This window comes from Pipistrellus kuhlii, unplaced genomic scaffold, assembly GCF_014108245.1.
Source record: "Pipistrellus kuhlii isolate mPipKuh1 unplaced genomic scaffold, mPipKuh1.p scaffold_m20_p_9, whole genome shotgun sequence".
NCBI classification, from domain to species: Eukaryota; Metazoa; Chordata; class Mammalia; order Chiroptera; family Vespertilionidae; genus Pipistrellus; species Pipistrellus kuhlii.
In genome coordinates, this window is record NW_023425595.1 from 68,071 (window position 1) to 190,669 (window position 122,599).

The 122,599-nt window shown below is 64.9% G+C and overlaps 8 protein-coding genes across 18 annotated transcripts; 3 read left to right on the plus strand and 5 right to left on the minus strand.

The window, feature by feature from the left end:
- Positions 1-17,450: 17,450 nt before the first annotated feature.
- CD6 (CD6 molecule) lies at positions 17,451-42,611 on the minus strand. 2 transcript variants are annotated; one of them, XM_045577982.1, is made up of 13 exons: positions 42,487-42,611; positions 29,867-29,935; positions 28,635-28,994; positions 27,825-28,136; positions 26,140-26,442; positions 23,279-23,344; positions 22,785-22,925; positions 22,376-22,462; positions 20,904-21,026; positions 19,494-19,565; positions 18,611-18,778; positions 18,244-18,345; positions 17,451-17,584 (listed from the first exon to the last, which is right to left on the minus strand). In XM_045577982.1, exons 1-13 carry the CDS (start codon positions 42,542-42,544, stop codon positions 17,520-17,522), a joined length of 1,926 nt encoding a protein of 641 aa, XP_045433938.1. In that variant the 5' UTR covers positions 42,545-42,611; the 3' UTR covers positions 17,451-17,519. The 2 variants fall into 2 exon arrangements, with proteins under 2 accessions (XP_045433938.1, XP_045433939.1); XM_045577983.1 differs by lacking the exon at positions 20,904-21,026.
- TMEM132A (transmembrane protein 132A) lies at positions 24,028-68,010 on the minus strand. 2 transcript variants are annotated; one of them, XM_045577981.1, is made up of 13 exons: positions 67,785-68,010; positions 65,233-65,447; positions 64,840-65,058; positions 63,868-64,193; positions 62,569-62,718; positions 60,880-61,078; positions 60,654-60,797; positions 60,181-60,383; positions 59,244-59,520; positions 58,739-58,930; positions 57,329-58,379; positions 42,150-42,157; positions 24,028-24,074 (listed from the first exon to the last, which is right to left on the minus strand). In XM_045577981.1, the coding sequence occupies exons 1-11, from the start codon at positions 67,867-67,869 to the stop codon at positions 57,330-57,332; spliced, it is 3,060 nt and encodes a 1,019-aa protein (XP_045433937.1). In that variant the 5' UTR covers positions 67,870-68,010; the 3' UTR covers positions 24,028-24,074; positions 42,150-42,157; position 57,329. The 2 variants fall into 2 exon arrangements, with proteins under 2 accessions (XP_045433937.1, XP_036284372.1); XM_036428479.2 differs by lacking the exons at positions 24,028-24,074; positions 42,150-42,157 and having other exon boundaries at positions 57,218-58,379; positions 67,785-67,938; positions 67,977-67,997.
- Positions 49,172-57,108, plus strand: SLC15A3 (solute carrier family 15 member 3). Its single transcript, XM_036427377.2, has 8 exons — positions 49,172-49,705; positions 51,811-52,100; positions 52,391-52,517; positions 53,335-53,445; positions 54,410-54,578; positions 55,782-55,940; positions 56,448-56,603; positions 56,952-57,108. The coding sequence occupies exons 1-8, from the start codon at positions 49,172-49,174 to the stop codon at positions 57,068-57,070; spliced, it is 1,665 nt and encodes a 554-aa protein (XP_036283270.1). The 3' UTR covers positions 57,071-57,108.
- Positions 68,011-70,317: 2,307 nt separating the features above from the next.
- Positions 70,318-78,174, minus strand: TMEM109 (transmembrane protein 109). Of its 2 annotated transcripts, none has more exons than XM_036428496.1 (4): positions 78,029-78,174; positions 71,899-72,139; positions 71,164-71,266; positions 70,318-70,710 (listed from the first exon to the last, which is right to left on the minus strand). In XM_036428496.1, exons 2-4 carry the CDS (start codon positions 72,130-72,132, stop codon positions 70,319-70,321), a joined length of 729 nt encoding a protein of 242 aa, XP_036284389.1. In that variant the 5' UTR covers positions 72,133-72,139; positions 78,029-78,174; the 3' UTR covers position 70,318. The 2 variants fall into 2 exon arrangements, with proteins under 2 accessions (XP_036284389.1, XP_036284388.1); XM_036428495.1 differs by lacking the exon at positions 78,029-78,174 and adding an exon at positions 77,565-77,602.
- A 2,856-nt stretch (positions 78,175-81,030) lies between these two features.
- On the plus strand, positions 81,031-98,988 carry PRPF19 (pre-mRNA processing factor 19). Of its 2 annotated transcripts, XR_006740811.1 has the most exons (17): positions 81,031-81,251; positions 83,169-83,318; positions 83,468-83,544; positions 84,045-84,186; positions 84,293-84,366; positions 84,473-84,535; positions 85,090-85,131; positions 85,242-85,316; positions 85,546-85,621; positions 85,750-85,859; positions 86,807-86,962; positions 87,101-87,170; positions 87,719-87,804; positions 88,009-88,179; positions 88,290-88,395; positions 88,633-88,913; positions 98,961-98,988. XR_006740811.1 is itself a non-coding variant. In XM_045577498.1 (16 exons), the coding sequence occupies exons 1-16, from the start codon at positions 81,233-81,235 to the stop codon at positions 88,728-88,730; spliced, it is 1,515 nt and encodes a 504-aa protein (XP_045433454.1). In that variant the 5' UTR covers positions 81,031-81,232; the 3' UTR covers positions 88,731-89,036. The 2 variants fall into 2 exon arrangements, 1 of the variants encoding a protein (XP_045433454.1); XM_045577498.1 differs by lacking the exon at positions 98,961-98,988 and having other exon boundaries at positions 88,633-89,036.
- Positions 93,543-99,330, minus strand: ZP1 (zona pellucida glycoprotein 1). The gene is made up of 12 exons (XM_045577509.1): positions 99,075-99,330; positions 98,151-98,272; positions 97,391-97,814; positions 97,086-97,235; positions 96,318-96,502; positions 96,119-96,216; positions 95,303-95,430; positions 95,028-95,217; positions 94,796-94,940; positions 94,113-94,194; positions 93,876-93,995; positions 93,543-93,714 (listed from the first exon to the last, which is right to left on the minus strand). Exons 1-12 carry the CDS (start codon positions 99,247-99,249, stop codon positions 93,572-93,574), a joined length of 1,962 nt encoding a protein of 653 aa, XP_045433465.1. The 5' UTR covers positions 99,250-99,330; the 3' UTR covers positions 93,543-93,571.
- CCDC86 (coiled-coil domain containing 86) lies at positions 94,579-115,071 on the minus strand. 7 transcript variants are annotated; one of them, XM_045577500.1, is made up of 6 exons: positions 114,172-115,071; positions 112,106-112,235; positions 110,223-110,297; positions 109,970-110,110; positions 107,668-107,669; positions 106,536-106,548 (listed from the first exon to the last, which is right to left on the minus strand). In XM_045577500.1, the coding sequence occupies exons 1-4, from the start codon at positions 115,008-115,010 to the stop codon at positions 109,997-109,999; spliced, it is 1,158 nt and encodes a 385-aa protein (XP_045433456.1). In that variant the 5' UTR covers positions 115,011-115,071; the 3' UTR covers positions 106,536-106,548; positions 107,668-107,669; positions 109,970-109,996. The 7 variants fall into 7 exon arrangements, with proteins under 7 accessions (XP_045433457.1, XP_045433456.1, XP_045433462.1 ...); XM_045577506.1 differs by lacking the exons at positions 106,536-106,548; positions 107,668-107,669 and having other exon boundaries at positions 109,430-110,110; positions 114,172-114,648; positions 114,721-114,752; positions 114,786-115,071; XM_045577501.1 differs by lacking the exons at positions 106,536-106,548; positions 107,668-107,669 and adding an exon at positions 94,579-94,626 and having other exon boundaries at positions 109,997-110,110.
- PTGDR2 (prostaglandin D2 receptor 2) lies at positions 106,826-109,003 on the plus strand. The gene has a single exon (XM_036428486.2). It carries the CDS (start codon positions 106,879-106,881, stop codon positions 108,040-108,042), a length of 1,164 nt encoding a protein of 387 aa, XP_036284379.1. The 5' UTR covers positions 106,826-106,878; the 3' UTR covers positions 108,043-109,003.
- Positions 115,072-122,599: the final 7,528 nt, after the last annotated feature.

A 122,599-nucleotide genomic window follows, 5' to 3' on the forward strand; every position in this document is an offset into this window, starting at 1 on the left:
TCAGAGATCACAATAATATGGCCACTCCTTGTATATATTTATAGTAAAAAAAGGAAAAAGAAAAAGAAAGAAAGGAAGGAAGTTGAGCCAGTGGACGTGATTCCTGTCAGGCTATGCGCCCTCCTCCGCAGCCTGGCGTCACCGGGAGTTCTCGCTGCCACCCTTGCCATGGGCTCGAGTCTCGAGTTGTCTTTTGTGTCTTTATTTCTTTGGTCACCAGGAAAGCCGGGCGTGTACTTGGCGTGTTTTTCGTGTGCTGTTTCTCGCTGGTGGTTACCTGTCCGGCTCTCGGCCCGTCTCCCCGGGCTGGCTGCCTCCTGCTGGGCGTGCAGAGCGCTTTCTGTGCAATGGGGGCGGCCCTGCCTCTCGCTCAGTGGTCGGCAAACTGCGGCTCACGAGTTTGCCGATCACTGTGCCGCGGTGTGCCGCTCTGTTGACTGATGAGTTTGCCCACCACTGCTGTAAGGCATTATTACCCTTACCCAGAAGTTTTGACCTCGGGTTAAAGACATTAGTACATTATTAAAATGTTTTTTAAGTGTTTTTCCCTAAGGCAGTGGTCGGCAAACCTCGGCTCCAGAGCTGCAGTTTGCTGACCACTGTCCTAGCTCAGGGGCTGCGAGGGCCCGTGCCCGCGGCCTCTCTGTGGGCAGGGATGTATTTTTGTGGCATCTTTCCCTTTGTCAGTCAAAAGATTTTATGTTGTTTAACTTCTTTCTCTTTATGGCTCCAGGCTCTTTTAGAAATGTGTTTTTATTGATGAGAGAGAGAGAGAGAGACTTGATCGGGCTGAAGAGTCAGACCTGTGAGCTATGTGTGGGCAGTGCTCCCCCCGCTGAGCCACACTGGCCAGGACCTGGCCCCTGGTGTCCATGTCATGCTTAGAAACACCCTTTCTACAGTGAAATTATAAAAATGTCCCCTTATGTTTTCTCCTAGTGATTTTGTTCTTTTGTTTTATTACACAAACATCTTAATTCCACCTGTATTTTTTTTTTTTAAGTATGGTGTTTTTTATGACTTATTTCAATTTCTTGACATTATCTTTGGCCCTGGCCAGTGGATCAAGTGTCCGCCCGCGAACTGAAGGGTCCCGGGTTCGATTCCGTTCAAGGGCACCAGATTCCATCCTCGGCCCTGGTCATGGCCAGGATTGTGTGGGAGGCAACCAATCGATGTCTCTCTCACATCGATTTTTCTCTCTTTTGTCTCTCCTCTCCCTTCCACTCTGTCTAACAACCGATCGAAAATATCCTCGGACGAGGATGAACAAAGCAAAAATAAAAGCATCTTTAAAGTTTCCATTTGTAATTTTTCCCCTCTGGAAGGAGACCCATTGCTTCAACACCATTGGAAAATTCTACACTTCCCCTCAACACGATTCGTTATTGAATTCCCTTATACATCTGGGTCTTTTTCTCGCTTTTTCTCTTCTTTTCAATGAATTGGTTTATTCCTCAAACTGGCACGCCCCATTTTAATTTCTGAAAATCTGTCGATTGAACTGTGCTCTTGATAAATGGAAGGACATTGTTCTTCTTTCTCAAACAATCCTTAGCTCTTCTCACTCATTTCCGAGTAAGTCTGTCAGGCCTCCCACCCCGGAAATGCCACGAGGTGAGATTTCAGCCAGTGTATGCTTGCTCTGAGAGGCACCAGCATGATCATAATGATGGGTCTTCCCATGAGGGCCCGGTATTAGGTTCAATAAAAGAAATGCTCTAGGCCCGTGGCCGGCACACTGCGGCTGGCAAGCCACATGCGGCTCTTTGGCCCCTTGAGTGTGGCTCTTCCATAAAATACCACGGCCTGGGCGAGTCTGTTTTGAAGAAGTGGTGTTAGAAGAAGTTTAAGTTTAAAAAATCTGGCTCTCCAAAGAAATTTCAATCATTGTCCTATTGGTATTTGGCTCTGTGGACTAATGAGTTTGTGACCACTGCCTAGGCTATGTGTGGGCAGTGCTCCCCATTTGCACAGAGAGGAGGTGGAATGAGGGGAGGTGCCCCCAGGCTCTGTGATCAGACACCGATGGCCGTGGGTATAGGGCCCACGGCACCATGCCGGGTGCCAGACATGGGTGACAGCGTCCTGAGCCTCGGGAGCTCCTCACTGAGGGGAGGCGCAGGACAAGAGCCACTGGCCAGGACCCCGTGACCTGCCCTGGCCACGGACAGAGGCAGAGAAAAGGGGAGATCATGACCATGCTCTGACCATCTCAGGCCGAGAAAAGGGGAGCTCAGTTGCTGCATGGAGGTGCTGTGAGCAGGCCAGCAGCTCTGGGGATGCCGTGCAGGTGCACACGTGTCCACCAGCCGCAGGGAGATCCCAGGACACACGGACAGCCGAGCGCTGCCCACACTCCCGTGTATGGGCTCCGGTGCCGCTGCTCGGGGCCACTCCGTGTGCTGTGGCCCGGAAAGCTGGGCAGAGAGGGGAGCAGGCGGCCCAAGGTCTTGGGAGCCTGAGCGACCCTCTACCCACTCCAGGCCAGGGGCAGGGGTCTGTGGGTGGAGTGGGAGTGAGCAGCGGGGTGGAGCTGAGGACTGCCCCCAGGGGGCGTGCGGGGACCGCCCCTCGGACCCAGGCCGCCCGGGGAGCCCCGGCTTCCAACTGGAAATGCCCCAAGGCGTCGGCACAGGCTGGGCCTGGCCCTGAGCTCCCGCCCTCGGGCTCAGAGGAGGCGGGCAGCTGGTCTCTGCTCCCCGGGGGCATGGCCACTGGCACGGCTGCTCTGAGCTCCTGGCACCTCCATCGGGAGGGGGCGCTGGGGGTGACGGCGGCGGGGCGTCAGGGAGGAGTGGGCGCTGTGGCCAGCTCTCAGGGTCCCCCTCTCCAATTCCCCCATGAAGGAGGGCGAGGCCCCATGCTGGTCCAAGTCCCCTCTGCCCCAGGCGAAGGCTCCCTGAGAGCTGGGACCCCCGTGTCGCTCAGTCCAGGCAGAGGAACCTCCCCCCCATAGTGTCTTCACTGGGTGGGCCGCCCACTGAGCGTGAGGCTTGGCCCTAATTACCCCAGCAAAGGCAGGAAACTGAGGCCCTGCACACACACACACACCCCGGGGCCGCCCCAGCTGAGGCCACTCCTGCCCGGAAGCCGGTTCCCACTCACCCTGCAAGGTGGGGGAGGGGGTGGAGAAATCCGGGAAGGGGCTCTGCTCCCCCAGCCTCAGCTCCGGGACTGATGTCTGTGTCAGAGCAGGGACGTGGCGGCTGTGCGTGGCTGGCTCAGCATTCTTTCCCGCATCCATCCGTGCCCGCCTGGCATAAGGATGCTTCTCACCGGCCATCCCCGCAGGGGTGCAGGGGGGGCGGGGGGGTTGGCCACCCCCAGCTGCTTCTGGGAGAGGTGGCCCGTCGGGGGGCTGTAGCATGGGGTGCGCTGCAGGGGAGCGGGACGCCATTGCCTGAGGCCTGGGCCCGCTCCCACTGCAGACCATGCTCCCTACAGCGGGGCGACCCGCGGGGCCTCGGGGGCACGGGCACGTGTCATCGAGGACGTGGTCGGCCGCGCCGAGGGCCGGCGGTGGCCCCAGGGCTGCGTTTGCTGAGCCAGCCTCTGCTCACAGGAGGGAGGGGGGCGACTCCCCTCCCCCAGGGCAGGAAGTGGTTCTTGCTCCGATGCTCAGGGCTCAGCGCGGCCTGGGGAGCGCCAGGGCCTCCGCTCACAGGCTGGACGGGCGGTGCCAGCCTCGCGGCACACAGCGGGAGGCCGAGAGGCTGGCAGGCCGGGAGGCCGGAGTCCAGACGTGCTTCTCTCGGCCCCGCGCCCTCCGTGTGCCGTGGGGACCGGGGTCTGTGCTGGTCGCAGTCCCCCAGGCGCAGGGGAGACGAGAAAAGCAGGGGGTCACCCACAGGCTCGCTGGCCAGAGACCAGCTGGCGTTCCGGTGGCCGTCCCTCGCCGCCCTCCGTGCGTCTGACGGAGAACGCCTGTGCGGCTCCGGGCCTGTGCGGGGGCCGCTCGGGGGAGCTGAGTCTGTCCTTCCTCCCCCAGGGGCCATCGGCCAGGCCGGACCCCCACCCGCACAGTGTGAGGTCACCCCGCTTGTGGACTGCCTCTCGGCCGTGCTGGGATGACCTCTGGGGAGGAGGACCCGGCGCCCATCCCTGTCCCTCCTCCTGCTCTGTGGGGAACTCGCCCCCTCTCCACCGGGCACGGCGGACCCCCAGCCCCTGGTCTCAGTCCTGGGCCGGGGCTGTTCGAGCCTCTGCAGTGAGTGAGCCCTCGGTCCTCCCCTGGGGAACAGGATGGGGGGACCCCATACAACATGGCGGAGCCAGAGGATTGCTGTGTGACCGCGGCCACCCCACTGCCCTCTCTGGGCCTGGCTGCCCTCCTCTGCACAGCCTCTGGCTCCGTCCCCTGTCAGGGCCTCTCAGGGCCTCTGCCCACCAGGGCTGCCTCAGTTGGCTGTGGGCACCCGCCGGTGGGGCCCGCGGGGGGCGTGTGAGGCTGTCCCCCTCGGGTGGCTGCAGGGTCGGGCTGGAGGGCCCCGCTGCCGCCCCAGAACGGCTTCTCCGGGCAGCACGCCGAGGTTCAGCCAGGCAGGCGGCTGCGAGGGGCCCTGCCAGCCGGTCTTTGAAGGTGAGATGTGAGATCAGGAAGCGGCTGGCTCGTGAGTGAAGTTGTATCGAAATGAATCCTTCAAGGCCACTGGGATCTTGGTTTTCTTTTCTGCTGCTTCCTGCGGGAACGTGAGCGGTGACGGGTGCTTTCGGGGGAGAGCCAGGGCCGGGGGATGGAGCGGGGGATGGAGCAGGCGCCGGTGGGAACGGGGGACCGGGTCTGTGTGCTGCCCTGGACCTTCATACGCCGGGGCCGGCCGCGCAGCCTTCATCCGGGGGTCCAGCGGGCAGAGGCTGGACGGGCCGTCCACACGGGCAGCACACAGGGACCCCCCTCCCGGGGCCTGAGCAGACAGTGCTAGTCGATCACAGCTCTCTCTCCTGCTGCGTTCAGATCCACTCCCAGTGCACACACGGCGTGTCCTCCATGAGGTGGGTCTCTAATGGAGATCCGTTTGCTAACTGGTCCAGGTGCCCACTGTCTGTGCCGGCTGCTGTCTGCAGACCGGGTCCCAGGACTGTGTAGGTCAGGGGCTCGGGCGGCGTGGAGACGGATCTGTCTCTCTCACGGGAGATGCGGGCAGGTCCCGTGCATGCCATGTTCTTTGCCTCTGTGGCTCCCCACGGCCTGGTCCCCACGCTGCCCTGGCAGGTCACCCTGCCCGCTCGGGGGCGTTGCACCAGGTGAGGGCACATCCTGGCGACTCCGGTCCCTCCTCCATCAGGTGGAGATCCCGAGGGCACCTGCTCCCTCGGAGGGCGGGAAGGTCACGTGCGTGAGTGACCCATGAACGTTCGCACCTGCCTGGCCAGTGTCGGCGCTGAGCAGGGTGAGCTGACCGTCCGCTCTCGGTGGCCACCTCCTCTGAGAAGCCCTCCCGGACTGTCCCTGCAGCACCTGGGCATCCACACCCCAGCACCCATCTCCCTGTGGGGATTGCTGGCTTCTCCGTCACCCCTGACGGGGCATCTGGAGAGAGGCAGCTGTGTCCTCCGTCCCGCTCGGCCAGGGCGGCCTCCGCAGAGGCTGATAAGACAGGTGGGCCGCGAGGGAACCGGGCAGGGGGCCTGGCGAGCGGGGTGTGACCGGCCAGGCCAGGGTGAGGCGCCCCACCCCTCTGGCCCAGCAGCAGGCCTGGCCATGGAAACAGAGAAACAGGAAGTGACACTGGCAGGCGGGGACCAGCCCCTCTCCCTCCAGGTGTGAGCGAACGGCCGAGCCCCCCGGGGGTGGAGGGGGCGGGTGAGTCACGCTGTGTCACAGAGGTTTTCTCTGGATGCGTCTTTCCGTTTCAACAGCGTGAGGCCCTCCTCCTCCGGCTCGAGACCCTGGAGCCAGATGACTGTCCCGTGGGCCGCGGCCGTCCGCCCGGTAAAGCACCTGGGAGTTTTCCTGGCGCCGGCGGGCGGGGGCCTCACCGCGACCGGACGGCTCCATGCAGGCCTGTTCCCGCGCCTCTGAGCCCTGGCTGACTCTTCTCCCCTTTGAGCTGATGTTTAAAAAAGAAAAAAGGAAAAAAAGAACAAACACACATATAAAAGCCTCTGTGGCCAGCCACGATGTGCTGATAGCTTTGAGCCGAGGGGCGCCCAGCCCCCGCGCACGTTTCGGGGACGCAGCGAAGCTGCTGTCACCAGGAGGGAGGGAGTCGGGGTGGGGGGTGGAGAGACAGACCAGCCTCGGGCGCTGCCGGAAGCGGCCGTGGGACGAGGGGCTCTGGGGCCGGGCGCGTCTCTGCTGGGAATGGAGGTTTTTCCCGCGTTCTCACTTTCCATGACTCGAAGGCAGTCCTGAGCGGGACTTTCTGAGCGTGGGGCCGGGGCTGCGTGTTTGTGATTTTCAGGAGTTCTGGCGGGGGGCGGACGGGGCGGGCGTGGGGCGACCCTGAAACGTGCCCCACATTCGTGTCCCACGCGGCACTGCCAGCTCCCCTCCCCCGTCAGGTGGGCCCCTGTAGGAGAGAACGTGGGACTCGGAGTCCACGGGCCTGGTCCCGCCCGGGCAATGCGGTCGGGTCAGGTCCTCGGCCTCCCTGAGCCCCGGGTCCTCGTCCTAAGGCGTCTGTGGTGGAGGATTGAGGGGACCCTGGGCAGCTGGTCCTGGGACAGAGGGGAGCGGGCGAGACGCGGTTGGTGCCATCGGCCGCCCCTCCCTCCACTCCCACACGCCAGGCAGGTTGACCTTGGAGCCGGTGAAGGTCAGCCTGAGGCGCCCGCTTACATGGACCCGTTTGTGGCCTCGGTCACGTCTCACACGTTTACTCTGGATCCCACGTTACTGAGCTCCAGCCGCATCGAGCCCCGTCTGTCCGGGCCTGAGCCTCTGGTGACCAGCCGGCTGTGTGGACGGCTGGGGTCGGGCTTCCTCAGGAGCCACGGGCAGGGCTGATGGGCCACGCCGCCTGGGGGGGTGGGGGGCAGGGGGGCACGCCTGTCCCCTGGGAGGGCACTGTGTCGGCCGGTCCCCGGCGGGTCCCTCGGGCTGGTGGCTGTCATGTAGGTGCAGTTTCGATTCTGTCCTGGGAGGAGCTGTCACCTTGCTCACCCGCTGCCATCGGAGTCCTCCCTCCTGCAGCCTTCCCGCTGGTGCACGGACAGGCCCGGGGGGGGGGGGCTCACATGTGGGGTTCACATGTTTGAAATGTGGGGCTCTTCCCACTGCCGCCACGTTGGTCCCCAAGAGGCCGTCAGAGACCCGGGGGGCGGGCCCGAGGTCTCTGCTCCACCCGCCATGGTGGGCCACAGCTAACAGGACCCTGTGGGCCAGGCTCGGCCTCCGTCCGGCCAGGCCAGCTACTCTCCGGGCCCCTGGGAGAGGCTCTCGCCCTTCCCCGCCCGCTCCCCCTGGCGGCCAGGGTCAAGGTGAACCTGAGGGGACGGCAGGGGCGCCCCTGCTGGAGGTGGGGCCGTGACGCTGTTGCCAAGAGCTCAGGCTCTGGGGTCTGTCTGACCCGGGTTCCCTCCAGGGTTGAGCTTCACCTCTGTGGGCCTCAGTTTTCCTGTCTGTGGGAGGGGCGTAATGGTACCAGCTACTTCACAGCCCAGGCCTGGGGACTGGCCCAGAGAATGCACAGAAACCACCAGCACACAGCCTCTAGTAGCACCGTTAATGGGCCCTGGCCGGTGTGGCTCAGTGGATAGAGTATTGGCCTGTGGACTGAAGGGTCTTGGGTTCCATTCCAGGCAAGGGCACTTGCCTGGGTTGTGGGGTCGATCCCCAGTGGGGACCCGATCCATGATTCTCTCTCCTCATGGATGTTTCTCCCTCTCCCTTCCGCTCTGAAATCAATAGAAATATATAAAGAAGAAACATCGTCAGCCCCTGGGGCTGGTGCTGAGTGCTCAGAATTGGTTAGCGGGGGCCCGAGGGGGCAGGTTACAGTCTACGGCAGGCGAGGTCGCTGGCGGGCACCCCACTGACCGGGGTGATGGCAGTGGCGGGACCCGCCCTGGGGCGCGGAGCCCGGTGCTGGCCCCATGCTCAGAGCGTGGTGTCACCGGCCTGGGCCCCGTGGGTGCCGGGTGGTGGGTGCCGGGGGGTGGGCTGGGCGGGGTGGGGAGGCCCCTGCGGCCTCGGCACCGGCTGCAGGAGGCGGTGGGTTCCGGGTTGAGTGGTGAGAGTGGGAGGTGCGGGGGCCAGGTGCACATTGAGATCCGGCTCAGACGTGTTTTCCCAAGAGCCGCGCTGCTGTCGGTCGGGGTGCAGGTGGGACGGGGCGAGGAAGGCTCAGAGCAGGGAGCGTGCCCGGCCGGGCCCACGGGTGTGCGGCCGAGGCTCTGGGGGCCGTCCCATCCCGGGGAAGCAGCAGATCGAGGCCGAGCTCGGAGCCTGAGACCCAGCCTCGGTCAGGGTTCCCGGAGCTTAGAAACCCCGCTGCCCAGGCTGCACCCCAAACCAGTTAAGTCAGGATTGCCGGGTGGCCGCAAATAGCAGGATTATTTTCAAAAAATATAATATTGTGGAAAGGGAAAGAAGAGAGAGAAACACCAATGACAGAGAGCCATGCAGCGGCTGCCCCCTGCACACCCCCTATTGGGGATGGAGCCCGCATCCCGGGCGCATGCCCTGACCTCCGGGTTCCTAGGCCGGACGGCTGGGTCCCGCGGGCTCCGAGCTCCGGTTCCTTCTGGTCCTGATGACGCCTGCCTCGGCGGTCAAGTTGTCGCAACGGAAAGTGGGAGGTGGTTCCCAGGGGCCCAGGGAAGGATGTGGGAGGTACGGCCCAACGGGGAGCTTCAGGCGGACGCGATGGCGGGTCCTGGAGACGGAGGGGGGTGGGCCGCGCTCGTGGCAAACGCACCGCCGCCCTGAGCGTGCGGACGCGGGCCCAGGCGGGCAGCCTGGTTTGTATTTCGCCCGACAAACCATTTTGAAAACAAACGAAGGACGCGGAGGGTGTTGTCCATGGAAGGAGGGGGTGCCGTTTCCTTTAAGGTCCGTCTGCGGCCCCGGCGGGGTGCACACCCGCTCCCAGCCTGCCCGCGGGCTCCTGGCAACACGTCAGCAACCGGCGTGCACGCGTGGGGGCCGCGGCTGAGTGAGGCCCGCAAGAGCGTCACACACCCGTCCAGGACACGTTCACTAACCGGGGGCGGGTGAGACAGAGAGAGAGAGAGAGAGAGAGAGAGAGAGAGAGAGAGAGAGAGAGAGAGAGAGGCATTTCCAGTGGACTGTAGCCTCGTGGCTCGTCATGGCTTATCAGAACGGCGAGCCCGTGTGACTCTCCTTGGCTGCGAATGGTGACTGTAATAATTATAACATAACCTGGAGGGAAATTTCTTCTGAGTCCTGTGGCCACGGGAGCTGAGAATGGCTGTCCTGTTTTTAAATGGTTGGAGGAAGCATAGCAAGAAGACTATCCTGTGGCTTAAAAATGGTGTGAAGCTCCGGTTCTGGCCTCCAGGACCCCGTGGCGGGCGCACACCGGCCCAGGGTCCCGGCGGTCCTGGCAGGCAGGGCGGGCGTTCCCGGAGACCGGCGGCCAGCGAGTTCTGGAAGGTTCCCGCCTGACCGTTCGCAGACCCAGACTCAGGAAGGCGGGGTGGCCCTGGCCGTGCCCGCCCACCGGGGCTCCGGCCGCGGGGACAGCGGGTGCACCCACTCCGGCCGGCCCTCCCGGGTGCGCGAAGCTGGGGTGCCACCATCACCCCGGTGCCTGGAACCCTGCGTCTGGGGCGCGTCCTCTGGTTCAGCGAAGGGGCTGCCCCTTCAGAGTCTGAGGGGGGCAGACGAGGTGCATCCAGACCAGTCTGTCCAGTTGCCACCCTCTCCGGAGGCCAATCCCGGCTCCCCCTGAGGGGCAGACGAGGTGCATCCAGACCAGTCTGTCCAGTTACCACCCTCCCCGGAGCCAATCCCGGCTCCCCCTGAGCCTTTCCGGGCTCCCCCCCCCCCCCCCCGAGGCCTCGGGAAGAGCCGGCGAGCAGACAGGCCGGCGCGGAGCTAAGCTACCGCCTGGAGTTTTCCATCTGCAAAGTGGGGGACCGGCCCAGACTTCGCCAGGGCTGTGAGCTCTTCCCGCAGGGAGAAGGACGTACATACGTGTGTGTGTGTGTGCGCGCGCGCGTGCACTCACACACATGCACATGTGTGTAGCGGTGTGTGCATGTGGGAGTGTGTGCGTGCATGTGCGTGTGTGGCAGTGTGTGCATGCATGTGCATGCAGCAGGGTGTGTGTGGCACTGTGTGTGTGGCACTGTGTGTGCATGTGGCAGTGTGTGCACATGTGCGTCTGTGTGCGTGCATGTGTGCGTGTGTGTGTGTGTGTGTGTGTGTGTGTGTGTGTAGCAGTCCTCACGGATGCCCCCCTTTCCTGGCTGGTAATGGCCATGTCTTCCGGTGAAAGAAAAGGGAAGCGCCCTGGCCAACTTGGCTCAGTGGATAGAGCGTCGGACTGCAGACTGAAGGGTCCCGGGTTCGAGTCCCGTCAAGGGCACACGCCTCAGTTGCAGGCTCCTCCCAGGCCTGGGCCCTGGCCGGGGCTCCTGCAGGAGGCGGCCCCTCGATGTGTCTCTCACATCGTCTCTCTGTCTCTGCCTCTCCCTCTCCCTAAGCCCACGGGAAGTGTCTTCGGGGAGGGTTTACACAGGAAAGAGAAGGAAAGGGCGGCTGGGCTGACCTGCTCCTGCTCCTTCTCTGGTCTGGAGGCTCGGGGCGGACACACGGCGGGTGAGGTGCCGTGTGGGCGCTGCCCAAGGCCTGTGGCCCCTCCACCCGCCCACCCAGGAAGCCTCGCTGGGGAGGTGGCCGGGATCCCGCCGGGGGCCGGGTGGGGGTGGAGAGGGTGGTGCTGCGATGGCGCCGATAACCCGCCGCACGGCTGCCAGGATGCGCCCGCCCCGTGGGCGTCTCCCCGGCCGGGCGGCCGCAGAGCCAGGCCCGACGCCGCCCGAGTCTGAGCTGTTCTCTGCGGCCACTGCTGCCCCCGCTGCTGGCTCCCGCCGGGCCGCTCGGTCAGGGATGGCGGGGTGGGCACGCTGGCACGGAGCTGCCACGGAGCTGCCACGGAGCTGCCACGGAGCTGCCACGGAGCTGCCACGGAGCTGCCACGGAGCTGGCACGAGCAGCGGGGGGAGGGCCTGGCCTGGAGCGGACCCACGACGGGCTGGGCGCGGAGCACTGCCCAGGCCGTGCCCTGAGCCGCGGGCCGGGCAGGACCCCTGTCTCCGCTTTGGGAGGCGGCACGACCCCACCACGGCCCGAGGCGGCTTTCCCGGCGCCTTCGCCTCTTCCTGCTGCGTTAAACGGCCACAGACGGCGGCCGGCGTGGCCCGGGGCTGGGCATCCACCTGGAAGCCGGGAGGTCACGTGGGATCCCGGTCGGGGCACAGGCCCGGGCTGGGGGCGCGATCCCCATGGGGGGCGACAGGAGGCAGCCGGTCACGACTCTCATCCCTGATGCTCTGTCCCCTCCCTCCTCTGACATCAGCGAGGACATGTGTGTCCTTAAAGCCACACCGAGGGCTCCGGGGTCAGAGGTGTCACCCCTCAGGCGGGGCTCCAGGCTGAGTGAGGGGTCTGCTGGCCCCCACAGGCAGGGCTGGCTCCCCACAGCACGGCTCACGACCAGCAGGGACCGATAGGGGAGGGGTATGGGGTCCTCAGAAGACCTGGGCATGACTACGGGGGCTCCATGGGGCGTCAGCAGGGGCAGGGGAACGGGGAGGACCCGGCGGAGCCCCCTCAAGGCTTTACATTGGGGCAGAGTGAGGGGTGACGACAGCCATTCAGCCTCCTGAGCCCTTTCTGGGACGCGGATGTGCAGGTGGTGGAGGATTCTATTTATAGACGCGCAGGCCGAGCGGCCGCCTCGCAGCAGACAGACCCACCGAGGGTCGGCCACAGCATCTCCCTCCTCGGCCGTGTCTCCCTCCCCGGCCACATCTCCCTCCCAGGCCGCGTCTCTCTCCCCAGCCCCGTCTCCCTCCCCGACCATGTCTCCCTCCCCAGCCACATCTCCCTCCCGGCCCCCGGTCTCCCTCCCCGACCATGTCTCCCTCCCCGGCCACATCTCCCTCCCAGGCCGCGTCTCTCTCCCCAGCCCCGTCTCCCTCCCCGACCATGTCTCCCTCCCCAGCCACATCTCCCTCCCGGCCCCCCAGTCTCTCTCCCCGGCCCCCGGTCTCCCTCCCCGACCATGTCTCCCTCCCCAGCCACATCTCCCTCCCGGCCCCCGGTCTCCCTTCCCTGCCCCCGGTCTCCCTCCCCGGCCCCCGGTCTCCCTCCCCAGCCACATCTCCCTCCCAGCCCCCGGTCTCCCTCCCGACCCCCGGTCTCCCTCCCCGGCCCCCAGTCTTCCTCCTCCCCAGCCCCCGGTCTCCCTCCCCGGCCCCCGGTCTCCCCGGCCACGTCTCCCTCCCCAGCCCCCGGTCTTCCTCCTCCCCGGCCCCCGGTCTTCCTCCCCGGCCCCCAGTCTCCCTCCCCGGCCCCCGGTCTCCCTCCCCGGCCCCCGGTCTCCCTCCCGGACCCCGGTCTCCCTCCCCGGCCCCCGGTCTCCCTCCCCGGCCCCCAGTCTTCCTCCTCCCCGGCCCCCGGTCTTCCTCCTCCCCGGCCCCCGGTCTTCCTCCCCGGCCCCCGGTCTCCCTCCCCGGCCACCGGTGCTGCTGGCCGCCCCGCCCCCGACGGGGAGAGTGGCCAGGTCCAGGCCTCCCTGGGACCCGGCGCCTCCGCGGCCTTCGGTGGGGAGACCTGCCCTCCTCCTCCTGCAGCGCCGGGGTTTCCTCTCCACAGATGCTGCTGCGGCGGGTCAGAGAGCACGGAGCCAGCACGCCTGGAGGCGAGGGCAGGGGGGCTCCCGCGCTCCTTCACCCCTTTGGGGGGTGAGTGGGGGGCCCCGAAGGGTGTGCAGTGTGTGAGGGACACGAGGCCAGAGCTGGAAAGGCCCCGGACCAGAGCCTGGAGCACCACCCTCCCCCCTCCCCTACCCGCCCTCTCCCTTCCTCCCCAAGAATTTATTACTTGTGTTGCTTTTCTCTTTTTCTTTTTATTTCCTGGTGTATTTTTTTGTTTGTTTATTAATTAATCCTCACCCAAGGATGTTTTTCCATTCATTCTTAGGGAGAGTGGAAGAAAGAGGGAGAGACAGAAGGAGGGAGAGACAGAGAGAAACATCGATGTGGGAGAAACTCATCGATGGGTTGCCTCCTGCACAAGCCCCAACCAGGGCCCAGGCCAGGGAGGAGCCTGCATTGACCAGAATCGAACCCTGAACCCTTCGGTCTGCAGGGTGATGCCCTACCCACTGAGCTAAACTGGCCAGGGCCCAGTTTCATTGTTTTCCTTAGGGACGTTCTGCCAGAACTGGGGGAGAGGTGAGGACAGAGAGAGAAACCGCCCGGTGCTGCCGTGAGGAGCTGTCACCCTGAGGGAGAGCGATGACACGTGAGGAGGAAGCGTGGTCAGAGGTGACGGTGGGGGGGGGTGGTGCAGGGGGCGGTTCTGGAGAAACGAGAGGCTGGGCTGCGCCACGTGGTGCCTGGCCGTGGGCTCGTGGTGACCCCAGTACACGCGGCAGCCACATGTGGAGGTACTGGTGTGCATGGGTTATTCACACGTGTGCACACACATGCACACACGCACACACGCGCGCACACACATACACGTGAACACACGCGCACACACATGCACGTGCACACACACATGCTGGGGAAGCTCCCAGAGGCCGCAGCTGCACACCTAAAACAACAGGACCGTGAGCGGCTGCAGGGACAGAGGAAGAGGCCGTTCTCCCACCAGGAAAGTTCCGGAAAGTGTGGCGCTCCTCCAGCCTCCGGGCGTGGGCGTGGGCGTGGGCGTGGGCGTGGGCTGCACGAGGAGACTTCCTTCAGCGAGCACCACGAATGGCGTCAGGCGGGGAGTGACTGCCTCAGCCAGGACCGAGGCCGGCCTCCCGTTGAAGGACGCTCCACGATGGTGGGAGGAGAACGGCCTTCCCCTCTGCGCTCCTCCCCGGCCCAGCCCGCCTGAGCGCCAGAGGACCCAGCGCGATGGGAGCCGGGCCACTAACCGCCTGACCAACTCTGACGGCACGGTCACCGGGAGCCACGGCCTGAGGAGCCGCACAGCCAGGGGGCCAGGAGGCTCCGGATCCGTGTCACGTGTGCTCAGGGCAGGGGCCTGGAGCAGCAGGCCCAGGGAAGCATGACAGCGCTGATTGGTGCACGGACTTCAGTCAATAACAATGTACGAATAACCAATTGTGGTCCATCTAGTCAATAATAATGTACCAATAACCAATTGTGGTCCATCTAGTCAATAATAATGTACCAATAACCAATTGTGATACATCTAGTCAATAATAATGTACCAATAACCAAATGTGATCCATCTAGTCAATAATAATGTACCCCTCCTTCCCTCCCTCTGTCTCTCTCTTACCCACCCACCCAGCCATACACACACAGATTCTTTTTCTGAACTGCAGGGTGTCCCCAAACCTGGGTAATGTGAGTAATTACAAAGGCCGTGCTTGTTAAGACACATTTCATTCTCAGCTCTGTGCTGCCGGCTGTTACCGTGCACACACTCAGGGGTCCAGGCCTGGGGCTGCTGTCTCAGCAGCGTCTGCCCAGACACGAGGGGCCTGGCTTATTTTCCTCTCTCCCTCTCTCTCCCTCTCCCTCCCTCTCTCTCTCTCTCTCTCTCTCTCTCTCTCTCTCTCTCTCTCTCTCTCTCTCTTCTTCTCTCTCTCCTCTCTCCCCCTCCCTCCCTCCCCCTCTCCCTTTGTCTCTCTCCTTTGTCTTCCTCTGTTGCTATTTCGGTCCTTCCTCGCTGGTGGTGCGGGCGAGCCTCTTTTCATGGCAGGATGCGGGGCCGTCGGGCTGGTAAACAGCTGAAGGATGTGGTGGGGTGAACTTTCCATGAGGCCACTGTGAACGGGTCTCCCCGCTCCTCCCCGCTCCTCCCGTGGGGGCCGCCATCCCACCTCCCCACAGCCGGAGGGGCTGGGGCCGCGCTGAGGGGCCGCACGGCGGCCGCGGGTCAGCCACCCGCCCGTCCCGAGCCGTCCAGGGCCCCAGGCGGGGACGGAAGGGGAAGCCCCGGAGGGGCCAGAGGGAGCCATGGGGGCCGAGCGGGGCCGGGACGCCAGTGGCACCAGCCTGGCGGCTGTGCCTCCGGGGGAGGTGTCCAGGGGGAAAGGCCGGGGACCAGCAGGGGCGCCCTGCCCAGTGTGGGGCCGTGCGCCCCGCTCCTGGACTGGCCACGCCTGCCCGAGCCCATCTGTGCGGCCCCGGGTCGGGCGGTGGTTCTGGGTCCTGGCCTCCGGGGGGCTCCTGACGCCGGACGCAGCCCGCAGGCCCGAGCGAAGCAGGCGCGGGGCTGTCCCAGCGGCGGGCGGGCAGCCGGGAAGGCCTCCGCTGGGCCCACGGCCTCACGGGAGCCGCATGGAAGCAGCCCGCCGCCCCACGCCCGCCGACGCCCCGAAGGCTTCCCTCCGGTCCCTCTGAGGACCCGGAGGGCAGGCACGGCTGTGCGCCTCGAGCAGCTCACTCCACCTCTCTGGCCTGGTCTAAAGCTGGGTCCCCTTCTTAGGCTGGGTCCCCTTTGACCTCAGGAACCCAGGTTTCTGATTGGCTCTTTGATAGGCCATTCCCGGGGCTTGGGCTGCCCTTTCCTCTCTTCGTCCATAGCGAACTCCTACTCATCCTTCGCAACCCCGCTCAGCGTCACCCCCAGGAGGCTCCTCCCGCTGGACCGGGCTCCCCGGGCCCCTCAGGCCCCGCGCACCACCCCCTCCCCGCGCCCGCACAGCGGTGAACCGGCCGCGGGATCTCCGTTCTCGGGGGCCGCCCTGCCGTGTGGTGTCCGGCCTCGGGCTCAGCGGCACCTCCATTCCTCTCCCGGAGCCCCGAGGCTCAGTCTGCACCCTGGTCCCCTGGAAGGCGGCCCCATGGCAGGGGCCCTCCTGAGGGTGGGGCAGCACCTGCCAAAGCCGGCCCCTGGGGGCGTGGGGGCTGCTCACCGGGAGGCCCCCAGTGTCTGTGCCTGAGGGGAGCCTGCCCATTTGCAGACAAGCTGCCCAGTGAAGGCTCAGGGACGTGGGGGGACTTGCCTGAGACTACACAGCAGGACAGGGCGGAGTCGGGACTCGAACCCAGGCCTCTGACAGAAGAGGCTTCCACAGAGGGCCCTGGCCTCAGCCCCGCCCGCCCAGCACTGGCCCCGCCCCCAGGAATCCCCCTGGGCCTGGGGAGGGGCCCACCCAGCAGCAACCACATCCTGTGACGGTTGCCCTGGGGGGAGCCAGCGCCTCCACCTCTGGGACAGGTGAACAGACACAGGCCCTCAGCCCTGAGAGCAGGCCCCCTGCACCCTGCACCCCTGCACCCTGCACCCTGCCTGGGCGGGCCCAGAGGGCACTGGGCCCCGCCTCACCCTCAAGGCCCAGGTGGCACATCGGCCACGGCAGCAGCTAAGATGCCAGCGCCTGAGCTGGGCCGGAGGGGCGGGGGGATTCCTCTGAGCCCTGTCCACACCCCTCCGTGTCCACAGCCTCTCCCCCACCTCTCACCCCTTCCCCCACCTCACCCACCCTCCGCCGCCCCCTCCCGGACCTGGGATCAACTTCTTGACCAGGCAGTTCTGAGCATGAAACCCCCTTGTGCTGCCCCTCAGCCTCTGTGAGGCCCAGACAGGACCCACTCGGCCGCAGCCCCAGTCCCACTGCCCAGGCTGGGCGGGGAGGCCAGGAGCCTGATTGCTGCTAACCACTGAGCCACTGCCGCCTCCGGGTCAGGCCTGTGTCCTGTCCTCGCAGCCCCAGCGTCTGTCAGGACACAGGCCACAGCACTCCCAGGTGCCTCGATGGACAGGCCTGCGCCCACCAACACACCACACACACGTATGCACGCGCACACACATGCACACGCACAGCCTGGGTTCTGTAGGAGGTCAAGGACTGGTCACTCCACACCTGGTTTCACTCAGCAGTTAGTTTAATCCCAGGCTTCCCTGGCCTCTCTGCGGAGGCTGCCCGGCCTCCGTGGAGGCTGTGGCGTGTTCGGGGCTCGGGCCCGGGCTCTGGGGCTGCATGTTCACGGGCTCCTGGCCCCGCCGGCCGACACCTTGTGCCTTGGCCCTCAGGGTGGTGCCGGGACGCGGTAAGCTGTGGGAGGCTCAGATCCGGGTCCGGGGCGGGCACAGCCGCGGCTCCGGCCTCCTGGCAGCCCCGATGGGCCCTTCTGCGCCTCGTACTTCTGGCTCTGGGCTGCCCGGGACTCGGGCACCGAGGTCGGGTCCCGGGAGTCACCGTTCAGCCCTCGGGGTGGCCGCTGAGAGGGGCCGCGGCCTGCGGGGAGGGCGGGCGGAGGCGGGCGGAGGGCGGGCGGAGGGCGGGCAGCGGGTTCTGTGTGTGGACGAGAGGGGGGCGCTGCCTCTCCTCTCCGGGCCTCCGCGCCGGGCGGTCCGGTCCGGAGGTCGGGGACAGGGCCAGGCAGAGCCGGCGCTCGCCGCCCGGCTAGGCGGCCCCGATGTCATCGTAGTCCTCGTTGTCAGTGGACACAGGTTGCGGGCTGGCGGACCCTGCGTGGCCGGAGGCTCAGGTCAGCGGGAGGCCCTGGTGATGCCCCAACGGCCCCCGGGACAGAACTGAGTGCCCCCCCCGTGGTCCTGTGGGGGAGGGGGGACAGGAATCCCACCTGGTCCTTGCTCTCTGCCTTCTCCCTCGCTCGGATGCCCACCCCAGAGGGCAGAGCCGGACCAGGGTCCAGGGCTGTCCTGCCTCCGCGGCCCCAGACCCCCATGACCATAGGTAGGGGTGTCGAACTCAATCAGAGAAGGGGCCAAAATCTAAAATCCAGTCTAAATCGCCGGCCAAATGGTTTACTGAACAGTCATAAACTGTCATTGTGATGGAAACGCAGCGGAGTGCAGTGATGACAGCGCGGTGCGGGCCACATTGCAAGGCCTGGCGGGACGGATTTGGCCCGAGGGCCTTGTGTTTGACACATGTGCCATAGAGGCTGGGAGGCCCTTGGCCACCCTGCTCCCCCAGTCACCCCACTGCTTCTGCTAGAAGCCCCCTTCCCCTCCAAGCCCTGTTCAGCCTCTGTCCCACCCGCTCCATTTCCCTCTGGCTCTCTCTCTCATAATCCCTTTACCTCTTTTTTCTCCTTATGTGCCCCCTCATCCCCCCCAGTCCTCTCCGTCCCCCTCCCCGGACCCCTCACCAGCCCCGACACCTGGACACAGCTCCTCCGGAGGGGGCGGGGGCAGCGGTGGCGGCTGGAAGTTCTGGTACCACTCCCCGGAGGAGGTGCTGGAGCCGTCGTCAGCCGAGGGCCCTGCGGAGACCCAGAGCCGGTCACGCCCGTGGAGGCAGCCAGCCCGCGCACCGCACACCGCCGGGGCTGGGAGCCCCCGGACTCCGCTGAGCCAGCCAGTTTGACGAAGGAGGCAATGAAGGCCCAGAGCAGGGAGGGCCCTGGCCCGAGGTCGCACAGCGAGTGTCTGCACCGCCCGGGTCAGGGCTCCCGGCTCGCTGCGTCCCCGCCAGGCTGGCCCAGGACGGGGGCTGGTCTCCTGAGAAGGTCCCCGGGCCCAGCTCACCTGAGAAGGTCCCCTGGGAGCCAGCCAGCTCCAGGCGCGGGGGCTGCTCGGGGAGGGGGCCCCACGGGGGCGGCCGGCTGCTGGGGCTGTTGCAGTAGCCCTCCCCGGACGACGTGCTGGACCCGCTGCTGCTCCGGGGGTGCCGCTGGGGGCCCAGGCTGGGGGGGTCTGCAATGAGGGTCCGGGTCGGCAGGGGGCCTGGGAGGCACAGGCCTCGTCACGGCCCCGGCCAGGCGGGGAGGGCGGCGAGCAAAGGCGGAGGCTATGGATCAGACTTGGCCAGGAACTGCCACCACGGGGAGCGGCTCCCACCAGGAAAGACCTCTGTCCACAGCCCTGTCCACAGCCCTGTCCACAGCCCTGTCCTCAGCCCTGTCCACAGCCCTGTCCACAGCCCTGTCCTCAGCCCTGTCCTCAGCCCTGTCCACAGCCCTGTCCTCAGCCCTGTCCTCAGCCCTGTCCACAGCCCTGTCCTCAGCCCTGTCCTCAGCCCTGTCCTCAGCCCTGTCCACAGCCCTGTCCACAGCCCTGTCCACAGCCCTGTCCTCAGCCCTGTCCACAACCCTGTCCACAGCCCTGCCCTCAGCCCTGTCCACAACCCTGTCCTCAGCCCTGTCCACAGCCCTGCCCTCAGCCCTGTCCACAGCCCTGTCCACAGCCCTGTCCTCAGCCCTGTCCACAACCCTGTCCACAGCCCTGTCCACAGCCCTGTCCTCAGCCCTGTCCACAGCCCTGTCCACAGCCCTGTCCACAGCCCTGTCCTCAGCCCTGTCCACAGCCCTGTCCACAGCCCTGTCCTCAGCCCTGTCCTCAGCCCTGTCCACAGGGGGGGGCCGAGAGGGGCTGCTGGGGCCACATCACCCTCCCGCCCCCCCGAACCCACCTTCCTCCACGGGGGGCATCCGGAACCGGCTCTGCTGGGCCGCCTCCTCCGTGACCCGGTACCGCTGGGAATCTGCAAGCAGAGGGTGTCCCCTGAGGCCGGAGGAGGCCGGAGGCTGGACTGGCAGGAAGTCTGCCCCAGGGCACGAAGGACAGTCCCGGGCTCTCGTCCTGGTCCAGGAAACCAGGCGGGGACAGGCTGCTTCTGGCCAGAAGCCCTCATGCCCTCCTACGTACGTACCCCCTGTCCCAGGTGCCCCTCCCGCCACTTCAGAGAACCTTGAGGCGGGGCCTTCCCCGCGGGTGGGCAGATCTGGGCAGGAGCGCCAGACAGGCCCTGAGGAGGCCCAGAGCGTAAGCTGGAGGCTTGGGACCCGCACAGGCCGGCACCTCCCGCCAGCACCAGGAGAGTCAGGCCCACCGGAGCGCAGGGACAGACACAGGGTCTGAATCTGCAGTCGGCTCTTCCGAGCCTGGCACCCTGACTCCCCGCCTCCAGCTCAGAGGCCTGGCCTCAGGCTCTCAGCTCCCAACGAATGAAGAATTGGGGCCATTTGCACCCCAGAGGCCCTGGTGTCCCCAAATCCACTTCCCCTCCTGTCGGGGAGACCCTCTGGCTTTATGGGGACACACGGCGGCCTGGGTCAGAGGCTCCGTCTCCCCGCCTCTCCGGCAGCTGGCTGGCGAACCACGATGGGAGCCACGCAGGCACCTCCGGCCTTTAGGGGAGGGCACGCCCCACCTTCCGGCCCCCCTTCCCGCTGGCAGGGCCGTGGGCGTGGGGTGAGCCATTCGGGACCACAAGGACCAGGGCAGCACCTTAGGCTGCAGAGCAGCGAGAGGGAATTGGCCTGGGCCCTGGGCCCGTGTCTGAGGACACGGTCACTCGGGGTCTGTCACACACGGCCCGCTGTCACCCTGACGTGTCCGGCAGGTGCGGGGCTGGGCTCGGGAATTTGCCACAAGCTCCCAGGGCTTCCACAGAGGGTGCGGGGTTCTCTGCTTCGCCTGGGCCCTGCTCCCCGGGAGGCATGGCGGGGAGCCGGAGGAGGCGGAGAGCAGGGGGAGCGGGGCTCAAGGCGGAGGTTGGGGGGGCGGGGAGGCCCCTGGAGGGACGGGGCACAGAAAGAGCGTGTGAGCGTGCAGGAAGCCGACGGGATGGTGTGTCCCTGACCCCCTCGTGTCGCAGACACAGCCACCCCGGGGAGCGGCAGGGACAGGCCCCAAGGCCCTGCGTGGCCAGAGGGGAGCGTGGGCGGACGGAGGGGGAGGCCGTGCCTGGGGGGGAGGGGGACGAGGCCTCCAGGGCCACAGAGCACTTTGAACCCTTCTGTGTGGGCCTCCGACGGCGGAGCCGGTGGGCAACAAGGGGGCTCCTCCCTGGCTGTGCCTGGGCCGGCCCGGCACTCACTGTAGAAGGTGGTCAGGGCCACGGGGGGCTGGGCGCTGAAGTCATAGTGCTCATAGTCTGAGTCGGAGCCGGAGTCCGAGTCCGCGGGGGGCGGGGCCGGGGCCTGGATGGGCAGCTTGGGAGCTGGGGAGAGAACAGAGCAGCCGTGGCCAGGGGGTGGGCGGGGCGCGGGGAGAGGCGGCCGACGGCGTAGACGCGGGGGCAGAGAGGCAGGGGGAGCCGCGGGCAGCCTGGGTTTTCCCGGCGTCCCGCCATCGCACCCACGGGACCGAGGGACACTCAGGGACCAGCACTCACAGCAGCAGCGCCTGCCCGCCCGGCAATGCCCTAGGCTTACACAGACGGCCGCACTGGACCCTCACAACAGCTGCGGAGGAAGCGCCCATCGCTGGCCCATTGTCCAGCTGAGGAAACTGAGGCACGGAGGCCCTTGCCTTGCCCCTAGAGCCGTGGTCGGCAAACCAAGGCTCTCGAGCCACATGCAGCTCTTTGGCCCCTGGAGTGTCCTAACGCCACTTCTTCAGAACAGACCAGCCCAGGCCGAAAACCGGCTTCTGCGCATGGGCCACAGAGTTTCCGTCGCACTGTCTGTGCGCACCCACACGTGGCATTTTGTGGAAGAGCCACACACCAGGGGCCAAAGAGCCGCGTGTGGCTCCTGAGTCGCGGTTTGCCAACCACCACTGGGCTTGACCATCATGCTCAGGGAGTGGCCGCTCAGGGTCCGTACCATGTTCTCTCCTCAGACACACGTGCTGCAGAGCGTGTTAACACCTGACTGGGCGCCGCCCGCCTCTCAGACAAAGGCGAGTCCATAGTCACAGCACGGCGTGGTGAGGCCCAGCTCTGAGAGCAGAGCTCGGAGAGGCAGGACCCACACGTCACAGGGCATGGCGAGCGGACCCAGTGCTTCCCTTCAGGAACACGGGAATAAGGCCATGTCCCAGGAGGATGGTGACAGACCCCGCAGGGAGGCTGAATGGACAAGCCACCGAGAGAGGAAACGCAGCCCTGGCTGGTGTGGCTCAGTGGATAGAGCGTTGGTCTGTGGATTCAAGGGACGTGGGTTCGATTCCGGCCAAGGGCGCGTGCCAGGGTTTCGGGCTCCATCCCCGAAGGTAGGAAGCCACGCCCCTGGGTGGGGGACGTGCAGGAGGCAGCCAATCCATGACTCTCTTTCATCATGGATGTTTCTATCTCCCTCTCCCTTCTGCTCTGAAATCAATAAAAATATAGAAAGTTTTAAGAAGAGGAAATGACATCACAGCCGGCTAGCCAATCAGCAGAGCGGAGGTTTCCCAGGAGAGCCAGGTCCCGTGCTGGTCCCCAACTCGGAAGCCCGGGGGCCTAGAATGACGGCGCCACCAGCTCCCCAGCCAGGCCGGGCGAGGCTGGCACAGGCCTCCTCCTGGCGGGCCCTGCCCGGTACCCTTCCTCCGCCCCAGCCCCCACCCAGGGGCGTGGCTTCCTACCTTCTCCTTTGGGGACCTCCTGGTAGCTATTGGCCCCTGCCACGGCAGCGGCGGGCCGGTGTGGGGGCGTCATGGCAGCAGGGAGGGCTGTGGGAGGGGCGGAGACCCTGAAAGTCACTGCTTGTTCCCTGCCAGTCTGTCTGGCTCTGTCCGTCCCCCTCCTGCACCCCCTCCTCCAGGCCCCCCACCCCAGACAAGGCACTCCAGACACATGATCTGGTCCTCCCGTGGGGCCACATCGGTCCACTCCCACGGGCATGCTGGGAAAATCCTCCCCATCAAGGGGCTCTCCCAAGTCCAGGGCTGAATCACTGCTACTCCTGCTGGGGTCCCCCAAGCTCCCCGCCCGCCCCCCAACGGCCTGCGCCCGGGCCTGGGCCCTCCCTGCGGCTCCCGGGGCCGCACCCACCGTATTTCCCTTTCACCCGCAGGAGGAGCACGCAGATGCTGACGAGCGCGCCCAGCAGGAGGGCCCCCAGGACGGCGCAGGGCACGAGCAGCGCCAGCTCCCGGGGCGTCCAGTCCTCCGCGGGCACCGGCCCCGCCGGCTCTGCAAGCGAGAGCCCCGTCAGGGAGAGAGGGGGACGTCGGCTTCTCCCCGCCCCGCCCCTCGCCTCCCCGTCCCGCCCGCGGCTCCCCTTCCCTTTCAAAGCCGTGTCCTCCCCGGCCGGCCGGCCATCAGGGGCCGGTGAAGAGCGAGCTCCGCACACGCATCCCGATGAGTCACCCACTGGGTGGCACTTCCTCCTGACCCCCCGACCCCCCTACCCCAACTCCGAGCTCTCTGCCCACCGCGTGGCCGGCTCCCGTGCAGAAACACATCCATCCATCCATACACACACACACACACACACACACACGTACACACGTGCACCCATGTCCCCGAGCCTCTGAGACACTCACCTTCGGTGGCCGGCGGTGCGCTGGTAGGAAGGTCAGACGCGGACCCGTTGAGCAGCTTCCGGGAACCTGCCGGGAAGCACCACGCAGTCACTGGGCACGTGTTCCTGAGCTCCTACTGTGTGCCACAACCCACAAGTGACCCGGAACAGGGCACGCACACACGCACACACGCACGCACACACACACACGCACACACACACACGCTAAGGAGAACATCACGGGTTCCGTGCCGGCCGCGGCCCGTGGTCAGAACGGGGGCTGATACAGGATGCGCCTCCCCTCTGTGCACCTGCTGCAGACCACAGCCCTTTCCCATTCGGGCGGTTTGCTCCGGGGGCGGGGGCCTGGGGGGGCGCTGGCACGCGTCATTCTCATAAGCTCTTGGCAGGTAAGGGGGCGGGGCCCCAAAGTCCCCGGTGCTCCGGGATTTCCCCGCCGGCCTGGCTAGCGTCCGACCCACTGGCAGAGACTGAAGCCGCGGGCACGGTCAGACCATGTTTCTTCCCGTCTGACGGTCTCAGCACCCCTGAAACCGGGGGCTGGCACCATCACCACAACTGACGGCACGTCAGGGGCGTGTGGGCAGCGCTGTGTCCGGGGTGCTGCAGGTCAGTGGGACCCACGTCCTGCGTGGGTGCGAGGCTTTGCGCCCAAACAAGAGGAACCCGGGCGTGGAGAGGCCGCCCAGGTCAGGCTCCGGCCGGTCAGGGCGGTGCCCACGGCGTGGGGTCCGCGTGGGGTTTTTCTGAGATCGCCAGCCCACGGGAACCGCCGGCCAGCACAGAGGGCGGGCGTGGCGAGGCCCGGTTCACGCCCTGAGGCTGTGGGGGTGGGGAAGAGCCGCCCTGGCCGCCCAGAGCGTCTGCGGGCCTGAGGGGCGGGTCCCTCTGCTGCCCGGACCTGTCCTTCCCCACCCGTCCGTCCCCGCTGCGGGCTCGGGTGGAATTCCCGGTCCACACCTGTGTGTGTGTGTGTGTGTGTGTGTTCCCGGTCCACACCTGTGTGTGTGTGTGTGTGTGTGTGTGTGTTCCCGGTCCACACCTGTGTGTGTGTGTGTGTGTGTGTGTTCCCAGTCCACACCCGTGTGTGTGTGTGTGTGTGTGTGTGTTCCCGGTCCACACCTGTGTGTGTGTGTGTGTGTGTGTGTGTGTTCCCAGTCCACACCTGTGTGTGTGTGTGTGTGTGTGTGTGTGTGTGTGTTCCCGGTCCACACCTGTGTGTGTGTGTGTGTTCCCAGTCCACACCTGTGTGTGTGTGTGTGTGTGTGTTCCCGGTCCACACCTGTGTGTGTGTGTGTGTGTGTGTGTGTTCCCAGTCCACACCTGTGTGTGTGTGTGTTTGTGTGTTCCCAGGCCACACCTGTGTGTGTGTGTGTGTGTGTGTTCCCAGTCCACACCTGTGTGTGTGTGTGTGTGTGTGTGTGTGTGTTCCCAGTCCACACCTGTGTGTGTGTGTGTGTGTGTGTGTGTGTTCCCGGTCCACACCTGTGTGTGTGTGTGTGTGTGTGTGTATGTGTGTGTTTTCCCGGTCCACACCTGTGTGTGTGTGTGTGTGTGTGTGTGTTCCCGGTCCACACCTGTGTGTGTGTGTGTGTGTGTGTGTGTGTTCCCGGTCCACACCTGTGTGTGTGTGTGTGTGTGTGTGTGTGTGTTCCCGGTCCACACCTGTGTGTGTGTGTGTGTGTGTGTGTGTGTGTGTGTGTTTTCCCGGTCCACACCTGTGTGTGTGTGTGTGTGTGTGTGTGTGTGTGTTCCCGGTCCACACCTGTGTGCGTGTGTGTGTGTGTGTGTTCCCAGTCCACACCTGTGTGTGTGTGTGTGTGTGTTCCCAGTCCACACCTGTGTGTGTGTGTGTGTGTGTGTGTGTGTGTTCCCAGTCCACACCTGTGTGTGTGTGTGTGTGTGTGTGTGTGTGTTCCCGGTCCACACCTGTGTGTGTGTGTGTGTGTGTGTGTGTTCCCGGTCCACACCTGTGTGTGTGTGTGTGTGTGTGTGTGTGTTCCCAGTCCACACCTGTGTGTGTGTGTGTGTGTGTGTGTGTTCCCGGTCCACACCTGTGTGTGTGTGTGTGTGTGTGTGTGTGTTCCCGGTCCACACCTGTGTGTGTGTGTGTGTGTGTTCCCAGGCCACACCTGTGTGTGTGTGTGTGTGTGTGTTCCCAGTCCACACCTGTGTGTGTGTGTGCGTGTGTGTGTGTGTTCCCGGTCCACACCTGTGTGTGTGTGTGTGTGCGTGTGTTTTCCCGGTCCACACCTGTGTGTGTGTGTGTGTGTGTGTGTGTTCCCGGTCCACACCTGTGTGTGTGTGTGTGTGTGTGTGTTCCCAGTCCACACCTGTGTGTGTGTGTGTGTGTGTGTGTGTTCCCGGTCCACACCTGTGTGTGTGTGTGTGTGTGTGTGTGTGTTCCCGGTCCACACCTGTGTGTGTGTGTGTGTGTGTTCCCAGGCCACACCTGTGTGTGTGTGTGTGTGTGTTCCCAGTCCACACCTGTGTGTGTGTGTGCGTGTGTGTGTGTGTTCCCGGTCCACACCTGTGTGTGTGTGTGTGTGCGTGTGTTTTCCCGGTCCACACCTGTGTGTGTGTGTGTGTGTGTTCCCAGGCCACACCTGTGTGTGTGTGTGTGTGTGTGTGTTCCCGGTCCACACCTGTGTGTGTGTGTGTGTGTGTGTGTGTGTGTTCCCGGTCCACACCTGTGTGTGTGTGTGTGTGTGTTTTCCCGGTCCACACCTGTGTGTGTGTGTGTGTGTGTGTGTGTGTGTGTGTGTTCCCGGTCCACACCTGTGTGTGTGTGTGTGTGCGTGTGTGTGTTCCCGGTCCACACCTGTGTGTGTGTGTGCGTGTGTGTGTATTGGCGGGGGGTACCTGAGCAGACGACCCTGGCTGCCTTGGACTGGCGGCACAGGTTGGAGTTGTTGAACCGCCACCGACAGTGGGAGAGTTCGGCCTCGTTTCCCTGGCAGGAGTAGTACATCCGGCCGGGCAGGGCGTGGGGCGGCCCCCGGGGTATGTGGGCCACGGTGCCGCAGCCCAGGGCCCGGCAGAGCACCCCGGCCTCCGACCGGTACCACTCGCTGTCGCACACCGTGCTCCAGACCCCTTGGTAGTGCACCTCCACCTGCCCCTCGCAGCCGTCCACGCCCCCGGTCAGGCGCAGGGTCTGGTGCTCTGTGGGGGGGGGGGGGGAGTCAGGTCAGGATCCTTGGGGCCCAAAGCCCCGCCAGCCCAGACCCACAACCGAAACCGCCACAGAGCCAGCCCGTCTCCGCGTGCTCGCCCTCCAGCCCCTGCAGCCCCGCTCCTCGGCCCGTCTGCTCTGCTCCTATGTCTTTGCTGCTCTACGTCTGGTCCGTGGACCGAGCATCAGTGCTGCCTGCATTGCGATGGGCCCCGAGTTCGCCCTCCTTCCATCGTCCTGGTAAATGTTAACCCAGCGGTGGCTCTAACCTGGTTTTCCCATCAGCACACGCGTCTGCATGTTAACGCTTTTTCAGTACAATTTACCGATCAGCGGCTTCCGTTCCTGAAGGAACCCAGGAAGCCATCGGACCTCAAGGCCTCAGAGAACCAGATGGCCAACTCGAGGATGCTGACCCTGAACATCCATGCTGGGACCAGCAAGGACCCTGCCTGCCTGTCCGCAGCCCGCCCCTCCTGCTCTCCTCCTGTGCTTCCCCTCTCCCTCCTGACAAACCCTCTGCTGCACGAAGATGCCAGGATGGGCTCTGGGACAAGAGTCCCCCATCTCCTCAGGTGGCCGGCACTTGAATAAACCCATTTTCTTCTCACCCAAACCTGTCTCACAAGTCTGGCTTTTGTGGAAACGGGCAGCTGGACCTGGGTTTGGTTACAGAGTCTGGTTAAAAATGCAGAATCTCGCCCTAACCGGTTTGGTTCAGTGGATAGACCCTCGGCCTGTGAACAGGTTCGATTCCGGTCAAGGGCATGTACCTTGGTTGCAGGCACATCCCCAGTAAGGGGTTTGCAAGAGGCAGCTGATCGATGTTTCTAACTCTCTATCCCTCTCCCTCCCTCTCTGTAAAAAATCAATAAAATATTTATTTATTTTTTAAATGCAGAATCTCAAGTTGCATCCCAGAACCCCGGAGTCAGAATCTGCATTTAACAAGACCCTCCATCCCCCACCCCCCACCCCCACCCCGGTTCCTATGCCCGTTACAGAGAAGTGTTGGCTGGACCGGAACGTCATGGCCTTGTCTGGACTGCCAGCAGCCTCCTCGGGCCTCCCTGCCTCCGTTCTCCCGTGCTGCTCCGAACAGGTGGCTGCCTCCCACCCAGGAAGAGCCTCGCCCTAATGTGATGGGTGCACTCCTCCGGCTCCGGGCTGCCCGCTGCCCCCAAGCTGCCTCCGCTCTCTCTCTGGGGGCTTGGACCACCGTTGCCTGGGGTGGTCTGGTCTGGTCTCGTCTTCCCTCCCGGACAGTGACGTGTGAGGACAGGGGAACCTCTCCCGCACACTCTGGGCCTGGCGCCCAGGAGGCCCACAGTAGGGTTGGTGGAGGACCGGGGTCCGGGCGGCACGCACTCACCTGAGCACACCACGCCTGCGTCCTCCTTGTGCCCGCAGTAGCCCTCTCCGGGCCGCCCCGGGCAGTCCCACAGGTAGGCCTCGGTGCCCGAGCAGTTCACCTGGTCCCGGTGGATGGGCCCCCGGCCGGCAGCGAAGTGCAGGCCCGGGACGGCCCGGACGGCCCAGCCGCAGCTCAGCTGCCCGCACACCACGTGGGCGTCCTCCAGGGCCCACGTGTCATCGCACAGGGACCCCCACTGCCCGCGCTCCAGCATCTCCACGCGGCCCGCGCACGGGCTGCCGCCGTCCGCCAGCCGCAGGTCGCGGGGCTCTGGGGGTGGGGGGAGAAGGGGTTACGGGGAGGGCAGGGAAGGGGGCGAGGAAGGGAGGGGTGGCCGGGTGGTAGGGACTGGGCCAGGTGGCTGTGGGCAGGGCTGTGGAGCGGGTGGGCGGGGCTAGGAACCTGGCGTATTTATGTATTTGGGGGGTCAGGGTGGGGATAAAGGAGACAGAGGTCAGAGAGGGATGAGGGATGGGGCCAGCACGTAAAGCCTGCAGACCCCATGAGGACTGGGGGCTTCCGGGGTCGGCTGAGAACCAAGCTGGCCAGGTGGAGTTGGGGTGGCGGGGGGAGCAGGAATGGGGGGATAGGCTCAGAGCTGGAAGTGAGACCAGGCTGTGTCCTGGGTGTGGGCACCAGCTTGTGTTTCCATGGTGGTGGGTGGGGGACATGGGGAGGGCAGCTTGGGCCCAGTGCCCGGGGCTGGAGTGGGGGGCCGGGAGGTGGGGCGGGCGGGGCGGGGTGGAGCCGGGCGGGGCGGGGCGGTACCTGCACAGGTGACCTGGGCGGGCGGCCCGTCCTGGGGGCACGGGTGCTGCTCCACCCGGCAGAGCCGCCACTCGCTGCTGCTGCACTGGACCGCGGGCGCCAGGACCCACGTGGCGTTCGGGGTCCCGCTGGCGTCCGGGGTCCCGCTGGCGTTCCCCGGGGCGCGGTCCAGGGGCAGCGGGGTGGGCTGGGCCGGCCCCCGCCCTGCCCCGCCGCAGCCCAGCGCGCGGCACGCGGCCTCAGAGGCGCTGCGGTCCCAGTGCAGCCCGCACGGGGTCTCCCAGGACGCCCCTGCCCACACCTGCACGGCCCCGCTGCAGCGGCTGCTCCCGTTCACCAGGCGGACCTCCAGCCGTGGCCCTGCAAGCACAGGCCCCGCTGAGCCGGCTGGAGGCCCGCCCTCCCTCCTCCTGACGGACAGCACCCACCGGCTCCGGCCTCGGGGCGGGACGGGCCATCCCCCTCGGCCTGGTCCTGCTCCTCCTTAGGTCAGGAGCGGGAAGGAGGGGGACTCTGGGGGGAAGGAGCAGTGGGCCTGGGGCCCCGGGGTCCAGTCCCCAGAGACCCTCCCCTCTCACCCTGCCTCACGAGCACTTGTGTGAGGGGGGCAGGGGCCTGGGCTCAGACGCCCCTGGTATTTCGGGGCCAAGGGTCCCCCCAGGCCGCTCTCTGTCCTGAGGGTCGACCGCAGGGGAGGCCCCTGTGACCTGGAACCCTCAGGGCAGATGGGGGGGGGGGGGTGACGGGGTGACAGGGTGACGGGGTGACGGCTGTGAGGTGGTTTCCTTCCTCAGAGCCCCTCCTTAGGGAGCCTCCCCAGCATGGCACCCCGGGGTTGGCGCTCAGCTTGGCACAGAGTCAGTCCTTCACAAATGTCTGTGGAGCTCACCTAGGGCCCACCTGGTGGGACCCCCCCTTCCCCTCCCTCCTCCCTCCTCTACCCCCTTTGTACCCCCTTCCCCTCCCTTCCCCCCATCAAGGCTTTTTAGCTTCTTCTCAGCGGTCCCCTAAGATGCGCCCCGCGCCCTGGCCACCTGCCTGTGACGCCCCAGGGCCTCTCGGGTGGGGGTTCAGACCCTGAGGGCCTGAGGAAGCCTGCACACACGGGGCGTGGGAGGGGGTGTGGTCTGGAGTTAGGGAGCCCCCCTGGCAGGTCCACGTCCCCTCCCGGCCCCCAGGCACGCCTGCTGGGCCTCGGGACGCTGACCAGGCCCAGGAGGCCGTGTCCTCACCTGGCTCCGGGGGCTGGCTCTCGGCTCGGCTGGGGCTGGGCGGGCCGGAGGGGGCTGGCGACGGGTGACCTGAAACCAATCAGCAGCAGCCGCGGTGGGTGAGTGAGCGGGGCACGAGGGCACAGAGGCCGGTGTGCGAGGGGCAGGGGCACACGCTGCAGCTGATGCGGCCGCGGAGAGACAGGGCCTGGGCCTGGGTGCCTTCACCTGCCTCCCCCGCCACCCGGGGAGGGCAAGTCTCACACTTTGGAGCCGCAGCACAGCCAAGAGGAAGGGCCAGGGTGGGGCCAGGCCACGCACCTGCCCCGTAACCCTCCCCAGCCGGTCCCTCTCCCTGCCAGAAGCTTAGAAGCTGTTGTGGCTAAGCGGGTACAATCCCTGTGAAACCCCCGGCAGACGAGGAACCTCGAGCCCTAACCGGTGTGGGCAGAGCGTCGGCCTGCAAACAGTCCGAGTTCGATTCAGTCAAGGGCATGGACCTCGGTTATGGCTCCTCCCTGGCCTAGGCCCCTGGGGGGCGCGTGCAGGAGGCAGCCCATCGATGTGTTTCTCTCACCGACGTTTCTCTCTGTCTCTCCCTCTCTCTTCCCCTCTCCCTAAAAATCAGTGGAACGTATCCTTAGGTGAGGATTTTTTTTTATTTTTTTTTTAAAGCAGCTTGAAAACGGCGCTATTCTTAGGAAGGACGTTGGGCTGGAAATGTGTCTGGGGGTCCGTAGCAGCCTGGAGGGGCCGTGCCCTGGGCTGAGCAGTGGGCGGCCCATGAGCGTTCGCTGAGCCGGCCCTGGGGGGGGGGGCGTGAGGAGCAGGAATGGGGGATGGGGGTGAGTGTCATCGGAAGGGTCCGAGAATCGGGGGCCCACAGCCTGCCCGGCACCGGGGCATCTGCCCACGGCCGCACCCGGGGAATTCCTCTCTCACGGCTGAGAACGGAGACGCGGGAAGGAGCGTGCCCGCAGCCGCCTCTGCCGTGTGGCCGGCCGGCCGAGCCGAGCGGGAGACTGCGGTTTGGCCGGCGCCGGGCGGGACGGGCTGGGACGGAGGCGCGTGGACAGACCGTCTGTGAAACACGCAGCTCACGGGCCCCGGCGGCTGCCCCCACGCGAGGCGCTGCCTGCTCTGCTGCCCAGGCCTGCGTGGAAGAGGAGCCACTGGCCACTGACCACACAGCTGACTCTGGGGCCATGCGGGGCCAGAGGGGCACACCCCCACACGCGATCGCAGGTCTGCGGACTCCCCCCAACTTAACCACCGATAGCCCCCCTCCTGCTCGCTGCCACACGCCCAGCCCGTGCACACGTGTGCCGTGGGCTGTGTGTCCCCTCCCGGGCCCTCACAGGAGAACGCTCACTGCCATCCAGTAAATGTGAGGGAGATGAGACAAATGCATGGGGTTTGCTTTTTAAAACCCACGCAGGAGTGGGCCCAGGCAACGCAAACCCCGACGGCTCCAGGGCCTCCGGCACCTTCCTCCCACCCGAGGCACACACCTCCGTCCGCAGCAGCCGCGCCTGCCCCCGCCCCGTCCCCCCGGGAGCCTCCGCAGTGCTGCCCCCACCCCGACCCGCCGCTCCCTTCCCTGGCTCTGCACCGAGCCCCGCGGTCCAGGAGACGAGAGGGGGACGGCAGTTGCCAGGGAAACAGGAGTTCCTCCCAGAGCACAGGCTCCGTGGTTCCCGCCCCGAACTAGCCCTTCTTTCCGGCTGCCAGGCCTCCGATGGCCGGCCAGGCTCAGGGGCCTGAGCCGCTCAATGCAAACCCCCGGGTGCGTGCGCCTCCGCCCTGGGCAGGGGGCGCCGCTCCGCGCCCCTTCACCGGGACTCTGTCTGTGCGGCCAGCCGCCCTCCAGGACCTCCGCCCCCCTCCTTCTGGAGGAGAGGCGTGTGCCCCGAGGCCGGGCGGCTTCTCGGCGGTTCTCAGCGTCTTCACAGCAGGATGACTCACGTGCGCGTCACGTCTCACTTTCGGCGGAGCGGGTGGGAGCAGCCCCGAGGGGTGGCGGCGCCGAGACCAGCTCTCACTATGACCCTGGGCAAGTCCCTGCCGTTTCGGGGCCTCAGTTTCTCCCGGGTGCGTGGGAGAGGGGACCAGTGGGGGTCTGACTGGGGGGCGGGGGCCTCTGACGGTAGGCTGCCGGCCAGACAGCACGCACACACACACACACACACACACACACACACACACCCCGACTCCTCTCTCGGCATCGGCGTCCTGTTAGGGCCCAGGCTATCCCGCGCTGGATCTGAGTTAGCACGTTACTCCTTTCCCAGTTCTTCGGTCCCCCAGCTCAGGGGCCTTGTGGTGCCACTCGGCCTTTGACCCCTGACCCCGTTAACAAGGGTGCCTGCTCGGGCATGGCGGGCGGGCTGGTTGGTGACACAGTCCTCGGGGTCTTACTTGTCCCCAGGAATCTATTCTAGTAGCTAGAGTCATGCTGGCTTGAGGGCTGGGGTGGTGATGGAAGGTTTCCAGGTTTAAATACACGTATGTTAAAATGGAGATTTGGTAAAAAAAAAATATATATATATATATATACATACACACACACACACTAAATAATAGGGTACACGTGAAGGCAAATCAGATCATATTCTTCTACACATCAAGGAGTCCCCATTCCCCCTGCCTCCGGGCCAAGCCCTGACGTGACCTGTGGCCCCTGACTCCTGCCAACCTCTCTGCCCCCACCCCTCCCCCTCCCTCTGTAATCTCCCCCAGGAGACCAGCCTCAGCCCTGCCCCAGGGCCTTTGCACCTGCTGTTCCCCCGGCCCTGAATGGCCTGTTCCTCCCTGCTGATCTCACCCACCTGACCTCACACGTCCTCCGAGGCCTCACTGTGCCCCCCAGACACGCTCCGTCTTCCTCGCTTGGCTGTTTTCATTGTTGCCCATGTTCCTCCGAAATGCTAGGACTTCCCGGAGGTGCCTGCCCGGTGCCCATCGGGATATACGCTCACTGTGCTTACATGTTCCCACACATTACACGCTCAGGAGAGCAGAGAAACTGTGCCGAGCGGCCAGGACCTCGGCCAGGCCGTCCCAGCCGGACGACCAGCGACGGGACCCGCGTGTTAGAAACCTCAGGAGCCAGGCCTCTTCCCCGGAGCCGGTGCTGCCTCCCGGAGGCCCGCCTGGCGGTCCCCCTCCTCAAAGCTCTGCAGCCTCAGCGCTGAGCGGAGGCCCCGGCCCAGCCCGGCCCGGCGCCTCCCGGACGGCGTTTGCAGGTCTCAGGAGGGCGGATGTGGGGGCCGCGGGGGGTGGGGGGCTGAAAGCTCGCGTCAGAACCAGGACGGCTGAGTTAGCTTCTCTGCAGCCCGGAACCCCTTCCCTCTACAAGGGCCCCCGGCCTTCGCCTCCCACACGGGATCGGTTTCTCTCTGGATTCGTGCTTCCTGAGTGGCTCCTCACTGGGATCTCAAATAAATGCCCGAGGCCCTCACTCTGGCCATTTAGTTATTCGTCTATAGTTTTATTGATTTCAGAGAGGAAGGGAGAGAGAGAGAAGCTTCAGTGATGAGAGAGAATCGCTGATCGGCTGCCTCCTGCACGCCCCTCACTAGGGGTCGAGCCCACAGCCCAGGCCTGTGCCCTGACCGGGAATCGAACCGTGACCTCCTGGTTCAAGGTCGATGCTCAGCCACAGAGCCCGCCCGCCGGGCTGGCCTTTTCTTTTTAAGGAAGTTTCCCAGCTGGTCCCGGTGCCTCTGCATCTGATGTCCGGGGGACACAGCGGCCCGTGGCTGAGCATCGACCTTGAACCGGGAGGTCCCGGTTCCATTCCCGGTCAGGGCACAGGCCAGGCTGTGGGCTCCATCCCCAGTGGAGGGCTAGCAGGAGGCAGCCAATCAGTGGTTCTCTCTCATCGTGGATGTTTCTCTCTCTCGCCCTTTCTCTCTGAAATCAATAAAACCATAAATAAATGAATAACTAAATGGCAGAGCGAGAGGCCACGGGCATTTATTTGAGATCCAAAGAAGAGCCACTCGGGAAGCACGAATTCAGAGAGAACCCGGATCCCGTGTGGGGGGCGAAGGCCGGGGGCCCTCGTGGAAGTTCCTGCCGGAGGCCCGGCTCCCGTCTGACGGCGCGGCGTCAGCCGACACGCCCGGGTGCGGGGCGCTTGGCCAGTCGCTGCCTGTTCCCTGCGAAGGAGCGACGCCAACGGGAGAGAAGGAAGTCTGAGGGGCCCAGAGCACAGGCCGTGGAGACACGGGTGGCACACGCACCCGGCACGTCCAGCCGGGTTTTCCTTTGCCTTCGCGGGCGCTGCCGGGACAACGGGAAAACCCGGAGAAGGCCTGTGGGCAGTCCCACAGAGTTCATCACGCCAATCCCCTGCCTTTGCGAAGGGGGCTGCGCTGTGTGAGGTCACTTTAAGGCACGTTGGCGTAGTTACGAGCAAGGAACCTACTAGAACCTACTCGCTCACGGTGCAGAAAAGCAGAGGAAATGGTGTCGCTGATGGTGGCAAGGTGCTCGCAGCTGGGGAACTGAGTGAAACACACACGGAACTCACAGTTTCTACGTGAGAAACTGTGCCGAAATAAAGAGTTAAAGAGCCCTGGCCGGTGTGGCTCAGTGGAGAGAGCGTCGGCCTGCAGGCTGAAGAGTCCCGGGTTTGATTCCGGCCAAGAGCATATGCCCACATTGTGGGTTTGACCCCCAATGCAGGAGGCAGCCGGACAGTGATTCTCTCTCATCATGGATGTTTCTGTCTCTCTCTCCCTCTCCCTTCTCTCTGAGATCAATAAAAATATATATTTTTAAAAGTTAAAGAAAAGAAGGCAGAGGATGGGGGGGCAGGGAAGCTGCTGAGAGGGAGGCCATGTGGGGTGAGCCCCCCCGTGTCCCTGGGTCCCCCATCGAGGGGGCGCTGAGGACCACCTGCTGGCCCGCCTCTGCCCTGCGGGGCCTCGGCACACCGCTCCCTGCACCTCAGCGTCCTCCTGTGAGAAGCAGGAGGCTTACACACCACACCTGGGCGTCTCCCAGCTCACGAGTCCTCATGAAGTTTCCAGAATTCTACCTGGACCAAGGAGCGGGGCTCATTCAGGGAGCGCGCCGGCTTCACGCCAGCGAGGGGAGGAGGGGAGGCGGCTTGGCCACACAGAGTGGGTCCTCCTGCCCGTCCGGGCTCGCTCCCCGCCTCTGCCCGCCCAGCCTGCTCCCGGGCACCCTGGCCGGAGGGGAAACATCACGTTATCCTGAAGCGAACCCCACTTAGAAAGCGGTGCTGGTGGGGCGGCTCGGGGGCCGAAGCTGCTGGTCCCGCTGTCAGCAGCAGCCGCGGGCGCTTCTGTAATGCGGACAGGGCTGCTGTGTGCATAACTGGGAACCTGGGCCCAGGCTCCGGAGGGGACTCCCGGGTTGGAAGTGGGGTGCTCAGATGGGAGCCCCAAGACCCCTGGAGAAGTTCCAAGGTTCCTCCTCTCTCACAGCCTGTGTCCCTGCAGGGCCCTGGCCACCAGCGCTGCCCAGACCCCCCGGGCGTCCACCGGCCCCGCCCAGTCCGGTCGGGTCCGACACAGTGATTGTGGCCTGGACACTTACAGGCTGGACCTGCTGCTGGCCCCCCTCCAGCACAGGGCTGGGACCCAGGGGTGCTTCACATTAGGGGACCCCAGGCCAGCACCTCACAGCTTCCTTCTCTCCCCAGGGCCCTGCCCGCTGCCCAGGCCGGGTTCCCGAGGCCTCCCGGGCATCTGTGGGCAGATGGCAGCCAGGCCTACAGCATGGGGGTGGGACTGGCTTCTCCCACTTCCCCTTCTGCTGTCCCTGTGAGATCCTACCAGGCCCCGCCCAGCGGCAGTGGTGACCACGAGGCCCTCTGGCACCCTGAGGAACCCTGTGCTTCCCCACGGACCTCACAGCCCAGGGCTCATGGGGCCCCGTCCCAGCCTGGGCCCTGGAGTCAGCCATCAGCCAGACTCAGAGCTGGGGAAACTGAGGTCCACTGTGGACATGCGGTAAGAGCACTGAGCTGCCAGTCAGGAGGCCTGAGCTCACGTCCAGGCCCTGGGCAGATCACTCAGCCTCGCCAACCCTCAGTTTCCTCATCTGTACAATGGGCTGTCATGTGGGCCAACGAGCTCAACGTGCAGAGGCGTTCTGTTAACCACCAGGCCCACGCCCTGGGCGCCCTGGTCCTGCCACATGGCCTGGCCCCCAGAGCTGGGCTGGGGGCCCCAGCAGCCTGGCACCCATGTCGCGGCCACCCCCTGGCTCTAACAGCTCTGCTCCCCGCCGGTGGGTCTGAGGGGACCCCAAGGACTGGGACCCCCAGGCCGGGCTCCCTGTTCAACCGGCTCATTTCTGCGGCGAGGAAACCAGGGCCCAAGGGAAGGGAAGGAACTGGCCCGAGATCACTCCGCAAGCTGCAGCCGGAGAGCCCAGACCCCCTCCCGTCTCTCCTCCTCGGGCACCTACCGCCCCGCAGCGGGGGCTCCGTTTCCCGGAGCTGAATCGAGGACGCGAGGGGGGCCCCGCCTCCAATGTCCAGGCTCACCAGGAAAAGCCCGGCTGCCCAGGCCCGGGGCACGGCCTGGCCCGGCCCTCCTGTCCAGGGCGCGGCCGGGGAGGTGAGCGGGCGGCCTCCCGGCTCCGTCAGGCCCGGGGACAGACGCCGCCTCCGCTGCCCGTTCTCCGGGCCGGTGCTCCCACGCGTGGCCACCACGGGGCGTGGGGAGAGCGATGGCGGTGGCCCCGCCGGCACTGAAGACCCCGTCACTGCGGGCGTGGCCCTGCCAGCCTCTGCTGCCTTGGAGGAGGCGCGCGCCCCGGCTCCCGCGTCCTCCGCGCCTCTGCCGCCCTGACCTCCCGCACGCCGGGGAAGATGGCCGGCGTCGGCCGGATGGCCCGGCCTGGTTCTGTTTCTGGCACGTCTGTTGTCCCCATGGCTATCAGTAAGGCGGTTTGCACTGGCTCCATCTTTATCAAGCTTTTCCCCCCTAAAAATAAATGTATTTCCGCTTTAAATTCAATTGAGAAAGAGGGTTGACTACATGGTCAGGGAGATGGCCGCTCTGGCAAACACTGGGCTCTCCGTCACCGCAGCCTGGCCGGGCGGGGGCAGAGGGCGGGGGCAGACGGGGCTCTGTAACTGGGGAGGCAGATGGACTGGGGGTCCCGGCCCCAGCCCGGTCGGCCCAGGGCAGGGCGAGCACCCGGCGGCAGGGCGTTCGCTGGCAGTTTCCCAGCTGCGGTCCAGGCAGAGGGAGGTGGCCTCCAACCCGGTGGCCCTTTCCTCCAAACCCCGGGCCCGAAGCCCCCGCGGGGCCAGCTGCTTATTCCTCTGAAGCCAACACTGGGGAGACAGTCTCGTTCCTGAGCTCCCCACGCGATGGTGAGGCTGGCCTGGAGAGGCCTCGGCAAACGCCGGCTGGGGGAGGGGTGTGTGGGCGGTGTTTCTCCCCCATCAGATCCCTGTGGTCCTCATATCCAGCCCCCGTGCCAGCTGCCCTGGCCCCGTCACCACAGGCAGCCAGCTGTCCGTCCCCACCCGTCGCTGACCTCTGACCTCTGACCCGAGAGCCCGGCTCAGGAGAAGTGAGCAGACAGTGGGCGTCCGTGGGGACATCGCACAGGGAGAACATGAAGAAACAGGACTGGGATCATGGGCACACGGCTTTAACTTAACCCCACCCAGTGGGGGGCAGACCGAGAGAATGAGGTCGTATGCCTTGGAGCCAGAGGTCATGGGTCAGAGAGCAGCCCAATCGGAAGAGGACATGGGCTCTCTAAGGGCACGGCAGGTCCGCCAGCCACACGGCAGGAACAGTGACGCCTTATATTCTGACAAAATAATCAAAGGGCTGACCTCGCCTCTGTCCCCTGAGATGGGAATTCCACTCAGATCCAGACAACCCCAGGCCTCCCCGACGGTAAGCCCTCAAAGACTCGAATTTAAAAACAGAGATGAGCCCCAGCCGGTTTGGCTCGGTGGATAGAGCGTCAGCCTGCAGACTGAGGGGTCCCCGGTTCGATTCCAGTCAAGGGCACGTGCCTCAACGGCAGGCTCGATCCCCAGCCCTAGTCAGGGTGCGAGAGGCAGCCATTGTGTCTGTCTCACATCGCTGTTTCTCTCTCTGTCGCTCCCCTTCCTTTCCACTCTCTCTAAAAATCAAGGGGAACATATCCTCGGGTGAGGGTTAACAAAACAAAACAAATATATATATAAATAGAGATGGGATGACCAAAAACCCCGCGCATTCGTAATTCTGTTAGGTGCCAGTTGGGTCCAGTTTGGTGTGTTCATGTGTAAAGTCCTGTCTTTTTTATTTGTTTGTTTTGTTTTGTTTTTAAAATATTTTATGATTTTTACAGAGAGGAAGGGAGAGGGATAGGGAGTTAGAAACATCGGTGAGATTGCCGAAACCGGTTTGGCTCAGTGGTAGAGCGTCGGTCTGCGGACTGAAAGGTCCCAGGTTTGATTCCGGTCAAGGGCATATACATTGGTTGCGGGCACATCCCCGGTGGGGGGTGTGCAAGAGGCAGCTGGTCGATGTTTCTCTCTCATTGACGTTTCTAGCTCTCTATCCCTATCTCTTCCTCTCTGTAAAAAATCAATAAAATATATTTAAAAAAAAAAAAAAAAAAAAAAGAAAAGAAAAAGAAACATCAGTGAGAGAGAAACATCGATCAGCTGCCTCCTGCACATCTCCTACCAGGGATGTGCCCACAACCCAGGTACCTGCCCTTGACCGGAATCAAACCTGGGACCTTGCAGTCCGCAGGCCGACGCTCTATCCACTAAGCCACACCGGTCAGGGTAAACGTCCTGTCTAGTTGATGTGTAAGAACATTCTGCCTCTAGCGTGTCTCCCGGGTTCATGGCTATTAGCTGAAATGTAACTGGAACTTTCCGGAGAATGTGACAGCGCCCGTGCCCAGTATTAGCACGTTTACGAGCGCCTCGTGTTCACGGGGTGGAGGCGTCAGCCCCTGGATGGAGAGCATCCTCGGGCGCCCTGGGGGGCTGGTTTCTTAGCGGCGTCGGGAGCATCGGTAAGAAAATCCCGTGTGTCCCATCTGCCGGCGCAGCTGCGTGCGTCCGGGCCTGCGGGTCCCGCTGGGCACAGCGGGGCGGGCCAAACGGTCACAGCTGTGAGTCCAGGCCGCAGCGTTCCTCCGGTGCTGTTTTCTGTGGGAGCAGCTGCAACCTCCCTCTGCCCCGTACGGGCCTCACTTTCGGTTTCCCAGGAGCCCCGCTTTACCCAGGGACAGTCAGACCATGGGGCAAACTCTGCTGACCCAAACTCTATCGCTTCAGCCTGCAATTCACACGGAAGCCACGGGCCAGGCTTTACGTGGATCTGAACCAAAGCCTTCGGTGCAGTCCCGGCTCAGCCCTCCTCGGGCTCACTGCACGCCCTCAGGGCCCAGGCCTGACTCACTGGCGGCATTCCGGACACCGCACGGGGCCCTGAGAGTCGCTGCCGGAAACTGCCGGGCGGAGAACGCAGTGAGATTGGTCTGGTGAACTTCCACATTAAGGAAAATAGATTTTTAAAAAATATATCTTATTGATTTTCACAGAGAGGAAGGAAGAGGAATAGAGAGTTAGAAACATCACCGAAACCGGTTTGGCTCAATGGATAGAGCGTCGGCTTGGGGACTGAAGGGTCCCGGGTTCGATTCCAGTCAAGGGCATGTACCTTGGTTGTGGGCATGTCCCCAGTAGGGGGTGTGCAGGAGGCAGTTGATCGATGACTCTCTCTCATCGATGTTTCTAACTCTATCTCTCTCCCTTCCTCTCTGTACAAAATCAATAAAATATATTTAAAAAAAAAAAAAAAAAAAAAAAAGAGAGAGAGAGAGTTAGAAGCATCAATGAGAGAGAAACATCGATCAGCTGTCTCCTGCACACACCCCATTGGGGATGTGCCCTCAACCAAGGTACATGCCCTTGACCGGAATCAAACCTGGGACCTTTCAGTTTGCAGGCCGACTGTCTAGCCACTGAGCCAAGCCGGTTTCGGCGATTTTTTTTTTTTTTTAATTGCTAAGAAACCACAATTACTTTTTAAAGAAACCACAGCTCGCCCTGGCCGGGCACACGGCACCCCTGGGGGACCTCAGCGACCAGTCTAGAGGCCCCGGGACCCAGGCTCGGCCCCGCCTGGCACCACCGGCACCACCGGCCGGCTCTGTTACCGCGCCGCACGCAGAGGTCAGATCTGACCGAGTCCTCGGGGATTGTCTGGCCCCGTGGACGGCAAACCGCAGCTCTGGAGCCACATGCGGCTCTTTGGCCCCTTGAGTGTGGCTCTTTCACTAAATACCACAGCCTGGGCGAGTCTATGTTGAAGAAGTGGCGTTGAAAGAAGTTTGAGTTTAAAGAATTTGGCTCTGCAAAGAAATGTCAATCGTTGTGTTGTTGCTATTTGTCTCTGTGAACTAATGAGTTTGCCGACCACGGGTCTAACCAAAGCACCCCATCCCCCTCAGGAACCCCGAGATCCAGAGAGGAGAAGGGGCACATGGTGAACCCCACCCAGTCCTCCCAGTCATGGGCTCCTCACTCCTTCCCTCTGCCTCGTCCCCCGGGGGCTGGTCAGAAAGCAGAGGCACACGGGAAGGACACTGAGGCACGGAGCTGGAGGGACGGTGGGCCTGGGCCTCCGGGGAGCACCAGCCGAGGGCTGGGCAGTGGCTCTCTGGGCCCCAGGCTCCGCCCTGGTCACTCATCCAACAGCACAAGCCCGGCCTGACGAGAGGCCGGCCCGGAGCCCAGGCCCGGTGGGCAGAGACACAGCGAGTGAGGCCCCACGGAGCCGGGCACTGGGCCTGGGACGGGGCGCATGACCGAGAGGTCCTGCTGGGCTCCTACGGCCACGGCCGGGTCTGCCAGGGCCCCGAGGGCCAGGCCCCGGGCGCCTGCCACCCAGGGCGCAGCCTGGTGACCCCGCGGCTCCCGCCCCCTCTCCTCGCTCTCCTCTGCTCGTTTCCTTCCTTTCTCTCCCCCTGGACGTCCTGGCCTCCTGCCCCCGCCCGGTGACCAGGGAGGACCACAGGCCGGCCTGGCACCGTCCGGGGTCCCGGCCTGCTGGGCCAGGCGGAGGGGGAGCCGCCCAGGCAGCCGGTCACGTCCCCCCCACGTCAGCTGGCTCCGCTGTTGACCCCTCTCCTGGGGGCCGAGGCCCCGCTCCCTCTTCCCGGGAGGCCCTGCCCCCCCCCACGTGTCCCAGCGGCGGGAAGACCCCCTGGGCCTCGGAGGGTCAGGATGCAGATGGAATGCCATCAAACCGAACAGCAAGCAAAGGGTTCCCTGCTTATAGGGGCTCAGTCCCCCCACAAAGTCGGGAAAAGCTAACGGTTTGGGGCCAGGCCTCTGCCATTCCCCTCAGCTCCCCGGAAGCAGGCGCAGGGCCACCGGTGGGCTGCGGGCTCGCGCTTTCCCGTCCTCCCCACGGTTCACGGCGGGAACTGGGCTTCCCCACCGCCTGCTCCCGGCCGGCCGCACCCACGGCGCCCGATGCCGGCTTTTCGTTCGCACAGGGACCTCGCTTCCTCCCGACGCAGAGCCCGGGCCCCAAATACAGTTCCAAAAACACAGTGAGCCCCGTCCCATGTGCAGGGTGAGCCAGGAGGGGAGGGACCATGGCTCTGAGCCCTGCCCGGGCCGGGGTTCCTGCTTCCCGCCAGGCGCCGGCCCGAGCACCGAGCCACGGACCTTCGGACCAGACTGCATGCCGGCCGAGGCGGTGGCCGGCCGAGCGGAGGAGACCGGAGAGGGGGGAGGAGGGAGGAGGGAGGAAGGGGCCGCTCGGGCCGTCCGCCTCAGCTCCGGGCAGGAGGCCCCCGGGGCCCCCGGTCGGCGGGAGGGCCGGGCTGACCCCCACGGCTGGAGGCACTCACGTGCCCGAGCCCGGAGCTGACCGGCTTTCCCGGACCCGGCGTGAGGTCAGGGGCTCGGGGAGGCGGAGGGAAGAGCTTCCCTCGGAGCACGCCCAGGCCTCCCGGCCTCCAGCTGCCTCGGGCGCCCTCCCTGGGGCCTTCCTGGGCCTCCCTCGCACCAAACTGGCAGCCCCGGTGCCCCACCGCAGGCAGACCCAGTCTCCCTGGGCCCAGAATCCCGTGTTCACGCCCAAAACCCCCAACAGCCTCCGAGGACCACAGCCCAGCGCCCAGACCCGGCGCCCGGCCCCGGTCAGGAGGGCCCTGGCACCGGGCAAGCCCAGGAGGAAGGGGAGGTGCCACCGAGAACGTGCCTGTTGCTTTGTGCCCTAAACTGCCCCCAACGGCTGTGCGGAGCCCGCCCGACGGCTGTGCTGTGAGTGGCAAGCAGGGAGCCCACCCTCGGCCGTGGTCGGTCCTCTCTGGACTAGGGTGGGGGTTGCTGACCCTGTGGGGGGAGGCATCTCCCCCGGAGCCTGGGAGCCGCTGACAAGAGCACCCGTTCCTGACCTCGGCTCAGGCGGCCTCTCGGCTCCGTCCAGGCACAACCCAGCCCTCCGGGGGGCCCTCCCCTCTCCAGGCCCCAGGACTGTGGGCACAACGGGGCCTCCCTCGTGCGAGCACAGCCCGGGGCGGCGGGCCCCAGAAAGGCGGGTGGAGGGAACGGCCAGGAAGCGGCCAGGAGACCGGAGCCGTCCTCCAGCGGGCGGCGGGGGCGGGGGTACCTGAGAGGCCTGCCGTCAGCAGTCCGGCCACGGCGAGGAAGAGCCACCGCGGGGCCATCTCTCCGGCTCCGCGTCCCAGGGCAGGAGGCGGGCGGGCGCGATGCCCTCACGCCGCTGGGCCTGCGCTGCACCGGGTCCCTGCCTCCTCCCGGAGCCGCACCACGGCCTGTGAGCCGGCGCTGCCTCCGCTGTGGTTTGTTCTCAGGAAGCGGGGCCGGGGCCACGGCGGCAGGGGGGGGGGCACCCGCGGCCTGCACTCTGCGCCCTGAGCCGAGTGCACCCCAGAGTCACAGTCACACACACACACACACACACACACACACACACACACGTGTGTGCACACACATGCACGCATGCCCACACACACTGAGGAAATGGAAAGTGGGCCGGGCACGCCTCCTTTCTGGAGGCCAGACACACAGTAGGTGTGCCGTTGGTCTGAGGTGGGACGGTGAACGAGGGACCGCTGCCTGCCCGTTCCGCGGGACCGGGCTCTCCTGGGATCGCGTCCCAGGCGTGGCCTCGTCCCCGGGGGCGGCGATGGCTGGGATCGGGGGCGAGGAGCAGGTGTGGCGGCACCTGGGGGGAGCCGTACACCGGGAGGCCTGAGAGGCGGTCTGGCCCCGTCCCCGGTGCGGCTGCAGCACCCCCTGTGCTGGCCCAGGCGAGGCTGGTGCCCCCACACCCTGGGCCCCGGCTTGGAATCATTCCCGTGAGGAGCTGGGCCCAGAGGCTGAGCCGGATCCGGGAGCAGGAACAGGGGCTGTCCATTGGGCCGCACTGGACACGGGGGAGGAGGCACGTGTGTCAGTACCCATCGCGCTCCCCGTGGGGCTGAATGAACAGCTGAGGAAGGCACAGGCCGCACAGGGGTTCTCCGAGCAGATCCGTGACGGGTGAGGAGCTGGGTTCCGGGTTCCGGGTTCCGGCCCGGCCGGCCCTGGCCACCCCCATCTCAGGTCCACCCGGCCCTCCCCTGCCTGTGCGTCCTCACGTCCCCGCCAGTCTCCCATTCACTGCTCTGTGCGCTCTCACTTAAACGGCCAGTGGTGGCGGGTTCTGGAGGCTTCTCCTGGGGTCCCGCCAAGAGGGCACGTGATGCTGCAGATTGTGGAGCCCCAGGAGGCCAGGCTCCTCCCCCCTGGACCCTCCCGCCTGCGGGAGAAAAGGCTCCAGCACTGGCTGAGGCCGCCCCCTGGTGGGAGGTCCTGGAAGCACAGGGGGAGATGGGTGCCTCCAGCCTCCAGACTGCATTTCATTCCACTGACGCTTGGAGAGCCATGGAGGGAGGAGCTCAGGCAGGGACTCTGTGGAAGGTGGGGGCCACGGCCTGCCCTCAGGGAGCATGCAGGCACCGCACAGGGGGGTGGACGCAGGCCAGGGGGTGGGGAACGCGCTGGGGGCGGGGGGATAGGGGTGTCAGCTGATGGGCAGGGTCTGGAGAGACACGCGTTTGAGGGGCCAGGAAAGAGGGCTCGGCGTCTGTTTCTGGCAGCATGGCAGACGGCACAGGCTGAAGAGTTCTGAAACCAAACACACACAAACAAGCTGGGCAGAGACATGTAAGGCACATGTAGAAACGCACCGCTGATGTGGGAAGACAGTGCGGACGTTATCAGAGACCAAAGACGACAGGAGAGCGCAGATCCGAAGGCGTCTCGGAGAGCAGAAGCCGAGCGACCCCGAGGCTCTCTGGCCCAGCGGGGCAGGCGCTTCCGTGTGACCGGACGAGGCCTCGCGTCCCGGACAAACACCATGAAACCCAGACCAGGAGGCAGCTGATCGGTGTTTCTCTCTCATCCATGTTTCTAACTCTCTATCCCTCTCTCTTCCTCTCTGTAAAAACATCGATAAAATATATTAAGAAGAAGAAGAACAACAACAACAACAACAACCAGGAAACCATAACAAGCCCACTGAGAGGAGTGGTGGGTACGGAGGGTCTTATTGGGCGGGAGCACGATCAGTGGCTGTCAATGGACTGTGTGGAGTGCAGGGCATGTTAAACCAGCAGATCGGTAAAAGGGGATGCGGGAGAGCCGCTCTGACGCAGGAGACGAAGGCGGGAGAGGAACAGAAGTGGCAGCAGAGGCGGGACCACAGCAGGACGGGCGGGTTCGGGCAGGTGGAGGGGGCGTCGGGCGCGGGCGGAGGGCACAGGGTACGCGGAGCAGGCGCTGTGCGGAGAGCACCCTGGGGACCCGACGAGAGCGCCTCAAGCAGCCCCGTCCATCGGCCTGACTGCTTGGAAGCCAAGCAAAGCCGGCGCCGAGGGTGTCCGTGGAGAAACACAAACGGAGGAACAAAAACAGACCAGGCGCCACAGGGCTCTCGTCTCGTTCCATGGGATCCTCGGGGCCGGCATGGGAGGTCTGCGACTCCCACGTTAGTGAGAAACGGGCCAGTGGCTCTCCTGTTCGCACGGCGATGGCTTCCGGCAGTCTGTGCCAGCGCGCCCCCTCGGCTCAGGCCCTGCATCTCACCGCCGCTGCTTTGTGCCAGGCAGGTTCGTCTTCCTTCGGTGTCGTGATGAGAAGGCCTGGACCGCAGGTGAGCACGGCGGTCCCGAGGGGAGGGCCACGGCGTCCCCGCGCTGACCCCGGCATCTGGCGCTGCTCTTCCTCCGGGGGCTCTGGAGATCGGACCGCCGGACGCGCGGTCACTCCCCTTCGCCCACGGGTGGGCGTCCAGGGCCTCCCCCCGGCCTGGCCGCTCCCCGCGGGGCCCTTAAGCATCGTCCCCGCTGAACCCAGCCCTCACCGGGGCCGGAGTCCAGCAGCAATAGCCGCCACCACACTTGACCTTCGTGTGGTCACGGGCGCCTCAGCCACATTAAAGGAACCTGGAAAGCCAGGGAGAGGAACCACGACACCGTCATCTCATCGCCTTGGCAACCACTGTTACGCTGTGGTCCGGGCGGCCCCCAACCGTGTGACTCATCCTGAAACCCCCAGCTTGCTCCGGCCCGCCACTGCTGCCCAGCCACGGCCTGCTGGTCCCTCCCGGTGGGTCTGGAGGCCCCGCGCAGAAAGCCGGGGGTGGGCCCGCGCAGCCGCCCGGAGCGGCCAGGGCGCCGTCCTCCTGGCGCCGGGGCCGTGATGCTTCCATCCGGGCGGCTCCCCGTTGTGGTTTCCACCTGTTCCCAGGCCAGGACCCCAACAGGTGCGGGGGGGAGAGGGGGCCGGTGTGAGAGAAACCCCGATGGTGTGAGGCGGGCCTTGGGGGGCCTGGGACACAGCTCGGCCGCACCACGGGGGCCGCACCGAGGGAGCCGCCCCTGGTGGAATGGCCAGGAGTCTGTGCATGTTCCAGGCCAACGGTGACCGCATGGCCGGGGCGATGGGGCAGGGATGTGACTAAGAAACAGCACCTGGCGGCCCCCGTGCCCCCTCCCAAGTTCAAGAGCAGCCAGAAATCTAGATTTTTATGTGACTGTGTCTGAACTTACAAGGAGATCATTATTAAAAAACAGCCCGGGTGGTGTGGCTCTGTAGCAGGAGGTCAGGGTTCGATTCCCGGTCAGGGCACAGGCCCGGGTTGCGGGATTGATCCCCATCGCGGGGCGTGCAGGAGGCAGCGGATCTGTGATCCTCTCTCATCACTGATGTTTCTAGCTCTCTCCCCCTCTCCCTTCCTCTCCGCAATCAGTAAATACATACACAGGCCGTCCTCGGGTTATGTCAGACCCGACATAAGTTGTTTTGTGGTTACGTCGCCATCTCCCATTTATTTATAAATAAATAAAAAACTTCCGTCATTTCCACGTCTGTACGTATGTGCTGTATGTTTTTTACTATTTATTTGCCACAGTAAAGGTCAGGAATTATCTTTCTTTTAAGTTTTTTTCACTGTGTCACTTCATTCCTGCTGTGTCTGCCCCGTGTGAGGGACGGAGGTACTGTGGAGGGTGTTCTGACGATGGGGAAATAGCATTACGTCGGCCGAAGGAGCGGGTCTCCGACGGAACCCGCGGACCTGCTGTCCCTCTGTACACGTGTGTCTTTTAATTAAAAACAAGAACACGCACTTCACGCCGTGTGGCCAACGCAGTCTGGGCCGGTGTCTGTGGGCTGTGGTCAGGGCCTCCCCGCCCCTCCCGCTCTCCGGCCCCCACACCGGCCATCCGCGTCCCAGCGGGCCTGGGCGCAGCCACGTCTCCCTTCAGGATGCTGCTTCCTCTCCCGCACAGCTCGGGGCCCGCGGCTGGCCGGAAGGCGGACGCCCTGCTCCCCTCCCCGGGTGCTTTCCTCTGCTGCCCACGCTGTCCTCCGGGCTTTCCCTCCCGCAGCCGCTGAGCTCCCATTGGCCAGGCCCGGGTCCCGGAGTGGCAGGGAGCACAGCCGTGTCCGATGTGATGTGCGCTCTGTCACCACGCCCTGGCCACCCCGAGCCTCCTCCAAAGAGGGGCCACATCGGGGGGGCTGGACCGGTGGGCGAGCTGGGGGCCGGCCTGCCCCCCTCCCCCAGAGCCCAGTCCCTGTCGGCAGCAGCCGACCCAGAGGCTCCGGACAGCCCTGCCCTCTCGGTCACCTGCATGACTCCTGACCCTGCAGGGGCTTCTTACCCGCTCTAAAAGGGTAACAGCCCTGGCTGGTGTGGTTCAGTGGTCAGAGCGTCGGCCTGCAGACTGAAGGGTCCCGGGTTCGATTCCGCTCAAGGGCACCTGCTTGGGTTGTGGGCTCGATTCCCCAGTTGGGGGGGCGTGCAGGAGGCAGCCGATCCATGATTCTCTCTCATCAATGTTTCTATCTCTCTCTCCCTCCTCCCTTCCTCTGTGAAATCCATAAAAATATGCTTTAAAAAAGAAAGAAAGAAATGAGCTCTCAGGCCAGGAAGACGTGGAGGACGCGGGATGCACAGGGCCTCGCGGGAAGGAGGTCTCTGGAAGGACTCCACTGGAGCCGCTCCCAAAAAGGCAGAGCCAGCGAGACGGTGGACGGGCGGGGGCTGCGGTGGGGACGGGGGAGGCTGGGCGACGGGGGTCAGGGTGGGAGAGACCAGCAGAGCAGAGGGTCACGGGCGGTGGAGGTGCCGGGATGACGTTACCATGGATACGGTCACCACACCTCTGTCCAATGCCCGCATCAGGCGTGCTGTGGTGAGGGATGACGGGAGAAGAAGCTGCACCCCCGGGGAGGGACGCTGACAGGGGGAGGCTGAGCGCGTGTGGGCGCAGGGGTGCGTGGGAAATCTCGGTGTCTTCCTCTCAGTGTTGGTGTAAATGGAAAACTGCTCTAAAAAGATAAAGTCCCAAAGAGAAACGTGTGACAAGACCCCACAGAACGTGGGTCTGCCCTGCTGGGAGGAAGGAAGCCAGCCACTGGAGGACCCCTGTGCGCCCTGGAGCCTGGGCAGAGAGAAGGTGCCAGAATCCATCCAGAGCTGCTTAGGATGGGGACGGTGTGTGTGTGTGTGGGGGGGAGTCTCTGAAAACCAGGCGTCTCAGCTGAAACCTAAATACAGAGCAGCAGCCACCGTGCAAAGGCCCTGAGGCAGGAAGCAGCACAGCCCGTTGGGGACAGGGCAGAGAGAAGGCAGTGTGGCTGGACGTGGGGGGCCAGGGCTGCAGGGAGGCTGGAGGAGGGCAGCGGTCAGTCTCGGGGGGCGGGGGTGGCAGAGAGAAGGCAGTGTGGCTGGACATGGGGGGCCAGGGCTGCAGGGAGGCTGGAGGAGGGCAGCGGTCAGTCTCGGGGGGTGGGGGGTGTTGACGGGGGAGGGCTGGCTCTGACCCCGGGGGGCAATGCAGGCTTGGAGCAGGGCAGTGTGAGGCCTGGTTCTGATTCCGTCTGAGGTCCGGCCCCTCTCAATTCAATCTCAGCCCATCTGTGGGCACCGATGGTGTCACCCTGGTCCTGGGGTTGGCGACTTCCTTCCTGGCCGGGCACTTGCACAATCGGAACTGCATTTTGAGAGCTTCCCTGTCCCTCGGGGCGGCGAAGGGTTCCCCTAGTTCACTTCCCACAACCCTCCTCCTCCCCCCTCACCGGCCAGTTCGCAGAGTGGGGGGTGGGACCCCGGGCCCAGGGCCGCTCGGTCCCTCATTCTAGCCGGGGCAGGGACAGGGCAGGGACGGGGCAGGGACGGGACAGGGACGGCGGTTGAGAGGATGCGCTGGAGTGAGGCCGGGAAACTGAAACTGAAAATGGGCAGCCGTCCTCCAGGCTGGGGGGCGGGGCAGGCAGGGCCAGAGGGAAATTTTTAGAAAGCTGGCGGCCCCGGGCCCCGGACCCAGGCTTTCACTTCTCCTGACGCCCGCCCGCAGACCGCGTGACGCACCGCCACCTCGGGGAAGGGGAAGGAGCGCGAGGGGACGGGACCTCAGGCGCAGAAGCTGGACAGAGGCCGGGGGGGAGGTCGAGGCAGCTGAGGGGACGGCAGAGGGGGCCCTGGGGGAAGGCCCTCCCCAGAGGGGGGCCAGGCGTCAGTCCCAAGGGACGGGGCACAGCTGAGAAGGGCAGCCGAGAGGGGAGACCCACTGAGGAGGAGAAAGGGGAGGTGGGAGGACGGGAGGAAGGGGAGCGAGAAGGAAGACTGGGGGGAGGGGAGGAGAGGGGAGAGGGCATCCAGGGTAGCAGAGGCGGAGAGAGAAGACAGGGAGAGGGGAGAGGCGGAGGGTGCAGGTGGGGGAGTGAGCAGCCAGGGAGAGATCAGGGGGGCCGGCGGGGGAGGGAGGGAAGGCAGCAGGATGCCCGGGGAGCCGCGGGGGCACGGGGAGCGCCGGGCGCTGCTGGCGGGCGGGCCGAGGCCCGGGAGACGGCGGGCGGCGGCGGGCGCGGTGCTGCTGGTGCAGGCGCTGGAGCGGGCGGCCTTCTTCGGCGTGGCGGGCAACCTGGTGCTCTACCTCAACAGCAGCCTCCTGTGGGCCGGCGAGCAGGCGTCCCGGGCGGCGCTGGTCTTCCTGGGCGCCTCCTACCTGCTGGCGCCCGTGGGCGGCTGGCTGGCCGACGTGTACCTGGGCCGCTTCCGCGCCGCGGCGCTCAGCCTGCTGCTCTACCTGGCGGCCGGCGGCCTGCTGGCCACCACCGCCCTGCCCGACGGCCGCCGCTCCTTCTGCGGGGAGGTGCCCCAGGCGCCCGTCACGCCCGCCTGCCCCGCGCCCGGCTGCCCGCGCCCCGTGCCCGCCCCGTACTGCGCGCCCACCCTGTACGTGTGCCTGCTGCTGCTCGCCCTGGCCGCCAGCTCCGTCCGCAGCAACCTCACCTCCTTCGGGGCCGACCAGGTGAGTGGCCGCAGGGGGTACGGGGGGGGGGGGGGGGGGCAGGCAACGGGAGGGAACGCCGGGGCCTGGGCAGAGACCCAGGAGTCGGGAGGCCTGGCTCCCGGGGAGACCTCCAGCAAACAAACCACTTCCCCAATCCGGGCCCAGTTTCCTTGTTTGAAAGAACTGGGGTGAGGGGAGCGCACCCCGACAGTGGTCCTTAGCCCGCAGTTGTCCGTCTTTCTCTCGGTGCCTCTCGGTGTTTCGGCTCAGCTCACCCTCTTGACCAGCCAGGCAGCAGGTGGTGCTGTTGTGCCCATTTCACAGATGGGGACAGTGAGGTCTCCGGACATTCATCGCCCTGAACAGGTCACAGAGAGGGCAGGCCCAGGAGCGGGCGGGGTGGTGGACCCCAGGCCTCCCGTGCACCCCGCCTTCCTGTGGCGCAGGGTCTGGGGGTCAGGGCCCTCCCGCCAGCTGTGCCCGAGGTGGAGCAGGCCAGCTGGTGCGACCCCAGCGCTGCCACTCACTCGCCAGGCCCTCGGGCAGGTGCCTCCGCTCCGAGCCTTCCCTGGGCCTCTGGGCTGAGCGGGCGAGGAGACCCGGGTCAGACTGGCTCCCCGGATGCGAGGTGCCCTCCGTGTGGCCGTGTTTTAATCGCTCAGCTCAGCGGGGTGTTGGGCGATGATTTAAATAACGTGGAGCTCGACTGGAACAGCCACGGGCGTTCACGAGCGAACGCAGACGCAGGACGCAGGCAGAATGTGACGCCGCCGCCCGGCAAAGACTCGGCCGATGGTCCCGGGTTTAACCCGGCACGGCGCTGACGGCTGGTCCTGCTGCCCCTCTCCACCGCCTTCAGCTGCACGTCTGCCATCGAAGGGGCCTCTCTCAGGGAATCCCACATCCAGCGGCACCCCATCCCGCAGCAGCCGTCCCCAGGGCCTTGCCAGGGCGCGCCCATCAGCCTGGCGGACCCTCTGACGAGGGGACTCGGTGCCCCCAGAGCAGCCCTGGCCTTTTCTGAGCCCGTCGACAGGAACTCCTCTTCCCTTAATTCTCATTGGCTTCCCAGACCCCCAGGTGTGGCTAACCTGTGCACTTCCCTCGTCAGCCTCCAGAGGGCCTCAGCCATCCTGTTTCCCTCCCTCCCCTCTCCTCCTCTCCTTCCCCATCCTCCTTCCCCCCTCCCTCCGCCCTCCTCCCTCTTCCTTCCCTCACCTCTCCTTTCTCCCTCCTCCCTCCTCCCTTACCCCTCTTCATCTCCCCTCCCTCCTTCTCCTTCCTCCCTTCTCCCTCCTCCATTCTCCCTTCTCTCCCCTTCCCCTCTGCCTCCCCCCTCTCTCCCCTCCCCCTCCGCCCCCCCCCCATGCGGCTGCAGACAGCAAAGCCTGACAGGAGAGCAGCGGCGTCGGAGGTGGGGGTCCCTGAGCCGGTGAGGGGTTAACAGCGAACAGAACCGTTTATCCAGAGGGAGGCCTCCGGGCCTCACTGCTCTGAGAAATGGAGGTGCCCAGGCCGTGCCCAGACCTGCTGAGCAGGCATCTGGGACCAGGGTCTGGGCGGGCGGGGGCGCCAGTGCGGGGACCCGGCCCGCAGCCCGGGGGCCTGGGCCTGACTGTGGGATCGATTCGAATCCTGGCTGAAGAGTCGCAGCCCTCCGCACGGCTGGGGGCCTCATTTCCACTCCCTCCCACCTGGCAGCTGTGTCTGCCTCCCTGAGGTGCCGCCCCGTCCGGCTGGGCACGGACCAGCGGGGGCGAGAGAGGACGGGCCACCGTGAAAACTCTGCCACCGCCAGCGGCGAGGGGGACGCTCGGGAGCCCCCTGCCCGCCCCGCAGTAACACGCGTGTATCACGCTTCAGCACGTGGGCAGACTGAGGGCTAGGTTGGCATTTTTTTCTGGGTATAAAGTGGGTGCTAGTGTGGGGTGCTCAGCCATTGACAAAGGGGTGTCGCCCAGAGAGGAGCAGGTGGCAGAGGGACATCTGCTCTGGGCGCTGTGCGGCAGCAGTAACCGGCTGCCACCCGCACACTCAGGGAGAGGGTGTGCGGGCCCAGGGATGGAGCTGCAGCGGGTGCCCCGGCCCTCAGGGGCCCTCACCCTCTCACCCCCGCCCGGCAGGTGCTGGGACTTGGCCGCCACGCCAGCCGCTGCTTCTTTAACTGGTTCTACTGGAGCATCAATGTGGGCGCCGTGCTGGCGCTGCTGGTGGTGGCCTTCGTGCAGCAGAACGTGGGCTTCCTGCTGGGGTACAGCCTCCCGGTGGGCTGCGTGGGCCTGGCCTTCTTCGTCTTCCTCTTCGCCACCCCCGTCTTCGTCACCAAGCCCCCCGAGGGCAGCCAGGTGTCCTCCATGCTCAGGCTCGCTCTCCAGCACTGCTGCCCCCGGCTGTGGCGCCCACACTCTGCCAGGTGAGGGGGCTCTGGCGGAGGGTCGATCGAGCATGGAGAATCGCCCTGCTGGTCCCGGCATGTCCTGGCCCGGCTGCAACATGTCCTGGCAGCCCTTTACGGGGACCGATCTCCAGGGGCCGGGCCGCCTCGGGGCTGGTGACGCACTAATGGTGGAGCAGAGTGGGTGGCGCCGGAGGGGGGCTGAGGTCACCGAGGACGGGGCGGGGGGGGGGAGGGGGGATAAGTTAGGAGGGGAAGCCGGGACCACGGTGCAGGCATGACACCCCCTCCTTGTCCGCTGCCCACAGAGACCCTGAGCAGAGGCCGCCCCAGCCCGGCGCCTCCCCCGAGCAGGACATCGCCAATTTCCGGGGGCTGGTGAAGCTCCTGCCCGTCATGGTGACCCTGGTGCCCTACTGGATGGTGTACTTCCAGGTGAGCACGGCCCTGGCTCTGGGGACGGCTCCCAGGCCCCTCGCAGTCCCCCTCACCGGAGAAGCCCGGGGCAGCGGAGTGAGCAGCGGACGTGGGTCCTCAGCCAGCCCCCTCCTCCGGGGGAGACAGGAGGCGCCCGGAGACCATCCTTCTGGCGAATGAGAGCTCGGACAGAGGCTGAGGGCTCGCTGTCAGCTTCCCCGGACTTGGCGTCGGAGGCCCAGACCCCACAGCCAGCGAGGGGCGAGCTCAGTGCAGAGTGTGGTTCCTTCCTGGCTGCGCCTCAGTGTCCCCACAGGGTTTTTAAAAAAATACAGACCCCCCCAAGAAATAAAAATAAACAAAATATACAGACCCCCCAAAAATAAAAAATAAAAAAAAATATACAGACTCCCCAAAAAAACATAAATAAAAAACACAGACCCCCCCAAGAAATAAAAATAAACAAAATATACAGACCCCCAAAAAATAGATAAATAAAAAATACAGACCCCCGAGTCCCACCCCAGACCATGAGAGGGGCTGCGGGGGGAGGGTCTCCCTAAATCAGCTGCTCAGAGGACACTGGCCTCTGCCTCTCGCTCGCCACACGGCAAAGATGGCAGGTGTGTGCGTGAGCACGTGTATGTTCCGCTTTGCGAAGGAGCCGCCCTCACGGCGCCCGGGCCAAGCCTGCTCCTGAGGCACAGGCGGGCGGAGGTCGCTGTCCCCGCGGCCGGTGGGACCCTGCCTGGCGCCCTGCCAGCTGCCGTGCCTGCCCCGAAGCCGGGAGTCCAGCTGGGTGAAACAGCCAGCTCCACCTCTGTCTCTCTCGCAGATGCAATCCACGTATGTCCTCCAAGGTCTTCACCTCCACATCCCGAACATTTTCCCAAACTACCCGAGCAACAGCTCGGCGGCGCTGGGAGCCCCGGCCAGCGGCTACAAGGTGAGGGCATGGTGGGTGCTGCCCGGGGCAGGCCAGGCCGGGCTCCCCCTAAAGAGGAGGAAGTGAATGGGCCTCTGCACTCCCCTCGCCCCACGGCAGGGTGCCCTCGGGGCACGGGAAAGGCACCTGGAAGGTGGGCGGATTGTGCCACCATCCGGCCAGCCTGCCAGGATGCCCCACTGCTCCAAAGAATTCAGACCAGTGCAACGCCCCCCCAACCCCCCGGCAAACCCCCCCCCCCCCCCCCCCCCCGCTGCTCTGAGCCGGCTCACTGCCCTGTTCGTCCCCCCTCAGCTCCTCCTCTCCCTCCCGGGACCCTGCCTGTCACTAGGATTTTCCTAACCAGCCCGTGGCATCTCAGACCAAAAACGAAAGGCCTGCAGAGCTGGCAGGGGAATGGCATATCAGCCACCCTATCCCATTGGCTGCTTGTGCCAGACATCACTAATCAATCCTCACATTCTTTTTTTTTATATTTTTTATTGCTTTCTTATAGAGAGGAAGGGAGAGGGATAGAGAGCTAGAAACATCGATGAGAGAGAAACATCGAACAGCTGCCTCCTGCACACCTCCCACTGAGAATGTGCCCGCAACCAATGTATGTGCCCTTGATCGGAACTGAACCTGGGACCCTTCAGTCCACAGGCTGATGCTCTATCCACTGAGCCAAACTGGTTTCGGCAATCCTCACGTTCTTTATGCTGAGCTGTGAATGTTGCAGGTGGCAGACATCACTAATCAATCCTGGCATTCTTTATACTGAGCTGGTAACTTGCAGGCAGCTGCTACCAATGGGTAGAAGTTAGAGGAACCTGTTTGTCACCGTGACCCAACCCCACCCCTAGTTACACAGATGAGGAGTGTGCCTCCCGGAGCAGGGGGCGGGTAGGGGCGCTGGAAATGGGTTGGTCTGGGGTCCTGGTCTCGGCCTGCCAGCTGCCTCTCTTGGCTCCCTCGTGCCCAGATCCCGGAGGCCTGGCTCCTCCTGGCCAACGTGGTGGTGCTGCTGGTCCTGGTGCCCGTGAAGGACCGCCTGCTGGACCCCTGGCTGCTGCGGCGCCAGCTGCTGCCCTCGGCCCTGCAGAAGATGGCGCTGGGCATGTGCTTCAGCTTTGCCTCGGTGCTTGTGGCAGGTGCGCAGCCTGTGGGCAGGGAGGGCGAGGGCGGTGGCCTGGGCGGGGCGGGGCGCTGCCCGCTCGCTGTGGCTGATGCTGAAGCCGGGCCGGGCCAGGTGTCCCCCCACCGAGGTCCCCGCGCAGAGGGCGGGCGCCCGGCACCCCCTCGTTCGACACCCGAGGAAGCGATAGGAGAGGAAGCAGATCTTCCCAGGGGCACGGACCTCCCCTTTCTCGCTCACAGCTGCGCGCTGCACTGGGCGCTGATCACACGGTGGGTTTTCCAGACGTGCAGCCTCTTAGCAGCACCGGGGAGCGTGTTTTTTTTAAAGTATTTCTTTATTCTCTTCCTTCTTCCATTTCAAAAGAATTTGAAGCCTCTTATTCAAAAGGCTCCGGTAAGGCAGCCTTCCATGCTGGCGCCACTGGTCACCTAACGACCTCCAGGTGTCTCAGAGCCTCTGAGCTTCCGGAGCGGGGAAGGGGGGAGGGGGGGGCAGGCTCTGCCTGGGGTGCGGCCGCGCGGGAGCATGTGCAGGTCAGGACAGGGAGTCCGCAGAGCGCCGGCCCCTGCCGGGCTCACACGGGGGAGCCAGAGCGATCCATGAACAGAATGGGTTCCTGCGAGCCATGTGCTTGGAGCACTTGGTCCTGTCTGGCCCTCGCAGCCACACGGGCCCCCAGCCCTGCCAGCTGCGTCGGGGAGCTGGCTGTCCGCCAGGTGAAGGGACTGGCCCGGTTACACCCTAGTCGGTGGCCAAAACGGGAACCAACTCCACACGCTGCCTCCTGAGCCGCGAAGGGGAAGGAGACTGTGGGAGGGGAGACACGTGATACCCCGGAAAGTGGGCCAGCTTTGAAACCGCACCCGGAGGCTCAGATCCAGCCCGATGTCTTATCAGCTGTGTGCCTCTGGGCGGGTGGTTTAACCCAAATCTGTCTTTCCTCACTCGCTAGGATGTGTATTAAATGCCTCGAACACAAGGGGCTCTCGATGAACAAGAGCTGTCCCTCTGATTCAGTGCCAAGCCTAGCTCTGAGCTTCCTAGTGGCCAAGGCAAAAAGGGGAAGAGTTGGAACCCAAATCTTGATACACACACACCCCTAGGCCAGTCCTCTCTCCCCCGCCTGCTGCCCAGTCAGTCTCTGGCTACGCAGCGAGGGCCCAGGGGCTAGGCGGCCTGGATGGGCCTGGCTGGAGTCCCCGTCTCTCTCACCCAGGATTCCTGGAGATGAAGCGTTTAGAATACATCCACCACAACCAGACGGTGTCCCAGCAGATCGGGGACAGCGTGTACTATGCGGCACCCCTGTCCGTCTGGTGGCAGACCCCTCAGTACCTGCTCATCGGCGTCAGCGAGATGTTTGCCAGCATCCCAGGTACCCGGGCCCTTCCCTGAGTGCACCCAGTGGGGGTTCACAGGGATTTGAGGTGAATAAGACACTTCCCATTTGGACTTTCCGCACGTCCCCACGGCTGTTCCCTCAGATTGAAAGCGAACTCGTGTTTCCCCTTCAATTGTGAGCCTAAGTGCCATCTCCCTCCCTCTCCAGTGCCCCGTCTGAGGCACGGGCCCTCCCTCTGGTCACCGTCACCCATCCTGCACAGGGTGCAGAGCTGTAACAATGCCATTATGTCTGCCTCCCCCAGGCGGGGCAGGGAGCTGAGCGCTCAGGGCGGGCCCACTCAGCGGCAGGCGCAGGGGGCGGGGGCGGGCAGGATTCGCTGTGGCATGGGGGTGGGGGGACAGCAAGCCCAGGGGGTGCTGTGGAAGTGACCTCGGGGTGTTTGTGCTGGGCATCTAGGGAAAGCCAGGGTGGGCCGGCTAGGGGGGGGGTCCAGTGGGCGGGGCCTGGCCACCTCCCTCAGCCCTCTCTCCTCTGCAGGCCTGGAGTTCGCCTACTCGGAGGCCCCGCGCTCCATGCAGGGCGCCATCATGGGCATCTTCTTCTCCCTGTCGGGGGTGGGCTCGCTGCTGGGCTCCGGCCTGGTGGCTCTGCTGTCTCTGCCCAGGGGCTGGCTGCACTGCCCGGAGGACCAGGGTGAGTGGGCCCCCTGGGAGCGGGGGCGGAGGGCGGCTTGGGAAGGAGGTGGCCGGGCTCAGAGAACGGGGCTCTCGCTGAAGTTGGCCAACCACCCCAGCAAGGCCTGCCCCCCTGGGGCCTCAGTTTCCCCAACTGTCAAAGGGAAGCATGGAACTCGGGGAGGGGGCCCTCCCGGTGCCTTCCTGCCGCTGGAACTCGGCCGCTCGGTGGCGGGGCCGCATGCCCTGAACTGTTCTCAGCCCCGGAAAGAGCAGGCAGCCAGATGCGGGAGGCCACCCGCCCAGGGCCTTCCCACCCGCCCCCTGGCCACGCCGCCCGCCCCAATGCCAGCCTCCCTCTCCCCAGGGAACATCAACAACTGCCGGATGGACCGCTACTTCTTCCTGCTGGCCGGCATCCAGGTGGCGGCCGCGCTGCTGTTCGTGTGGATCTCCCGCCGCTACGAGAGGGCAGCACGGCCCTGACGCCCAGAGCGGCCCCGGGAGGGACCGGGGCTGACACCCCCACCCGCTGCTTCCCCGGACACAGACAGACAGCGCAGCCTGCGGGCTCCCCTCCTTTATTCTGTGCCCACATCAGACGTCCCATAAATAAGGGGCTGAGCGCTTCCTCCGGCCGCGACCACAGAGGCCGGGAGTGCAGAGGCTGGGCGGGCTGTGACAGACGGGCCGGCGGCCCGGTCAGCGAGCTCCGGGGGACGAGCCGGACGGCGGGGCAGCCGGGTCAGGAGCTGCCCCGGATCCGCTCCATGTAGCTGCGCAGCTCCTCGGGGTCCTTCAGCCCCATGTCCTCGCACACCCAGCGGATGTCCTCCTCGCCCGCCACCAGGATGGACTGCACGGCGGGCGCCCCCGCGGGCTCCTCGGGCGGCTGGGCCGGGGGCGCCGGCGCGAACGTCACGAACTCCACGCGCTTCCGGCGCCCCCCGGCTTCTTTCCGAGCCGGGGTGCCGGGGGCCGGGGGGCCGGGGGGGCCGGCGGGGGGTGCGGGGGCCGGGGTTAGGGCCTCCCCGGCCCCGCTCTCGCAGGGGCACCCCCTCTGCCCCTCCAGGGGGTCGGGGGGCTGCCGGTCGAGCTGGCGGCTCAGGTCCTCCTGGTCGGTGCCCAGCCACACCCAGTTGTGGGGCTGCGGGGAGGCGGGGTCCGGGGCGCTGTCGGGGGGCTCCTTGCGCTGGTAGCGCAGCACGAAGACCACCCCGTTGACCAGGAAGATGAGGATGGCCAGGCAGAAGATGCCCAGCAGCGCGTACATGCCCAGCTCTAGGTTGGTGACCCGCCGAGGGGCGGGGACCATCTCCTCCTCCTCCCCCTCCTCCTCCCCCGCCTCCGCCTCGTCCTCCCCCTCCTGCCCGGCCTCTTCTGTCCGCTCAAACTTGCCCCTCACAACCCCGCCGCCCCCCACACTGCCCGCCGCCCGCCCTCCGCCACCCACACTGGCCTCCGTGGCCGGGGGGCTCCCGGCAGGGCTGGACGGCAGGGCAGGGGCCGGGGTGGGGGCCGGAGGCAGCCCGAGCCACGTGGCGCCCGAGGCCAGGGGCACGCGGTGGCGGCCCCGGCGGCAGGGCTCCGGCGGGTGCAGAGACACGTGCAGAGGCAGCGCCTCGGCGCCCGCCCCACTCACCACCACCCCAAGCAGGGCACCCCGGCCCTCGGCCGGCAGGACGGCGCTGGGCTCCTCGGCCGAGACGGAGAGCCCCAGGTCCTGGCGGGCGTAGAGCTCGGCGGGGGCCAGGGTGTGGTCGGAGAAGGACAGCCACAGGGACAGGGCCACCTCCTGCGGGGCACACACGGGCAGACACGCGAGGGCAGGCACGCATGCACACGATACTCCCACAGAGACGGGCCACACGGAGGGGGGGGACCAGAGAGGAGACAGACAGGCAGATGGACAGACACGGGGAGAGAGGGGCCGGGCGTCAATCACCTGTCAGCCACTCGGCCCCCGGGTCCGAGCCACTGGGAGGGTCCTCAGCTAGAGCCTAATCCACCTCCCACGGACACACTCTGGCCACGGAGAGCTCACTGCCTCCCAGGCAGTCAGTCCTTATTCCAAAAACCCAGGTCCCTCCCACTCCCCCATCATCAACCCCCGCCCAGGGAGCCTGACCGTGGCCCCTGACCCCCAGCCATCACCTGCTTCGGGGCGGGAACGGCTGCCTGCGCCCAGCACGTGGCGGTGACCTCCCCGGGGTGGGCGGTGCCCCGGCTCAGGGCCAGGCCCAGGCCCATGACCGGCTGCACCCGCAGCTCCAGCACCGAGACCTTGTCATCCGTCACGGCCAGCGCCTGCTCCCCCAGGATGGAGTCCGACAGGGGGGACCGCACCTGGGGGCGACGAGGGGCCGGCGGTGGGGTCCTCTTACAGACAGCCTCTGCCCTCTGCGACCCCGGCACCCCACCAAGGGCTCCGGTGTCTGCTCCCCACCCTCCCTGCTCTGACACCAGACCCTACACATGCCTGCACCCCAATCCTACCCGTGGGGGGCAGTTCCCTCCTCCCTCCAGACCTGGTCCCCCCACACCCAACCCATCCATCCCCTCCAACCCCGATCCCGCTGGGCTCAGGCCCCCCAGGAGCACCCCCCCAGCCACCCGCGAACATGCCGGGGCCCTGCGCCTTCCTCGGAGGAGCGCTCACCTCGATGGCGGTGACCCCGGGCTCCAGGCCCACCAGGACTCGGCCGCCCTCCAGCGAGGCCACGCGGGGGTCCTGCACGCGGGCGTGAGGCGCCACGAGGCGGGACACGTCCAGCAGCCAGTCGGGGCCGAGCAGGTGCTCCAGGCGGCGGCCGCCGTCCAGCGGGTGGGCCGCGAAGGGCGCGAGGAAGCGCACGCCGGCGCGCTGGTACTGCAGCCGGCAGCCCCGCGCCCGCCGCTCCGCCTCCTCCCCGGCCGCCGCCTCGGGCCCCGGCGCCCTGCAGGGGAGGGAGGGGCCAGGGGCGGGGCGTCAGTGCAGGCCCCGCCTCCTTAACGAGGTCCCGCCCCGTTCTTAAAGCCCCGCCCACGGGCACGCCCTATTGGGCCAGGCCTCCACCTGCAGGCGCTGAGAGCCGGCCCCATTCCTGATTGGCGCCTGTACCTATCCATCAAGCTGCTCTCCCCGCCCCCTCTCCCTCCTTTTTCTAACTGGGACTTGGAGGAGCGACCCCTCCATGGCGGAAACAGGGTCCCTCTCTGCAGGGTCCCGGGACTCAGGTTCCTGAGGCCACGCACCCTTGGCCTCTGGTGGGGCAGCCTCCATCTTGACTGATCTAGACTCTGAGGACACAGCAGTGAGCTACCTTCCAGGGTTTGCCTTCTAGGGGAGGGGCGTGCAGGGGCAGACCGCCCCCAACGTGACGGGTCAGATGACATAGGAGAAGGGTCTGTACCGTCCCAGGGTGGGAAGGTGAGGAAGGAGGAGAGTGTGAAGTCAGCAATGATGGGCGGGGGCTGGGCCATGAAGGCCTGGATGGGGGAAGGAGCCACAAGCAACTGAGCGGTCTTTCAGACCCCAGGCCAACTCAGTCCCTGAGCCCTGGCTGTGTCCCCAGCGACTCCGCCAAGGCCAGCAGCTTCTCCAGGCCTCCACGCACCCTTCAGCCGGGCTGGGCACCCTCCAGCCGCGGACCTGCTCCAGCGTGGTGTCCGTCAGCTCGATGCGCAGGGGCAGCAGCGGGGCCCACACGGTCAGCCGCAGGGAGGCCCGCAGCCGGCGCCACCAGAAGTCCACCCGCAGCCCGCGGGCGCCCCGGCTCTCCTTGCCCGTCACAAACACGGCGTCACAGGCCTCGGACACCTGTGGGAGGGCAGGGCGTGGGCCAAGCCGGGGAGTACCAGAGCCCACCCTGACCCCGCCCATGGCAGTTCACTCGCCAGCACAGCGATGAACGTGACAGGGCCTGAGCGGGGGTTGGGGGTCACTGATCTCCCACGGGACTCTGGGGAGAGGTGGTGGGAACAAGATAAGGTGAAGCTGGCACCCCCAAGAGGTTCCCGGGGTCATGAAGCTGTCTCGTGGGGACCGAGATGGGGAAGGAGGAAAGCTGTGCACACACCGTGGACTCACCTGCAGGACCTGGGTATTGGCTGACTCGCAGCCAACGTGCTCCGTCACCTCCTCCAGAGCGCCCCCGCTGTCCACGGTGACGAGGCGCACGGGGACCCGCCGGGGCACTCCGGTCAGCGGTGCTGTGTTCACCAGCTCCTCGGCCTGGGGGTGCGGGAGGAGCTCAGCCCCCAGCTCTTTGCCCCACGCGGCCCCCACCTGGCTGGGCAGAGGGGGCACCGCTCACCTTGGCCAGCGGGACAAGGGCGCGTATGTCCCGCTCCAACACCGGGACCTCCCACACCATTTTGTCCTTCTCTGCCTCCGGAGCCTGGCCTGCGTACTCCAGCTGCCACGTGACGGGGCGCGTGACGGCCAGGCCCCCGCTGGTGCCGTTGTCCACCAGGAAGTCCACCCACAGGAACTCGGACAGCTCGCCGGGGCTGCTGGCAGAGGAGGGAGAAACTGAGAGGGGGGGCTGTGATCGCCCCGTTTTACAGATGAGGAAACCGAGGTTCAGAGGTTACATCACTTGCCTGAGGTCACTTGGGGAAAGTGGCAGGGCTGGCATGAAACCCACGCTTCCTGGCCCAGTGCCCAAGCTCTCCTCAGTCCTGGCCCCTGCAGGACCCTCCGCCTTCCATAGCCATCAGGTGGCATAAAGCACCTGACTTCTATCAAGAAGGAAGATTCATGCCCTAACTGGTTTGGCTCAGTGGATAGAGCGTCAGCCTACAAACTGGGGGTCCCAGGTTCGATTCCAGTCAAGGGCATGTACCTTGGTTGTGGGCACATCCCCAGTAGGTGTACAGGAGGCAGCTGATGGATGTTTCTCTCCCATCGATGTTTCTAACTCTCTATCCCTCTCCCTTCCTCTCTGTAAAAAATCATTAAAATATATTTTTTTAAAATTTAAAAAAGGAAGATTCACTTCCAAGCCACACAACTGGCACACGACCCCCTGAATAGCCCTCACAGCTTCCTTTGACCAAGTGCCCGCTAGGTGCCACATAATGTTGGCTACATAGCATCTTACTTCATTTTCATAAACCCTAAGGGATGCAGTATCATCCCCATTTTACACGTGGGGAAACTGAGGCTCTGGTGTGTGGGGGGGGAGGGGGGGGTGGCAGGGAGATGAACTGGTTTGCCCAAGTAAGTGTCAAAACCAGGATTCAAACAGGAGCTTCAAAACCCATGGCCTTGACCCAGGCTCAGGGCATGAGGAAGAAGCGTGTAAATGTTAAGAAGTGCAGCTGGGCTTTGGGCATAGTAAAAGCCTCCAAAGGGACCCGTCGGGTGCTGGGGGGCGGTGGGGTGGTGGCTGTGAGGACTGTCACTGGGGGGGCTGGGCATCACCTAGTATGAGACTCACAGACACTCACTGGCACTTGGCACGTGGCTGGGGGTGGATAAAGAGTAGCTGAATGAATGGGTGAGTGAATGGATGAATGAAAGGATGAGTGAATGGATGGATGATGAATGAGTGAATGAATGGTGAATGAATGAATGAGTGAATGAATGAGTGAATGGATGAGTGGGTGGATGGATGGATGGATGGATGAGTGGATGAATGGATGAGTGGATGGATGGATGAGTGGATGGATGGATGAGTGGGTGGATGGATGGATGGATGGATGGATGGATGAGTGGATGGATAGATGGATGAGTGGATGGACAGATGAGTGGGTGGGTGGATGGATGGATGGATGGATGAGTGAATGAGTGAATAAATGGTGAATGAATGGATGGGTGAATGAATGAATGAATGGATGGATAGATGGCTGCTCTATCTTCGAACACTGCTTCTTTGAAGGAGTCTGTTCCTTCACCTGCTCACACGGGGAGACAATGCAGAGCACAGCCTGTGCCCTGGAGCCCATCATCAGCCCCGCAGCCCCCACTGCCCACACCAGGGAGCCAACCACCCACCCACCTGGCGTCGGGGGCTGTGGGCCCAGCTCGGTGGCAGGTGATGAGGGTGGTGTGGTGCTTGGAGCCCTTGAGGCGGTCAAGCTTGGCAGCCCAGAGGGTGGGCTGGGCCGGGCGGGCAGCCGTCACATGCAGCCCCTTCTTCGCCTTGATGCTGGGGAGGACAAGCGGGTGCCGTTTGTCAAGGTGGGTGCCGTGCTGTGGACGGCCCGGCAGGAGGAAGGGGCTAAGCTCCCGTCGGGCACCCCGAGTTCAGGCCTGACTATCCTCCTCGCTGTCTCCAAGCCGGAAGGACGCAGCCGCGGGGCAGGTCAGCCACATAGCTCTTCCCCCCCCAGGGCCACGTACGACCCCACTGGCCACAGGTCACGGCCAAGCCCAGCATTCAGGCCTCCCGGGCCTGTTTCATGTCATCCCCAGCCGGGACAGCTCTGCATCACTCTGCTTTCCCTACACCCAACTGCTTCCCACACACACAACGCCGGCCATGCCTCCACGCCTTGGCTGGGGCTGGCCCTTCCGCCCGCCCCTCCTTTCTCCACCTGCTCCTCCTCCAACCTCCAGCAACTCAGACGCCATGTCCCTCAGGCAGCTCCCCCGCTGGCAGGATGAGGGTCCCTTCCTCACCCCCTCACCCCAGCCACCGCCACACTCTGCGCTTCAGCAGAGCATGCACCCAGCTCACGCCCATCCAGCTCCTTCCCCAGCCCTGGGGACCCCTGGCTCCTCCCTCCAGAGTGGAGACACGGGGCTGGGGGTAGTTTACGTCCAGGAAAGATCTAGTGAGCACAGGAGGACGTGGGAGATGGGGACGGGACAGGCGCTCGGAGACACAGAGGGAAAGGCACACACAAACCCAAATAGGGAAGAGGCCAGCAGCAGGCGGCCAGCCCTTGTCACTGGGTGAGATGGGGGCCTTTTTAGGGGAGGTTCTTTCTGCGGAGCCGTGTGGGCTCGGAGCAAAGAGGAGGGACCTGTGGGAAGGGTGGCAAGCGGGAGAACATGCAAATGAGCGAGGTTGGGGCCAATAGCCCTCCTGAGGCGGCAGAGCATTCACCACCCCCAGGCACTGCACTTGCCAGTTTCCAAGCCCTCTCCTGTCCCCTCCCTGGAGCCTCCCAGCTGCCCTGTGAGTCCGCCCCACTAGACCCAGGACCCAGGAGAGGAGAGCGTCCTGCTTCTGACTTCAAGTCCAGGCTGTGCCCACTGCAGGCAATCACGGTGCTCGGCCTGGAGGGGTGGTTTTCAGTCAGAGACCCCAGTGAGGACCCCAGGGAGCTCCCGCCTCGGGCCCGGGACTCACCGCAGGGTCAGGACGCCGGCGGTGAAGTTGTGGCGGAGCAGGAGGCTGGCACTGAAGCGCTGGCCGGGCCACACGGGCACATCGGGCACCCGCAGAGTCACCGCCTCATCCAAGGGCACCTCCTGGTACCGAGGGGGGTCCGCCGGGCGCAGCTCCACACTGCCCACCGGCAGGGCCCGCTCCCCGGGGTCCTCCCCGCCAGGGCCGCAGCCCCCGGGGCTCTCGGCAGCGGGCTCCAGCGTGTAGGCCAGCGCGGCCCGCGTGGGGCCCGGGCGGAACCAGTGGGCGGGGAACTCCAGCTGCACCACGCAGGCGCCCAGGGACGGCTGCAAGGACAGGGCGGCCGTGGGGGCGGGTCAGGAGCCCCGAGCTGACGCGCAAGGCCGGCGTGGGCCAGAGACGCTCCCCGGTGACACGGCCAACCAGGGACGGGGCCGGGCGAGGTCTCGGAAGGCGGCCACGGGAGCCGAACCGAATGCCCCTCCCTACCCAGGCCCCGCCGCCCTGACTGCAGCTCAGGTTCCTCAGAATCCCCAAGTCCACCCGGGCCCCTTCCCGAGTAGATGCCACAACAGCGGGGCCACGGTGCTGACCGCCACCCTGGCCCAATGCCCGCCCTCCGTGCGGGGCGGTGGGGGGGCTCTGCGCAGGCCTGGCACTCCTCCCCCTCGGTCTCTATCCCACCCCCATAAGCTGGGGTTACTACTGCCCCATTCTACAGAGGAGGAGACTGAGTCCCAGGTTAGTTATTTGTCCAAAATCACACACACTGGACTGACCGCGTAAGGGACCCTGGGTAACCTCCGCGGGGTCCCGGGAAAGCCAGCAGAGAAGACTGCAGTCAGGTGGTCCGGGACCCCCCACTTCCCAGGAGTGGCGAGCCCTCTTTCTCCTAGGGACACCCCCCCCCCGACCCCCCAGGACAGGACAGGCACAGCAGCAGGGCCAGCCCGGGCGGGGCCCAGTGCTCACCTGGAAGCGGCAGGCGCGGTGAGCCGTGCCCGCGGGGTGCGTGGCGTGGAGCCGGGCACACGGCAGGCTGCCAGGCCCCGGCGGCCAGTCCTGCCCTTTGAGGTGGAAGAGCACGCGGGCGTGGGGCTCTGCGGGCGTCGCCACCGCTTCCACCGACACGGCCCGCACGTCCCACGGGACCGGCCTTTGGTGGGGCTCGGCGAGCCGGGGGGGGACAACCTGCAGGGAGAATGGGGTGCTCAGCACGGCGTGGGGGGCAGTGAGGTGTGGGGAGATGGACGCCAGGCTCCAGGCCCAGCCCGGCAGGAGAGAGCCTCGTGGGCCTCAGCCTCCCGCTCTGGAAACGGGGCTGGGCAGGCCCGAGCCGTCAGCCCGGGAGCCCCGGCCCCTCACCTGCTGGGTGGCGAAGGGCGGGTAGGAGGCGCGGAGCAGCGGCTGGGCCCGGGGCCAGGGCTGCAGCAGCAAGAAGGTCTCGGAGCGGGCGGCCAGCGAGGCGTTGGCGGGCGGGTAGCGGCCCAGCTGCTGCACGCGGAAGTGCTCGGGCGCGTCCAGGAGCTCCAGGGCCGCCGGCAGGTACACGGGGTCCGGGGGGCCCTGCTCACAGCCCACTGCGGAGCGGGGGAGAGAGGGCGAGCTGCAGAGCCAGCGGGCCGCGCCTGGGCAGGGGGGAGGGAGGGTACACAGGCCCAGCCCGCGGCATGGGGGCCCCACCGCACACAGACGAGGAAACTGAGGCCCGAAGAGATCGCAGGTAGCAGGTGACGGCCGGGATGAGAATCAGAGCCCAGGACCGAGGCCAGCCCCATGCCAGCCCTCTTCCTGCCCTTCTCCCTCCAGCAGAGCCTTACGTAACTGCCCCGGCACCAAGGCATCGTGAAGCAGCGCTCCCTGGACAGGGCCCAGCAGGTAACAGGTGAGTTCGCAGAAGCAGAGACCCTTCCTCTGCCCCCAGGCCCTGGCCAGACGTGGCTGGGCGACCCCTCCTCCTCCATCATCACCATGGCAACTCTGCACCCGTTTCCCAAATGTGCTCCCTTCTACCCCATCCCAATCAGGTACCGAGTGCAGGGGGTGTGGGTGGGAACAGGAGCTGGAAAGAGTCTGGTATTGAGTAACCAGGACAAAGGCCCCCCAACACCATAGTCGGGGTGTACCCCACTGATTATCGGTCAGGCCTAACAATAATAATTCACATTTTAGAACACTAGCTATGCGCAGGCTACCGTTTAAAACACGTTACGTGCATGTGCTAACTTTCCGTTTTTGAAACAACTGAGAACGAGATTCTATGACTATTAATCTCATTTTATGTTCACTTCGTTTTTAAATTCTTTTTATTGATTTCAGAGAGGAAGGGAGAGGGAGAGATAGAAACATCGATGAGAAAGAATCATGGATCGGCTGACCCCTGCACACCCTCCACTGGGGACCGAGCCCACAAGCTGGGCATGTGCCCTGACCCGGAATGAACTGTGACCTCCTGATTCACAGGTCGACGCTCAACCACTGAGCTATGCCCGGCCGGGCTCATCCCATTTTACGGCTGGAGACAGTGAGGTGGGAGGCTAAGTGCTTGCTGGGGTCCCACAGTTGGTACATGGTGGCATCAACCACCAGGCCACCCTGCCTCCACGCTCTGCCTCTCTCCCCACCCTGTGCTCCTAGACTCTGGGTCTCTCCCTCCTCCTTCAGGGCCAACAGAGAATGCCGCCTCCTTCAGGAAGCCCTCCTTGATTGCTTGCACTCTCACCCATCCCCTCCGTTATGTGCAGCTCTGGCTGCCCCCTCTGAATTGGTTATCTTCCTGTTTATCACCCAGGGCCTGTGTGACTGATCCCGGATCACACGCTGGGCGGCTCTCCCTGGAGCGGAAGTCCTAGGAGCCTGGAGACGGGCATTTACGTCCTAGCTCGGCCTCGGGGAAGGCTGGGCCAGCCCTTTAACTCTGGGAGCCTCTGCCCCGGCACCTGCAGGACCGGCACTGTGACCTGGAGGTGGGAGAGGGCTGTGGCGTGTGGAGCGGAGTGGCTGTCGCTGCTAATGGACGTGACAGGCGCTCCTCGCTGGGAGAGGGTTCCGGGTGCGGGTCCCCGGGGAGGGGGCAGGTGGCTGAAAGCAACCCAGAGCCGCTCCCTCCCAGCCCCACTGCTGGGCTGGGGTCTTGATGGTTTCAACCTCCTTCGTGATGCTCCCCATCATTGATCATGTGTCTGAGACACTTAACACACACACACACACACACACACACACACACACACACACCCGCCCAGTGTAACAGGTGATGTCTATGGCTCCCGGGGCAGCCCCTGGCCCCCTCCTCCTCCTGGGTAATGACAACATGCTGGGAGGCCTGACTCCCACGGACTTCCCGCATCCAGATCTCAGCTTTTCGGGGGAGAGGGGTGGAGAACGCCTCTCTGTGCCCCATTCTTCCGTGGCATCATCCACCTACAGCCCATGCCAAGGGGGCCTCTGCCCCCTCCAGGGATGGGGTTCCCTGAGTGCCAGGAAGGCACGGATGGGACGATCTCTTGGGACTCCAAGGTCAGGGAACTCCCTGGGGCAGGGAGAGCGGCTGCCTACCCACCTCCGAGGTCCCTGCAGAGGGGCAGCTCCCCGCCCCGGGGCGGGCTGATGTAGGGGGACAGGCTAGCAGCCACCGGGGTGCAGCTCGGAGGCAGAGCAGGGAGCCGGCGCCGGGCCGGGGCAGCCGGGGCAGAGCCGGGCTGGAGGGAGGCTGTGGGGTGTGGCCTGCCCGCTGTGCTGGTCGGATAGGGGTGGCGGGTGGTGCGGGTGAAGGCAGCCACGGGGCGGGTCCCCGGGGTGAGGGCTCCCCAGCGCCCCGGCGCCCTGGGCTCAGTCCGGGCACCGCAGGCTCCCGGCGCCCGGGCATCCCGGGAGCTCGGGCTCGGCCCGGGCCGGCCGCCCCCCACCCCTCCGCTGACCTCTCACGACGCGCAGGGCGAGGGCCGCCAGGAGGCAGAGCGCGGGGGCGCGGGGTCCCCGGGGGGCCGCCGCGCGCCCCTCCATCCGGGCGCGTCCTCCGCAGAAGGCGGGCCTAGGCGGGCGGTCCAGGCCGCGGGCCGCCCGGCATCTCCGCGCCCGCGGATCCGATCCCGATCCCGATCCCGATCCCGACCCCGACCCCGACCCCGGCCCCGCGCGGAGTCCCGGCCGCACAGCCCGGCCGCGGCGGCAGCTCCAGACAATGGAGCGGAGCGCGCGGAGCGGAGGGGCCGTGGGCGGGAGCGCGGGGCACGCGGGCTGTCCCTCCGCCCGCCCGCCCGCCGGGTCCTAGTGCCCTCCGCGTCCCGGCGCCAAGCGGGAACCGAGGCCCGGTTCTGGAGGCGGCCGCAGGGCCAGACCCGCCGCTGCCCAGAGGGGCAGGACGCCGTGCGCTCGGTCTCAGATGCTCCAGACTGAAGAGGCGGCCACTCCCTCGGCCTCCCCTCCCCCTTTACACGCAGCTCCCCTGGAAAGGCGTGTGACCCTGGAATCCAACCAGAATCCAAGGACAAGGGGGGACCCTGCAGCACCGGGTGAAAAAGGGAGAAAGGGGTCCACAGGGCCGGTGACAAGCACGTGGCCCGCCCTGACCGAGGCCCGGGCCCCTGCCCGGAAGGGAGGACTCAGGTGGGAAGGGAGGACTCCAGCACAGGCAGCTGGTTTCACGCCCAGCCCCATTCCTGGGACAGGCCCGTGGGCGTGGGAAGTGTGAGGACTTGTCTCTGCTCCCCGAGAAGGTTCTTGCCTCCCAGGTCCCGGCAGCCTCCGGGCCAGGCAGCCTGCTAGGCCGCTGGGAGGGTCCAGAGCGGACACTAACAGGTCTCCAGGGAAGCTAACAAAAGAACCCGCCCCGGCCCTCCACCAGCAGCCCAGCCTGCGGGCTGGGTCAGGAACCCCAGGGCAGGACTCCCTCTGTGGGCAAGGAGGAGGCGCTAGTCTCCTGGCTTAGGGCCAGCCTTTGACCCCTGCATGATGGGGGGGGGGGGAGGCGTGGGGTGCAGTCAGCTCCTAGAAGGCTAATAACAGGGCAGGCCTCCCTCATTCCTCAGCTCCTGGAGGGAAGGGTACCTGGTACCAGTCTTCCTTCCTTCCCTTCCCACCAGCCTGGCTCGGCTCTGGGGGACAGGTGGGCTAGAGGTGAACTCTGCGGAGTGACGTACGCAGCACAGACAATGGAACAGCGTGCACTTTATTTAACACCACCAGGCGCTGGTAAAACACATCACGCCAGCTGTGACTCCGCATCAACCTTGACAGTGAGAACTGGGCACTAGTCACTCTCCACCTCACGTCACATGCCGGCGGGCAGAGGGTGCCGGCCCACTGGAGCCTCCAGGGGAGGAGCGCCGGGTGCAGAGGGCTCTGCAGACTCCCCCTGCTCCCCGCAGAGCATGTGAAGGGAAGAGGGTGCCATCTCGGTGTGTCTGCTCCGTGACACCCCCCAGGCCATGGGGGTGGCCTGGTCAGCAGCTCCTCGGCGGAGGGAGTGGAGAGATGGAGGCCGCCTGCAGCTCCGCAGACAGGATGAGTCCTTCGTCCTCGGTCCCTGAACCCCCACGGGACCAAGCCACTGCTGGGCCTGCTCTCAAGCACCCTCTGGAGCAGCCAGCCTCTGCTTCAGCTGAAGGGAAATCACGACACAAAGCAGCCATAGCACACTTTCCTACACACAGTAGGACAGCCGGCAAGCTCAGGGCCCCGGGCACACACAGGGCCCCGGGCACGCACAGGGCCCACGGCACGCACAGGGCCCAGGGCACGCACAGGGCCCCGGGCACGCACAGGGCCCACACGCACAGGGCCCCGGGCACGCACAGGGCCCACACGCACAGGGCCCCGGGCACGCACAGGGCCCACACGCACAGGGCCCCGGGCACGCACAGAGCCCCGGGCACGCACAGGGCCCAGGGCACGCACAGGGCCCCGGGCACGCACAGGGCCCAGGGCACACACAGGGCCCAGGGCACGCACAGGGCAGCAGGTGAGCGCAGGGCTCGGGTTAAGGCACTTGTAACAGACTCAATGTCCCTCCTGCTCGCAGCCCTGCAGGGCAATGTCCCCCTCCCTTCCCCTCAGGTCCCCGCCAGCCCTGCTCTCCCACCCGGGCAGGAAGGGAAGGAGCGGGCCTGGAGGGACAGTGGTTGGGTTGGAGCACAGGGCAGGGAGGGGACACAGGGAGGGAGCTGGGACTCGGCAAAGGCGAAAAGGACAGGAGAGCAGCAGCAGGAAGGCGGTGGCCGCAGGGTCGCAGGCCGATGGCAGTGATGCTCAGAGAGCAGAGGCATGAGCTGGGGGCAGAGAAAGGGGGGTCCAAGGACGAGCAGGGACAGGTCTCCTGCCCTCTCAGCTGGGGGGCTGGGGCAGAGTCCTAAGGGTCCAGAGGGGGCAAGCGAGGGGCAGGGCTGGAAGGAGGGCCAGCGCCCCGGAAGCAGCTCAGGTCTTTGGTTCGGAGACGACGGAGGTGCGGGCGGCCTCACTCCTCGTCCAGGCCCCGGGCGCCCTTGGCCGCACGCCTCTGCCGCCAGCGCATCTCCTCCACCTGGCGCTCCAGCGCTCGGACCTTGGCCTCCAGCTGCACCCCCGAGGCCCGGCTGCCCGTGAGCCGGCTCAGCAGAGCATAGAGGGTCAGCAAGCCCAGGAGGAGCAAGGCCCGGGTGGAAGGGTCGGGCACCGAGCGCACCAGGGCCACGAAGCCGACCAGGAAGAAGACGAGCTTCAGGCCCCACAGGATGCGGCCCAGCAAGGCCAGGACCAGGCCGAGCAGCAGGGACAGCAGCCAGTAGGCGACCAGGGCCCCCGCGCCCCACAGCAGGAAGGTCTGCACCTGCCCGGGGCTCAGCTGCAGGACCTGGGTGAGGTGGTCTCCTGCGGGGGAAGAGTCAGAATCAGCCAGTCTGCAGAGGTGATGGGCCAGCGGGGGTGGGGTGGGGAGGTGTCATGGGGTCGTTCAAACCCAACGAGAGGGAGGACTTACACCCCCTGCAAAGGAAAAGAAACCCCCTCCACGGGGTCACACAGCTGTGGGGATGTGAGCCTGGTTAGGTCCCTGCCTTGGCTGAGCCAGTTTCATCTACAAAAGGGAAGTAATTCCTGGCTGTGGGAGCTCCACTCGAGGCTACGGCTGAGCGTGATGCTCCGACGACGCCCGGAGGCTGACTGGCAGGGGCGGCGTTTCTGGCCTGCTATTGAGCTGGCCTCTGGGGAGCCCTAGGAGGGGGCAGGAGGCTGGGGGAAGTTTAGACCCTAGAAAGGCAGACTCCCACAAACAGGAAGTGACGGGCTAAGCCCCAGCCGCCCCACCAACTCCCTGCCACTCACCATCCAGCCCCAAGGCGTTCAGCAGCTGGGCGGCAATGCCCGACAGAGCGAAGAAGCCCACGGAGATGCAGGAGGAGACGGCCCCCAGCACCTGGGACGTGGTCTGCAGGGAGATGCACCCGTGACAGTGAGGCTCCTCGCCAAGCCTCCAGCCAGGCCCAGCCAGCCCACAGGACCGGCTCCCCCACTTCTCAGCCAGCGCTGGCCCGCCCAGGCCTCCGAGGGCCCCGCCCCAGCCCCCGCCAGTGCACGGGCACGGACAGCACGGACAGCAGGCCGCTCCTCCTTCCTGGGCAGAACCCAGGACACCTGGGCCCTAACGCAGAGGACCTGCTGGCACACGTGCGGGTGGCAGTGGGTGTATGTGGGTGGGAATCACCAGATCCCATTAGGTGGGGGAGAGAGCCCCGCCCCCACCTCTATAGGCAAAGAAATGGGGCAGGGCTGGCTATTAGGTCACATTAGGTCACATGCAGACAAAGCCTGACTCTCCAGGAGCCAGTGACGTGGTTTGTACAGATGGCTCCTTCCCCAGCCTTTCTGGCCAGGGCAGGAGTTGGGGGGGAGGGGGGAATTCAGGGCCTGCAGGTGGAATTCAACCAATGGGAGCGCGAGAGGCAGGTGTGCCTGCTTCATCGTGTGGAACTGGGGGCCGCCGGGGGTTGTGACACAGAGGATGAAGCCTCCTCCTCTATCCTCCTCAGTGTGCGGTCCCAGCAGGCACCACGCCCTCACCTCCGAGACCAGGTGCATGGTCTCCGGCCCGATCCAGTCATCCAGGGTCCCCCGCACAGACCGGCCCATCTGGCTCAGGAAGTCAGCAGGCACCTCCCTCTTCTGCCTGCTGGGCGGCACGAAGTCTCGGGAGGGCTCGGACGATGCTGAGTGGAGGAGGAGGGCCACGAGGACCAGCAGGACGACTTGGGACAGATGGCTGCGCGATGGCCACATGCTGCCTGAACCGGCCATGACTGGTCTGCAGGGAGAGAGGCACAGGGTGAGCAGGGAAACGCGATGCCTCCGCCACGGCTCCCCTCTATCCGCCGTCAGGGAAGAAGGCGGACCGGCACTTCCCGCTCCAGCTGGGCACAGCCGCTGACTCCTGGGCTCCTCTCTTATACTTCACCCGCATGCCAGCCAGCCAGGAGCACTGCTCAGCGCCTCAGCGGGCGAGAGCAGTCTAACCCTCACTCCCGCTCTAAGCACCGAAAGCCTGTCTGTGTCTTAGGTGCTTTGGGCGTAAGAAATAATAAGTCCATGCCAAAACCACTTTGGTTCAGTGGTGGAGCGTCGGTCTGCAGACTGGAAGGTCCCAGGTTCGATTCCGGTCAAGGGCATGTACATTGGTTGTGGGCACATCCCCGGTGGGGGTGTGCAAGAGGCAGCTGGTCAATGTTTCTCTCTCATTGACGTTTCTGGCTCTCTATCCCTCTCTCCTCCTCTCTGTAAAAAATCAATAAAATATATTAAAAAAAAAAAAAAAGAAATAATAAGTCCATAAGGCTTGGTTCCCAAGGAGATTATAATCTGTTTAAGATAAAGCTAATAAAATTTTCTTAAAAACTTAAAAATGGCGCCCAAATGGGATTGTCCGAGTAAAACGTCATCCGGAAGGCGCCGGCCACTGCTCCAGCAGGAACATGGCAGTGCCGGGCTGGTGCAGGAAGACGGGAGGGCGCGCCAGCCCCGTCCCTGCGGAGCAGAGGCGGACGGAGCCTAAGCCTCCGCTCTCAGGCACAGGCGCACGGGGTGCAGGCCGCAGCGGATTCCGATGCGCCTGCTCCGGGTCCGGGAGCTTCGCCAGGGCTGGTGCTGCGCCCCACACCCAGGGAGCAGGCGCATCGGAATCCGCTGCGGCCTGCACCCCGTGCGCCTGGAGGTGCCGAGGTTTGGGGGGCTCCACTGTGTGAGGCGAGACCCACATTCTCAGAAGGCCCTCTGCTCCCTGCCACCAATGGAGGCAAAAGTTGAGAGCACCACCTTTAAGAAAGGATATTCTTCTTTCTTTTCTTTTCTTTTTTTTTTTTAAATATATTTTATTGTCTTCTTAATGAGAGGAAGGGAGAGGGATAGAAAGCTAGAAACACCGATGAGAGAAAAACACCGATCAGCTGCCTCCTGCACACTCCCCACTGGGGATGTGCCCACAGCCAAGGTACATGCCCTTGGCCGGAATTGAACCTGGGACCTTTCAGGCTGATGCTCTATCCACTGAGCCAAACAGATTTTGGGGAAGGATATTATTCTTAATAAAAAGCTGCCCTTGCCGAAACCCGTTTGGCTCAGTGGATAGAGTGTCAGCCTACGGACTGACGGATCCCAGGTTTGATTCCAGTCAAGGGGCATGTACCTTGGTTGCGAGCACATCCTCAGTGGGGGGTGTTCGGGAGGCAGCTGATCTGTGTTTCTCTCTCATCGATGTTTCTGACTCTCTATCCCTCTCCCTTCCTCTCTGTAAAAAATCAATTATATATATATTTTGTTTGTTTGTTTCTTTGTTTGTTTGTTTTTAAAGCTGCCCTCGCCGGTGTGGCTCAGTGGATAGAGTGCCGGCCTACGGACTGAAGGGTCCTGGTTTCAATTCCAGTCAGGGCACAAGCCTGGCTTTCTGGCTCAATCCCCAATAGGGGGCATGCAGGAGGCAGCCGATCCATGATTCTCTCTCATCATTGATGTTTCTCTCTCTCTCCCTCAGCCTTCCTCCCTGAAATCAATAGAAGAACCAGGACTTGAACCCAGGTGCATTGGACAGCAGACCCCGTGCACACAGCTCAGGGCTCACGGCCGCCAATGTGCGTTTCCGAGGTGGCATGGAAGCCGCACAGATTATCCAGAAGCGAAAAGTAGGCACCTATCAATGACTTAGCGGTGACAATTCACTCCACCCCTTCGGGTTCTGTGCTCGATGTCGTGGTCGTGTTCCGTGATGCGACAGGCAAGTCAGGACCCAGCCGGCGCTGACTCAGTGAAGCGGGGAGGATCAGCCAAGAACCGTTTTCAGTACCAACAGCTCAGGGCCTCCGTGTTCCAGAGACGTCAATCAGCCCTTCCAGGCCCCGCCCCCAGATGAACCTGCCGCTCCAGGGCATCCCCGGACTCAGAGGCTAAGCCGGGGAGGGAGGAACAGCGGGGCCTGAAGTTCCCCCTACCAGGGCAGGCCCAGAGCTGGCCAGAAACCAGAGCCCTCAGGATGGAGGAGAGGGGAGAGGGTGTTCCCTGTCTTGCTTTGTGGGAAAGAGAAGGGTTTAAGAAAGGGTTATCTTTTAAAATATCGAATTCGGGCACTTCCTGGCCCTGGAACAGCTGCTGGAGTCTCCCCTGAGGCCTGTGGGACCAAGCAGGGCCGAGCAGCAGGCAATTCCCGAGGGACCACCCAGGCTGGAACGCCTTCTACTCTTCTTGGCACAAATCAAGCAGCAGATGGCTCCTGCCAGCCCGGGTCCGAGGCGAGGGAAGCCGGGCTTCTGGGCCCTCTGGGTCACAGGCGCCCGGGACTGACAGGGCAGGCAGGCCTGCTCTCTCGGTGCGATCCTATGTCCAAGGAACTCCCCCAGCAGGAGTCACATGTCACCTCCTCCATCCTAAGTCAGCATGACATGAGCTGCTCCCCCCACGCAGCCTGCTGAGGTCTGCACTGGCCTCCACTGTGAGGCGGCCACCTGATCCAGCTGGGGGAGCCGGGGACCCTTAAATCAGCCTCCGCAGCGAGGCCGTGGCCCTGCGGCTGGCCTCCGGGGGCGCTGGGAGCCTGAATGGCATTCTGGAGGTGTCCTGAGCAGAGAACAGTGCAGGCGGCTGGCGGCTGCGTCTCCCCTGTTTTCTTTTTCTTTTAATATATATTTTATTGTTTTTTTACAGAGAAGAAGGAAGAAGGATAGAGAGTCAGAAACATCGATAAGAGAGAAACATCGATCAGCTGCCTCCTGCATACCCCTTTCTGGGGATGTGCCCGCAACCAAGGTACATGCCCTTGACCGGAATCAAACCCGGGATCCTTCAGTCCGCAGACCAACGCTCTGTCCACTGAACCAAACTGGTCAGGGCCTCCTCTGTTTTCTTGAACAGGAATCTCTGTTCTTCCGAGTGAGTCCCAGCCAGCAAGAGCCTGACCCCTCGCCGCTCTGCCGCACACTTTCTCACTAAGGAGCCGGGGAGGTCACAGCAGGAGCAGCCTCGGCGCCGAGGGGAAGCATGCCTGCCGGCTTCACCTCCCGCGGCTGATTCACCCCCTGCAGCGGTGGCCTCTCGCAGCCATTGTCACAGCTGTGTGTGTGGCTCTACTGTGTGTGTCGCTTTATGGTTCACACGGTGCTTGCTGTCCCACCTCTTCACTCAGCGCTTAAAGCTGTGTTACGAGGTATTGCGATCTCCGCATCTTACCCAGAACACTATGGCTCAGAGAGGTCAGGCCACTTGCTCACGTCCACAAAGCAGGACTGGGACTTGATCCAGAACCCAAAACCTACATCTTGCCCTTTCACTCATTCCACACCCTCTCTCGGCACCCGTGAGACCTGGTCCCTACCCTCGAGGCACTGAACGTTCTCCCCAATATCAACAAGCCCCAAGTGAGTGGACACCCAGACCCCAGGACAAGGCCACCCACAGGGGCCTGCTTGCTGGGCTCACAGGTCCTGGTGTGTATACAAGCAAGGGATGAGGACAGCAGAAACCGGGGACCAGACCTGCCCTGCCGCTCAAGCCGAGGCACTCTGGCTCGGGCAGGGCTGGGGGGGGGGCACTCTGGCTTGGGCAGGGCCAGGGGGGGGCACCCTGGCTCGGGCAGGGCGTGGGGGGGCGCTCTGGCTCGAGCAGGCCGGGGGGGGGGCACTCTGGCTTGGGCAGGGCCAGGGGGGGGCACTCTGGCTCGGGCAGGGCGGGGGGGGGCGCTCTGGCTCGGGCAGGGCCGGGGGGGGGGCGCTCTGGCTCGGGCAGGGCCGGGGGGGGGCGCTCTGGCTCGGGCAGGGCCGGGGGGGGGGGCACTCTGGCTCGGGCAGGGCCGGGGGGGCGCTCTGGCTCGGGCAAGGCCTGGAGGGGGGGGCGCTCTGGCTCGGGCAGGGCCGGGGGGGGGCACTCTGGCTCAGGCAGGGCTGGGGGGGGGGCACTCTGGCTCGGGCAGGGCTGGGGGGGGGGCACTCTGGCTCGGGCAGGGCCTGGGGGGGCACTCTGGCTCGGGCAGGGCCGGGGGGCGGGGGGGGGGGGCACTCTGGCTCGGGCAGGGCCGGGGGGGGGGGCGCTCTGGCTCGGGCAGGGCCAGGGGGGCGCTCTGGCTCGGGCAGGGCCGGGGGGGCGCTCTGGCTCGGGCAGGGCCGGGGGGGCACTCTGGCTCGGGCAGAGCCGGGGGAGCCCCCGGAGGGGAACGGCTTCCTCTAGCCGTGGCAGCGGGAAGCTCAGTGTGAGGTGTGGCTTGCTGAGTGGCGGGCTTCCTCTGCTGGCATACTTTCCCGCTATGAATCACCACGGGCAGGAGGGCGGCCGACTTGGTGCCTCTTTGGGCCCCGACTTCCTCATCCTAGGGAAGCACTGATTCTCAGCTCTGTTCGCCCGTCAGCGTGGCCGGTGGACCCTGTCACAGCAAGGGGGTCTGTCCCCGGGGCCGACTCTCTCTGGCTCTCCCCGAGAGGGATCCAACGTGTGTTTTCAGAGCTCCTCGGAACTTCTGATGCAGAACCACGGCAGGTGAGGCAAAAGTGTACTCCAGGCAAAGCCCTGAACGCGTACCTCCATTTTGGTCCCAGGCTCAATTCTACCGCTAACTGGAAGCTGCTAGCTCCTGCCTGTGACTTTACTGAGGCCCAGTCTCCTCCAATGGACAACGGGGGTAAGCTGGCCTGGCTCTGCTAGAACCCGGCGCACTGCACGCACCGAGAGAGACGGCAGGTGCAGCACAAAAAGACAAGAAATAGGAAAAAGAACACAAAGGGATGTGCAGTGCCCAAACCCTGTGGGTGGCCTTATACTGACCACTGCACTGCCTTCCCGGACTCCACGCCTGCCTCCCCTTTAGGCTCTGAGCACCCCCTGGTCCAGACCCCACAACTAACTTTTCCCGGACTCCCCAGTGCCCGGCACAGCATGGCTCATCCGAGCTTGTTGGGACTGTTAGAAGCTGGCCAGAAGCTGGGAGGGTGCCGTGAGGGCAGCCACGGGAGCCATGCAGACAGGTGGGGGGTGGGGGATGCTTATTTTAAAGTTGATCCAAACAGGCAGCGACTGCCCAAGGACAGCCGGTGTGGAAAGGAGGCTCCCAGACGGAGGGGAATGAAGTCAGCGTCCCAGCAGGTGGGGGCAGCCCCGCCAACCCCGATGACAGCTGCTTCCCAGCCCCTGTTGGGGGGCAGGGCGACAGGCAAAGGGGCAGCTTCTCAGCCCAACAGAGCCCTCCGCAGGGCCCAGCCTACCCGAGACAGGGTGTCAGCGGCATGTGCTATTTCCAACAGCGTGTCCCCTGCCAAGCCCTTGCTGGGTGGCGTCTCTGGCAAGGGACCCGGCACGGACCATGGGTTCAGGGTACCCCAAAGGGCTCGGAGCGAGGCCGCCCGAGGCTGGGCGGGGGGGGCAGGAGGCAGGGGTCTGGGGCGAGGCGCTCGGCACTGGCCTTGTCCCCCAGCCTGACCGCTCCTCGCCTTGGCCGATCTCCTAGCAGCCTCGGAACCCTTGGCTCCCAGGAAACGCGTGCCTCCCGTTGCCTAGTAACGACGCCCCCTGTTGCATAGCAACAAGGATCCGGGTCCCCAGTCGGACCCTTCCCCAGTCTAGCTCGCCCAGCCTCGCGGCTCCGCCCCGGCCCCGCCTGCGTGGCCGCCGCCTCCCTGGCCCTGCCGGCCGGCCGGCCCCCGAGCCCCGGTTTCAGCTCACACTCACCCGCCTCCGGCCAAGGCTGCCCTTCACGTGCGACTTGGCTAAACGCGCCACCGAACCCGCGCCTCGATCCCCGGGCGTTGGTTTATCGTCTGCGCACGCGCGAGGCGGACGCGCCCGGGCCCCGCCGCTCCCGCCCGCCCCGCTGTGCGCATGCGCCCCCCGCCCGGCGTTGTTTTCCCCGAGCTTTTCCCACCGGAGCGCCGCGGGGTGGGCGGCTGGAGCTGGGAGCGGAAGTGTGGCGGGAAAGGGGAAAGGCGTGACCCCATCTGGGCTGCAGGGTGGGTAACTGCATCTCTGAGCTCGGGGTCCGACCACCCCCCGCCCGCCAGCGCGCCGGCATTTGGAGCGATGTGGTGCCTGAGCCGCGCGGTGCCTGCTGGGCCACGTTCTGAGGAAGGGGCGCTCCGGAGCCCTTGGTGTTTTGAGGACCTTTTCTCGCTAAGAAGGCGCAGAGGGAAGAGGGTTGGCGCAGTTACAGCCGCCCGGCGCCGGGCAATGCGCCCGTTCCCTCCAGGAGCAGTCCCACGCCCAGGCTGCAGGGGGCGCCCAGCCGTTCCGTTGCAGAGGAGGGGCGCCAACTCTCAGGCCCCCAGCCCTGCTAAACACAGGCAACATGGGGGGAAGATGGGGGGGCGGATTTGGAAGGAGGTGACCCCTTGCCGGTTTCATTCTATGAGACTCAGTTGTTTCCACTTGACTGTAAAAGGACTGCGCAGTAGGTATGGGAATTCAGTGAGGGAACTAAACACTGAGCATCCCAGTTGCCTTAGCCCAGTGGTCAGCAAACTGTGACTCTTGAGCCACATGCGGCTCTTTGGCCCCTTGAGTTTTTAGCAAAGGCCAGCTTAGGAGTACCCGAATTAAGTTACTAACAATGGACCTACCTATATAGTGTAAGTTTAAAAAATGTGGCTCTCAGACCGGTTTGGCTCAGTGGATAGAGCCTCCGCCTGCGGACTGAAAGGTCCTGGGTTCGATTCCGGACAAGGGCGTGTACCTTGGTTGCGGGCACATTCCCAGTGGGGGTGATGCAAGAGGCAGCTGATTGATGATTCTCTCTCATCAATGTTTCTAACTTTCTATCCCTCTCTCTTCCTCTCTGTAAAAAATCAATAAAATATACGGTATATTAAAAAAAAATGTGGCTCTCAAAAGAAATTTCAATCATTGGACTGTTGATACTTAGCTCTGTTGACTGAGTTTGCCGACCACTGCCTTAGCCGGTTTGCCTCTGTGGATAGAGCATTGGCCTGCGCCCCGGGTTCCAGTCTGTCGAGGGCACTTACTTGGGGCCTGTACCTCGGTGGGGGCACGTGCAGGAAGCAACCAATCAGTGTGTTTCTCCGTCTTTCCCTCCCTCTTCCACTCTGAAAATCAATGGGAAAATACCCCCGGGTGAGGATTAAAACAAAACAAAAACAGTAAAGTCACATAAAGTTGATCTCATTTTTAAAAATATTCCAGTTGCCATTTTAATGTGTAGATCTCATTGGCGGCCCTGGGAGAGCTCGCCTTTGATGTTAAAGCATTTCCCCAAGCTCAGCGCTCCCTTCCCCTACCGGACTCAGCCTTCTGATTTCGTCTTCTGCCCTGACCACTGAGTTAACCAGCCTGTCGCCTCATCCAGGTGTTTCTTTCCCTCAGATGTTGGCCGGAGCATCCATCGTGCTCTGGACCCTCAGCCAAGGGTCTCTCTTCCCAACAGACTCTGTGGCATCCTGGGCCTCGCCTTCCAGAAGCCTTTTTAACAATTGCGTCGTTTATTCAAAGCGCTATTTGAATATTAGGTCCTCACCACAACCCTCTGTGTTAGGTCAACCCTTGTTGTCACCGCCCTACTTCACAGACGAGGGCATTAAGGCAGAGACAGTGACTCGGTTTACCAGCTGGTGGAGCTGGGATCGAGCACACACAACCCAACGTCAGAGTCCTCACTCCTGGGCACCATGTCATACTGACCCTTCACTCCTGCAGCATCTGTTCTCCCCGCCCTTGTTTGCGCTGCCCCTCCTTTGGGGTGCCCTCTGTGCTGCCTCTCTTCCAACTGCATCTTGCCTACCTGTCAGCATCAGTCACACCTCTTGGGGGAAGGAGCGACCCCTGTCTGTCCTGCTGCTTGGTCTGGACCCTCACAGCTCACACCACATGTTCTGTACTTGATTTCTGGGAGTCTCACATTTTATAGGTATCCACCAAGGCCCTACACGATCTGAGTTGGAAGGGAAACAGAAGTCAGTAGGGAAGGGGCGGAGGAGCTGATGACTTGCCCAAGATCGCAGAGCAAATTGGGAGTCGAGGCAGGACCTGCGAGGGTTCTCTCTTGGCCGGTGGCTGCTTTCTTCAGCGGGTCATCTAGACGTGTCTCTCAAACCTCTGGATCCCGTGGGGCACACACTGAAAATGCTGACTCTAAGGCACACCTCAGGAATATGCATTTTACCAAGCTGGTTAGGAAATTCTCATGTACACTTAAGAGTTTGCAAGATGGTGGCCCCACGGCCCAGCACGCACGGGTCTCAAAAACGGTGCAAAAAACCCTGGCCTGTTTGGTTCAGTGGATAGAGCGTGGAACTGCGGACTCAAGGGTTCTGAGTTTGATTCAGATCAAGGGCACAAGCCTGGACTGCGGGACCTGTTGGGGGGGGGGGGGGCGTGCTGGAAGCAGCCAATCAATGATTCCTTCTCGTCATTGACGTTTCTATCTCTCTCTTCCTCTCCCTTCCTCTATGAAATCAATAATAATATGGTTTGGGTTTTTAATCAGCTTAACAGTTTAACAATAACCCACAACCGTCGGATTAACTTGGTTTTTTTTTTGTTTTTTTAAATAGGTTGGGAAAATGCATTGGTTTTAAAATTCCCGCTGCATCATGGGAAATGTAGTCCCGGATCTCTCCTCTCACTGCCGCAGGGAGCATTTTACGGAAGGAGCCGAGTTGCTCCCGGAAATAGCCGAGTGTTCCCTGGCGCGCCCTTTCCTGCCCCGTTGCATCCTGGGAAAGGGCAGTTTCCGTTAAGTACAGGCAGAGGCGCGCGATCCGCCGCAGTCGCACGTGAAGGGCTGCGCAATCGCCGCCTGGGCAGGTGGCTCTCCGCTCGCCGCGGAGCGTCCCGGAAGCAGCGGGGAGCAGGAACCGTCCCGCGGCCGCTCCGAAGCTAAGCCCGGAGCCCGGCGTGTGGCGCCTGGGAGCACAGCGGCGGCGCCATGTCCTTGATCTGCTCTAGTGAGTACACGCTGCGGCCGATCGCGGATCGCAGGAGCAGGCGGGAGAGTCGAGCGGGAGGGTCCGCGGCCGCTGCGGCGCGGGGGCTGGGCGGGGGTGACAGCGGGGCGCGGGGGAGGCAGGGGGGCCGCCTGTCAGCGCGGGGGTCCTCCCCCTCTGCGTGGGATGCATTTGCGCAGCGCCTCGCCGTTTACGTAACGCCGCGCGTTGGTTGTCGCACGCATCGTCGGGGTCTGAGCGGAGGGAGGGGGCTGGTGCAGGAGCCGGCGCGGCGTAGGCTGCAGGGTCCCGAGGGCGTGTGCACGGTCCGCCTGGGGAGCTGGTGCGCGGCCCCGGGCTCCGTTTCCCCTGCGGAAGGCGAGTATTGCGCTGGATGTCGCTGGGGTCGCGCTCGGGTGGGCAGAGCTGCAGTGCGCGCGGGTCACGCGGGGCGGCGGCGGCGGGGCTGGAGGCCGGGTGGGTAGCTCCCCGCCTCACCCGGTGCAAAGGCCGCGGGCGTTGACGTCGCCTTCATTGGCGCTCGGGGGTCTGGTTGCATCCTCGCAAGAACCCTCCGGAGCGGGAATAAAGACCCGTTGTTGGTTTTTCCGATGAGAGAGCAGGTCCGGGGAGATGATGGCTTTTCTGGTGCTGCGCAGCCCGGCGGCGGCAGAGCTGGATGCTGCAGCGAGGCTGTCCGACCCCTAACCCGTGCTTTCCTCATGCATGCGCCGCCCTCCCCCTTGGTATTTATCGTGCATCGCGGCCTAAGGTGTCCATCGCTATGTCAACAGGTTACGGCTTTCTGATCCCTTTCTCTATTTGCTGCCTGACTCTCAAGCTCTTGGCTCTTAGAATCTTCCCATTCCCCCACACACACACACCCCCCCCGCAAAGAGAAAGGGCAATGGTGATTTGCAAAAGGAAGCCTTAGCCTTGAAGAAGTCGCCCTTTGCAGGCAATTTCACCTTTATTGTTCCCTTTCCGTCTGAAGGAAGCGCGTTCCCGCATCCCCAGCATCCTCCCGCCCCTTCCCTCCCCCGCCCCTTCCCTCCTCTGCGGCTGTTTACCGAGCGCCCGCTGGGCTGCGGGTCCAGCTGCAGGCTTGTCCCCAAGGGATGCGCAGGCTGCCGCAGCTCGGGAATGACGCCCCTGTCGGGGCTGGTCGTGCGGATGAATTAATGGATGCAAAGTGTCGATGGTCTAGCTTGGCAATTAGGAAACAAATGTGGCCGTTTTGTATCATTGCAGCACCTGTCACATTGCTATGGCGTTTCTTTGTCTGCTACTCCATCCAGGCTCTGGAGTCTTGCAGGAATGTCTTGCAGGAATTTTAAAAACAAGCCATACCTGGCTATTCGGCCAGGGGCACTGGCCCTTCCCCTCGGGTTGTCAAATAGAAAAATGGCCGCGCGCCAGCGCGACGCCGGCCTCGGTGAGGGAATCGGTGATGGGTACCTTTTTGTGTCAGGCCGGCGGAAGGTACATCGGTGTGCCGCGGGGTGGCAGCAATGAGTCAGTGCCGGGAGGTGAGGGTGACGGGCGCTGCTCTGGACTGAGGCTCCAGTGGTCGTGTGTGCGCCTGCGTGTCCTGGCGCGCAACGGAGCCCGGCATCTGTCTGTTGGGGGGGGGGGGGGGGCTGCGGCAGGGGGGGTGCTCTCAGGTGCCTGCTCAGGTCGGTGCGCAGGCCGTGTGTGGTGTGTGTGTGTGTGTGTGTGTGTGTGTGTGTGTGTGTATGGGGGCTTCTGACCGTCAGGAGGCGGTGGAGAAGCTGGTTATGTCGCAGGGAAGCATTCAGGGGCCAGGACGCTGGCATGGTGTCATGTTTTTACTCCTGTTTGTTGGGGGGATATGGTCGTGTTGGGGCCAGCAACAGAGGGGGCATCCCCTTGCCCCGAGGTCCCCCCTCACCAAGGCCCCTGCCGCTCTCTCCGCAGTCTCCAATGAGGTGCCGGAGCACCCGTGCGTGTCCCCCGTCTCCAACCACATCTACGAGCGGCGCCTCATTGAGAAGTACATCGCCGAGAACGGCACCGACCCCATCAACAACCAGCCGCTGTCCGAGGAGCAGCTGGTGGACATCAAAGGTGCGGAGGCCACCGGCTGGGCTGTCCCTGCTCAGAGTGCAAGGGTGGAGCGAGCGGGAGGAGCCCGGGAGGAGCCGAGCAGAAGGGGGAGGGAGAAAGGGGGGGGGGTGCCGGGGCGGTTCTTAATGCCGCTTCCCCACTCTTGGCAGTGGCTCACCCAATCCGGCCCAAGCCTCCCTCGGCCACCAGCATCCCAGCCATTCTGAAAGCCCTGCAGGATGAATGGGTGAGTCCCTGGGGAGAAGGGTGCTCCCCCTGGAAGGCCTCACTGGCCTAGACCGGAGGGGCGGGGGAGTCTCATTGGAGGGCAGGATGGCCTAGGGGGTGGCGGGCAGGTGCTGGAGTCCCGCAGGTCTGGGCTCCACCTTCACTCCATGTGAGCCGCTTGCCTTCAAGCTAATTCTCCTCGCCTTCCGCTCGGGGCGGGGGGAGAACTAGAGTCCGAATCCATGGCTTCGGGGCTGGTTTCGCCTGTCGGTGCACCACCAGCACCAGGAGCCAGCGGCCTGAGCTGGGTGCTCTCAGATGCGAGCGAAGGCTCGGTGCGCCTGGCGCTGGGGGGTCGGTATGTGCCAATCCTGGTTCCTCTCGGGGAGGTGATGGGGGGGAGGGGGCTGGGAGGGAGAGAGTGGCTCCCGCTCCTGTGGGCCCAGGCCCGGCAGCCCAGGCCCCGGGGGGGCCACCAACATGGGCCGAGGCGCCCGGCTCACGCTGTGGCCCCCCCAGGACGCGGTCATGCTGCACAGCTTCACTCTGCGCCAGCAGCTGCAGACCACCCGCCAGGAGCTGTCCCACGCGCTGTACCAGCACGACGCCGCCTGCCGGGTCATCGCCCGCCTCACCAAGGAGGTCACCGCTGCCCGAGAAGGTACAGCCTCCCCCCCCCCCCCCCAGCTGGTCTCGCTCCATCATGCCCGTTTCTAATGCACCTCTCCCTCTCCCTCTCCCTCTCTCTCTCTCTCTCTCTCTCTCAGCTCTGGCGACGCTGAAACCGCAGGCCGGCCTCATTGTGCCACAGGCCGTGCCCAGCTCCCAGCCCAGCGTTGTGGTGAGTGTCGCCGCCCTGTGCCCTGCCCCCCTGCCCAGCCCTTTGGTGTGGAGGCCCCCTGCCCCCCACATGCGCCTGCCTCCCTCACCTTCACGTCTTCCCACAGGGGGCAGGCGAGCCGATGGAGCTGGGCGAGCTGGTGGGAATGACCCCCGAGATTATCCAGAAGGTAAATTCTCTCGGGACGGGGGTGGGAGTGGGCCTGGGTTCTCCCTGGAGGCCCATAGGCGTGGGACCCGGCCGTGAGGCAGAGCACAGACTCGCAGGCGCCCGCTGTGTGTTGCTGTTACGAGCTTTATGACCGCGGACGGCTCATCCACGCTCCCGTCCGTGTCCCTTCTCCGAAAGAGACAGCGCCTCCACAGACCGGACCTCCCGCCCTCGCCAGGGGGCTTGGCAGAGATTAAACACTTGGTTACAGCCTTCACCTTGTGGGGAGGGAGAGGGCAGGGAGGGGCTAGGAGACAGGACCGAGGGCGCAGCTCACACAGACCAGGGTCCGGGTGTGCTGGGTTGTGTCTGACAAGCAGGCCAGGGCGGCAGCTGGCACCTCGGCACCTCGGTGCCTCGGGCGAGTGACCGTTCCTCTGAAGCCAAGTCCTCAGTGCCCGGTCCTGGGCACAGACCAGGGCAGATAGGCTTTGCGCTGACGCCTGTGAGACAGGGTCGTGCCCACGCCCAGCACCCCGTCGTCTCACAGAGTCTGTTCCCTCTCTCCCGCAGCTGCAAGACAAGGCCACCGTGCTGACCACGGAGCGTAAGAAGGTGCGAGCTCTCCCCGGGCCGGGCCGGGCGGGGGCGGGGGCCGGGGGGCCGGGGGGCTGGGGCGGCTGCGTCCTGGGCTCACAGCCCTTCTCGGCCCTTTCCTTCCTCAGAGAGGGAAGACGGTGCCTGAGGAGCTGGTGAAGCCGGAGGAGCTCAGCAAGTACCGGCAGGTGGCTTCCCACGTGGTGAGTGGCCGGGCCTGGGTCTCAGGGCTGTTCCTGGGTGGGACAGGCCACCTCTGGCGCTTCCTGCCCCCTCTGGCTTCCAGTGATGTGGTGAGGGAGGTGGTAGTCCAGGCAAAGCCAGTGCAGAGGGCGGAGCACCAGCCGCTGTTGGCTGGGCATGTGGGGGGGGGATTACGGGGGAGTGGGGGGCTCTGGCCGCCGAGCCGGGCCTGACGAGTTCCTGTGACAGGGCCTGCACAGCGCCAGCATCCCTGGCATCCTCGCCCTGGACCTCTGTCCCGCCGACACCAACAAGGTCCTCACCGGTGAGCACTGGCCGGGCCCGGGGCGGGAGGGGGTGCCGGGCGGGGCTGGTGCTGTCTGTCCCGTGTGTGGGCCGCGGGGCAAAGGGGCCTGAAGGGCTCGGCTCCCGGGCTCACGTGCGTCCTTCCAGGCGGGGCGGATAAGAACGTCGTCGTCTTCGACAAGAGTTCCGAGCAGATCCTGGCCACCCTCAAGGGCCACACCAAGAAGGTCACCAGCGTGGTGTTCCACCCCTCCCAGGTACGCGCTCCCCCCCTCATCCCAGCCCCCCCACCCGTCTCTGAGCCCCATGTCCGCGCTCAGGGCCCAGAATCACCCGCCCCTGCTGCCTCCTGAGGTCGCGCTCAGGTCTGAGGGGACAGTCAGGGCTCTGCTTGGCGTCGGTCCCCTCTCCTCTGTGGAGCCCACAAGGCGCCTTCGACACGGCGGAGGGAACGAGTCGCTTACCAAGGCATCTTCGTTGGCACCGTGCCACTAGGAGGAGGGCCAGCCTCCTGTGTTTACAGCACAGACGCAGGACCCGTCCTCAGGGAACGTGGTGGCCTGTCGCAGTGGGTGGGGTGGAGACACTGCCGTGGGCCAGGAGAGCAGCTCCAGGCAGAGTCCTGGCTTTGGGCTGTGGCAGCTCAGGCCTGGCTTGGCTGGGGCGGAGGTGGGGGGTGGAGAATGAAAGCCCTCCTTTCTTACTGGGGTTAATATTTCTCTATGAAGTCACATTGACACAGGTGGTGGTTGGTTTTTAATGTTCTAACGGCAGTGGTTGGTTGGAAGCTCTCTCCCGGCCCCAGACTTTCCTAGGAGCCTGGGGTGCAGGGGGCATGTCCTCACAGCCCTTCAGGGCCAGGGCTGAGGCCCCTCCTGCCATCCCCCTGGAGGCACTGGCCCGGCTATGAGAGCAGCCATGCCAGCCATGCGGCCCCTGGCGCCCAGCCAGCTTCTGGGTCCTGGGTGCTGCCTCTGCACAGTTCTGCAATCACCACTAGGTGGCGGGCCTTCATGGCCAAATGCTGGCTGATTAAGCCTCTTAGTGTTCCCCCTGGCCCTGTAGGCATCCTGGGTGGGCGGGAGGTTCCAGGCAGGGCAGGGCCCAAGGAGAAGCCGGGGGGGGGGGGGGGGGGGGGGGGGCATCCACAGCCTGGGAGCCGTTAGGGGATGCACCTCTCCCTGAATGCCCCCCTCTCTCCTAGGAGCTGGTGTTCTCTGCCTCCCCTGACGCCACCATCAGGATCTGGTCGGTCCCCAGCTCCTCCTGCGTGCAGGTGGTGCGGGCCCACGAGAGCTCCGTGACGGGCCTCAGCCTCCACGCCACCGGCGACTATCTCCTGAGCTCCTCGGACGACCAGGTGCGGCCGCCGCGCCCCCCTGAGGGCCCCGAGCAGCGCGGAGGAGGGGCAGCTGCCGGGGGGGGGGGGGCTGGCTTCCCCAGGATGCCCCCGCTCCCTGAGGGGCACCCCCTTTCTGACTGCCTGTGTCTGTTGCAGTACTGGGCCTTCTCTGACATCCAGACCGGGCGCGTGCTCACCAAGGTGACGGATGAGACCTCCGGCTGCGGTGAGTGGTCTGCCTGCATTCGCTGTTTATCTTCGTTTCATTTGCTCACTTGTTGTTATAAAAGTGCTGAGTGCCGGGCATGGGGGCACCTCCTGCTGTGCTTGTCCCCCGGGGACTCTGACCGCCCCTCCCTCCCCCAGCTCTCACCTGTGCACAGTTCCATCCCCTCTGACCGCCCCTCCCTCCCCCAGCTCTCACCTGTGCACAGTTCCATCCCCTCTGACCGCCCCTCCCTCCCCCAGCTCTCACCTGTGCACAGTGCCATCCCCTCTGACCGCCCCTCCCTCCCCCAGCTCTCACCTGTGCACAGTTCCATCCCCTCTGACCGCCCCTCCCTCCCCCAGCTCTCACCTGTGCGCAGTTCCATCCCCTCTGACCGCCCCTCCCTCCCCCAGCTCTCACCTGTGCACAGTGCCATCCCCTCTGACCGCCCCTCCCTCCCCCAGCTCTCACCTGTGCACAGTGCCATCCCCTCTGACCGCCCCTCCCTCCCCCAGCTCTCACCTGTGCACAGTGCCATCCCCTCTGACCGCCCCTCCCTCCCCCAGCTCTCACCTGTGCGCAGTTCCATCCCGACGGGCTCATCTTTGGGACGGGAACCATGGACTCGCAGATCAAGATCTGGGACCTGAAGGTGAGAGCCGCGGCCGGAGCCGTGCCGCTCGGGTGCTGGGTGCCTGGGGCCCGAGGGTGGAGAGGGCTGTCTGACGGAGCAGGTGGTCGGGGTCCCTTGGCTGGGCCCCGCTCCTGTCCTTCCCTGAGAGACGGGACGTCCCAGAGGGAGGGTTCGAGAGCTCCGGTCCTCCTCCTGACCCTGGTGCCCCCCCCCCCCCTGCAGGAGCGCACCAACGTGGCCAACTTCCCTGGCCACTCGGGCCCCATCACCAGCATCGCCTTCTCCGAGAACGGCTACTACTTGGCCACGGCGGCCGACGACTCCTCCGTCAAGCTCTGGGACCTGCGCAAGCTCAAGAACTTCAAGACGCTGCAGCTGGATAACAACTTTGAGGTGCGCAAACCCCCCCCCCCCATCTCGCTCTCCTCCTCCTCTGTCAGTTATTCACCGAAACACTGAACAGCTTCGCCCGCCCTCATGTGACCTCTGTTCTGGCTCTGCAGGTGAAGTCCCTGATCTTTGACCAGAGCGGCACCTACCTGGCGCTGGGGGGCACCGACGTCCAGATCTACATCTGCAAGCAGTGGACGGAGATCCTGCACTTCACAGGTGGGCTGGGGCCCGAGGCCTCGGGGGCCGGGGCTGGGGCTGGCCGGGCCAAGTGGGGGTCTCGGTGGGTTAGGAGCTTCTTGGCCTTCCGGGACCGCAGCTGCCCCCAAAGCTCGGGGCCGGGGTGGGGCAGGTCCCGTCAGAGTGAAAAGTCAGGACCAGACGAGCAGTCACGGGGTCAGAGGGTCGTGGGTCAGCCTCAGGCCTGGGAGGCCTCACGGCGCCTGTCTCTTTCAGAGCACAGCGGCCTGACCACCGGGGTGGCCTTCGGGCAGCACGCCAAGTTCATCGCTTCCACCGGCATGGACAGGAGCCTCAAGTTCTACAGCGTGTAGGCCCTGTCCCTCCTGATGGGGTAGAGCTGGGGGGAGGGGGGAGGCAGGGGAGAGACTACTGGGGGGCGGGGGGCCCGGGGGGGGCCTTCTCATCATTCACTGGTCCGGGCGGTGGCTGAGAACCCTGGCGGCCTGCACCAGCCTCAGCGCAGCTCCCAGGCCCGGAGCAGACGGGAGGGCGCTGTCACCTCGGAGCACCCAGGCTTCAGTCCGACGCACAGGCTGAGCGCGGGCAGCGGAAGGGATAGGTACGGGGCTGGCGCAGGATTTTGTAAGCAGCGACCTGATTTCATTAAAAACGGAAAATAAAGCCGCCATCTCCTGGTGTGTGCGTGTGTGTGTGTATGTGGGGGGGGGGGGGGGGCAGTACCTGGAGTGTGGGCCGAGCACGCGGAGTGGGAGTGGGTGGGAACTGGGGGGGGGCCCCTCAGGAAGCTGGCTCCCCTTTGCTTTCATCACTCTTACACACACCCCTCCCACCACACACCCACCCTTTAAAGAAACCAAAGGAAACACAAACCTACGGGCCATCTGCCAGGATGTGTCCAGGTCCCCGCAGGCCCGGCCTTGTCTCTTGGTCTCATGTCGCTCGTGCTCCCACCCGCCCCAGCCTGGCAGGGAGAAGTGCGGGCAAGTGGCCTTTTCTGCCCAGCTGGAGTGGCCCATTGGTTGAGCATCAACCTATGAACCAGAAGGTCCGGTGCGATTCCCAGTCAGCACCTGCCCAGGTTGTGCAGGAGGCATCGATGTTTCTCTCTCCCACCCCCTTTCTCTCTGAGATCAATAAGAATAGATTCTTTAAGAAGGTGGCCTTTTGCTGGCGAGGAGCTGAGCAGTGAGTAAGTGCCTTCCCTTGTGATGGAGACTTGTCCGCGCTGGCTTAGGCAGAAGGTCTTGTAACTGGCAGTTAAAATCCCAAGTAGGGCCAGTTCCAGGGGAGACTGCAGTAAACAGTAAAGACCAGGAGACGAGCCGAAACTGGTTTGGCTCAATGGATAGAGCGTCAGCTTGGGGACTGAGGGGTCCTAGGTTCGATTCCAGTCGGGGGCATGTACCTTGGTTGCGGGCATATCCCCAGTGGGGGGTGTGCAAGAGGCAGCTGATCGATGACTCTCATCGATGTTTCTAACTCTCTCCCTCTCTGTACAAAATCAATAAAATATATTTTTTAAAAAAGACCAGGAGACGAGTGTGCAGGCCTGGGGCTGCCTGAGCTGGGGTTCAGGAAGGGCCTTGCCAAGGTGCCGATGGTCATGCTGAAGCCAGAGTGCCAGGCAGAGGGGCGCCTGGGGGTGGGGTGTGGAGGGGCAGGAAGGGGGCCAGTGTGACCACTGGCCTGCAGGGTGGTCGTTAGTACTTGACCAGCAGGCCCAGGGCAGCATGGGAGAAACCCCTGGGGTGGAAAGGGGGAGAGAATGAGAAAAGGGGAGTGGGTGCTGTGGGTGAGGTGGTACGGGAAGGGAGCTCAGAGGGCTGCCGGCCACAGCGGTCATGTGATGCAGCAGCCCGTGTCTCATCGGCCAGTGCTGCTGGTCACAGCAAGGGTGCCTGGCCCCTGCAGGCGGCACGCTTACCAGCTGGGAAAACCTGGACCTGCCAGGACAGCAGCCCTGCCCTTCTAGCCGGGTCCTCAAACATCCGCACTGCAGCCCTCTCGGTGCCTGGAGCAGGGAGGTGGCAGGCGGTGGGCCTCAGCCCAGGCGCCCGCAGCTGCCGCCTGTCAGGGCCCCAGGCTGGGGCTCCGCTGCCTCAGAACCTGCTCTGGGCCCGGTGGTCGGCCATGAGGCTGTATTCTGGGCCCAGGAGCAGCTGTGGTCCCAGCACGTGACAGGGAATTGGGGGTGTGACCGGTGCTCACTGCATCCCACATGAATCTCAGCACCCAGCATCAGCCCCAGCCCCCAGCCCTGCGTGAGTCCCCATTGTTGAAAGGGGGGCCTGGCCACATTGCTGTCGGCCTTGGCGCACTGCCCAGAGCGGCCACCTGGGGGCACTAATTACACAGCCTGCCCATCGCCCCACTCCGCCCCAGGCTGAGTGCAGCCCCCAGCTCAGCCATGCCAGGGCCCGATCTGCCACAGGAGGCATCAGAGGAGTGAGGCTGAGATTTTAAGTGTCTGAATGGAGACCCCGCGGACCATCCCGGTCCCCTGGGACGGGACGGAAGCTGAGGAGCCGCTGGGTTTCCAGGACGCGTGGCCAGCTGGGGGCTCTGGGAGGCAGCCCAGCCAGGGTCCCCGCCCCGCAGGCTCCGCCCGCTGTCACTATCTGAAACCACACTGAGGCGCCTGCTCCAGGCTGATCCAGACCGTGAGCAGGCACCGCCTCCCCCGCTTCTGCCCGTCCGGCACCGGGGACACCGCCAGGCTGAGCCTACAACCTGGGCATGTGCCCTCCACCAGAATCGCACCCGGACCCTGGAGTCCGCTGAACCAAACAGGCTGCGGCCAAAGCTGCTTTTACTCCCAGTCTGTGCTCTCATTCCGGTCCTCAGTGTAAGCCTTTTCCTTTCCCATGTTGTCTCAGCGATGATGGCAACACGTGTTTTAAAGGTACCACAGCCTGTCCCCTTCGTCACACAGGCTGACCGTGTCTGCCTCTCCCGCTGCGGGCCCAGCCGTGGCCCCTGTGTGTGACACCTGCCCCCAGACATGCCTGCGCGGAGCCCGTGATGGGAGCTGCGTTTGCTGGAGCCGGAGCCGTCTCCCGCCTGTGTCCTGGGGCACCGCATCCCTTTGCTCAGCCAGCGCCGTAGGAAGCGGCCTGGGGAGCAGGCGGGAGCCCGTGGTCTCGCCTCCTGCAGCCACTGCCCGTGCCCCACCCCGAAAGGGGCAGGAAGAGAGGCCTGACAGGCCGCCCGGCTCTGCTTCCTGCCACAGGTCAGCAGTGGTTTGTTATCGCCCCATCCGTATGACTCAGGTTCTCAGGTTCTCAGGCTCAGGTGCCTGCTGCGCTGGGAGGCGGCTGGGGGAGGGGAGGTGGAAGGTGGCAGGACCCGGCCAGGTCTCCGTGTCAGGAGTGCGGAGCTTGCCCTGCCTCTGGGCGAAGCCAGGAACCTCCACTGCTCACGGTGCAAACAGAACCCTTCGATGGAAGGACCGAGAAGCCCGTGCACAGTTCCCTGCCCAGCCGGCGTGGCTCAGGGGTGGAGCGTCCACCTAGGGACCAGGAGGTCACGGTTTGATTGCCGGTCGGGACACACACCCATCCCCAGGGTGGGGCTTGCAGGAGGCAGCCGATCCATGATTCTCTCATCGCAGATGTTTTTATTTCAGAGGGGAGGGGAGGGAGAGAAACATGGTTCTTAAAAATCTTGCACCTCACCCTAACCGGTTTGGCTCAGTGGATAGGGTGTCGGCCTGTGGACTCAAGGGTCCCAGGTTCGATTCCGGTCAAGGGCATGTACCTTGGTTGCAGGCACATCCCCAGTGGGGAGTGTGTAGGATGCAACTGATGTTTCTCGTCGATGTTTCTAACTATCCCTGTCCCTTTCTCTGGAAAAAAAAAAATCAATAAAAAAAAAAAATCTTGCACATCAATACACTGGACAGAGGGAAACACGCCCACTGTCACAGGAGTGTTGTGAGAGAAGTGGGCACTTGTACGAGTTCTGGGCTGGGGAGCTCTGCCGTGTTCCAGGATAACAGTGCGAGGGGAGAGAGTCACTATGTAGCTCTCCTCCATGCAGATGACCCCTCCCTAGGTGACCCAGTGGCCAGCCCCGGGGGCATGTCCGATGAGGACGTCCACCCTCAATGAGTGACGAGAGACGCTCTCTCTAGAGGAGAGGCGCTCGGTGGTGCAGGCAGAAGAGCAGAACAGGTGCCTTGTGTGGCCAGGAGATGCTGGGCTACTGATCAGAGGCCCCTTTGTCAGCAACGCCATTTGCAATCGCCAGGCGAAGGTTTGGGACCCCAGGCTGTGCCCCCCCTCCCCAAACCCCCAGAACCCAGGCATCAGAAGGCATGGCCCTGGGCCCAGCACTTCTAAGCTCTTCCAGGAAAGCTGGGTACAGAGAGTCACATGCTGGTTGTGTGCAGCACTTGCTCTCCTCAACGATAGGTTTGGTCTCCATCAGATACACCGGCTAACCACACCACGGAGGAAGCTACATGCAGAATAAGATGACACGGCCTGTGTGAACAAGCCGGGCTGGTTATGTGATTCTGATCTAGAGTCGCTCTTGGTTCACAGGCCGATGCCATTGATAGCAGCCCCTTCCTGCCGTGCGTTCGAGGCTCAGGGCGCACCAGGTGAGGGAGAGGAAGCGGCGACGCTGGCTGGAGCCAGAAGCCTGGCCTCTGAGGGCAGCCAGCCGGGCTCCTCGGCACCAGCGGGGCCAGCACGACCCCCCTGTCCCCCTCTCTGTTCCTGTGTGACTGGTCCTGCAGCCGAGGGGCTGGGAGGAGGCTGGTGCCCAGAAGCCGCCCGCAGCCTTGAGGGGGAGGCTGGGGGCTCGGAGCTGACGGAGCAGCTTGTTCAACGCGGGTTCAGTTCCTTTGGCCCCAGGGGATGCCCCATCTGTGCGGACAGCCAAGCAGTGCGCTTTGCAGGTGCCATTGCGGAGGGGGCAGGCCCTCCCAGGCCGTGAGCCCTGTGGCTCCTGCTCCCCGACTGCCATAACCTCACCTTCCTCTTCCCCAATGTGTCCCCCACCACCACCCGCCCAGAAGCCACCTTTCCTCCCAAGAGGCCGAGCCTCCCGAGCCCAGACACGGGGAACCCCACCAGCCCAGCGTGCTGAGGGGCGATGGCCAGAGGGCGGCGCCACCTGAGGACCAGGTCCCAGGACGGGAAGAAAGCTCGGCAACAGGAGCTCCAGAGCACGGTTTATTGAGCGTTCAGCCCCTGCTGCCCGCCAGGAGCCCCGGGGCGGGGGCCCGGCTCAGGCCCACGAAGACCCCAACCCCCAGGACCAGGGCTGCAGCCGCCACCAGCAGGGCCACCCCCAGGAGAAGCCTCGGGTCCGAGTTCCCGGCGGCGCCTGTAGAGAGAGGGGAGGCCGTCAGGGGGCGGCCCTCCCTCCAGGCCTGGCGGCCTCCCTGGGCTCCACAAGATGAAGGACATCTCCTGCCCTCGCCGCGGAGCCTCCCGCCTCGTCCACAGCCCCGGCGGCCGAGGCCGAGGGGCGCCCCAGGCCCGTACCTGCGGACCCCGGCGCTGGCTCCTGCCTGGAGGAATCCACAAAGCCCACGGGCCCCGGAGAGCTGACCACGTCCTGCGGCGCGGCAGGATCCCCGAGGCCCCTGGCCGCCCGGCGCCGTCCTGCGGGGGAGGAGCCGCATCTGGGCTGGTGTCCGGGCCCTAGTGGCCCAGAAGCCAGGACAGATGGATGCAAGAACACAGACACCCCCGCCCCCACCCGCCCCCGCCCAGACGCACGGGCAGTCCCGGAGCCGCAGGGCGGGGAGCAGGGCTCCAGCCCCTTCGGGGCGCAGGCGGAGGCGCTGCAGAAGAAGTAGACCTGCGGGAGGAAAAGGGAGAAGGCCGAGGCGGGGCGGGCTCGGGCCCTGGAAGAAGCACCGAGCAGGGGCCACGGACCCAGGACGGAGACTGCGGCCTCTACTGGTGGATGATTCTCATCACTGATGTGTCTCATCATTGACGATTCTATCTCCCCCCTCCCCCTGCCTCTGAGATCAATAAAGACATTTTAAGAAATAAGATAGAGGTCTGTGTGTGACATGAAAGGGACGTGTTGCTCAGAGAACAGAAGCTACGCATCGGGGTGCGGCCACTGTGCCGTCTGCATGGCGTGCAGGAGCCCTGGGGACACCGCGGTCACCGGGCGCCTTCGGGAGAAGCTGCCGGGCAGGCAGGCGCCCCCCGCGAGGCAGGTCGGACCCGCTGCAGCGTCAGGCGTGAGGGGCTCAGGCTCCGGTGGGTGGCGTCCCCCCTTCCCCAGTTGTTTACTGGTCACCACGGCGCCCTGAGGCGGGGCCTCCAGGACACCAGGTGAGGCGAGCCGTCTGGGGGCCGGTGTCGGCACCCGCGGGCAGGGCACTGAGGGATGTGGTGACAGGCATGGGGCACCGGGCGCTCAGAACGGGGCGCCGGCTGCTCACCGGTCCCCTGAGGGCGCTGCCGGAGCTGGCGTTCAGGAAGGCGAAGGTGGCCACGGTGAAGCGCTGGTAATGCGCCGGGAACGGCAGCGCGGCCCCGTCCAGGGCCACCAGGCGGGTCCTGTAGCTGTCGCCCTCGAACGGACACCTGGGAGGGGAGGCAGGAGGCACTGCTGAGCGGGGGAGGCTGTGGGGGAGCCGGGGAGCCTGGGAGCCGGCAGCCGCCGCCTCTCACCCGTCCGACAGGAGGGGCCACTGCGGCTGCTGGAAGGGGCTGGCGCCGGGGGCGGCCCAGCAGCGGTGCAGCACCAGCGCCAGGCGGGGGTCCGCCCTCTGCAGCAGCCGGACCTCCACGGGCACCGGCTCCAGGAGCAGCCGCACCAGCGGGTAGTCCCCGGCCTCGTAGTAGGAGCCGAAAGTCTCGTCTGCGGGCAGAGGGCGCGTGAGCCTCGGGCTCCAGTCCGGGGGAGGGGGCCTGGAGGAGAAAGGGGGCCCCCGGGGACGCCGTACCCTTGGCGATCCGCAGCTGGAGCCGCAGGGGGCCAGGCTGGGCCACGGAGGAGGGCGCCGCGAGCGGGAAGACAGCTGCCTGGAGGGGCAGGAACTCGCTGCCGTTGAAGACGCAGCGAGCCTGCAGCCTGAAGGGGGGCGAGAGGAGGGCCCGGGTCAGCCACCAGGTTCACGCTGTGGACGTGACACGCCCTCCTCGTCCTCCGAGGACAGCTCAGGCCTGCACGCCGGCTGCCCTCAGTGCAGGGCCAGCTGGATGGGGGCCTGGAACTCAGGGCCAAGGCGCTCACCTCATTCTGCCATTGGAAGCTCCCTCATTGCCTGCCAGTCAAGCCTGGCAGGCAGACCTGGGTTTGAATCTTCTTAGCCATGCACTTTGCATGTACTGGCCATGGGACACCAAGCAAATGGCTTACCCTAAGCCTCAGTTTCCAAATTTGTTGTTAAGATGGCAGTAGCCACTCCCCCCGAGGGCTGGGGCAGGATCAGGGAGGTGACAGGATGCCCAGTGTGGTCCCGGCCCCATCGTGTCGCTGGTCTGTGCTGGGTCTAGTGTTCCTCGCCCTCTGCTCCTCTCCCCATCACCCCAAGAGCCCGGCCCCAGGCCCCGCCTCCTCCGGCACAGACTCAGCCAGGAGCGGCCACAGCCGCTGGGGTGCCCAGTCCCTGCGCTGGGTCCTGGGAGGGGTAAAGGTGGGGCTCCGAGGGCCTCGAGGGGGGTTGAACCCCGAGGGCCCCCCCCAATCCTGTTCTACACTCCCCCACGCTCCCTTCACCCCGAGCCCACGTCCAGCTCCCGATGGAAGGCTCGCTCACCGGAAGCTGCCGTCCCGGGTGATGGCACCCTGTGGTCCTACTTGGACATCGACCTCTGACTCCAGCTGGTTCTCATAGATGAGCTGGTTGCCAACCACCTGTGGGGGAGACCGCGGGGTGAGCCCCGCAGCCCGCCCGGGCCCCGCCCCCTGCCCCCCCCCCCGGCCCCAGCCCCGCCCCGGCCCCGCCCCCGGCCTGCCTGGACGGTGGTGCCGCAGTGGGTGAACGGGAAGCGGAAGACCACGAAGGACGCCGTCTCCCGGGCGGGGGCGCAGCGGGGGGCGTAGGCCAGGTGGATGCTGGCCAGCGTGACCCTGTGCGCCAGGGCCGCCTCCCGGGACACCGCCAGGACGAAGTGGCCGTCCCTGAAGCACTGCACCGTCGCTGGACAGAGGGGTCAGGCTGGCTGCTGCCCGGCGAGGAGCCGGGACCCGGGTTCCCCGCTCCTGGGGCCGTGCCCGCCAAGCCAGCCTCCCCACCCCCGGGTCTCAGGATGAACAGTCACCCCACCGTCTGAGAGCAGAGCGCCATCTCACTCCCCCACCGGGAGGCTCTAGGCCTGGAGCTGGGGAGCAGGCGGGCTCAGGGGCGGAGCCCAGACCTCTGGACCAGGAGGTCACGGTTCGGTTCCCGGTCAGGGCTCCCTCCCCAGTGTGGGGCGTGCAGGAGGCAGCCGGTCAGTGATTCTCTCTCATCGTGGATGTTTCCATCTCCCTCTCCTTCTCTCCGTCTCCCTTCCCTTTCCTCTCTGAAATCAGTAAAAAATAAAAGATAATTTAACAAATGGAGGAAGGAGCACGCACAATGGAGCTGTTAGTGCGGGCGGTTCCCGGCACCACGTGGCCCCATCGGAGGAGTCTGTTCTGCAGTCTCTGCGGGTCCGGCTCTCCGAGGAACGGGGAGGAGAAGGCCCCCCTATGGCTTCATGATTCGGAGGATGGGACCCGGCTGGGCATGGGACTGGTACCTGTGTTGCCGTAGTAACAGGGAACCTCCCTGGCGTTGTCATAGCAGCAGCCAGCCTGCTGACAGGCTTCCTTTGAGCTTCCTCTCGCCACACAGGGGATGCGGCCCGAGTCCCCTCGGCACTGCTCCGGGCTCGGGCGGGTGCCTAGGGCTGGGGCAGAGCGAGGACGTGAGGAGCCAGGGCAGCCACCAGAGGAAGTGGAGGGAGCGGCTTCCTGCGCCCAGTAAAGGGCGGCCAGCCCTCCCCGTCCTCCCCTCTCCCCCTCCCACCATAGGTCCCGGGTAAGCACAGGGGGTCCTACGCACCGGTGTCCTCCTGCTCGTCAGCTCCCCAGGTCTCCACGGTGCCCCCCTGGGTGCCGGCCCACGCGGGGTGGGGGGGGTGGGTAGGGCCCGACCCAAGGGCTGAGGAGGCCGGGGTCGGGGGGTCGACGCTGGGCTCTGCCGTGGGACGGAGCGCGGGGGTGTGCGCGGTGGAGAGGGAGGAGCTGGTGGATGGGACCAGCCGGTCCAGCGTCGTCCGGGTGGAGAGGGAGGAGCTGGTGGATGGGACCAGCCGGTCCGGCGTCGTCCGGGTGGAGAGGGAGGAGCTGGTGGATGGGACCAGCCGGTCGGGCGTTGTCGGGCGGTGGGCAGGTTTGGGACAGACCAGGGTGAGGTTCCGAGTCGCGTCCACACGGCCATCGGGCAGCAGAGCCTCGATGAACACGCTCAGGTGGGAGCGCCCGGCCTGCAGGTGAGAAGGCGAGTGGGAGCAACTGGGGGCCAGGGAGCGCCCGGCTGGGTGGCGGGGGGGGGGGGGGGGGAGGGGAGTGCCCGGCTGGGTGGCGGGGGGGGGGGAGTGCCCAGCTGGGTGGCAGGGGGGGGGGGGAGTGCCCGGCTGGGTGGCAGGCGGGGCAGTTTGTGAGCAGAAGCCCAGGACTCAGTCCCCTCGTCGGCCAGCTCACTGAGTGATGGGGGTGCCCAGGCCTCCCTGGTCCATGAGAGGCCTCCCAGCCTGGCACCGTGTGAGGCCACGCTGGCCCCCAGCCCGGGATCCCCGAGCGGGAGGGAGGGAGGGAGCCACCTTCTCCAGCACGTGGCAGCCTTTGTAATCCGCAGAGAAGACGGCTTGGCCCTGGGGCTTGGCCGTAACCCAGTGGTAGCAGCTGGAGCAGTTGTTCACCTCAAATTGGTTCCCAAATTCATCTGCAGCGGGAGAGGGGGAGAGGCTGAGGGAGGGGCAGAGGCTGGGGTGGGGAAGGCCCTGTCTGGCCCGGGTCCCCTGACAGCAGCAGGTGGGGGTGGAAGTGTGGAGAAATGAGCAGGGCCCAGGCTGTGTCCGCTCCTCCCCGTGCTGGGCGGGGGCAGCTGGGGCCGGAGCGGGCTCGGAGCCTCGCCACGACGGGCACCTGGGCGGCGCCGAGGGGAGTGCTGAGGGTCTGCAGGTTCACCGGTCTGCAGCCACTTTTCCTGGGCCGCCTGCTCCGCGCCCACCTGCTGGTCAGCCGGGCACAGCAAGGAACCGGGGGGGGGGGGCATGCCCCCATGCTCAGACCACAGGGCACATCTCTCCCATGGGGGGGGGGGGGACAGGGCTGAGGGCCAGGGGGAGGCTTAAGGTCACGGCTTAGGAGCCAGAAGGAGCCGAAGCCCGGTGCTCACAGAGGTGGAAACTGATGGAAACCCAGGCCCCTTGTCCCACAGGCTGCACCTGGCTTCCAGAGCCGCACCCGGCTTCCGAGAGCAGCGGGCGGCCCGCTGGCCTCAGAGCCGGCCCTGCCGCTCTCACAGGGGCCAGGTGGCTCGTGCACTGACCGACACGGCGACACTGCCTGGGGGACCAGCCTTCCCCCCAGCCTCCCTATGGGGTGAGGGTGGGGGTGCAGGGTGGGAGCTGTCACCCTCAGGCGGCGGGGGGGGGGCCCCTCCTCTTCCCATCCCTGCGAAAGGAGAGGACCCCAGCCCCCCTGCCGCCAGGGCGTGGGGTCCCGAGTCGGCTGGCACTCACCCATCACCTTGAACCGGACGGTGTGGCCCTCCGGGGGCAGCACCAGCAGCTGCATGCCCTCCACCCCGCAGTCGTAGCTGTGCCACAGGCCCGGGGCGCCAGGCGTGGCCGCCGGCACCAGCAGCAGCAGCAGCGCCAGCCCGCGGGCCCAGCCCATGGCCAAGGCTCCCGCCATCAGAGCCGCGATCCCAGGAAGCCTCCCAGCTGAGGCCGCGGAGGCCGGGCCTTATATGGCGGCGGTGGCAAGTGGGCGCTCTCAAGGCAAAGGGGCCCACCTGGGGCGCCGGCCGGCTCGGGGCTCTGGCGAAACTCCTGCCCTGAAGCCGGGGAGGTGCCTGCCAGCCGGGCCCTGTCAGCGAGAGGCCCCTCACTTTCTGCCCGGCAGCTGGGCTCATGTGGCTCAGGTGGGTGAGCCCGCTGGGGAGGGGCGCTGAGGGCAGATGAGCTGCAGGTGGGCTGTGGGGCGGGCCCATGGCTGGGGGTGGGGGGAGCAGGCAGAGGCCCTGCGGGATCACCCACTGCCCTCAGGTCCCCTCCCTGCCCAGTCAGACTCTCAGGCCTCGGGCTGAGCTGCAGGGGGCGGCGGGCAGCAGCTGGGTTAGTTTACACCCCATCCCTCAGGCCCCGAGACCAGCCTGAGCCCTGGCCCGGCCCTAAAAGCTTGCAGCTGGACGGGCCGCAAAGCTTGAGCAAGGAGCGCCTCGCAGCGCTGTCCGAGAGCTGAGGCCACTCTGACCACGGCTCCTGCTCACAAAAGCCAATGGGAAGGAGGGACTTGGTGGCACCGCCTCCCAGTGGTCCTGGGCAGGAGAGGGACGTCGGGGAAAGCAGGGCATCGGCTCCTGTTGCTCACGATGGACGGCCTCGGCTCCTTTTTTATTTTTTAAATATATTTTATTGATTTTGTGCAGAGAGGAAGGGAGAGAGATAGTTAGAAACATCTATGAGAGAGAGTCATCATCGATCAGCTGCCTCTTGCACACCCCCTACTGGGAATATGCCCGCAACCAAGGTACACGCCCTTGACCGGAATTGAACCCGGGTCCCTTCAGTCCCCAAGCCGACGCTCTATCCATTGAGCCAAACCGGTTTCGGCGGCCTCGGCTCCTTAATCCAACACCATTCCTCACCCCGCAGCCTGGCCGTGGGCGGCTGGGAGCCCTGTGCCACCCCGTGTGCTGTCCGTCCAGCGCCGTCCTAAGAACCGGTCCCTTCAGAACAGCCCGGCGCCCGGCCACCTGCAGGCGGGGCCCAGCCCAGGGCGGGGGGCCGCTCCTGACGGTCATCCTCAGAGGACATCACCCCCTGGCTTCCCGCCACCCGTGGCCCAAGGCCTGGCAGGGTCCCGCCCAGCAGGTGCCGGTGCTCAGGGGTGGGTGGGGCTGGGTCCGCCCTGGCCCCTACAGGCGCTGAGGCCCTCGCTCGCCTGAGCTTTGGTTTCCTGTGTGCGAGCCGGGGCTGATAATGCTCGCTGGGTGGCATCTGTGGCGATGCAGTGATTTTCAACCTCTGTCCCCGCATGGCACGCCCCAAACACAGATTTTTGGCTGATCTGACAAAAAAACTAAAAGTATCATTTTGATTAATTCATGCCGAGCAGCTACCGTTGTGTCGGCTGTTGTCTATTTTGCGATCGAAGGGAAAAGAGGCCAGAGCCCCTGACTGAACAGTCCGGAATCGGGGTTGCCTGTTTTTTTTTTTTAAATCCTTGTGGTTGGGTGTCATGGGTGCGCCCAGAGGTGGGGTCCAGGGTGTGTGGTGGAGGCAACGGGTCGATGTTTTTCTCTCTCACGTAGACGTTTCTCGCTCTCACCCCCGAACCCCAGTCTAAAATAAATTTTTCTTTATCCAGCCGTGCGGCTCAGTGACTGAGCACTGGCCTGTGAACCAGGAGGCAGAGTGGTTTGATCCCCCGGTCAGGGCACAGGCCCAGATTGTGGGCCCGATGCCCAGTGTGGGGCCTGCAGGAGGCATCGGATCCATGATTCTCTCTCCTCATTGATGTTTCCTGTCATCAATAAAAATATATTTGAAAAAAAGAATTTGACTCACTGCAAAGAATTCCCTTATCCCGTGGTCGGCAAACCGCGGCTCTCGAGCCACATGCGGATCTTTGGCCCTTTGAGTGTGGCTCTCCCACAGAATACCACGGCCTGGGCGAGTCTGTGTTGAAGAAGTGGCGTTAGAAGTTTACGTTTAAAAAAATGTGGCTCTCCAGCCAAGACCGGTTTGGCTCAATGGATAGAGCGTTGGCTTGGGGACTGAAAGGTCCCGGTTCGATTCCGGTCAAGGGCATGTACCTTGGTTGCGGGCACATCCCCAGTAGGGGGTGTGCAAGAGGCAGCTGATCAATGACTCTCTCTCATAGATGTTTCTAACTCTCTATCTCTCTCCCTTCTTCTCTGTACAAAATCAATAAAATATATTTTTTAAAAATGTGGCTCTCCAAAGAAATTTCAATCGTTGTCCTCTTGATGTTTGGCTCTGCTGACTAAGAGTTTGCCGACCACTGCCAGATAGCCTCCGCCCAGATCCCTCCAGCTGGAGCTGGTGTTCTGACTCGTGCTCTCAGTCCACACACACACACACACACACACACACACACTCACTCACTCGCCATCAGAGAGCTCGTCCGTAGTCACAGCTGATCCCTTCTTAAAAACAAGCAACCACAGTCACCGATAAAAATCAGGGGATCAGCACTGCTGTACCCAGTTGTGTAATCTGCAAACCTCACGCCCTCGGTTCGTCCACTGCGGGAATGAGGACTTTATAGCCAGGAGGAGGGCATGTTCTCGTGCGTGTCTGTTTCCTAGACCGGGTCCCGTCCAAGGTCAGGGACACGTCGCCTTGGCCGCCTCCAACCCGGGCGGGTCCCCGTCACTCTCCCTCCGGCACCCCCTGGACGGACACCTCGGGGGCGTGCAGGCTGGGCGCCCTCGGCTGCTCTGCCGCTTCCTCCTGGTGCGAGGCAGGTGGGGCCTGGGCGGCAGCGGCCCCGCCGGGCTGCCACGACAGGACGCCGGACGGAAACGGGGGCTGGAACGGATGCCGTCACCTGAGTTCTGGACGCTGAGAGGCACATCTTCGAGCGTCCAAATTTCCGCTTCTTACCGGGACCCCCGTCGGGTCGGAGGGGTTCCCGCCACCCCCATGGCCTCGTGTGAGCTCCATCACTGCTGAGCGCCCGTCTCCAGGAGGCTGCAGTCTGAGGCCGGGGCTCAGGGCTTCCGCATGTGCATGGGGGGCCGGGGTGGGGGTGGGGGCACAGGTGGGCTGCAGGGAGTGGGGACATGTTGGCCCCAGCACTTCCCACGGGGCTGTCCTGCGGCCGCCGACGGGAGTGGGGCCTGGGGTGAGGTGGGAGCCCCGTTTCTCTCTGTGAACACAGGACTTGGTGGGGGGCATTGCCACTGCTCCTCACAGCTGTCATTCCTCCTGTGTGCGTCCCTCTCTCCTGGGACCAGGGCTTCCTCGGACCCAGATGGGCGTTGGTGGGGGGCAGGGAGGCCGGTGGCCAGGGGAGCTGAGAGACCTGGAGTCCACGCTGCTCACTGCTCCAGAGGGAAGGCCCCCTCACCCCACACCCCCACCCCGCTCTGGGTCCGGAGCTCCGAGGAGAGGCGTGTCCGGCCCTCCTGGCGTCCGTCCATCCGTCCGTCCTCCACGTGGCGACAGTGGGCTCCCGCTGGCTGCGGTGCATGCTGGGGCGGCCGGTTCCCACGGTGGGAGCCCACAAAAATAAACACCACGCTGCTTCTTCGGAAAGCCCCGGGGCCTCGCATCTGGAGTGCGCGCTCCCGTCCGGTCACGTTCACCAGCGATGGGAGGACGGGAAACGGGCTGGAGGAGGGCCAGGAGTGAGGGTCTCCCCACCAGAAGGGGTGCCACTGGGAGAGTTGAAGGAGGGACAGAGGAGGGGGCTCAGAGGCAGAAGGCCTTGGTGGGGAGGGTCCCGGGGGAGGAGGGAGGCTGTGCCTGCCCAGCCAGGACTCGCCCTGGCTGGTTCTCCGTGGGAAGGGGGTCCTTCTTAGTCTGGAGGGCAGTCTGCACACCACCCCGCACTTGGGCGGGGGCTGCCGAGGGAGGAACCGTGCTTCGGGGCCGGGGAGGGAGGTGCCGAGGTCTCCTGGCCGGGCGGGCAGTGCCCGATCGGTGCTGGCAGCTCCCCCGCTGCCCTGGCCGGGGGGGGGCGGTCGGGAGGGGGGGGCTACAGGCGGGGCCTGTGGGAGGCAGAGCCCCTTGATGGAGGAGGACAGTCCGGGCCGAGGACTGGGACCATCAGCCTCTGCCCCGTCGGCCCTCGCGGCTCCCGCTAGGGGGCCCCAGCACAGGTCCTGTCACTCACGCTTCCCTCGGGACCGCGGGCTCCGGCTGTGGGCTCAGCTTGCTGAGTTGGGCCCACAGGGGCACCCTTAGCCCTGATGTGGGGGTGCTGAGTTCTCAACACGTTTCTGCTGTTGGTGGTGGTTTCCTTAGAGTGGAAGGGAGGGGAGAGGGGGAAAGAGAGGCACATTGATTGGTTGCCTCCCCCTCAGGCCCCCACTGGGGCCAGGGATCGAACTTGCAACCCAGGTACATACCCTTGACGGGGAATGGAGCCCAGGACTCCTTGGTGCACGGGCCAGGGCTCTAACCACTGGGCCGCTCTAACCACTGGGCCGCCGGCCAGGGCTTAGCCTGTGCCCCTGTATCTCCGGGCACTGAAAGTAGGGCCTGTGGCCCAGAAGCTTCGTCAGCCCCGGGGAGTAAAGACCGAGGACCCTTCAATGCACACGTCATAGTCCAGTCCTCACATCCTAGGGCATGTTACTTTATTTTTTAAAAATCGATCCGAGGGCATTCTAAATAAAAGCTATATTGTCCTCGCCCTATGCCTGTGCCCACTGCTCCTCCAGAGGGAAATAAAGGACTTGTATAAGCGCCTACTGTGTGCCAGCGCTTAGTGAGGGCACCTCCTGGCCCAGCCTCGAAGGCAGACACTGTCGCTCTGTTCACAAATGCCAAAAAGGGGCCCAGCAAGGGGCGTGCTCACCTCGGGGCAGGGCTGCAGGGGTGGGGCAGGCCGCCAGGCCCTGCGCTTCCCACTGCCCCGCCCTGCCTTCCTGGCCCCGGAGCCCTGGGGGCCCCTCCTGAGCCGGCACTGGAGCTGCCGGACCCCTCAGAGGAGCAGGGGCTCTCTGAGGATGCCCGGGTCCGAGAGGGCTGCCCAGGGCGGTGGGGTGGACAAGACACTCCTTCCTCCTGCCCTCCTCCATGCCGGCCACTCTCCACAGCGCCCCTGGGCCCCGCCGGGCAGCTCAGGAGGTTAGAGCTTCGTCCCGATGCGCCAAGGTTTCAGATTCGATCTCCGGCCAGGGCACATCCAAGCAGCAAACAGTGAACGCACATTGGTGCGTGGAACAACAGTCTCTCCCTCCCTCTCTGAAATCCATCAGTGAAAGCTGTTCAACAAGCACCTGCCTCTGCACATGGGCTCAGCCCGGCCACACACCTGTCTCCGCGGGCACGTGCACTGGCTTCTGTAGCGTCTCCTTTGTCTGGGGATGGGGGGGGGACGGGGGAGGGACACGGAGGGGGGGGGGGCGGGGGGGGACGGGGGAGGGACACGGAGGGAAGCGGGGCGGGGGGGAGACGGGGAGGGAGGGGAGCGGGGCTGCCAGCAGTCAGGTCCCTTCCCCATTGAGCAGATGAACGTTCCTGGAACACCTGTGACAACCGCTCTCCGAGATCCCCGCCTTCCCCGACCCCACCCCTAAACACACACACACACACACACACACACACACACACGCACGCACACACACGCACACACGCACACACACTCGGGCTGAGAGGATTTCCTCCCTCAGCCTCACTCACTGCCGCCTCCTAACAGCGTCGGCTGGCTGCCTCCAGGACTGCCTGCCTCAGGGCTGGGGCCGTGCCCCCCTCCCTGCTCCTCTGTGCCAGGTAAGAGGCGGAGGCAGGCTGGGCAGTGAGTGTCCTCTCTGGGCCCCTGAGAGGAGTTTCTCCGGGGGGAAGGCTGTCCCCGCCAGGAGGGCAGAGGCTGGGTTTGCAAAGACGGGAGGGGGCTTGCTGCTCAGAGGAGGGGCCGCGTCTCTCCAGCATTAACCGGGAGCACAGCAGTCTTAGGGTAGCAGACCATTCACCCGCCAGGATGTTGGGGCGTCGGGATGAGACCCAGGTCTCTGACCCCAAAGCTCATGTTCTCGGCTCCAGCCCCTAACAAGGCAGGGTCTGTGCTGGGCTCCCTCCGGGGCCGGAGGCGGGGCTGACAGCACAGCCTGCGGGCCCACCTGGCTGCTCCGGCCGAGGCTCTGCACCCCCAAGGACCGGGCCAGCAGCTGCTGGGCGGCGGGGGATGCCGCGGCGCAGAGGGGATGGCACGCCGCCCGCCGGCCGGCCGGCCGGGAGAGCCGGGCGCCGCACTGGCCCCAGGGCAAGCTGCTTCTCCGAGCCTCAGTTCCTCTTCCGAGAAGTGGGCCGCACAGGTCGCTGTGTGATTGCTCCACACACTGCCGCTCAGGAAGCGTGAATTCCCACAGGGAGCACGGCCCACAGCTGCCCACCACCTCCTTATCCCAGCGCCAGGGGCTCGCCGCCAGGAACATTCTAGACCTCACCCAGCAAAGGAATGTGGTCCCTGGCAAAGCGGGTGGGCCTTCTCATCCCAGCCAACGGGGTTTCCCCTGGGAAGAGGGATACCCTCCCCCCACTTCCTCCTCCCTCCTCTCACTCGGAGCCGGAGCCGAGGGAGAGGAAAGAAATCGGGCTGGGCGCTAGCCTGTCACTTCTCTTCTCGTCTGCACTGTTTGGGTGGCTTTGGGGCACGTTAAATGCTCCAGCCTTAGTTTTCTCATCTGCACAATGGGACGGGGAGAAGCAAGAGAGCGTCCGTGTAGGAAACCTACCAGAGTCCTGGAGTCCCCCCCCCGCCCCCCCCGCCCCCCCCCCCCCGCCACTGGCCCCGCCTCCTCCGCCCTCAGATGGTCAGGTCTCATCCTCGGAGGCCGGCTTCTCCAGCATCTGCGGCCTGAGCGCACCGCCCGGTGAATGAATGAGAGGGGTTTCCTGGGGCCGGCAGCCGCTGCCGCAGCTCCCACCGGGCGGGGGGAGGGGGGTTAGGGGGGCGCGTGCGCCCACGTGGGGGGGGGGCTTCTACTGGAGGCCCAGCAGGCAGGCAGTTCCTCCTGCTTAGTCCTCCCCTCTCTTATCTTAGTTCCTCTTCAGCCATCGGAGGAGGGGCTGGCTCCTTTATTTACTGTCAACACACCCAACCGGCTGCCACTGTGGGAGCAGAGGGCCCCAAGGAGACTCCGCAGAGGCAAGGTCAGAGGCTGCTGTGGGTGGGGGGACGGCATCCCTTAAAGGCACAGGCTCGGTCCCCCAGGCCCTCGGAATGCCCTGCCCTGAGGGGCTGCCTCAGCCTCTGGTTCTCTGGGGTCAGGGAAAGGGGTCCTGCGGGCCGGACCTTGTTCCCAGGTCTCCGTGTGAGCTTGGGCCAGCTGCTTAATGACGACCAGGCTGCCCCGTTCCACACGCTTCTGTATGTGAGCTCATCCACTCCCACCCCCTGAGCGAGGTCACGTTAAGCCTGGCATGCACGTTGCGCGGAGGGAGGCGGAGGGCTCGCCCCAGGCTGTGCGGTCAGCGTAGGGAGCTGGGAAGTCACTGGTCACTTCCGATTCCCAGGGTCCTCGCCAATCCCATTCTGAGTCAGATCCCCGTCTCCTGGCCGGGGCCCCCTGTCGCCCAGCCCTGCCCACCTCCGTGCCTGCTTCTCCCCAGGGCGGTGCCCAGCATGTCGGCCAACGTGACGGCGAGGCCGCTGTGCCCGCTCCTGGAGCACATGAGCCGCCTGCAGGGCCACGGCAACTCGAGCATCCGCTACATGGACCACGCGTCCGTGGTGCTGCACGGGCTGGCCGCGCTGCTGGGCCTGGCGGAGAACGGGCTGGTGCTCTTCCTGGTGGGCTGCCGCATGCGCCAGACAGTGGTCACCACCTGGGTGCTGCACCTGGCGCTGTCCGACCTGCTGGCCGCCGCCAGCCTGCCCTTCTTCACCTACTTCCTGGCCGTGGGCCACTCGTGGGAGCTGGGCACCACCTTCTGCAAGCTGCACTCGTCCGTCTTCTTCCTCAACATGTTCGCCAGCGGCTTCCTGCTCAGCGCCATCAGCCTGGACCGCTGCCTGCAGGCGCTGCGGCCCGTGTGGGCGCAGAACCACCGCACCGTGGCGGCCGCCCACAGGGTGTGCCTGGCGCTCTGGGCGCTGGCGGCGCTCAACACGGTGCCCTACTACGTGTTCCGGGACACCATCCCGCGGCGGGACGGCCGCATCATGTGCTACTACAACCTGCTGCTGCTGAGCCCTGGGCCCGACCGCGACGCCACGTGCCACGCGCGCCAGGTGGGGCTGGCGGTCAGCAAGTTCCTGCTGGCCTTCCTGGCGCCGCTGGCCGTCATCGCCGCCAGCCACCTGGCCGTGAGCGCGCGCCTGCGCCACCGCGGCCGCCCGCGCTCCGGCCGCTTCGTGCGCCTCGTGGCGGCCGTGGTGGCGGCCTTCGCGCTCTGCTGGGGGCCCTACCACGTCTTCAGCCTCCTGGAGGTGCGCGCGCACGGCCAGCCCGCGCTGCGGCCGCTCGTGTGGCGCGGGCTGCCCTTCGTCACCAGCCTGGCCTTCTTCAACAGCGTGCTCAACCCGCTGCTCTACGTGCTCACCTGCCCCGACATGCTGCGCAAGCTGCGGCGCTCGCTGCGGAGCGTGCTGGAGAGCGTGCTGGTGGAGGACGAGCTGGCCGGCAGCCTGCGCCGCGCCTCCTCCGCCGCCGCCGCCCCCGCGCCCCGGCCCGCGCGCCTGCTGGGCTGGCTGCGGGGGGGCCGCGCGGCGCCGCCCGCCAAGGGCCGGGGGTCCCGGGAGGAGGAGGGCCCCCTGAACCGGGCGCTGAGCAACACCTCCAGCTAGAGGCGCGGCCGGCACCGCCGTCCCCCCAGCGCAGGCACCGTGTTAGAATGTAGATCCCCGGCGCGGCCTCGGAGAGCGGGTCCCAGGGGCCGGCCCGGGGATCTGCATTTTAAAGTGCCTGCGGACCCAGTGAAGCCCTTTCCGCAAGTTAAAGCCACCGCACACCTCCCTGGGCGCGCCGCCGGGGGGCCTCCGTGCAGTCTGCCAGCTGCAGGCGGGCGAGGAGCCGGGACCTGCATGGCTAAGCCCTGCCCCGAGGCCATGTCCACCCGGCGCCGCTGGGCCACCCACCACATAGGTGACCCAAGCCCTCATACTGGGGCAGCGGCGCCGTAAGGCACACTGGACGCATCTCCTTGGGGCCCAACTTTACCAGATTGGGGGTGGGGGGTTGGGGATGAGAAATGGTTTTTTTACAGAAACTAGTGATGTGGTTTTTGGAGTAGAGAAGTGAGGAAGGTTGGGGAGTACTGTTCCAGTCCAGGGCAATGGTGATTGAGCCGGACACTCTGCCCACATTCGGGAGGGACAGGTCCTTTTAGGCAGTTGCTACAGATGAACAAATGGAGGTGCAGGGAGGTCAGCGACAGGCCCAGAGCAGGGTTTGCCAGCTGACCGCGGAGCATCATTGCTCGGTTACTGTTTGGTGAAAGCACAGCCGGCACCCCATTAATGGACACGCTGACTGGGGCCCCTCTCCCCGCGCTGGCCCAGCACCGAGCATTTACAGGTGGGAGAGCAAAGGGGTGCCATAGTCAAGTGTTTGGGAAATGAGGCTAGTTAGCCATAGTGCAGTGGGTGCCAGTCTTCCGTGTTTCCATGGGGACAGCAGCTGCCGAGGTCACAGCCGTTATTTCCTAGCTAGTGCGACACCTTTGGGTGCCCAGTGTCCCATGGCACACCGCATGGCAATGCTGGTCACCCCAAGATCCTTGCAGCGCCCACCTCTGACCACTCAGGGGCTCGTACCCCAGGGGGGTGGGGGGAATAGCAGGTCTCCCTCCTCTGCCTGCCGAGGACTTGAGGGGAGACTGTGCGTTCAGCTCTGCACCTGGCAGAGCTGGTGCCGGTGCTTGGTGGGCAAAGGGTTTGTGGAAGGGCCAGTGCTCCCTGGGCCACCCGGCGGGTCCCTGGAGTCGGGCAGGCAGGTGTGCTGCCCAGGACCAGGCAGGGCAGCCCACAGCCGGAGCCCGGCAAACTGCAGCCGCTGGAAGCCGAGGAGCAGCCAGCCATAGAACCCCTCGCCCAATCTCCCCCTCTCCCCCCCCCATAATCACCACACTGCTGCCACCGCCGCGTGATCCACTCGTTTATTGTCTCCTCCCCGGAGTGAGAGCTCCCCGGCACCTGTCTCTGCCTGTATACAGCAGGTGCTCAATAAATACGCTTGTAGCCTGGATGGGCATGAGTTCGGCACATCTTTGGGGCTTCTGCGGAGGCTGGTACCGGAGAGGGGGCTGGAGGGGAACCCCGCCACCTCCCGTCTTCACCCTTCAGTGCTGAAAGTGGGTGGAGCTGGGCTCAGTGGGTGCAGAGGTGCCCAGAGCGGCTCGGGAAGGGATGGGGAGCTGGGTTCTCCCTGCGGCCTCCTGGTCTGGGAGGGCCCGGACCTTGACCCAGAACATGCACATTTGGAGGGTCACCCTTCAGCTCCCTCAGGAGGCAGAAGAATGGCTCTCCTGAGCTTGAAGGCACTTGGGGAAGGAGCAGGGGTGGGTGGGGAGGGAAGAAGGGGGGCCGCTGGGAAGCTGATCCTCCCCTGGCCCTGCCCCCAACCTCTGCCAGGGCCCGGCTCCCTCCAGAGACATGCCCGGCCGGGAACTCAGGGCCCACTGGAGCGGCTTCCTCTCCCGGGCCAGAGGAGTGCGGCCCGGCAGGGGTGTGTGTGTGTGTGTGTGTGTGTGTGTGTGTGTGTGTGTGACGGCACGTGCCCGCTCCAGGCTCGCTGTCCGGCTCAGTCCTGGGCCGCCGGCCGGGGCAGCTGCTGCAGCAGGGCCAGCGTGTCCCGCTTCTGGATGGAGCGCAGCTGCTTCTTCTTCGCCCGCTTCAGCTTGGCGGGGTTTCGGATCTGGGGGTGAAAAGGCAGAGCAGCGATGAGGCTGGCGTCTCCCCTGCTCCCCGGGAAGAGGGAGGCCTGGGATGGCGGCAGGGGAGGGCAGGAGGCAGGGCCCAGCGCTCACCACTTGGACGACCTCGGCCTTGCGCTCGTTCTCCAGGCGGCGCTGCAGGTTCTCGGCGCGGCGCTGCTTCCTCTCCTGGGTGCACAGAGCGGGGAGGGAACACGGGTCCGGGTGAGGCAGCCCGTCTCTCAGGCCCCCAAGGGAGCACTGGCAGTTCCTGGGGAGGAGGGCAGGGCCTCGCCTCCCGGGCCCTGGTGGGGGGCAGGTGGAGGGCCACCGTGGGGGAAGGTCCTGGCTCCGCCTGAGAAGGTGGGCACCTGAGAGGCAGCTGAGGACAGAGGCTTGGGCGGGGCTGCGGGGACGCAGGCACATGTAGACAGAGGCCCCTGGGGGGGTGTCTCCTCACCCCCACCCTCTGCCCAGAAGTCCAGGTGCCCAGGTGCGGGGCTGGGAAAGATGGAGGCCACAGCAAAAAGGCTTTGGTTCGAATCCTGGCTCGGCTACTTCTTAAGGGGTGACCTTGGCCAAGGAGTTCACCTCTGTGCTTCACCCAATCTTTACAAAGAGAACGCCCCCCTAAGCTTGTTTGGAGGAACGAGGAGAGGCACAGAGTTGGCCAGTGTGAGCCGGCCATGGGAATGCCCAGAGGGATGGAGGGGGACTGTTGGGAGCGGAAGCCCATTTGCTGGGTGCCGTCCCTGCTAGGCGGGGCGGAGGCGGGGGCGTCCAGGCTGCTGCACGGCCAGGGGCCCACCTGGCTTTGGGAATTGAGTGGGCAGGCGTGGCCTGGGCCTGGTAAGAAATGAGAAGTGAGACCTGGGCTCCCAGGCAGGAGGCCTCTTGCACAACAAGGAGCAGCTGCTAGGAAGTGAGATAAGGCCTCCACGCAGGGGACAGCCGCTCCTTCTAAGGACCTCGGCACTGGGGCACCCGAATCCGGGACAGACGACTGATGGGCCCCGAGTGATGGGCTCCCCCCCACTCTGAGACAGGCGGGTCCGGAGCTTGGGTCAGGCATTCATTCCTCCGGGGCCCTGGGATCACCAGATGGCGGGTCCCCAGGCAGCCCGGGTCCCCTGAGCGTCACTGGCCCACATCAGGCCTCACTTTCTCTGTGCGGCCGCTGGGGTTTCCCCCTCCCTGGGCCGCAGAGCCAGGGCTACACTGGACCTCCCTCCACCTTCCCTGCCCCATGGTCCCAGACTGCACTGCTCCAGCCAGCACCCCCCTTGCCCCCCTCCCAGCAGACACCCCCTCCAGCAGACACACCCCCTCCAGCAGACACCCCCCTCCCAGCAGACACACACCCCAGCAGACACCCCCCCAGCAGACACCCTCTCCCAGCAGACACCCCCCTCCCAGCAGACACACCCTCCCAGCAGACACCCCCTCCAGCAGACACCCCCTCCCAGCAGACACCCCCTCCAGCAGACACCCCCTCCCAGCAGACACCCCCTCCCAGCAGACACCCCTCCTCCCAGCAGACACACCCCCTCCAGCAGACACCCCCCCCCAGCAGACACCCCCCCAGCAGACACCCTCTCCCAGCAGACACCCCCCTCCCAGCAGACACACCCTCCCAGCAGACACCCCCTCCAGCAGACACCCCCTCCAGCAGACACCCCCTCCAGCAGACACCCCCTCCCAGCAGACACCCCCTCCCAGCAGACACCTCTCCTCCCAGCAGACACACCCCCTCCAGCAGACACCCCCCCCAGCAGACACCCCCCCCAGCAGACACCCCTCCTCCCAGCAGACACACCCCCTCCAGCAGACACCCCCCCCAGCAGACACCCCCCCCAGCAGACACCCCCCCCAGCAGACACCCCCCCCCAGCAGACACCCCCCCCAGCAGACACGCCCCCCAGCAGACACTCCCCCCCCAGCAGACACCCCCCCCCCAGCAGACACCTGCTCCCAGCAGACGCCGGTTCTGCCCTCACCTGCCGGCGCCGCTCCTTTTCCTCCTCCAGGTGCCGTGCGAAGTCCCGGGCCAGCTTCCTCTCCTGCCGCTCCTTCATCTTCTGCTGCCAGGAGGTGCGCAGGGGCTTGTCCTGCACCATCTGGGAGAACCTGGGGGGGGGGGGGGGGGCTTGTGGGGTCCTGTGCTGCACCCGGCTTCTCCCCTAGCTCCGGCTCTTTCCTCCAACCCGGTCAGAACCACCTCCCACTGCCTGCGTGTGGGCAGTCACCCCCAGGTCACAGACCCGGGCTCCCCTCCACTGCCTGCCGTGTCCTAAGCCTCTAAGGTGGGGCTCCAGTTCTGTCCGTTCCAGAGGAGCAAGCCCAGCCCCCAGCCCCCATTCCCGAATCCCTGCTGGTGGCCCCTGAGACCAGGCACCAGCCTCCGCCACGAAGCCCTGCTGCTCTCCCCAAGCACAGCGGCCGGCGGGCAGGAACGCGGGAGGGCTCCTCCCTCCCGGGGCGGTCTGGAGGGCACGCTGTCAGGATCCGGAACCCCTCTCCAGGAGAAGTGACAGCGCGGCGGCTCGAGGTAAACACAGGAGGGAGATGGCCTCTGGGCCAAGGCTCACACAAGGTGCCAGGACACGCAGGTCGGGGTCTGCCCGGAGCTGAGAGCCGTCCCGGGGAGGGTCAGCACAGCTCTTCTGGGCCATCTCCTCCCGCCTTGCTCCCCGGAGTCCGGCACTCAGTCTGTACCTTCACCCAACTGCCCGACTCTGCCTGGTTCTGTCCTGCTCTCCCCCCACCCCATCCCCGGGCCTGCCTCTGACCCCAGCATGCCCCCCACTGCTCCTTCTCCCTCCGCCGCCGGGCAGGGGACCTGGGCGCAGCCAGAGCAGCGCTCCAGCAGAACTTCCCACCGCGGTAGCCATGCTCCACGTTCACGCTGTTCAACCCGACACCAGCACTCACACTGGTGGCCGAGCACCTGACCTGTGCTTGGTGTGACCGAGGGAATTAATTTTTAACTTTAACTTTAATCCACATAAATTTAAACGGCTAAGGCCTGGGCAGTGCAGTTCCAGAGCATCGCTCTGCCTGGAGATGGGAGGCGGCCTGGGTTTTGAGACCTAAATCCGCCCTGTGTGTCAACGCACAAGGCAGCTGGGCTTCAGTTAAAGGAGACGAGAACTGTTCCCATCCGAAGGCTGGCGGGAGGTCCCCTGAGACAGAGCTGCAGAAGTCCTCAGCACAGGGCTCTGCACACAGTAGGTGCTCAATAAACACCACCCTTCAGAGGAGGCACCGGGCCCGTCCATGGAGCCCTGTGCAGAAGGGGGCATTTGGCACGAGAGCAGGGAGCCAGGCCTCCAGCAGCCACTGCTGCCCCCACACCCCGTTAGCTGACACCTGGAGCGGTGCTGTCTGGTTCCTGGGCTCACTGGCCAGCCCCTGAGCTGCTTCCTCCAAGGCCCCCAACATCAACTCTGTGACCTTTGGCCCTCACCCCCAGACCTGCCTGCAGCCCCTGAAGGTGTTTTAACGCTGGAGCAACAGTCTCCTGACCGGGTTCTCTTTCACCCCGACCGCCTGCGGTCTGCGCACCCCCGGTTTCTCTGCAGAGCCCCGTTTCCTCACATGCAACATGAGGCTAAATCGGCTGCCTCCCAGGACTCATGTGTAGAGCAAACCCGGGTGCATGCTGGTCCCTGTTTGAAGGCTCATCCTCGCCAATGCTTAGCCTGTCCAATGTCCTGTGTTGGTAACACTGTCTCACAGAGACAGATCATGTCACAGATCATGGGTGAACACAGACCTCACGGCTCCAGCTGCAGTGCTGCTGACCTACTTCCCCTTCCTCATGGGGCGGGCAGACAGGGGTAAATGCACTCACAGTGGGGTGCTGTAGGGAGGTCCACAGGGACCCGGGAAAGCAGCACGGAACAGCCGAGCTGTCACTCTCCTGGGGTCCTAGGGCACCTACCACCTCCGGAAGATAATCGCCCGTTACTGTGAGCTCTGTCCAACCCGGAGGCTGCCTGCAGGCTGCGCCGGGGCCCGCCCCCCGAGACCCCGCCAAGCCCGGCCGCCCCTCCCTCTTTACCTCTTCTTGGCGCGGTCCTTCCACACCCGCCCCGACTTGGGCTTTCCCTTCGGGATTAACGGAACCGCCACCTCCTCCTCCAGCTTCTTGGACGCCGGGGCCCGTGGTAGAGACCCTTTTCGCTTCTTTGGGCAAAGGCCACCTCTCCCCGGCTCCCGGGCCGGAGGCGGCTGGCTCGGCAGGTGCGGGCCGGGGGCGGAGCCGGGTGGCGGGGGTGCGGGCTCCTGCAGCGGCGGCGAGGGCTCCGGGCCCGGCGCTGGCTGTCCGGGGTGGGGTTCGGGTGACCCGGGGCCCGGCGGCTGGGCCAGATCCTCCGCAGTCGGGGCCAACTTCGGGCTCGGCTCTCCGCGGCTCTGGACGGCCTGCGGGGACCCCCCTCCTGGCCCGGGCTCACGTCGGGGGCGCTCCGGACTCGACGCTGGCTGTCTTCGGGGAGACTCCAGGCCTGGCTCTTGCTGACCCTGGGGGGACCCCGGGTCCGGACCCGGCTCCCTCCGGGGGAACTCCAGGCCTGGCTCTTGCTGACCCTGGGGGGACCCCGGGTCCGGACCCGGCTCCCTCCGGGGGGACCCCAGGCCTGGCTCTTGCTGACCCTGGGGGGACCCCGGGCCTACCCCCTGCCCCAGCCTGGGCGATCCCGGGCGTGTCTCCGGCTGGCGTCCGGGGGAATCCAGGCCGGGCGGCCGCACAGGCCGCGGAGACGCGGGCTCCCTCGGTTCCTCTGGGTTCGACTCGAATCCCGCAAGCGCTCGCCTCGCCCGCAGAACCGCGGTGGGGCTCCCGGGAGACTCCGCCTTCAGGCCTCCCAGCCGCCGGCTGCGCCTCCGAGGGGTGTCCATGGCCCGGCCCGGAAACCTCCCCAACCCGAGCGCACGTGCGGGCTCCGGGGCGGCCGGCGCCGTCCTATGACGTCAGGAGCCGCCACGTTCGTGCTGGGCAGAAGCGTCCGTAGCCAGGGCGGCCATGTTGGTTGTCGGCGGGGGGCGGGGCTTACTAGGCGCATGCGCCGAGCGTTGGGCCGCCTGGCTGTGATGGAGCTCCAGCTTGAGGTCGCCTGCTGTCTTCAGAAGGGAAGGGAGAGCGCAGGCAGGGACGGGCAGGGAGACCCCTTTCCTGGAGAGAAGAGAACCGGAAAGGATCCAGGGAGCCCGTAGGCACAGCTATTATAGATGGACACGTTGCTGCTCACCCTCCCTGGGCCTCAGTTTTTCGTGTGGGTGGTCTTTCCCTGGTTTAGTGCATCTAAACTAAGGTGACCAGACGTCCGCTTTTGGCGGGACAGATTGTTGAAAATAGGGACGTCTGGTCACCTTAATCTAAACGGACCCTGTCGGAGCCCTCCTCCCCGCCCGAGTGACAGGGCAGACCTGGCAGGTCCTGGAGGCGGGAGATCTCTTAAATCTTTTTATTTTATTTTTATATTTTATTGATTTTGTACAGAGAGGAAGGGAGAGAGATAGAGAGTTAGAAACATCGATGAGAGAGAGTCATCGATCAGCTGCCTCTTGCACACCCCCTACTGGGGATATGCCCGCAACCAAGGTACATGCCCTTGACCGGAATCGAACCCAGGACCCTTCAGTCCCCAAGCCGACGCTCTATCCATTGAACCAAACCGGTTTCGGCTCTTAAATCTTTTTTTAAAAAATTATTTTTAATATATTTTTATTGATTTCAGAGAGGAAGGGAGAGGGACAGAAAGAAACATAAATGATGAAAGAGAATCATGGATCGGCTGCCTCCTGCACAACCCCCACTGGGGATCAAGCCCACAACCCGGGCATGTGCCCTTGACCTGGGACCTTTCAGTTTGCAGGCCAACGCTCTGTCCACTGAGCCAAACCGGCTAAGCTCTCTTAGTCTTGAGTTACGGGTTAAATGTGCATGCCTTGCCGAAACCGGTTTGGCTCAGTGTATAAAGCGTCGGCCTGCGGACTGTAAGGTCCCAGGTTCGATTCCAATCAAGGGCATGTACCTTGGTTGCGGGCACATCCCCACCAGGGGGTGTGCAAGAGGCAGCTGATCGATGATTTTCTCTCATCGATGTTTCTAACTCTATTCCTCTCTCTTCCTCTCTGTAAAAAATCAATAAAATATATTTTAAAAAATAAATAAAAAATAAATGTGCATGCCTTGCCTTCTCTTCTCCCGCCCTGAGCTGAAGTATACAATGTATGCCTCTCTCCCTGACTGGTCTGGCTAAGGGTTAGAACATCCGCCTGCGGACTGAAGGGTCCTGGGTTGATTCTAGTAAAGGTCACGTGCCCCGTTGGGTGGCATCAACCAGTAGGGGACATGCAAGAGGCAGCCCACCCATGACTCTCATCATGAATGTTTCTCTCCCTCTCCCTTCCTCTCTGAAATTAATACAAATATATTTTAAAAAATAAATAAAACTTATGGCTCTCCCTTTTCAGCATTTGCAACATCTCTGGGTAGGGTTGAGGCACTGGTAAGATGCACCCCTTTGCCCTGGCTCACCTGGGCCTTCAGCCAGGCTACACGCCCTCAGGTGCCCCTTCTGCCCGTTCCAGCATCAGGGTGGATGGCCATTGAGCTTCCTCTCAGCCAGCGGCCTGCCCAGGGTCAGACCTGCTCCTCCCCGTTGGCAGCGAAGTCTTGCTGAGGAAGAACATTCGGAAGTTGCCCACCGTATCCCAGCTCTTCCCAGGGCTGTCCTTGGCCGCCTGGGCATGGCTTCTGGGACCCAGGGCTCCTGGCCCTGGCCCGCGGCTTCTTTCAGAAACCATTGTTTCTCTCCGGGAGAGCTGGGAGGGGGCCTGGGAAGTTATCCAAGGATGCGCTCCCAGCCCCCACCTCCCCGCAGAGGCAAAGGGCAGGGCCCAGCACAGCTCCCACCTGCCGGGTTATCTGCAGGGGCTGAGGGAGCCCAGCCCGTCCTGACAGCTGGTCAAGGAGATGAGGAGGCTCAGGGAAGGGTCCTGAGGAGGAAGTAGGCTGGGAATCCCTAAGCCACCCCCTCCCCTCCTTCCACTCTCCCCAGCAGGGGACCCCATGAAGTCACCTCCCAAGGGTAAGGGGGGCAGGTCTCTCCAACGCCCCTCCCTGCCATCGGAGTGACTGCGCCCCGAGCTGCTCGGCTAGTCCCTGGCTCCCTGGCCCCTCTGTGGACTCCGTGCCCTCCGGATCCTGGGCGGGGCGGGCCCCGCAGGGAGGCTTTGCCTCGGCCCCCGCCCCACCGGGCGCTCCCGTGCCCACTGCAGAACAGCCTGGCGGGTCCTTGCCCAGCTCCTCCAGCCCCAGCTCTCGGTTCCTTACAGTCCTGCACCTGCCGGAGACCCCTAAGGCCAGCCACGCCCAGCACGTGTGACTGGACTGGACACCACCCCCATCCACCCACCCAGCCTCTGCCCCCGTCAGGCCCCGCTCCCTGCTGCTGGGCTCCTCCGCTGCCCCAGCCCCAGCCCTGCTCAAGCACCTTAGAGGGCAATCCGGGCGCCTTCCAGGGCTGTGAGGGGAGGTGTCTCACAGACGGGGCCCTTGGTGTCCCTCGCATCTGGTGAAGCCCCACTGTCAACCCAGGCACTGGTGACCTCCGGCCCAGGGCGCTCGACTCTGGCCCGAGCTGTGTGCAGGCCTGGGAGACGCTGACCGCTGACCACCTCAGGAAGGCTGGCGTGGCGGTCACTGCTGGGACTCTGGCCACCCCTCCTTCCCTCCCCTCCTCTGCTGTCCACACGAGCACCCCGCCCTCCTAGGAAGGGTCCTGGGTGTGGGATCCCTTATCACATCCCACGTGGTTCAGGATTCCTGTTCAGAGTCCGAAGGCCGCACACAAATTAAAAGAGACTGGAAAAGAGTTAATTTGGGAAAGTGGGGAGCCAGGTGGGAGTCCACCTCTAGGGGGAGGACTACTGCCAGGCTCTGGCCTTGCTACCCCTTTTATTGAGGCTGCTATGGGATCCACCCATTACCCTTAAGCAGGTTTGGGATACGCCCATAGCCCTTAGGCAAGTAATAGGCGGGTTATCATATCAGTAGGGATTTACATGATTATTTGATGGGGAAGTTGACTCTGATGCCATTTTCTCAATTAGATAAGGAGTGGTTGGCTCTGACTTTTAGCAGTGTTTCCCAAATTTCTCTTAGAGCACTAGTTATGTATACAATTTTACCTATATGTTCCCAAACATTCTAGTCGTATGTTCAACAACTCCACCAGGTGATTCTCATCATGAGAGAAGTTTGGGAAAACACTGCTCTAGAGCTTCAAGATTGACCAGCCTTCCACATCTTTCTATTAGTGAGACCAGGATCGGTTTCCGGCCCCTGGGGTCCCCACTGAGAGCCCCGAGAGCCCAGCCTGCCTGCGAGCTCACCTGCCACTCCTGTGCCTTTAGCTTCCTCCTGTTCCCGCCTCACTGCTCACTGTAGGTGCTGCCGGGGTCATTCTGTGAGCAGACTGTTTGCACTTCAATCCTGGTCTCAGCCCTGCCTGGAGGGACCCGCAGCTCCCCAGCTGCAGGCCAGAGCAGCTGCCCCACCCCCAGGTCAGCCTGGGCCCTTCCTGCTGACCTCACGGCACCAGTGAAGAGGCTGGGGGTGCAAACTGGCCGTTTTCCCTAAGGCAGTGGTCGTGGTCGGCAAACTCTTTAGTCAACAGAGCCAGATGTCAGTGGGCGCTATTGGTATTCCTCCATTTCAGAGAGGCCGGGACCCTTGTAAAGGTCACACAGCAAACAGATGGTAGATTAGGATCCACGACTTTTTTTTTCTTTCTTTTTAATTCATTTCAGAGAGGAAGGGGGAGGGAGAGGGGGAGAGAAGCATCCATAATGAGAGAGAATCATTGACAGGCTGCCTCCTGCACGCCCCCTACTGGGGATGGAGCCCACAACCTGGCCTGTGCCCCGACCGGGAATCGAACCTGGACCTCCTGGTTCATAAGTCCACGCTCAACCCCTGGGCAGGCTCTACTCCATGATTCCTTTCGTATCCGTGCGGCCCGACCCCGAGCCAATAGAAACCCTTGGCCTGGTCCCAGCCCCACCCCCCAGCCCTGAGCTGTGGGTCTTTCTGAAAGCACGTGTTGTCACCTGCCCCCTGCGTGTTGTCCTGGCCTCTTTGGAGTCCACCCCCAGGCGTGTGTGAGCACCCCCTTCAGGGGCCTAGCGGCAGGCAGGCCTGCCAGAACCTGCGGGTCATCGCCCGGGTCTTATCCCACACTGATCTGGAAGGTTCCCCTTTCCTTCATGCTCCCTGCGCTTAGAGGTCTCGGGTCCCACAGAGGGGGGCGGAGACCTCAGCTCAGGCCTGGGTGAGCCCGAAGGTCCCGCTGTCCAGGGCGTGGCCAGGGAACAGGGAAGCTGGCAGCTGTGCACCTGCTGAGCCCATCCCCTGACCCCTCGGGCAGCTGCAGGCTTTGCTGACACAGGAAAGGGCCAAACCAGCTTCCCTCCTCCCCTCCCAACAAGATCTCCCCCGTCCTGGGGCCTCCGAGGTCGTCTCCCTCCGCTGTGTGTCCCCTGCTCAGGCAGGCCAGGGAAGGGGTGGGTGGACCAGGGAGGGAATGTTCCTCATATATATATATATTTATTTCAGAGAGGAAGGAAGAGGGAGAGAGAGAGAGAGAGAGAGAAAACGGAACATCAACGATGCGAGAGAATCATGGACGACTGCCTCCTGCACGCCCCACGCTGGGGATCAAGCCAGCAGCCCTGGCACGTGCCCTGACTGGGAATTGAATCATGACCTCCTGGGTCACAGGCCGACTCTCAACTACCGAGCCACGCCGGCCCGGCAGGAACCATGTATCGCAAACTTTGTTAGCCATCAGCATTCGGAGAGCCTACTGAGACAGATCCCGGGCCCGCCCGAGCGCGGGCTCAGGGTGTGGCCTGGGGCCCAGACACTGCTGTACTGACCAGCCTCCGGGGGATGCTGGCCCGCGGCCCCCACCTGCAGGCGCCGTGCGTGGGGCCCACGCTGGGCAGCGGCCCAGCTCGCTCTCGCTCATTTATCCACCGAATGTTTATCGGCTGTTTGTCCCGAGAGGCCCTGGAGCCCAGCAGGGACCTGGCGGTGCTGGCCCCGCCTCGGTGGCTCTACACTGTCCCTGGAGGATGCTGAGCTGAGCGGGAATCATGTCCTCTGTCCTGCAGGCGGGAGAGGAGTGGAGAGGCGGCCTGGCTTGCTGAGGGTCTTCTCACGGGGCCTCAGGACCCTCCGGCTCCCCGGCTGCAGGCCCACAAAGGCCAAGGGAACTCAGGACATCCCGCCGTGAACTCTGCTGCCAGCCCTGGCTGTGCGCAGCTGGCTCCGGGGCGTGGGTTTAGGTGGCAGAGCTACCTCCCTGGACACAGGTCCGTGGTGACAGCTGGAGCTCCATCCTGGGCCTGGAAGCAGCTCTTGACAGACAGGTCAGCAGGCACCGCCCTCCGCCCACGTCCACAGACCACTTTCAGTTCCTAAGGTGGCAGTTGTGCAGCGAGCCACAGCCTCTCCCTTCCTCTGAGGCCCCTCCGCCCTGCCCTGCCCTCCCTGGCACCTGGCTCTTCACCATCGGACCCCTCCGCCCTGCCCTGCCCTCCCTGGCACCTGGCTCTTCACCGCCGGACCCCTCCGCCCTGCCCTGCCCTCCCTGGCACCTGGCTCTTCACCGCCGGGCCCCTCCGCCCTGCCCTGCCCTCCCTGGCACCTGGCTCTTTACCATCGGACCCCTCCACCCTGCCCTGCCCTCCCTGGCACCTGGCTCTTCACTGCCGGACCCCTCCGCCCTGCCCTGCCCTCCCTGGCACCTGGCTCTTCACCGCCGGACCCCTCCGCCCTGCCCTGCCCTCCCTGGCACCTGGCTCTTCACTGCCGGACCCCTCCGCCCTGCCCTGCCCTCCCTGGCACCTGGCTCTTCACCGCCGGGCCCCTCCAGGGGCGGGGTGGGCACCATCCGCTCCATGGCAGCCCCTGGAGAAGGCCTCTGGGAGCCGGAACGGGAGGAGCCGCTGGCCTGCAGCACAGCGGGGTGAGGGGGCCGAGGGTCGGGGCAGCCTCTGCTGCCAGGGGGCAGGGCGCCCCGTTCTCTCCGCCTCATGCTCCGGGGGCGGGGGGACTGGCCCCTCATCCGACTGAGCACTGAGATGGGTTTTCCTCTGATCCAACGCGTTCCTTCTTGGTTCTCCGTGTGGGGCCTCGGGACCCTCAGTCCCAGCTGCAGGCCAGGGCAGCCGCCCGTCCCCAGACCAGCAGGCCCTTCCTGCCGACCCCATGCCCGAGGCTGCTCCAGAGAGCAGACAGGCCGTGTCCCCTAAGCCAGTGGTCGGCAAACTCTTTAGTCCCCAGAGCCAAATGTCAGCAGGATTGAAATTCCTTTTGAGAGCCACAGTTTCTAAACTTAAACTTATAATGTAACTTCTTCAAAACAGACTCGCCCAGGCCGTGGTATTTTGTGGAAGAGCCACACTCCAGGGGCCAAAGAGCCGCAGGATGCCAGCCACGGCCCTAAAGGGACCTGCGTGTGCGTCCAAAGACAAGCCGAAGCTGAGACGCGGGGCTTCTGCCCGAGGGGCAGCGAGCACGGAGGTGCCTGTGGGAGTCATTTCACTGTCACGCAGCCCGGTTTTTAGGGACGAAGGAGCTCGTCGGGGCCGAGAGAGACCCGAGTCCAGGACTCTGCCTCCGCGGCGGCTCCTGCCCACCCTCCTGCCCCGTCAGGAGAAGCCAGGTTCTCTGAGCAGGAGGCACCCGGCAGCGCTTCAGGCCATCGGAGCGCCTCCAGGCAGAGGGGCAGGTCCACCAAAGGCTCCGTCTGCGCACCCAGCGTCCGTTTTCCGCTCAGAATGGACGCTGCGCACGCCCAGATGGCGTCCCTCTGAGGAGTAAAGGCAGGGGCGGCTGCCCGGGCTGTGAGGGAGGCAGGTGTGGGGGCTGCATTTCCCAAATGTGGTTGCAACACCCTCTCCTGTCCCCGTGCCTCGGCGCCTATCCCTCCAGTTGTGGGGCCTACACCCCCACCCCCTCACCCTGAGCCTGGGTGGGCCTGGGTGGCAGCCTTGGCTGGGGGCAGAGGTGGAGGCGATGGCTAAGAAACTCACCCCAGGAAATGTGCGTTTTGGCTGCAACCCTCGACCCTCGACCCTCGGGGTGGCTCCCGCAGGAAGAACTGCCCAGGGAGGCAAGGGGTCCCGGTCCCTGAGCCCCGGGGACAGCCGGCCTCCCCCTGACCCTCGTGCTGCCCTTTGCTAGGTGGGAAGGACGTACCCCAGGGGGGCGTCTGTGTCCATCCCAGTGTGGCTGCAGGACGGGGGCAGCAGGGCTTGGGGGGGCCAGGTCTCCCCCGGGCTCTGCAGAGCATGCGGACCGAATTCCAGAAGCACCGCTGAGACTCCCGTGCCCGCCCGGCACTTCCCGGGCCCGCCCGGCACTTCCTGGGACATGGAGGGGCACGTCGCCCGGGCACCCTGTGGGCTGAGCG

Coding starts and splice junctions, on each gene's coding strand:
- CD6 (XM_045577982.1), bottom strand. CDS start 42,544: ATGGCCCCGCGGTGGCTCTTCCTCGCCGTGGCCGGACTGCTGACGGCA. Junction 22,926..23,278: donor CGCACCGCCGGCCACCGAAG/GTGAGTGTCTCA, acceptor TCTCGCTTGCAG/AGCCGGCGGGGCCGGTGCCC. Junction 21,027..22,375: donor GGAGGTCCCCAAAGGAGAAG/GTAGGAAGCCAC, acceptor TTCTCTCCCCAG/CTCCCAAGCTGCCCATCCAG.
- SLC15A3 (XM_036427377.2), top strand. CDS start 49,172: ATGCCCGGGGAGCCGCGGGGGCACGGGGAGCGCCGGGCGCTGCTGGCG. Junction 49,706..51,810: donor CCTCCTTCGGGGCCGACCAG/GTGAGTGGCCGC, acceptor CCCGCCCGGCAG/GTGCTGGGACTTGGCCGCCA. Junction 55,941..56,447: donor GATGTTTGCCAGCATCCCAG/GTACCCGGGCCC, acceptor TCTCCTCTGCAG/GCCTGGAGTTCGCCTACTCG.
- TMEM132A (XM_045577981.1), bottom strand. CDS start 67,869: ATGGAGGGGCGCGCGGCGGCCCCCCGGGGACCCCGCGCCCCCGCGCTC. Junction 65,448..67,784: donor CGCCCTGCGCGTCGTGAGAG/GTCAGCGGAGGG, acceptor CCCGCTCCGCAG/TGGGCTGTGAGCAGGGCCCC. Junction 59,521..60,180: donor GTGCCCAGCCCGGCTGAAGG/GTGCGTGGAGGC, acceptor CCTCCCCTGCAG/GGCGCCGGGGCCCGAGGCGG.
- TMEM109 (XM_036428495.1), bottom strand. CDS start 77,587: ATGCCGCTGACACCCTGTCTCGG. Junction 72,140..77,564: donor CCGCTGACACCCTGTCTCGG/GTAGGCTGGGCC, acceptor CTCTCCCTGCAG/ACCAGTCATGGCCGGTTCAG. Junction 71,267..71,898: donor CCATGCACCTGGTCTCGGAG/GTGAGGGCGTGG, acceptor ATCTCCCTGCAG/ACCACGTCCCAGGTGCTGGG.
- PRPF19 (XM_045577498.1), top strand. Junction 85,622..85,749: donor CACCAACAAGGTCCTCACCG/GTGAGCACTGGC, acceptor GCGTCCTTCCAG/GCGGGGCGGATAAGAACGTC. Junction 88,180..88,289: donor AGCTGGATAACAACTTTGAG/GTGCGCAAACCC, acceptor CTGGCTCTGCAG/GTGAAGTCCCTGATCTTTGA.
- ZP1 (XM_045577509.1), bottom strand. CDS start 99,249: ATGGCGGGAGCCTTGGCCATGGGCTGGGCCCGCGGGCTGGCGCTGCTG. Junction 97,236..97,390: donor TGACGAGCAGGAGGACACCG/GTGCGTAGGACC, acceptor GCTCTGCCCCAG/CCCTAGGCACCCGCCCGAGC. Junction 93,996..94,112: donor CTGCGGCTCCGGGACTGCCC/GTGCGTCTGGGC, acceptor CCTCCCCCGCAG/GACGGCGCCGGGCGGCCAGG.
- PTGDR2 (XM_036428486.2), top strand. CDS start 106,879: ATGTCGGCCAACGTGACGGCGAGGCCGCTGTGCCCGCTCCTGGAGCAC.
- CCDC86 (XM_045577501.1), bottom strand. CDS start 115,010: ATGGACACCCCTCGGAGGCGCAGCCGGCGGCTGGGAGGCCTGAAGGCG. Junction 112,236..114,171: donor AAGGACCGCGCCAAGAAGAG/GTAAAGAGGGAG, acceptor CCCCCCCCCCAG/GTTCTCCCAGATGGTGCAGG. Junction 110,111..110,222: donor AGGCCGAGGTCGTCCAAGTG/GTGAGCGCTGGG, acceptor TTTCACCCCCAG/ATCCGAAACCCCGCCAAGCT.